Raw genomic sequence first — 140,388 nt, forward strand, 5'->3', positions numbered from 1 at the left:
GGCTGGCCCAGGAGTTGGGAGGCTCAGGCCTTAGTTACTGGTCCTTCCGCTCACTAGTTATGTGGTTTGGGGCCTCAGATTTCTCATCAGTAACATGAAGGTGGTTATATCTACCTCGTGGGGCTGTTACGAGAATCAAATGAGATGGCGTAGGCCAGGCACGTAGTAGGCACTCAGCAAACACCCAGCAAACTGTTTTTCCCTCCCTCTGGCTCCTCGGAGATTCACATAAGGATATGATGGAAAAGTTATAAAGCCTAATACACATGCGTAGATTTCTTTTTTCTTTCCAAATCTTACGGAAAAACAGATGGGGCTTTTCCTTAAAAGATGGGCCTGGATCCTAAATGACTGGAAGCAGTGCTTGAAACTCAGTGTTTCTCTCTATCCTACAAGTCAGTTTATCCTATAACTCAAAGAACTTTTAATCTCAGAAGTACAACTAATATAAATGAAAACGAACCACCACATCATTAAGCCCCTTTTAACTATCCTTACTGGACAAATGGGTGTCCCTGATGGCTCAGTAGTAGAGAATCTCCCGGCAATGCAGAAGCCGCAGGTTTGATCCCTGACTTGAGATGATCCCCTGGAGGAGGAAATGGCAACCCACTCCAGTGTTCTTACCTGGAGAGTCCCACAGACAAGAGGAGCCTGGCGGGCTATAGTCCATGGGGTTGAAAAGAGTTGGATAGGACTGAGTTGGTATGCAAATACAGCCAAATAATGTTATCATATTCCAGCATCGCTCACATTTCCAAATAAATTTAATTTTCATTGCACAGCCCCTGAACCCTGAAGATGCCCAGCGTAGTAACGGGTAGGTAATGACGGGTGACATCGGTTGGGTTTCCTGCGGGCCAGACACTGTTGCAAGTACTCCACGTGCACTTACTTGGTCCTGAGCCACCAATCACCCCGTGAGTTAGGTCCTGCACGTAAGGGAGGCATCACCACTCTGGAGGTCACTCAGCTACTGAGCGGCAGAGCTGCAGCTGACCTGGGATGGTCTCCGACACAGGTGATCCTAACACCGTCCTCACATTACAGGGCCTGCACACAGCAAGCACACGAGGTGGGCGCCCACACACCTCGCCCCGAGGCATGACCACTAGCATGGCTCCCACAATCCCAGCAGTGAGAGGAATGTTAAAGCGTCCCTTTCGGTGTCTCCCTGTCCAGCACTAACTTGATCCTTGTTTGGTCAAGCCTTGAGCTTTCTGGGCACATTTTTTCTGGGCGGTGCTTTCAAGTTTATCCCTCTCTCTGGTGCTGCAGAAATCCTCAGTGCTACTCCATGTGGTTGGCTCCCTCGAGCGAAGCTGGAAGCCTGGCATCACCCTCTGCCCGGCAGGGGGGGGGTCCTCCCCCCCATTGCCCGGGTATGCTCTGGTTTCCCAGCAGACAGACGGCTTCTTATCTCACCATCCTGGGCATTTGTACCACCCAGATATTAGCTGTGTCTGTTTGTCTCTACATATAAGCTGGCAAATGACCAAGTACGATCTCATTGTCCTTTCTGCTCAAGTTTCTTTATTTCACAAAAGGCAGTGAATCAACTTGTCCTTTCTCGTTCCGATTAAGGCCCCATCCCCCGTCCTCCTTGCGGTATTTGGTAAAGGCCACTTCGTTGCCTCCTCCCCCACATCATCAAGGGGTGACAGAAGGTGGGGGCTACACTGATGTAAAAGGATTACATCCTTTGTAAGCTTTGCTGTCTCCTGAGACTTTCAAGTGGGAACAACTTATGATGCTGAAGCAGCTGCTTTAGGCCCCTTCCACCCGAATATTTCAATCTGATTCAATTCGGCCTCTGGGCTAACAAGAGCCAGCGTGGAGGGGAGCTCAGAGGCAACCGTGCACACGTCTGCCCTCGGGGACCTCAGGGTCCGTGACCACTGCTCGGACTCTGCTTCAGCATGTGGAATCCTGGATGAAACCACACTTCAGAGGTGTTATCAAAGCCCATTCTTCAGGAACAAAGTGGGAAAGCCACTGGGACAGTTGTTTTTTTGGGGGGGTGGGGTGGGTGGGATATCACCTGATAGAGAAGATACAAGACTATGAGGTGGGGCATTGAGGCTAGAGTACCAGCTCTAAAACCGAAAGCAGTTCTGCCCTCTTCCCTGCTTTGCAGCCTGAGGCAAGTAATTTAACCTCCTGAGCCTTGGTGTCCTCCTCTGCGAAATGGGACGATCCCACCTTGTCCTTCTCAGGGAGCTGTCGTGAGCACCAAGTACATATGCACACGAGCGTTTGGAAACCGGAGGGCCCTCTGCACCCAGCACTGCGCTGCTCTAACCACCGCCACGTTATCAGCTGAGACTTCGTCCACATCTTTCGGCCACATTTATTAAAGATCATGACTGCAAGTGGCTTTTCCTAACCTCTACACACACTTCTGGGGATCCAAAAGGGATGAGACTCAGAATGAAAAGGAACAGTTACAGACAAGGTGTCTCCAAATGTACAAAGGTAGACTTTTTTATGACACTGTACCATTATAGTACAGCTATAGTCATTCAGCTCCGATTTTAAAACCCTGCTGAATGTTACCCAAAATAGCACAACTCAAGTTTTAATAACCTTATCAATCTTCCATGCAAACGAGTGTGTGCCTGACAGGTCCAGGCCAGAAAGCAGTTGCGTCAGGTCTAAAAGAGAGCCCTTTAATAATTTAAGTGTGCTCCCGGCCAGGGCACGCGAATCTGCTGGGTAGCAGAGCTCGACTCTCCCCGGGGCCCGTCTGGGCACACAGAGCCAGCGTCAGCCTTGCTCCCGCTCTGCCCTTTATTCTCCTTCTCACCCAAAGGCCCTTATGGAGCCTTACACAGCCTCGCCCATGTCTGACATGAGGCTTCTCCTCGGCAATGAGCTGGGCTCCTCATCTCATCATCTTGTCAAAGCCTGTGTCCTTTGTTCTTTTGTGGACACTGACCTCAGTCACTGTTTATTCTTTTGCTTCTGAAATGTTTGGGAAGAATCCTTAAGTGGGTTAGGGGATGTAGGAAGGAGGAAGGAAAAATGAATGAATTCTGGGAAACAAAGCCCCCTCACCACCCCCTCCAGCCACTCAGCACCTGGAATAAGCTTGGTTCGCAGACCACAGCTTGCCGCCTTGACCTCTTTCCAGCATCGGAGAGATGGGAGGACATGTGTGGAGCATAGCTTTATGGTTGTGAGTACAGGCTCCACAAGAAGGTCTGGCTTCACACCTCGGACTGTCTCAGATAAGTGTTTAACCTCTCCAGGCCTCATTTTTCTCATCTGGAAACTGGGTCTAAAAACAGACTCTACTTCACAGTCAATGTCAGCTTTTGTTACTGGCGCGGGAGGAAGTGTCCTTTGAATCCCAGCCAACTAAACAGCGAAATGCTCAGGCAAACAAACCAACACTCATCGAGCTCCCGCTCTGTGCCGTTAGTACTGAGGCAGGAAGGAGTCACAAGTGAATTCTGCAAACACAGGTGGGCTGGAGGAGCTCTGGTGCAGTGAGTGATACATTGCTTTCACACCTGCTGTCTCATTTCATCCCAGAACAACCTGTGGGGGCAGCACCCACTCGCAGTTCTCAGACAAGGCACCTCAGAGAGGTCTGGGGGCTGGCCTGGAGGGACACAGCCAGGATCTGAATCCTTATCTACTCTTCTCTACCTTCTGTGCTTTCTCTCCTGTCCCGAGCAAGTAGGAGGCAAGACAGTAACACAAACAGTGTCCATCCTTGGCAGCCAGCAGTCCAGACTCCTGCCCACACGGGCCTGCTGGTTCCGGCTGTAGTGAGGCCACACACACCCTCGGCACCTCGGACATCCTCCCGCCCTCCCCTGACAAGTCCGCCCTCCGCCTTCTGGCAAACAAAAGGTGAGGCTCGTAAGGTGAGGAGAAAGGAACGGAGGACTTGAAGGCTTTCACCTAAGATATCAGGGAGGTCCGGAAACAACACGGACCATCTAGGTTTCACCATCAGTTTGAAATGCATCATCTACTGTAAAAGAAAGTTTCAAGAGTAAGAAAGTGATGATTGCAGGATAAAGAACAGTCCTCGAGAAGACAATTACCTTTCATGTACACAAAGGGTTTTGGTTTGTTTTTTCACATCCCCCTTATATTTTTTCATTTCACTGATGTCTGGTGAAAACTTCTGATGTGCCTTAAACCAGGGGGAGGGAGGGAAAGAAAGATGGAGAGATGGAGAGATAGAGATCAAGACATTTTCTTTATGTATAAGATGATGTAATAAACCATACTGACTCATATGGTTCTCCCTCATGGACATGGCCAAGTTTGGATGCCATCCGCACACTTTAGTCAAGATACAAAGCATTACCTATCACAGCCATCACAAGGGGACAGCTGCTTACTACAGACAGTGGGTTACTAAGTCTCTTACCCGCCTCCTCCCCACCCCCGCCTTTCACACCTACTCCCCCGTCTCCCACTCAAGGGAACAGATTTGAACGTAAGTGACTAAGAATGATGTTATCACAAAAATAAACTGAAGTTAGCACTGAGTTACTTTTTAAAAAAATCATTCATAATCACTAATCACTGGTGACGTCTCATAGCCAGTCACGACTCAGCAGTGTGTCGTGAGTCCAGACAATCTCCCGGGGATGAAGGACTTGCTCTGCTCTTCTGTAGATGCCCCCAGAGCAGCGTCCAGTGTCTGGCACGTGGCAGAAGCCCAACAAATATCTAAACTCTAATTAAACTGTATTTCATTTGCCCCCTGGGAAGGGGGGCCCTATCAAATCCTTTCAATAATATCTATTGAGCACCGACCTTGAGCAAGGCAACAGGATGGGTGTTTTATGTAGAGGATCTCATTTACTCCCCCTAAGAACTCCATCAGACAAGCACTATTATCCCTACTTCCCTGATGATCATTCAGGCTGAGCAAAGCAAAGCGACTTCCCACCCAGCTGATAAATGGATGAGCCAGGATGCACTCGGCATATATGACTTTAGGACTAAGCTTTCTCAGCTGCTCTGCTATAAGCAAGAGAGAGTCTCCGCTTTCAAGGAGCATACAATCTAATATGAGGGAACAACACACATACCCAAGGAACTAACTATGGTTCATGGCAGAGAACAGGAAGTGCCACCAGACAGACATGGAACTAGAAGGAAGAGGAGAATTCTGGAGGACAGGGGAGAGGACAGTGAGTGTGTGGTGGCAGGGGCAACATTTGAGTCAGACCTTAAACAGTGAGTGGGAATCCTGACTGGTGTGCAAGGCGAGGAAGACATTCCAGGCAGAGTGATGAGCAAACACAGTGATGTCGAAGCAGAAAGCTCAAAGGGTTTTATGGGAAAGTCCAACAGTCCAATTTGGCCAGAGGACAGAACCTGGCAAATGAGAATAGAGGAGGCATGCTGGGAAAGAGGCTGGGATAGGGTTGTGGATGTGGAAAAGAGCCCTGAGACCCAGGCTTAAGAAATATGCATATTTTTAGTGGAGAAGGAGAAGTCCTTTGGAGGTCTCCTGGGGGCTGGTGACATGGCTGTGTTTTGACAATTACTCTGGTGGACTGGGTTAACAGGAGGAGAGACTGGGGGTAGGAACACCAGTTAGGAAGCTATAGAGATGGCCTGGGTGACAGGCATTAAAAACTTGAACCAGGATGATGGCTTCAGACATGGAGAGACTATGAGATCCTTGCAAAGGCAGAAACAAAGATGTGACACTGCCTAGGTGGGATAAGCACGGCAGAGGGGCAGAGGATGCCCCAGGAGGATGGTGATCTCACTGAGAGAGACAGGAGAATTCAGGTAGAACAGATGGACAGACAGAGAATGCGGGACACTTTGATGTTTGAATTACTGAGTTTAATTTGTTGGTGAGATATGCAAATGGAGGTATCTCCTCAGGAGAAGGGGATCACAGAATCATGGATATTACCAGGGGGAGGAGGGGAGCCATCAAGTCCAATCACTACATCAATAAAGCAATCTCTATTTCAACCCCCACCCCCAAAGTCTCACTAACGATGGAAGCCCAGGAGAAGTATCTGAGCTGGAGATGTGAATTGGAGGGTGAAACGGAGAAACAGGGTGATTCTCAGAGGGAGGGAAATGCGTGGAAATATGAGACAAAGGAAGGAAGTTCATATTATTCTCAGAATCCCCCGAGGAGATATGCTATAGTATCCTAATTCTGTATATACTCAGGCTGGACTCCAGGGAGATTAGAGAACTTGCTAGGGTCCTGTAGCTGGGAATCCAAATTAGGTTTGCCAAGTCCTTTTCTCCAGGAGACGGTGAAGGACAGGGAAGCCTGGTGTGCTGCAGTCCATGGGGTCGCAAAGAGTCGGAGGACACGACTGAGCGACTGAACAACAACAAAGTCCTTTTCACTATACTCCAAACTTCCCATGAAGATCACGTCCTCGGGGAAGTCTACAGTTGGGTCAAAGAATCACATCCTGGAACGTCAGAGTCAAAGAGACTTTAGGGATCATTCAACCTAACTTCTCATTTACAAATATGGAAACTGAGGCCCAAAGAGGGAAATGACCAGCCTCGACTCCCAGACAGTCGTCAACTGTCCAACTCAAGCGGTCTGGGAGGAGGCGATGGCGACCACCCGCCCAGCCGCGGGAGGAGGGGGTTACTCTGCGAATGATGGGGGATCAAGGTGCAGGGGGAGTCGGGTTAGAGAGGACGGGGGAACGTGAAGCTGGAGGGGATCTCAGAAGGGCCTGCAGAGTAGCGACAGCGAAACTGTCTCGACAGAGCTCGCAGGTCCCCGAAGTGTGGTGGCGGCGCGGGGGGGTGGGGGCGTGGGGAGGATGGGGGTTGGGAGGATCTGGAACTGGGGACCAACAGGCAGGAGGTTGAGGTGGGGCCTCTGCGGTGGGCGAGGCCCCGCCCGCCCCGCAATGCCTCCCGGTCCCGCTTCGGGCCGGCCCTCCCCGCCCGGTTGCCCGCCGCACCCCGTGGCCTCACCTGCTCCCGAGGGGGCCGGAGCTAAGGCCTCAGCGAGCGCACCCCCGCCAGGGTTGTCAAGGAGCGAAACAAGAGTGTCTTAGCAACAGCGAGGAAGTCCTGCCCCCTCACCGGACGTTACGGGACTTTTACTTATTATTGGTGAACCAAGATGTCAATCAACACTGAAGGGCCCTACAACGTAAAATGTAGGAAAAGAGGCGTGGCTTACAGATTGAGGAGGCGGGGCTTCACTTATAGTTGTCTTAAACGGGCCTGAGGAGTCGGGCATAAACAGAAGTTCTCATTTTAGAGAAATTTGGAAGAGCGGTATTATCTGGAGAGTGTATTTTAGTCATTTGAAACAGCAAATGCAACTTGTTGGTGTCCTGACACTAATAGGCCATACTTACGGCAGAAAGCGAAGAACTAAAGAGCCTCTTGATGAAAGTGAAAGAGGAGAGTGAAAAAGTTGGCTTAAAACTCAACATTCAGAAAACTAAGATCATGGCATCTGGTCCCATCACTTCATGGCAAATAGATGGGGAAACAATAGAAACAGTGACAGACTTTATTTTCTTGGGCTCCAAAATCACTGTAGATGGTGACTGCAACCATGAAATTAAAAGACACTTGCTCCTTATAAGAAAAGCTATGACCAACCTAGACAGCATATCAAAAAGCAGAGACATTACTTTGCCAGCAAAGGTCCATCTAGTCAACACTATGTTTTTTCCAGTAGTCATGTGTGAATGTGAGAGTTGGACTATAAAGAAAGCTGAGCGTGGAAGAATTGATGCTTTTGAACTGTGGTGTTGGAGAAGACTCTCGGGAGTCCCTTGGACTGCAAGGAGATCCACCCAGTTCATCCTAAAGGAAATCAGTCCTGGATATTCATTGGAAGGACTGATGCTGAAGTTGAAACTCCAATACTTTGGCCAGCTGATACAAAGGACTCATTTGAAAAGACCCCGATGCTGGGAAAGATTGAAGGCAGGAGGAGAAGGGTATGACAGAGGATGAGATGGTTGGATGGCATCACTGACTTGGTGGACATGAGTTTGAGTAAGCTCCAGGAGTTGGTGATGGACAAGGAAGCCTGGTGTGTTGCAGTCCATGGGGTTTCAAAGAGTTGGACACGACTGAGCGACTGAACTGAACTGAACAAAAGCCTAATATAAAGTAACATCATGTAGGGCTTTTGCATGAGTATTGCACCTGATTCTCTCCACAGTTCTTTTAGGTAATAGTATTCGTAACCACATCCCTCTGAACTAAGGTTCAGAGAGGTTACATAGTTTGTAAAAGGAAAAAAAAATCAAGGTTAGGTTCCTAGAGAAGGAACCCAGGGCTCTTGCACTGCGGCACACCCTCATAGAGCTGCCTCAACCTGGTCCGTAGGAGACACTGTAGCATATGACTTAAAGATATAGTTTTCCAGAGCCTGCCTTTTCTTTCCCTTAGGAGAAATTAATCTGAATGTATTAGTACAATTAGGGGGAAAGGAAGGGGGGGAAGGGAGATAACCCTGCAGATTCAAGGTTTTGACTGGTAGATCAAAGGGTCAGTGAAGTACTTCATATTTTAAACATTTACCCTCTCATGATGGGTACTCTGGGTGGATCTCCACTTCACATTCTTTGGCACTTGCTGGGAACTCAGCCCTTGCCAGGTGCTGATGATTCAGAGAGGAATGAGGGGATAAGGAATAAGGAATAATGGGGACCTTGGTCCCATAGCAAGCATGGTCCAGTGTGGGGAAAGCCATGTCAACAAATAGACACAGAGTAATTCATTCTACCTGAGTTCTGATCGAGGTGTGGGCAAGGTCCTGCTTCTCTCCAAGGAGGGAGTAGCTAACTCAAAGGAGGTGGTGTTTGAGTAGACTGAGTCTAAGATGACTAGTAGGCTAATGAAGGTGGGAGAGCAGAGTTCACTGGGAACTTCTGTGGCTCCAGGAGGCCTGGGTAGAGGATGAGGGGGTAGTGAAGACTGTGGAGGTGAAGATGCAGAGGGAAGTAGAGTTTTTTGTTTGTTTGTTTTTGGCTGTTCTGCACGGCTTGTGAGATCTTTGTTCCTCGACCAGGGATTGAACTCAGACCACAGCAGCAAAAGTACTGAGTCCTAACCACTGCACTGCCAGGGAACTCTGGAAAGTAGGGTTTTGAATGCCAGTTCAGGGAGGTGAGGTGAGAGTGGGGAAAGTAGCTGCTGGGGGGTTGTAGGTGGGGCGGAAGCATGGGCAGATTTGAGTTATGGACGATTACTTGGATGGAGAAGATGGCAGACTGGATTTGGAATAGGTAGATAAAGGCAGGTACAGCAGGTTTAGTTTTGAGACTTGTAAGTTTAAGTTTCCCTAGGCCTTTGGCGACTCCCAGCTTGCCTCCCTGGTGTGATCTGGGGTCCATGGAACATCTGATTCAGCCTCCAGATTTTCCCAATCCTCTTTGCCAAGTTCCTCCAGGAGATGGAAGGTGGCCTTTGAGGGGGATGAAGCTCTTGCTTCCGCCTCTCATCCAAACTTCTCCCCAAAGGGGTCCACGTTTTCTGTCTTCTCTTTCTCACCTCCCATTCATTCTGCAGCCCACTGCAATCTGGCTTACACTCCCACAATGCCACCAAAATTCTTTCTTCCATGGTTACCAGTGACCTCCTGAAGAGCAGAATACAATAGACCCTTGTAGTTTGTTTCTTACAGGACCCATCCACTCTGCTGGGATAAAACTGTTGACTAAACTCATCTTCAAAGTAGGCTGCAGAGCCACCGAACTGACAATGATTCTATTGTCAATGTCCCTGTAGATTTTGATGGCTCCTGTGTTTCTCCAGATTAGGCTTCTCCTTGGAGTTATAGGCCTAAATATCCAGCTGCCCCTTGACTGTCTCCACCAGAATGTCCCACAAACCCTCTATACTCAGTGTAATCTGAATCCATCATCTTCCTCCAAACTCCTCTCCTGCATCCCCATCTTGATCAATGGCATTAACCCCACTCCCAGTTGCCTCCATCAGAAATCAGGGAATTTGAGACTTCCCTGGTGGTCCAGTTGTCAAGAATTGTCTGCCTACCAGTGCAGGGGACATGGGTTCAATCTCTGATGGGGGAACTAAGATCCCACTTGCCTCATGAGGCAACCAAGCCTGCCCGCCACAATTACTGAACTCACATGTTCTGGAGCCCCTGAGCTGCAACTAAGACCTGACATGGCCAAAAATAAATAAATATTAAAAAATAATAGAATAAAAAATAAATCAGGGAATCTGGTCCTTCTCCTTTCCCACGACCGTCACCCACCTGAAATCAATCACGAGCCTTCTGATTCTGACTCCTGTGTTCTGCTTACATCCCCTTCTGATGGCACTCCTCATAGACGCAGAACCACCATCCCACCTGTATTATTGCAATAACCTCCTGATAGGAATGCCTGGCTGCAGTCTAGCCCTTCTCTGATCCACCCTCCATACCACAGTCAGCGTGATACTTCTAACACCCAAATCTCACCATTTTGCATTTCTCTCTCTCTTTTTTAAAGTATTTATTTATTTTGGCTGCACCAGGTCTTAGGTGCAGCATGTGGAATCTAGTTCCCCGACCAGGGCTTAAACCCAGGTCCCCTGCATTGGGAACTCAGTCTTAGCCACTGGACCACCAGGGAAGTCCCTCCCTTCCTCTCTTTAACAACTGCTTCCCTCCCTCCACAGTTGCCCATTGCCTACCAAATGACATCCAGATGCATGGCCTGGCATTTGAGGCTGGCCCCCACCATAGTGTGGCCTGTGGGCACCTCCATCTCCTCTGTGCTTTATGCCCAAGCCACCCCAGCTCTCATGGCTCTCCACACACTCCATGCCGTTGCTCACCTCCCTGCATCCTCTCTGCCCACATTCTGCCTCTAGCCATCCCTCCTTTTGACTCTAGTAGCCCATACATTTTTGGTCTTCTCTTGCACACGTTGGGATTCTATCACTTGCAACCAGAAAAGTCCTCTGTACTCCCTTCGCATCCAGGGCACGTGCCTGTCACTGCTCTTCTCCACTGTTTTCTACCTGACTTTAGTTCCCCGTCCTTCCCCGTGAGCTTCCTGAGAGCAAGGACTTTGTCTTGTTCATCTCCACATTGCTGTGTTTCACTCAGGACCTAGCAGAGAGTAGGTGCTTAGTAAATGTTTCATAAATAAATGAGGTAGATAGGATCCTACCCTGCTTCTTCAGACTCAGCTCACATTGATCCCCGAGATCCAGCCTGTGTTCTGGCTGTACCCTTTCATGCACTGCCCCTGCTGTTTAGGATGGTTAATGATGGACACCCTGGAATCAGCAATTGCATTGGCTGCAAGTCATAGATAATGGAAAAATCGTGATTTAAGATGACATACATTTGTTATTCTTACAGTTCTGGAGTCAGAAGTCTGAAATGGGTCTCAGTAGGCTAAAATCAGGTGTCCCCAGAGTTGTGTTCCTTCCTGAGTCTCTGCAGAAGGCTATTTCTTTCCCTTTTCCGGTTTCTAGAGACTTCCTGTCTTCTTCTGACACGGACTCTTCAGCCTCTTTATTTCTGAGGACCCCAATGATTACCTTGCGCCCAACCAGATAATCCTCATTAATCTCTTTATCTCACGGTCATCTGATTAGCAACATTAATTCTATCCACAAACTTGTTTCCCTCTGCCACATGAGAACATAGCCACAGGTCCTGGGGATCACGATGTGGACATCTTTTGGGGAGAGGCATTATTTTACTCCCTATAGTCAGTATGGGTAAAATTTTCACACATAATTGGAAAGAATGTCTATTCTGTAGTTGCTCTGTTAGGCCAAGTCTGTTTACCATTTTGTTCAGATGTTCTATCAGTTCAGTTCAGTCTCTCAATTGTGTCCGACTCTTTGCGACCCCATGGACTGCAGCATGCCAGGCTTCCCTGTCCATCACCAACTCTTGGAGCTTGCTCAGACTCATGTCCATCAAGTCAGTGATGCCATCCAGCCATCTCATCCTCCGTCGTCCCCTTCTCCTCCTTTCCCAGCATCAGGGTCTTTTCAAATGAGTCAGTTCTTCGCATCAGGTGGCCAAAGTATTAGAACTACAGCTTCAACATCAGGACTGATCTCCTTTAGGATGGACTGGTTTGCTCTCTTTGCTGTCCAAGGGACTCTCAGGAGTTTCTCCAACACCACAGTTCAAAAACACCAATTCTTCAGCACTCAGCTTTCTTTGTGGTCCATTGGAAGGACTGATCAACAATACTTTGGCCACTTGATGTGAAGAGCTGACTCATTTGAAAAGACCCTGATGCTGGGAAAGACTGAGGGCAGGAGGAGAAGGGGACGACAGAGGATGAGACGGTTGGATAGCATCACCGACTCGATGGACGTGGGTTTAGGTGGACTCTGGGAGTTGGTAATGGACAGGGAGGCCTGGCGTGCTGCGGTTCATGGGGTGGCAAAAGTCGGACACGATTGAGCGACTGAACTGAACTGAACTCACATCCATACATGACTATTGGAAAAACCATAGCTTTAACTAGACAGACCTTTGTTGGCAAAGTAATGTCTCTGCTTTTTAATATGCTGTCTAGGTTAGTCATAGTTTTTCTTCCAAGGAGCAAGCGTCTTTTAATTTCATGACTGCAGTCACTATCTGCAGTGATTTTGGAGCCCAAGATAATAAAGTCTGTCACTGTTTCCATTGTTTCCCCATCTATTTGCCATGAAGTGATGGGACCGGATGCCATGATCTTAGTTTTTTTAATGTTGAGTTTTAAGCCAACTTTTTCACTCTCCTCTTTCACTTTCATCAAGAAGCTCTTTAGTTCTTCTTTGCTTTCTGCTGTAATGGTGGTGTCATCTGCCTATCTGAGGTTATTGATATTTTTCCTGGCAATCTTGATTCCAGCTTGGGCTTCATACTTATACTGAAATTTTTTTTCTGCTAGCCCTATAAATCATTTAGATAGGTATGTTAAAATATCTCACTACAACTATGGATTTGTCAACTTTTCCTTTTGTTTCTATCAATTTTTACTTTATATAACTATAAAGCTGTGTTGACACACACATGCAAATTTATAATTATCTCTTCCTAAGAGACTGACTCTTTACCATCATGAAATGGGCCTTCTATCTCTAGCAGTGCTTCTTGGCTTTAAGTCTACTTTGAGTATAGCTACATCAACGTACTTTGTTCATTTATTTGTTTTCGGCTGAGCTCTGTGGCATGTGGGACTGAAGTCCCCTGACAAGGGCTGGAACCCAAACAACCTGCATTGAAGCCCAGAGTCTTAACCACTGGACCGCCAGGAAAGTCCATAGACAAAATTTCTTTGAATTAGTGTTTGCATGGTACATATTTTTCTATCCTTTTAATTTCAACCTTTCTATAGACTTAAAGTCCAATTTGACAATATTAATATTTTCATTGGAATATTTATCTTTTCACATTTAATTAACCACTGATGTTCAATTTAGGTTTAAATCAATGACTTCACTATTTTCTACTAATCCCTCCCTTTCTGTGTTCCTTTTTCTTTTTTTCCTTTTCTGGCCTTCTTTGGATTTTTATTATTCTATTTTATTCTCCTATAGTTAACTTGTTAGTTACATTTTTTTTTTTTTACAATCCTTTTACTGATTACCCTAGGAGAATTCAATATTGATACTATGCTTGTTAAAATCAAACATAAAATTAATACTTTAACTATTTCCAGGACCATGCAGACATTAGGATATTTTAGTTGCATTTACCCACTTTTTAATTCTGTTGCTGCCATGAATTTTAAAGCTCACGAGACATAATTTTTTCCCAATCAATATTAACTTAGATTTATCCACATATCCCCCCTCTCCTTTGTTCTTCATTGGAATTTCCATATTTCCTTTTCCTTTCCATTTTCCCCTTCTCCCTAAAGCAGTCTGTCCTTTAAGAGAAACTTTGTTGATAACAAAAAGCCTTGGTGATAAATATTCTGTTTGTTTTTTTTTTTTGTATGAAAACATCTTTTTGTCATCTTCCTTGTGGGATCTTAGTTCCTCGACCACTGATTGAACCCAAGCCCCAGCAGTGACAGCGTGGAGTCCTAACCAGTGACTGCCAGGGAATTCCCAATATCATCTTCATTTTTGAAGGGTCTTCAGTGAATGTGGAATTCTAGGGTGGCAATTACTTCCTTTCAGCATTTTATTGTCTTCCTTTTTCCATCCCTTCTCTTGAGAAGTTAGCTGTTGCTCTGGTCCTTGCTCCTTGGAAGATCATGTATCTTTTTTCTCTGGGATCTGTTAAGAATTTGTCTTTGATTTACAGCTGTTTCACTATCAAAGTCCCAGTTACGGTTTTCTTTGTGTTTCCCATCCTTGACGTTCCCCGAGATTCTCTTTATTTATTTTGGCTTGCTGGGTCTTCGTTGCTGCGTGCGGGCTTTCTCTAGTTTCGGTGAGTGGGAGGCCCTCTCCAGCTGCTGCGCAGGTTTATCGTTGCTGCGGCTTCTCTTGTTGGGATCACGGGCTCTAGGGCGCATGGCCTTGAGTAATTGTGGTGCAAAGGCTTAGCTGCCCCATCGTGTGGAATGTTCCTGCACTAGGCATGGAAAGTGTGTACCTTGGAAACATTGTCTATTCAGATTTGATTTCTGCCCTATTTGCTCCCTCCCTTTCTGTAGCTCCTCATATTAGAGCTTTTCATTACTTTCCATATGAATCTTGTGCTTTCCCCACCCCCTGTACTTTCTCTTCTTTCCCCTCCGTCTTCATTAAGGATTATTTCTTTTGAGATCACTGATGGAGTGCACAATTCCTTCTTCAGCTGTGTTTGATCTGCTGTTACACCTATTTATTAAGCTCGTAAGTTCAGTTAATGTATCTTTCAGTTCTGGAATTTTCATTTGATTATTTTTTAGTTTACAATTCTCTTTCGAAATTCTATTTGCCATCTGAATTCTTAGATATATTAACCATGATTATTTTCGAAGCGTGGGTCTCATAACTCCACTATAAGAATCTCCTATAGAGATTTATTTAAAATTAGACTTTTAATTTTGAGACAATTATAGATTCACATTAAATTGTAAGAAATGATAGAGAGAGCCTATGTTCCCTTTTTAGTTACCATCAGTGGTAACATCTTGCAAAGCTATAGTACAGTATTACCAAGATACATCGATACACTATTATTCCAGTTTCCACAGCTTTCCTTGTTCTCATGTGGATGTGTTCATATGTGCCTGTCTTGAATATAGTGTATTTGTTTACTTCCGTGCAACTCTATCACATGTGTAGGGCTATTAGCCCTTAAAAATGTTTTTTCACTCTTGATTTTCAGTCATTCAGTTTGTCTCCAGATATGTCTGATCATTTGTTATGTACTGCCAAACCTCATGTGGCAAAAATATGTGAGTTTGGTTTTTTTTTTTTTCCCTAATTTTATTTTATTTTTAAACTTTACATAATTGTATTAGTTTTGCCAAATATCAAAATGAATCCGCCACAGGTATACATGTGTTCCCCATCCCGAACCCTCCTCCCTCCTCCCTCCCCATACCATCCCTCTGGGCCGTCCCAGTGCACCAGCCCCAAGCATCCAGCATCATGCATCGAACCTGGACTGGCAACTCGTTTCCTACATGATATTTTACATGTTTCATTGCCATTCTCCCAAATCTTCCCACCCTCTCCCTCTCCCACAGAGTCCATAAGACTGTTCTATACATCAGTGTCTCTTTTGCTGTCTCGTACACCGGGTTATTGTTACCATCTTTCTAAATTCCATATATATGCGTTAGTATACTGTATTTATGTTTTTCCTTCTGGCTTACTTCACTCTGTATAATAGGCTCCAGTTTCATCCACCTCATTAGAACTGATTCAAATGTATTCTTTTTAATGGCTGAGTAATACTCCATTGTGTATATGTACCACAGCTTTCTTATCCATTCATCTGCTGATGGACATCTAGGTTGCTTCCATGTCTTGGCTATTATAAACAGTGCTGCGATGAACATTGGGGTACACGTGTCTCTTTCCCTTCTGGTTTCCTCAGTGTGTATGCCCAGCAGTGGGGTTGCTGGATCATAAGGCAGTTCTATTTCCAGTTTTTTAAGGAATCTCCACACTGTTCTCAAAAATATGGAACGCTTCACGAATTTGCGTGTCATCCTTGCACAGGGGCCATGCTAATCTTCTCTGTATCGTTCCAATTTTAGTATATGTGCTGCCGAAGCGAGCACAAATATGTGAGTTTGGATGATGCTATCTTCCTCCAGAGAGAATTTACTAGCTGGAAAGGAAGAAACGCCCCTTGGAGACCTCTGATCATGAATGTAAAATGAGAGTCAGCACACATCAGAGCCCTGTGCTTTTCCCCATCAGTGTTCAGATGTGCAGGTGCTGGCAGGAAGCAGGTGGACAGCGGGATTTAACCATGGTTGGATGGTGCCAGTTGAGTGGGACAGAGGGAAAGAGGGTGTTGTAGGTAAACTGGTGGAAGAGAGGATAAACAAAGCATATCTGCCTGCAGCTTCATTTTGCTCAGTGCTAAGTAATGAAAAGCAATGTTTTAAAACAAATCTGGATTTGTTCTGGAGTAGAATGCAGAAAGCACAGGAGATTTTCAGATTACTCAGTGCACTTCAAACATGGTTTTCCTGTTTGAAGTGCTGCTTCCAGCTATACCCTTTGCTTCATGGGGGTGAATTCCTCTTGTTGGAAGTTTGGGAAACTTTGGAAAAGCCTGAGAAGGCTGTTCTGCTGGTGTGACTTCCTGTAACCCCAGACTGGCCCCCTGGCATTTCCCAGGGATCATCTGAGGACAAGGTCTAACTAGGAGCAGTGACAATATTGATGGGGCAGGAGGGTGGAGGCTGTGCCCCTGAGGTGGTCTGCACGGGGAGAGCTGGGGACCAAGTCAAGACCTCTCAGGGATGGGTTGAGCCCTGGAGGGGTGGGCGGGGGTCTCACCCTGACGCTGAGAGTCAGTCTAGTCTCTGACGCGAGTCACAGGGGTCCAGGTAGACCGCTGAAATACAACAGGACTCCTCCCACTCCACCACCCCATCTCCCCAGGACCCCAAGGGATGCTCTGGGGACCCAGGCAAGTAATTCAGGCAGATTGGGTCTCAAGGAACAAGTCAGGAACTGGGATCCCGTAACTGGGGCACGAGGTGGGGATGAGGTGTTAGGAATGAGGCCAAAGCCCAGTTATCAGAACTGGGACACTCTCCATGTGGGATGCGTGTTCTTTACATCCTTCCTGCAGAAATCCTGGAAACAGGGGTGTGTCTGTCCCTGGTACCTGGCAGAGCCTGTCAGGTTAGGGGGGCACAGGTGGAGTTGGGTGAGGCTTTGGCATAGTGGGGTGGCACCCCCTCTGTCTTTACCTACTGCCCTGCTCCAAGTAGTAGCCACTTCATTCCTGCCCAATACCCCCAGGGTAGCCCCACCTTTGCAAGAAGAGCCTCAGAGTAAACATCACGTTTATTTTGGACATTCAAATTTACAAAAACAAAAAGTAACAAAAACCATGACATAGCATACACACACGCGCGCGCGCACACACATACACACACATGTTGCATCTCATGTCACTTTATGTACAAAATCAGGCGGGATCAGGGAGGCGGGTTGCCAGTAGGATGCACTAATTTCACAGAGTCTGACAGCTTGACATGCTCATTCACTGCTCAGCCTGGGCCCACGTGAGCCTCTTCCCCACCCAGCAGGGTCAGGGGCCAGGGGGACGGGTTTGGAGTGGCAGGCAATTGGGACAAAGACGGTTAAGAGAATGATTCCATCTTTTGGGGGTGGGCTGTGTCCCTTCCCCGGTTTGCTCAGAGCAAGGATGCTGGGAAACACAGTGAAGAGGGGACCCATTTGAGGGGGGGGCTAGGACCGCTGCATCATGGAGCGAGCACTGAATGCAGAGTCAGAATGCTGGGTTCAGGTCTCCCAGTATTCCGGCTGGGTAACCCCAAAGACTGCTCATCCTCCCTGGGCCCTGGCATCTTCATCTGTAAAAAGAGGGCTTCGGAGCCCTTCCTGTCCACGCCTGTGGTCCCAGGTCTTGCACAGATGTGGCAAGATGATCGGCCTCTTGGGATGTTGGTTAGGGGCGCCATGTGCCACAAGGTGGGAAAGTCTGGCAGATAAGAGCTGTGAAGCACCTGGCGCAGGGCTGGGCCCAAAGCAGGGGTTTGAGAAGGGTCAGCTCTCTCCCCTTTGCAGCCTGGGACTCTTGGGAGACACCCAGCTTCCTCTCCCTTCAGCTGTCCTGGAAACTCCAGCCAGTGAGAGAAGGGCTGGGCTGTGAGCACCCCTCACAGGGACGTGCTCCCTGAAGGGGCTAAGAACCCTCCCTTGGACTCACTCAAGGGGACTCTGGCCCAGGGGCCAGTCCATCCCTCACCTCTGTGTTCCTCTGGGTCAGGGTGAACAGGCTCAGGAGCAGTAGATAGCCAAACCCCACTCCACAGGCAATGGTAGCGCCTGTCCCCTCAGGCTGAAGGGTGGGCCCTGGATGTCACTGGCTTTGAATGTGGGGTTCCATCACTTGTGGGTTGATTGACATGGGCAGGTTACTTAACCTCTCTGGGCCTCCATTTCTCTACTTGTACAATGGGACTAAGAACAGTCCTACTTAGAACTGTTGTGAGGGTGAATGAGTTGATCCCTGTGAGGTGCCCAGCATGGCAAGGTTACAAGGGTGTAACAGACATGGGTCCAGACTCATTTTCAGCTGGGAGTAGCTCGAGGATGCAGCTGAGCACCTCTCTCCTCCCCATCTTTTTGGCTGTGCCTGGAAGTAGCTGAAGGTCAAAGCTGGAGTCCAAACAACAGGCATTCAGCAAAGAAGGATAATCAGTAGACGGAGGAGTGGGGACTTAGGACATTCATCATTCTGGAATGTAAATAGGTACCCAGGCCACTCACCGATGGCCCAGACTCAGAGCCTACATGGCAACATCTCTGGTTTTGTTCCTGTTCCCTCTGGAGGGCTGACCAGGGTGATTCAGCACAGGTCAGAAGTCTCATGATCACCATGACAAAGCATAAAGGACTTGGGATAATGTTTCTGGGTGGGCTCGAGTGACCAAACAAGTTCTATCACCTCGTTCCTAAGATTCTTTCTTTCCCCTCAAGGCCTCCACAAAAGCTGCTCCCTCAAAGACAATACCATAAACCCAATAAAGCCCAGTGTTTCTGAAATCTAAATTCCAAATTTCACCGTCACCCCAGCAACAGCGTATGTCATCATGAGATGCTTGACCCAGCAGCGGGGCTGATGTCATTGGCTGTTACCAGGGCAACTAGATCTCGGCAGGTTCTGGCTAAAGCGCGCCATCCCTCCTTCTAGGGGGAGTTGGGCTGGAAGTGGTGAATGGTCTATTTGCGCTCTTGAAATGGAAACGAGGATCTGGGGGCTGGAAGCAACAAGTCTTGGAAAAGCCTCCATGGCCCTGCGCCCCACAGTCTGTAGCTCGGGCATCGTGCCTCAGGCTAAGTGGATGTGGGGAGCAGAGACAGGGAACTAAAGGAACAAAACGCCACCAGTGCCCATCTGACTTAAGTAGCCAACATCTGTCCAGACACCCGGTAGGTAACTGGGGAGGGACCCCAGTGTTCTCAGCTCCATTCCTGCCAGAGTGCCGGGAGATCACACTTCTCCCACCCTACCTTCCAGGGATCGGGGGTGGATGTCTGTATGTTTCATACAGGAAAGTGGTCCAGTGTTGGAAAGCATTGTTGGAATGTTGGAAAGCATTCTGACCCCTCAAATGTCCATCCTGTTAGGTTTAGGCTGGACTCAAAAGACTCTCACAGGCAAGAAGTATGGTGTGGGGGAAAGAGCACTGGCTTCTAGTCCTGGCTCAGCTCCATTGAGCTGTGTGATCCTGTGCAAGTCACTTGCCCTCTCTGAGCTCCTCCTCATATGAGCAACAAGAGGTCAGACTGGGGTGGCTTTTCTCAGCTCTGATATTCTTCCATTGTCTTGGGGGAGCCGGTGGGGACTCAAGGGTAGGGCCCAGGTTAGCCACCAGTCCTTTGAAACACTCAGATGGGCAAGGGTGCCAGGCTGGGGGTGATCTAGAAGAGCTGACCTTAATCTGTGTATGAGTTTGGTCTGCCTTGACCCTTCCCCTTGCCCTTGACTCTCTGGAGCCAGCTGCTGACCCTGACCCATGCCTGGCCAGATCCCATCTGCTGCCCAGTCCCAGGGCCTGCCCCTGCTATGCACCTTGACATCTAGGTAGGTTCTCAGGCTTGTCCCACCCTATCCACCTGGAATCACAGACCATCCTACTTTTGATCTGGAGACCTCTCAGAAATGACCAAAGCTCACAAATGAGGATCGCCAGCCAGGGGAGAGTAGGGACTGACAGCAGACTACACAGCAGGCTGGCAGCAGAGACCAGGAACCAGGGGCTCCTTCTTCTCATCCAGAGCTCTGCACGCCACTCCGTGCTTCTCCTTGCCCTCTCTGCTTCTTTCCTTCCCCAAAGGCTGCAGGGCCATGCAGAGCAGGTCAGTACTGTGGCTCTGCCAGAGCCTGGGTCTCCTGGGGCACATGCCTCTGTCCCACGCTGTCCCCAGCCCAGGCTGAAGTGTTCCATGCCCTGTTCTGGTCACAGAAGGGGCAAGGTGACCATGCCAGTGGACGCAGCCATGATGGGCCTCCTGAGATCTTGGTCCCCAACCCTCCAGGCTGGAGCTGGGAAGGGAATGTCCTGGAAATTGAGGTGGGGCTGGGCCAGGCATGGAACCAACATTCAAAGCAACCATTCAGCACACAAAGAAACAAGGAAAGAGGAGGAAGAAAGGGTGCAGGTGGGGGCAGGGGTTGGGGGGGAGAAGCTTCACCAAGATTCCCCTGCCTGTGACTGGCAGCTGGTGGAAAGAGGGAAGGGGGTGAGTCTGAGTCTCCAGTGTGGTTCTGTCATTCCCTCTCAGCTGGGGGACAGCTTCACAGCCCAAGATGGCCCTGAAGAGGAAGGGGGCACGCCTGCCTCACGGAGGAAAGGGGACAGATAACCATCCCTGCCACTGAGACAGTGGGCCCTTCGCCTGTACACAGCCCCATGGATGGTGCTGTGAGATCAGTGGAATCAGCTGTGGTTGATGGGTAAGGGGACATGGGGTGAGATACGGCTCCACTCTAATGCCAGCGGTGGGGCAAGAGTCATGGGTACTGCGATGCACCCCCTGCCAGGCCCTGGACTCACCCCAGGCTTGACCTTTTGACTCAAGCTGCTTGTCCCCATTCAAGTGGGATCAGGGGACAGCCATCAAGGGCAGGGCGTTCTGGAGGTGTGGGTACAGGTGGGGGAAACGGGAGGCATGGCCAGGAGTGGGGCAAAGAAGGAGACCAGTGCATGTGTGGATAGGCTAAGGAGGGAATGTGCTCCCGCCCCGGAAGGTCCCCGAATTTGCAGGCAAGGGAGGGGCCCCTGGACGAGGTGGCCCCTCATGCCTTGGCCCTGCCTTTACAGACATCAAAGGCGGCCTTTGTTGCACCCCCAAAGGCCTCCACTAGCTTGTCCTCCCATGGGAGGATGTTGCCCAGCAGTGGCCCCGTACAGTTGGCAATGCCCAGGACCTGGGCTGGTGTCAGGGCGTGGTCCCAGAGGTTAAACTGGGCAATGTCACCCACGAAGGCCTGGGTGGCATCAAACCGGCCGCCTAGGGTATCCTGGACCAAAAGAGCAGAAAGAAACAAGAAAGACATGGAGTGAGGGAGAGAAAAGATACGCAGGTGCTCAGTGAGTCAAAACTCCGTCCTTGCTGAAGCCCCGCCCCCTCTAGGTTCTAGCCCCGCCCCAAGGTCCTGGTCCCGCCCCAAGGTTCTAGCCCCGCCCCAAGGTCCTAGTCCCGCCCCAAGGTTCTGGTCCTGCCCCTTGGGCCGGTCTCGCTCAGTCTGCCCATCTGCAGAATGGCTGGGTCAGACTGAGTGCTCACTTCTGTGCTCTCAGGGACCCTCCGCCTACCCCTCCTCCTGAGGCGCCTGGAGTGGGTGGGATATCTAGTTGCATCCCACCCTGACCCTTACCTGCTCCTGGCCCAGGATAAGGATCCCATGAGGCTTGATGGGGTGCCAGGCAGCCAGGTTCTCACCAGAGCCCCGCAGCTCTCCATCCTGGTAGGCAGACCACAGGCCATCCCTTGTAGTCCAGGCGATGCAGATGTGGTGCCAGCCATTGTCCTTCAGGCTCAGGGGCAACTGGGCCACCTGGAAACAGGTCCCCCAGCCCCGGGTCAGAGGTGCCACAAGCCCCAAGGCTGAAGCAGTGGGATGGGGGATGGGGAGACCAGTGACCCTCCTTCCAGGGTCTGACCCAAGATCTGACCCTGCCTGTCCTCCCTGCCCAGTGTCTTTCCAGCCACTCTTTCCTCTTTCCCCACAATGTAGCAATATCATCAGTCACTTCACTCAGATCACAAGGGACTACTCAGTGTTGGGTTTTGGTTGTTTCTAGGTAGTTTATTCACTCTCTGACAGGCCTGTAAGGTCACGCTGGGTGGGAGTTGTATCTCACAAGCCTCCCTTCCCTGAATATCTCACATAGTGCCCAGCACACAGCTGGGCTCAAGAAGTGCTGGGAATGATGGAACAAGCCTTGTACTTGGAGGCCGAGCACTGTCAACCACAACGCCCTGTGGGACCCTGGGGAGGTTGGTCTTTCCTCCCTGGGCCTCAGTCTCCTCATCCATAAAGTCAGGGGCTTGGGCAAAGGATGGCAAATATGCAGCCACCTCTGCCTCCTACTCCACCCAAGGCAGACATGGCTAATCAATCATGAGCCTAGACTCACCCTCGGAATCTTTCTCATCGCAGTGCTTTTGGAAGGCACTGCTGATTGATTGGAGTTGGCCTGTGAGATGAAAGGTACTTGCTGCTTGTGGATTTGGGGCTCCCAAAGGGCTCTTTCATCTCCTAGGTTCTCTGAGATCACAATTTATTACAATGTTCTCTGAGGCCTACTTGATGCCAGGCCTTGTTCTGGACACCGGGGGATATGGATCCGGTCCTAAAATGAGCTGTGTCTGCACAGGAGGGGAGGACTTCAGGGACAATATCACAAGCCAGAGTAACATAGGGGCCATGTGGGAGACACAGAAGCCGTGAAGGCCCAGAGGCAGAGAGGAGTGTGGGAACAGAAGATGTGAAATCTAAACACATCTGGAAGTATAATGAACTCTGGAAATTCCACTGTAAGGCAAACCAAGGTTGGGGGAGGGGTCGGTTTGCACAGCAGGGGCAAGGGATTAGAGGCTGGAATAAAATGAGAACTGTGAGTAGTTTGTGAGGCTGGTAATCAAAAGGCACCAGAATGTCAGGAAATTGGGCTGCCTTGTGCCCTGTCCAGGGTGCTGAATTCCTTCTATTATACTAGAAGTGACTACTACCATGGGCAGAGCCAAGGATGGCATCAGGGGGGTTATGAAGGGGAACTGGGTAGCACGATCTAGATGTCATCCAGCTACTCTCTGATGGACTTAGAGGGTAGTGTGTACTGGGCCACAAGGGAAATTCATTGTCCCCTGGGCCTATCTCTTTCCTCCTCCTCCAGGATACCATGAAAGGCACCTCCTGCTGAGCAGGGTTCTGCTGTCAGCCACTCCCAGCAGCTCTGTGTGCCTGTGGGCTGGTCACAAGTGGGTGCAATATATGTTCTCTGCATTTCCAAGGGCATCTCAAAAGACCAGCATGCCATCAAGACCCAAAGCAACATGTCAGGCTGGGGAAGATATCCGTGGGGAATGGCATGATAAGATGCTCACCTTGCTTCCCCCTTAATCACCATGCCCCTGCTACATCACTCCCCCTGTCTCCCCAGCTTGTCCTGCCCTGTCCACTCCTGGGAGAGTGGTGACGGGGTGGGAGTCCTGGGCATAGGGAAGATTGGTGACCCAAGGGCAGAACAGTGGAGCCCAAGACCCCCACATCACATCATCACCCCTTCACCAGCTTTGTGGCCAGGGTGCGTTATTTGTCTCCACTGAACCTCAGCTTTTCCATCTGCAAAGTGGAGATAATAGGGTGTCTACTTCCTGGGGCTGTTGGGTCAAGGATGATGATATGGGTAAAGTACTAGCACGGGACTCTGAATGATAAAAATGGGGCACATTTATCCAAGTTTGTTAAACTCCAGGTTCTGCTTAAAGCCGTTTACATGTATTTAAGCCATTTAATTCTCACCATAACCATGTACAGTTGAGGTTATTGTTATTCCTGCTTTACAGATGAGGAAACTGAGGCACAGGGAGGGTAAGTGACTAGTCGAAGGTCACACAGTGGGATAGCAGCAGAACTAGGATTCAAATCCAGCATTCAGGCCAGAGCTTGACCATGGCACCAGCCTCCTCGCCACGTGAGGGGAGGGGCATGGGGCTGACTGCCAGGGGGAGGGGGACAAGGAATCCAGCAGCTCCTCTGCCCTTCCTTCCACCTCCCTCCCCAGAGAGGTCCTGGGTCCTCATTTGCTTCTCTCTTTGTTCAGGAGAATGAGCAGGGCCCTGGGGGCCCTTGAGATGCCCTGCTGTAGGAAGCACTTCCAGTCCTGCTCCCACTGCCGGGTTGCTGGGGAAGTCTCTTAATCTCCACGATCCTCACATGCTCCTCTGTAAATGGCACACCACCATTGAGAGCCTCTCTTAGACAGGAGCTCTCATCCTATCAGCCCCAGGTCTGGCTTATCTTGAATTCCCAGAACCCAGCCTGGCATGGGTTCATCCATCTTGGAGGCATTTCATGTGTGCTGATTCTGCTGAGCAGGAGAATGGAAAGGCCCTGCCCGTCTGGGACCAGCGCAGTGCAAATGCTCCTGGAAGGGTCCCCCCGCCTCACCCCCATCCCTCCGGCTCTGCCCAGCCCCCACTCACCTTGTCATTGATCAGCAGCTCCATGGGGTCGTGGCCCGCCTCCAGCAGCACAATCTCGTTGGCCTGTCCGGGCACCGAGTAGGAGAAGGGGGTGCCCTGGCCAGTGCCGCCAGACCTGGAGCGCAGCCACATGCAGACGGTGAAGGCGTAGAGCTCCGGCAGCGCCTTCCGCACGCGGGCGTACATGTAGTTGTTGCGGATGGGAATGCTGATCTTGAAGGCATCTGGGGGACTGTAGGCTGAGGACCCTGAGTGGGGTGAGCAAGGCGAACACGGTGGGGGTCAGTGGACACGGACTGGGGAGGTGGGCAGGGCACACTCCAGAATAAGGGCTACTAGCCCCCTGGTAACCTCAACTTGTCTATAAGCCTCAAGGGTGGTCCTCACCAAGTTTAAAAGATGAAAGCTCCCTGAGAGTTCACAAGTCCTAAATTCCTATTTTGCAGAACAGGAAAACGAGGCCTGGTGAGAGGAAGTGAACTTTGAAGGTCACGGAGCAAGCCGGTGACAGCTGAGGACCGCGGAGCCAGGGTTCCTCACGCTCACACCTGTACAATGTCCACATGCCATGATTTTATGACCCTTGTGTTGCCAGGCCCAGGTGTTATAAAATGACATTTTGATGGCAAAGGTACTCCTGTGGGGGGTAGTTAAGTGCAGGGGCTTTAGAGTCAGACCTGATTTAAGGTCTAGCTTCACCACTTACTCGCTGTGTGACCTTGGGCAAGTCACTTGACCTCTCTGAGCCTTATTTTCCTTATTTATTTATAAATATTTGCTTATACTCATTTATAAATATAATAATTTAATAATTATAATAAAATAAATATTATAAAATTTATTTATTTATTTATAGCCTTATTTATTATTAGGGGATAATAAACAAAGCCACCCCTGTATGGTCTGTGAAGATTAAACCAGCTGGCGTATCAAGTACTTAGCCCACCCCCAGAATACAGTGGGTGAAAATAAGCCAGAAAATGCTAACTGGTAATGCTGACAAAACATCCCAATCATTCTCTCTCAGACTCTTCCCACCAACCTATCTAGCTTTAACCTCTGGGAAACGTTTTCTGAGTGAATCTGCCACCCTGAGGACCATCCGAGGACCAAGGATACCCTCGCCCACCATGCCCTCTGTGGGGCCCAGGACCCACCATGCTCCAGTTCGGCTACACGGTCCTGCAGGGCGTCCAGCTCCTTCTCTACCTCCTGCCGCTGCTGCTGGCTGCTGTGACCAAGGGCCATGCGTTCCTTCTCCAGCGCCAGCACCTTGGCCAGCAACTGCCCCTCCAGCTCGTCCATCTTGGAGTGCAGGGCAGTGGGCACCACGGGCGCAGGGGCTGGGGCGGCTGAGAAGTTCACTCGGGCTGGAAGCTCCTGCTGCTCACGGACAGAGAAAGGGACATTCGAAGTCAGTCAGAGGGAGGATGGAAAGAGACAAAGTCCCAGAGATGTCCACTAGCCCTGCTTGAGTGACCCCTGTTGAGCCTCAGCTTCCCCATACGTAGAATGGGACGGCAATGCCTGCTTTGAGGCAGTGAATGTGCACTGGGTGTGCAGCAGCAGGCTGTCTCCAGTGCTGGTGTGTGACGGGAGTGGACAGCAGGCTGGCTCCTGTCCTCGGGACATCTCAGCCTATGGGGCTCAGCAGTGGAGAGCTGCAAAAGTCCCCCAGAGGGTCCGACATGCAATTGGGGTTGAAAGCCACTGCCGAGCACTTCATCACTGGAAGGCAGCACCTTGATGGGTCCTTGAAGAGGTGGGCTATCCTGATCCTCACTTACTCACATGCCAAACTTCTCCAAGATGGTTCAAGACTCTGTGTGGGTGCTGGGCAGACCCAGGGGCACAAACCAGGGGGCTTCTGGAATAGGGCTCCAGTGCTGCTGTGATGGGTGGTTAAGGTCACAGACTCCAGAGGCAGGCAGCCCAGGGCTCAAATCCAGCTCAAGAACCAACCTGCTGTGCAGCCTGAGGCAAATGCCTCCATCTCTCTGAACCCTTGCTTCCTCTCAGGCAATGTGGCACAACTGTGACTATTTAGAAGGGTTGTGGGGATGATTAGGTGGTAAATGCCTGTGAGCAGAGGCTGTTTACTCTGCTGTCTAGAGCAGGGTGTTCGAGGGTGGTCTAAGACACCCCCATCCCACCCAGGATGAGGACAAAGTGTCTTAGGGTCCTCCTTTGGCCCACCTTAAGACCCCCGTGGGAAGGAGAATTGGGACAGAAGCCAGGGGGTCTTTCCTTTCCCCTCCCCTGCTGGAGGAAACCCCTTCTGGGGTGGAGGAAGGCAGCTGAGGCCACAAGTCCTGATGCTGGGAAGGGACAGTCTCTGGTAGACACGTCATGGGAAGACGAGTAGGAAATGAATAATTCATTGAGCTTCTAGGAGCCAAATTAGACAAGCTTTGTCTGCTCTCCCCTCCTCCATGCTCCCTACTGACAGCCCGATGCTTCCTCACTGTCCAGGGGCCCTGCTGGCTCCCAGTTCACCTGCCCTGGGCCCCGACCACAGGCTTAGCCCCAGACCTGAGCTCACTGAATTCTCATGATTCCTTCACCGGGCAGATATTCCCTGAGCCCCTACTGTGGGCCAAACAGAAAACCAGGAGCACAACCAAGCATTCCCTGAGCACCCTGTGCCTACAGGGACGGCCCCACAGCTCAGGGGCAAGCACAAGAGACCCCGGTCAGATTCACTGGCCCAGCTCTGACCTTGTCAGTCATTTGCTGTGTGACACTGGGTAAGTCCCTTAACCTCTCTGAGCTCTTTTTTTTCCTAGCCCTGTGATGAGAGGATAAATGTGTCCCCTGCTTCAAAGTGCTGGGGGTGGGGAGGGCAGTGCAGGCAAAGCGTCACTGCCACACTCAGCACCAGAGAGAAGGGAGCTGCCGCCACAGACAGTGACGGGACCACGCACTTGGTTCCGCCACTCCACCCTGAGACAGAGGGCAGGTGGGTTAATGTCTCTGGGGTCATTTTTCCTCCTCTGTAAAGTGGGGACTTGGAATGTTGGACTTGCAGGCCTGTGGTCAGGATTAAAAGATGGCGCATAGTGGGAGCTCCAGCTTGACTTGGCGTGGCCACCTGTATGCCCTGCAGTGTCCCACGTCGGAGGGCACAGCCATCCACCTATGCAGACGCCTGCTTGGCCCACCAGGTGGGGAGCCCAGGTGAGGGGGGCGGGGCACGGATGGATGAACTGCTCAGTACACATGGCCCACTCTATTACACGAATCTTCACTGTCCACCCTCTGGAGGGCTCCTTGGAACTCCCCAGGTGCCCACGAATCCTGACTCTGGTGCTGACTAAACACAAAGCCTCAGTTTCCCCTTCTATAAAATAGGGACAACCGGCCCCACTCTGCCCATCCGCAAGACAGATGTAAGGATGAAACAGTGGAAGTAACAGATCCTTGTGGACTGTAAAAGCAGGATGCATGGGACTTCCCTGGCAGTCCAGTGGTTTAAGACCCCATGCTTCCACTTCAGGGGCCCTGGGTTCGACCCCTGGTCAGGGAATGAAGAGCCTGCACACTGTGCGGTGTGGCCAAAGAAGAAAAAACAATGCAAACTGTGAGGCTTGAATACATCAGCTGACGGGGAGCTTGCTACCTCCAGAATCTTTCCTTGACCACAGACAGCTCATGGAGTGACAGGGCCAGCCACCCACTGTATCTGAGGCAGTGGGACTTCCGGGAAACCTTAGGCTGAGGCAATTAGCTCATGAAGTGCCATCTACATCAGCACTGGAAGGGCCGGGGCTGGGTCTCCTGGAATGGGCCCCCTTCTAGCCTCACTGTCCCTACATCCACTGGGCCTCCTTGGGCATGAGGGGCACACCTCTGAAGGAGGTCTCCCCTCGGTACTTTGCAGGTAATTTTTCATGAATCCTCACAGCCAACTCGTTTTGATTGGCACTCTTAGTGTCCCCATTTCACAGATGGGGAAACTGAGACGTCCTTCTGAGGGGATAAGCAAAGCTGACCCCTCTGGAGCCAAAGCCTTCTCTCTCTCCCACAAAGCGTCCTCCTCCTTCAGAGAGAGAAAGACCTGCCAGGAAGGAACAGGACGTCAAGTGCTATTTACACAGATGCCGTTGCGAGGAGACACGGCACAGGCCGAGGGAGGTGGGCACACAAGCTGTTCTTTTGTCAGAGCCGCCAGCTCTGCCACCGGCAGGAAGGCCAGGGAGGAGGTGGGCTCACCGGATCCCATGTGGCCCCCTCCCCACCCTGATGTCTGCATCAGAAGAACATGACTCCCCCCACTTACCCATCTGTTGCGGGCACAGGCTGTGACGCGTGGGCTCTGGGCCTGATGCCAAGTGGGCCCCCAGCCCAAGATGGTGGGGAGACAACGCCATCACCCCACGCGGGTCCTGATGGGGGCTCGGAACCCACACTTGTCGTGCTGGGAGTCCGGGGTGGGGTTTGGTGGAAGTACGTGGGGCCTGGAGCCAGAGCCCAGGGTTCCGGTCCAACTCAGCTAACGTGCTGGGCTCATTAGCACTCGGTAACAAGATGCTAACGGAGGCAGCTGTCCTCACTGCCGCGCGCCGTGTGCCAAGTCCTGCACTCCGGAAGTACTGTGCAAACATTCCACAAGCCCTCTCAACTATCTGGGGAATTAAGGAGGGCTGCTTTTCAGAGGAGAGAGCAGAGGCTCAGAGAGGTGAAGTCATCTGCCTGAGGGCACACACTGCCAAGTCACAGAGCCAGGACCTCAGTTCAGTCCCTTCTGACTCCAGAGCCCCTTCTCCTTCTTTGGTCCTGCCTGAAAGTCTGGGTCTCAGTTTGTCGGTCTGCCAAATGGGCACATTGCCAGCTGTCCTGCCTGCCTCGAGGACCAGCAGAAGAGGTTTCAGTGGCCGTGAGAAGGCTGGGACGATCTGGCAGGTGGTGCCAGATCCTGGTGTGGGGCAGCTTTGTAGAGGGGCTTGGATAGAGGGACCTGCCTAAGTGGGGGAGCTCTGGTGCTGGGAGGGCGTGGGGAAGACCTTGCCACCTTGTTCCCAGGTGGGGTCTACTCCTTTCCTATGAGGGGCAGCGGGAAGGTGCCGGTTTTCATGGTCAAGGCTCCACCCTCTGCACAGTTCCCCTCCGCGCAGAGAGCACAGGGCCCAGCTCCAGGTACAGGAGGGCAGAGAGCAGGCTTGGTGGCTGTGGTGTGGGTCAGGCCACCTATCTCCCATACGGGCTCATCCCCTAAGTCCTGTGTGAGTCTGCCCCAGCTCACACCCAGGCTCCATCAGCCCAGTGACCTTGTTGTGGAAAGCCTCCCTGCCTCAGTTTCCTCATCAGCAAAAAGGGCACAAAAATAATAGCTCATAGCACTGCAGTGAGAAATGTTAACAGATATAATGCCCTTAGAGTTGGCAAATGACAGGTATGTGTCAGCTATTATTATGATTATTACTAACACTCCTTAAACATCTCTTAAAGGAGCCCATCCTCCTCCACCTTCAACCATTGATGTTTTTGTTTAATCATTATATTGAGGGAAAAAAGCAAGTTACAGAAGAACAGTTGGATATCATTCATACAAAGGTACAAAGATTCAAAGCCAGCTCATGTATTTATAAAAGCATAAAGAAATGCATGGAGTGATAAATACAAATTCAGGACAGCGGTGACCCTCTCTTGGGGCTGGGACAGGAGAGGCCCTCAGGGGCATCAGCCAGTTGCAACTGTCCTGGGTCTTGAGCGTCAGTGGGGACTTGGATGGTCGTCTTTACACTTTAGTGCATGTCTTGTTTTAAAAAGTTGTTTTGGCTGTGCTGTGTATGGTGTGGTTGTACCTTAATTCCCCGACCAGGGATTGAACCCACACCCCCTGCCTTGGAAGGCAGAGTCTCAACCACTGGACTGCCAGAGAAGTCCCCAGTAATTTTCTTTTAAAAAATGGGGGGGTGGGGGAGATCCAAAAGCAGAGTTTTGAGGGTAGAATCTTAACCACAGCCTCACTCGGCTCCTTCATCCTCCCCCACAACCCCAGTCCAGGCCACCGTCCCCAGGCTCCTACTCTGGCCTTTCTCCACACAGCAGCCAAAAAGGCAGGCAGCTCAATGCAAATCCAACCACGCTGCTTACACCCTTCGGTAGTCCTCCTCTCCCACCCTCGATACCCTGCCCCTCTACTCTCAGCCCTTACTACACACCCCTAGAGGCTACCCTTCACTCCAACTGAAAAGCCCAGCTGTCCCTAACTCCCTCTCACCCCTGGGCCTCCGCACATGCTGTTCCTTCTGCCAAGAACACTCTTCCCGCCCCCATTCCACCTCCTCTGGCCAGTGCCTCCTCACCCTCACCAGATGGCAGCTTCCTGACGCCTCAGCCAAGATGCTCCAGAGGGAGAGGGAACGAGGGTATCTCTGGAGGGACTGCAAGTCCTCACTCTGTTCATTCATTCATTCATCTGTACCCATGTGCTGTGGCAACACGATGCACAGCACCAGCATGACTCTCAGGTCAGACAAGCCTCCCCACTGACTGGATCTGTGGCCCTGGGCAAGCTGTTCAACTCCTCTGATCCTCAGTTTCCTCAACTGTAAAATGGGAATACTAATATCTACATCTTAGGATATATGTAATGACAAAAATGACAAAATATGTAAAGCCTGGTATATAAAAATGGCTGATAGAGAGTCATAACCATTATTATTACTTCCTATTATTGAGAGGCAGGAGAGCATGAAAGTGAAAAAAGTGTCAGTCGTTCATTCATGTCCGACTCTCTGCGATGACATGGACCTAGGCTGGCCGGGCTCCTCCGTCCATGGAATTTTCCAGGCAAGAATACTGGAATGGGTTGCCACTTCCTTCTCCAAGGGATCTTCCCAGCCTAGGGATCGAACCCGAGTCTCCCACATTGCAGGCAGATTCTTTACCATCTAAGCCACCAAGAAGAGCATAGTGAGTAGTAACTGAGTGGGATGTGGGCCAGGGAGCCAGACTGCTTAGGACTGAAATCCCAGCTGAGTGACCTGGCCAAGGTTCTTAACCTCTATGAGCCTTGGTTTCCTCATCTGTGAAATGGGGAGAGTAACAATCCCCTGGTTCTTGTGGGACTAAATTGTAAGGCTCTCAGAACAGGCTGGCAGAGAGGGTGAGGTGAGTCGAGGGAAGGTCTTTCAGAGGGGGCGTCCTGCTCCCCACTTCCTCCCCAGGAGCCCGCCTGGCAGGCTTCTCTGTCTCCATCTCACCCTGGCAGGGGAGGGGCAGGAGAGCAGGTGGCAGAGGCCAGACCGATCTTTGTCCTGGTCCCCACTGCCACTTTGCAGTTGGAATGGAAAACAGATAAATGGACCTCTGTACACTGAGGGTACAAGTCATGGCAGTCGGCATGCAGGAGGGGAGGTCGGGAGAAGGGGGAGCAGTTCTGTGAGGGTCTGTCCACACACCCTCCTCTGAGGCCTCAGAGCAAGCGACTAGACACGCCAACCCCAAGCCCCTTTCCCCTCCCTTCACATACTCCCCATCAAGCTGCCACAAAATCCCTTCCTGGCCCTGCCTGCCCACATACCTTCTGGGCCCTGGGCCAAAATCTGCAGCAGAGACTGAGGACCCCACCCTCAGCCCATTTTCATGGAAAATCCTAGCTGTCATCTTGGCTCAGCATTCAACATGCTGTGTGGCCTTGGGCAAGTCACTCAGCCTCTCTGAGCCTCAGCTTCCCCTGGAGTCAAATGTGGGGTGGGCGGGGGCACCTAAGAGCTTCCACTTCGGGTTGGCTGCCTCAATCCCTGTCTCAAGTTCTGTGGGGATCAAGTGTCTGACTGTCCTGGGGAAACCCAATGGCCTTGTCACTCGGGGGGTGGGGTGTACCAGCCCCTGACCTCGGTCCACCTCCCACAGGCAAGGACTTCACAAAATGGCCAATAAACATAAGAAAAGGTGCTCAACATCATGAGTCACCAGAGAAATACAAATTGAAACCACGATGAGTCCACTACACACCCACCAGAATGGGGAGTGTCTTTAAAATGACCACAGCAAGGTTGACAAGTTTCACACCAGGTGGGCGTGCGAACGCTTAGATGCCACTTTGGAAAAGCGTTTGGCAGAGCCTCCTAGAGCTAAATATATGCCTCTCCTGGAACCCAAGCATCCCACTCCTGGGGATACATCCAGGAGAAATGAGGACTTTTAGCCAACCAGGGATATCACAAGGACATTCACAGGAGCTTGATTTGTAATAATCCCAAGCCAGAAACAACCCAAACGTCCTTCCATCAGAGAATGGGTAAGTAAGGTGTTTCCACACGCTGACACACTACACAGCAGTGAAAAGTAAACCACTGACACACATACACCATGACTGAAGGTCAACGTGCAGCGAGGACACCGGACATGAAGGGCTGCAGCTTGTCTGAGTCGACCTGAGGGAAGTTCAAACACAGAGAAGACTGATCTACAGCGATGAAAACTGGAATCGTGCTACCTCTGGGGAAGCCTGGACTTTGGGGTCACAAAGGAGCCTTCTGGGGTGCTGGCAATGTCCTGATTCTTATTTGGATGGTGCTTCATCGGTGTGCCCATACATATATTTTCATGCAGCTGTACATTTAAGATCTGCGTCTTTTTCACAGACAGAGAGAACTGACTTGTGGACACGGTGGGGGAAGGAGAGGGTGGGATGAACTGAGAGAGTAGCATGGAAATATATATACTACCATGTGTAAAATGGATAGCCAGTGGGGATTTACTGTGTGACTCAGGGAGCTCAAACTGGTGCTCTGTGACAACCTAGAGGGGTGGGGTGGGGGGGAAGGTGGGAGGGAAGTTCAAGATGGAGGCGACATATGTATACTTATGGCTGATTCATGTTGATGTATGGCAGAGACCAAGAGAATATGGTAAAGTAATTATCCTCCAGTTAAAAATAAATACATTAAAAAATTTTGTGTCTTTTTAAAGTATGATATGTGAGTTCTTAAATATCTTGAATGTAAGATACACCTTAAAAAAAAGGGTCACACGTAAGCCCCTCCCTGTCTTCTGCCCAAGTGGCTCCTGCCAGGCTTGGAAAAGGCAGGAGGGGTCTCCTTTCTCAGGGGGAGTCCTGCCAGGGAGGAAAGGCCTCCAGGGCACAGATGACAATTCCTAATCAGGAAACATCTGCCCAAGAATTCAGAATTTGGAGCCCAAAGGGCTTGAACCACACCCAGCCCCTCCTTCTACCCATTTTACAGATGAGAAGACTGAGGCCCAGAGAGAGAAAGTGATTAAAGTCACAAGCAAGAAGAACTCAACTTTATGCCATACGGTCTTCCCATTTCAGAGAATATTTAGAGCTGCAAGGTGGTTACGGAGCATCTACTCACTGTATCATTTTACGGAGGGGAAACAGAAGCTGGGGGTAGGGAGGGCAGGTGGTGATTTAGCTCACTCTGGTTTCTCCAGAGTCTATGAGCCTCCATTTCTTTATCTGTAAGATGGGAATATGTACAGGCTGCTTCATAGGGCTGAAGACTGAATAAGCTAATATGCACTAAGTGCCTAATACATGTTACTTGTTGTTATTTATCGCTTCTGGCCTCCAGATTATCTTGCCAGCCATCAGGACAAACCTTTGAGGACTGGTCCTCATCACTCTTGCTCCAGATGCTCTGATTCAGAAATGGTCCAGGTTACTACACAAGAGGCACTTCCCTCACCCGTCTTCCTCACTCTCTTGGAGGAAGTTGAGGCCTGATCCCTCACATGGACCTAGAGTTAATGATGAAGAACAAGGACTCTGGAGCCAGACACTGACAGAGGCAAATCCAGGCTCCAATGCTGTGTCCCCTTGTGCCAGTTTCTTAACCTCTCTGAACCTTGGTTTCTTCATTTGTTAAAGGCGGATAGAATCGTACCTCCCTCATGGAAATTTTCTCAGGATTAAATGAGATAATGCTCAGCACCTGACACACGGTAAGCTCTCAGTAAATGTGAGCTCTAACTGTTATAATAGTCCAGGAACCTCTGTGACTATCATCAGGGTGCTCCTTTTCATCACTTCCACCCCAAGATGAGGAGAGGCCACTAGCTTGCCACATAGGGTTAAGAATGTGGTTTATGTCAAAGAATTGCTACTTAAATCAATTTAGAAATTCCGTTTTACACATAAATTAGTGCAAAAACATAACACTGCAACATACATACATGGCTGGTTGCCACATAAATGGCCCTTTTGGAAAGTGGTTTTTGGCCACAGCCATAAAAGTCAATATCATCTGACCCAGTAACACCACTCCTGGGAATTCAGCCTAAAGAAATAACTCAATTGACTTAAAAAGAAAAAAACAAAAAACAACTATCTGCATGAAATCGATCCTGCAATGAGCATCCAGAAGAAAAAATAATTAGAAACAACCTACATCTCCAGCAACAGGAGACAGCCGAAGGATTGATGCATGCAGGAAGCTGAGCTGGATCCAGGATCTTACAGTCATCATTAAAATGGTAATTACCAGCAACCCCAGCAACTCGGAAACAATGTCCACATTCTGATAAAGGACCAAAAGGGGGAGGGCTTCAAAAATGAATAAAATGGTGGAACTAAATGTAATTTCCCCCTCAAATCTTTTGACATTTTTTCAATTAACGACAACAACAAAGAAAAACACAAGACAAACGATTTCTCCTAAGCCCTCAAATGTGACTCCAACTTGAGGTCTGCAGGCAGAGGGTGGGCCAGAGAGACCTTTCCTCCCTTTTAGCAGTCAGTCCAGTGGGGTGGGGAAGGGGGTGATGCAGAGAGGTGGGAGGAGCAGAGGTGGGGACAGGAAAGGGACAGAGTGTAATCAGGGAGGACCCCTGGGAGGAGGTGTCCTCAGAGCAGACTTAAATGATGAGTATAGATGAGCTGGGGGTAATCTAGGCAGAAGAAGGAGGAACTGGGAGACACGTTGGAAATGAAATGGCAGGCTGGGAGCAGGCAGGAGTCTGCTATCACAGGAGAGCCCAATGGTGGGCTTAAGGAAGATCCCTGGGGTGGCCTGGAGGAGGATGGATGGAGGGGTGTGCCTGATCAGGTGGGAGACCAGCAAGGGGGCTGCTGCAAACATCCATAGAAAAATGAGGCTGACAGGGAGGAGGAGGGAGAGAAAGGAGCCAAGCATGGCTTCTCAGGGTACACCTGAGAAGCAAGTTGGCAGAGGACCTGAGTTCAGGTTGGGACATGATGAAGGGAGGGGGCTGGTGGGATGCCCACGGGGAGGTGCTCAAGAAGCAATTGGATCTCTTGATCTGAAGCTTGGAGAGAAACCTGGGCTGGGGACAAAGTTGGTTTGGGGGCACTTTAGTGGAATGGTGTTGGAAGCTTCAGGGTGTGGTTGAGTTCTGCTAGGGAGAGCAAGAGGAGGGTCTGGAGGGGTGCACATGTTAAAGGAGGAGGACCCAAGAGGGGACAGAGAAGCAGGGAGACAGGAGGGGCAGCTGAGAGGTACCTAGAAGCCCAGGGCATGGAGATTTGTAGGAGGGAATGATCTATGAGGTCAGATGTCAGAGAGGGGACCAGCAAGAGAAGGACTGAAATGTTCCTGCTCAATTTACCAACTCAATACCATGAGTATTTCCGGCAAATCAAGGTGGGAGAGACACTAGTGGTGATAAAGTAGACCCCTGAAGGGCATCCTTTTGAGGTTTCTGGATGAGAAGGGAAGAGGGAAGCTAGTCAGTGGCTGAAAGGTGCATGAATTGAGACCAGTAGTCTGATCCCGAGTCCGTTGGGCTCCAAGTCCCAGCCACTGTCAAACACCCCAAAGAGACCGGCTCTGGCTGCTGTCAGGCTCAGAAGACAGTCCTGGTGGGCAGGCACCCCCTCCATGTCCCCTGCACTCAGAAAGCAGGCATGCGTACAGGGAAGCAGGACTTCTTCCACCCAGGAGGCTGACCTGGTGCTGAACCCCAGCCACTAGGATCCCCTCAACCTCAGCGGGCTAACTGGAGGGGAGCCCACCCTGCCAAATGCACAGATGCTGGGGGAACAGGTCCAGGGCAAGCCCAGCCCTGCCAGCCCCAGACGTGGGAGGAACCACGGGAGCCATCTGGGTGTGGGGGCAGGGGCTAGGGCAGGCAAGAGGAAATTGATCGACGACCAAATTTTTTTATTTTTACATTAATAAACTCTATTTCCTAAATGGAGGATTTGTTCTCATTTTAAATTTTGGCTATTAAAAAAAATTAGTAATATTAGAACTTAATGATAAAAACAGCAGTCACTCAAATTGAGACCTCTGTGAGAAGTCTGTTAGAGGAGGTCTTCTCTGTGAGGAGGTCTCTGAACTCCAGGTTTGGAGATGGCTGTGATAGCTGCCTGGCTGTGCTCTGACACCCTGCGGGGTGGGTGCAGACACCACACAGACTTTCTGGAGGGCCACTGGGCCATGAGTAAGGCCAGGCTTCCACACCAGCATCTCCTGTGCTGCTCCGCCGGGGATTTAACTGCGAGAGCCATGGAGAGGGAAGAGTCCCTGCCTTTCCTTTCTTCCAGCCACTCTCCCCCCTTCACCAGCTGCACTCGGTTTAGGGGGAGGTAATAAAGGGGGCAGCCAGTGCTTGGGCCTCATTCTGCCCGCTCCTTCCAAGGATCCTATTCTGCTGTGAAACCCCTTCCCTGCAGTCTGGAAGTCATGGATGCTGGGAGTGGTCAGGGTCTCCTGGATGTCTGTCCTGACTAATTTGTCCAGCTCCCCCTCCAGGTGGCTCCAAATAGGTTCTCAGAGGGAGGCAGGGGTCTGGCAGCTTCAAAGGAGAAATGGCTGGTCCAGGATCACAGGACAGCCAAGGGTGGACTGCCCCTATTGGGTCCCTCATGTCTGACTCCAAGCCTGAGACAGGAACATCTGAAAAAGGTGACTGGAGGGGGAGAAACCCAGATGGGACCTACTCTCCACTCAGCCCCCAGCCCAGAGTGGCCGGCTTTCAGGCATCTTGGCAGGGCTAGAGCCATCTGAGCTTCTGCTGTCCATGTCCACGGTCCGAGCCCAGCTGGGGGCCTTAGGGGTGCAGAAGGTGAGGCGCATCCGGGTTTGGTTTATGAGACACTGTTCCCTGCGAATCTGCAGGAGAGGACGACCCCGAGTCCCTCAGACAGCCCTCCTATCTCCTGACCACAGGGGGCTGAGTGTGTGGCTGGTGCTGCTTTGGGGATGTCCGAAAGAAGGAAATGAAACGGACATTTAAAGAGGTCCTGGTACGTGCCGAGCATTTTCACGTATCTACATTTTAATCAATCCACACTACAAGTGGGCACCGTTATACCCATTTTACAGACTCAGAAACTGAGGCTTACAGAGGCGCCTGGAGGAAAAAGGATCGGGAGCGAGCTTTTCCCGCGTGCTCCCTGAGCCGCAGTGTGAGTTTCCGGTCCTACCTGACTCCTCCCTTCTCCCCTGGGAGGAAGGTCCAACCATCCCCTTTGCACAGACGGAAACCCAAGATTCAGAGACTCGACAGCGGCCCCGCGCCCCCAGGGTCCCTGAGCCGGCGGTGGCCGCGGGACCGGGGATGTCCTCGACTCCCGCGGGCGGTCCCTCCCACCTCCGGCCGGGTCCCCGACGGCGCGCGGCGCGGCGCTCACCTCTATGCGGTCGATGCGGTCCCGGAGGGCGCGCACCGCATCCTCTAGCTCGAGGATGAGCGCGGGCGAGTCCCAGGGCCCGTCGGCCATGGTGTCGCGGCGGGGCCCGGCTTCCTGGAGACCGCGCGGCAGGCCGCTCTCGCAGCGGCCCAGCTTGCCGGTGAGCTCGCGGATGGTGTCCTGGTCGGCGCGGATGCGCGCCTCCTGCTGCAGCGCCGTCTGGCGCAGCTGCTCCGCCGTGCTCTGCAGCAGCAGCAGCTCCTCGCGCTCGCCCGGCGCCGCGTCCCCTGGCTCGGCCCCCGACGGGCAGGCGGCCGCCAGCGGCGTGCACAGGAAGCGGCTGAAGAGGGGTACTGGCGGCAGCGGGTGCGCGCTGGCCGCCGGCGCCCCAGGCAGAGCCGGGGGCCCGGCCGAGCCGCCCGCGCCGTGCAGCGCGCTCAGGCTGCGCTGCGGGCCCGGGGACGCGGCGGCGGCCGAGGCGTTGTCGGCGCCGCCGGGCAGCGCCCGCGCGGGGCTGGCCGCCAGGGGCACGCTGGCGATGATGCAGATGACGGCACCGAGGAACGCCAGCATGCCCGCGGCCAGCAGCACGGCCAGGAACTTCAGCGTGAGGCGGGCGGCGGGGGCGCCCGAGGCCCCCCGGCAGGCGCGGCGGCGGGGTCGGGGCGCGGGGCCCGGGCGCGCAGGGCCGAGCGGGGCCCGGGCGCAGGAGGAGCCGGAGCCGGAGCCGGAGCTGTGGCCGCGGCCGCTGCTGCCGCCGTTCTGAGCCCCGGCGGCGCGAGGAGGAGAAAGCGGCGGGCGGCGGGGAGGGGGAGCGGGGCGCGGCGGCCCCGCCCCGCCGGCTCCCCCGGGCCGGCCCTGGCCCAGCCCCGCACCCGTTCCGTGCCGGGCGCCGAGTGGGGGCGCCGCCCGGGATGCGGCGAGGGCCGGGGGCGGCGCCGGGAGCCTCAGCCCGCAGCCGTCACCTCGCAGAGGGCGGCGACCTGGTGGCCGGGCGGCGGGACTCCTGGGCGACCCCCGCCCCACCCCACCACGACTCTCTGGCCCCCTCTCCGAGCCCACCAGGCCGTCTGCTAGCTTGTGGGGAGCTTTTCTCCACGCCGGGCTCTGTGCTGAGAGAGCCAGGGGCTTGATCACAATTAAGCCTCACCGTGGACACGTTCCCAGTACAAATGAGACCCACAGGGGTCAGGTCGCTGTCCAAGGTCACGAGGCTAGTATGCGCTGGAGCAGCATTTGAGCTCAGATGCATCTGAGTGGACCCAGACTATGCAATGGAGCTGGGGTGGGCCTAGGGAGAGCTAGGAAAGAGGCTAGTGTTAGAGGGGAGGGGACTGGAGATTTTGACCCAACCTCTAGTTATACTATGGCCACCCAACCGTCCTTTCCCACCCCAACCCCTTGAAAAAGCAGAGGTGACTCCCCTTCTCCCCATACAAAAAAAAAATTTTTTTTTTTCCCTGTGATCTCAGAAGGTAGCATCTCTGAATCTTCAGGAGCACAGAACATCAAGGGTCACTGAGAAGACCCCTCTCCCACTGCAGTCTACACTGGCATGGCAAAAACCCAGTGGGCAGGTGGACTGGGCACTGGAACAAACAAGCAGGCATGGGAGCGGGCTGTAGTGCCAGGGTGATGCAGGAAACTTTTACTGTCTCCTGTTGAAAATGTATATATACATTTTGTTGCAAATTAACTCTCAATGAAAAATGTTTTAAAAAATTCTACCATCCTTCAGAATCCAGCTCCATCTCCAATTTTCCATGAAGCATTTCCTGGCCGTGGGTTTCCAGGACTTGGAGAGTGTTCAGAAGGCTGGGATAGAGGAGAGGGGCTGTGGTTCACTGGAGGACTGGCCAAGGCCACACCCAGTTCAGTCCTGAGCCAAGGCCACACCCAGGCCTGTCTCCCTGCCAAGCCTGCATTCTTGACTTGAAGGGAAGGCCCATGGTGGGGCTCTGGACCACCAGGGATGCAGTGTGGTCTCAGCAAAGTGGTGGGGAGAGACCAGAACATTTCTCAGGATCAACAGCCCAGGGAGGCCCTGTGTGGCTGCTGAGATCCTGCCCAGGGGTCCCTGGGCACATGTTCCACACACTTCATCCCAACCCCAGCCTCAGGATCATGTCTGCCCTGCTTACCTGATCTCTGGGAGTCGAGGGTTACCTAACTTGTAAAGTAGGAGCAAATCAAATGCCAGCTCTGTACACGATGAACCCCCAGAGCTGTATGTGCATGGATGTGAGTTAATACTCATTGGAGCAGTGACCTGGAAACCTGCCAAGCAGCACAGCTTGGAGGAAGCATCTCCCCAACAGAGAGGTGGGCCAGGCTCTCTGAAGGTGAAGGCAGACAGGCAGTAGGGGGCCTGAAGTCCTGCAGACACGAGAGGCGTTGGGACTCCTGGTACATCTACGTGTGTTCTATGAAGACAGAAGCACTGACATTCTATCTTGGAAGGGCAGAGAAGGCCAAGAGAGGGGCCTACTGCCCAGAGCAGCAGGCCTCTGTGGCTTGGGCACCAAATGGTGCCCCCTTTATGTGAGCTGCTCCATGAGCGATGGAATAGTTGGATACATGGGTCCAGAGGCTGGAGTTGAATTTTGCTCAAAGTGATCTGTTTATCCCCTAGAATGACTTTTTAAACCTATGATATGAACATGTCACTCTCCTGCTTACAAACCTATTAGTGACTCCCCGTTGCCATCGCTTTGGGGCTTCCCTGGTGGCTCAGCAGTAAAAGAATCTGCCTGCAATGCAGGAAATGCAGGGTAGAACCCTGGGTGGAGAAGGTCCCCTGGAGAAGGAAGGAAATGGCAACCCTCTCCAGTATTTTTACCTGGAGAACCCCAAGGACAGGGGAGCCTGGAGGGCTGTAGTCTATGGGGTCGTAAAGAGTTGGACACAACTGAAGGGGCTGAGCATGCACGCATCCCCATCCCTTTATGGAAGAAAGTCCAAATTCCTTAAGGTGCTAGTACCTAGTGGTTAAGGCAGGGATTCTGAAGCCAGAAGGCCTAGTTCAAACCTGCCTCTACCTATTACCAGTGGTGTGACCTAGTTTGCAAAGAGGGTAAAGTAGCAGGTCTTTGACAGCGCCTGACACCACCCTTTCTGTGCCTTAGTTCCACAATCTGTAAAATGGGAGAAGAGTACTAGCACATGGAAAGCTTTAATAAATGTTGGGCCTTATGATGTTAGCTTTTCTTGGTTTACAAGACTTGGCAGGGCTCACCCTCCCAGCCTCATTTCCCATCTTCACTCTTGGAGCAGCATTAAACTGTGCCTAACTTTCCCCACACACCAGACTGTCTCCCGTCTCTCCCTTTGCTCATGCTGTCCCCTGCCTGGAATGCCACCCCGCCTTCTTCCTTGATTCATCTCTATCCTCAGCATCCAGCAGGAGGCCACACCCCGGGCAGCCTCTGGGTGAATGTTTGCAGTACTAGATCCCCCCACAGATAGCACTGGCTGCTGCTGGAGGCAGAGGGGAGAAGTTAGGACAGAGAGGACTTGAAACCCATCTCTCTGGAGCTCTGGCGAGAGGCCCTCCTGATCCCAGCACAGAATTCCTCAAGAGATGGCCAGAATAGGATTCACAGGGGAACTTTCATAAGACTACAACAGTCTTCACATTTTCCTTCTGAAGCTCACATCTCTGAGGTTCTTTATTCCTTCACTTTCCTTTTTTTTTAAATTCCTTCACTTTCATTCCATCCTTAGGGAAAGGGAATTCTGCCCTAAATGAACAAATATAGTCATTCATTCAAAATATATGTTTTGAGCCTGACTTTGGATGCCGTTAAAGTACTGCACTCAATATGCCAGCAAATTTGGAAAACTCAGCAGTGGCCACAGGACTGGAAAAGGTCAGTTTTCATTCCAATCCCAAGGAAAGGCAATGCCAAAGAATGTTCAAACTATCACACAATTACACTCATCCCACACACTAGCAAAGTAATGCTCAAAATTCTCCAAGTGAGGCTCCAACAGTTCATGAACTGAGAACTTCCAGATGTTCAAGCTGGATTTAGAAAGGGCAGAAGAACCAGAGATCAAATTGCCAACATCTGCTGGATCATCTAAAAAAGAAGAGGGAGTTCCAGGAAAACATCTACTTCTGCTTTATTGACTACTCCAAAGCCTTTGACTGTGTGGATCACAACAAACTGGAAAATTCTTCAAAAGATGAAAATACCAGGCCACCTTACCTGCCTCCTGAGAAATCTGTATTCAGGTCAAGAAGCAACAGTTAGAACTGGACATATTGGGGAATATAGGGAAGGAGTTCCATACTGGGGAAGGAGTACGTCAAGGCTGTATACTGTCACCTTGCTTTTTTAACTTATATGCAGAGTACATCATGCAAAATGCAGGCTTGATGAAGCTCAAGCTGGAATTGAGATTGCTGGGAGAAATATCAATAACCTCAGATATGACACCACCCTTATGATGCTTTTGAACTGTGGTGTTGGAGAAGACTCTTGAGAGTACCTTGGTCTGCAAGGAGATCCAACCAGTCAATGTTAAAGGAAATCAGTCCTGAATCTTTATTGGAAGGACTGATGCTGAAGTCGAAATTCCAGTACTTTGGCCACCTGATACAAAGAACTGACTCATTTGAAAAGACCTTGGTACTGGGAAAGATTGAAGACAGGAGGAGAAGGGGACAACAGAGGATAAGATAGTTGGATGGCATCACCGACTCAATGGACATGAATTTAAGCAAGCTCTGGGAGTTGGTGATGAACAGGGAAGCCTGGTGTGCTGCAGTCCATGGGGTCGCAAAGAGTTGAACACTCCTGAAAGACTGAACTGAACTGAACTTGGTCCAGGCATAGTGCCAGGCACCAGGGAGAGCTGGAAACAGGACAAAATTACAGTTTTATATTCTAGTGGGGAGGCAAGCAGTAAATAACTGAATAATTAAATAAGCAATAGTACTGAGAACTATAAGGAAATTTTTAAAGTAACATGATAGAAAGTTACAGGAGGTGTGTGGGGAGTGTGGGAGGGGTGTTGGGAGATGGGGATTGCTTATAAGGTTATCAGAAAAGGCCTGCATTTAGCTGAGAGTTGAATGACCTGAGAAACCAGCCATGGAGAAACTTGGGGAAGGACTGAGTGTTCCAGACAGAGGGAACAGCTAGTGCAAAGGCCCTGAGGCAGAAATGAGTTTGATAGATTCCAGGAACAGAAAGAAGGCCAGTGGGGCTGGAGCAGAGTGAACACTTGGAGAGAGAGGAAACTGGAGGGGAAGGCAGGGCAAGGTCATTTGGGCCTTTACAGGCCAAGGGGAGGGAATGGGTTTGATGTTAAGCTCCATTGGTCAGCTTTAAGCAAGGAAGTAACATCATGTGGTTTGTGTTTGTAAAAGATCAATGGCAGTTGTATGGGGGCTGGGTCATTAAGGGATAGGAGAGGAAACATGGAGACCAGGTAGGGGCCATGCAACCATCTAGGTGAGAGGACCGAGTGGTTTGGAGGTCATGATAATGGAGAAAATTGGATGGATCATGGATTGATTTTAGAGGTAGAGTCTCTTAGTTGGGTCCTTCGGGAAGCAGACACTAAGATAGCATTAGATATGCAAGTGGTTGATAGGAGATTAAGTCCTGTGAAAGATAAAGAGGAGAAAGAAGAATTGGGCAGGTTGAACCTCAGACCTCCATGCAGATCTGACAAACCCTTGGCCATCTTAACAGGGTATTCTGGATCCAATGGGCTTCCCCAGTGGCTCAACGGTAAAAGAATCCACCTGCCAGTGAAGGAGACAATGGTTCCATCCCTGGGTTGGGAAGATCCCCTGGAGGATGAAATGGCAACTCACTCCCGCATTCTTGCCTGGAGAATCCCATGGACAGAGGACCCTGGCAGGCTACAGTCCATGGGGTCGCAGAGTCGGACATGACTGAGCACGCATGCACTCTGTGGCCAACAGTGCCCATCAGGGAAGTTTGGCATTTGGCAGAAATGCCCATTCCCCAATAACTTTTTCATGCCCAGTCATTAATTGAGTACTTCCCCAGAAGAGGGTGGCTTTGGCTCAAAAGCTAGGGTGATGTCCACACAGAAACCTGCATGGGGACGTTTACAGCAGCTCTGTTTATGATTGCCAAGACTTGGAAGCACCCAAGATGCCCTTCGGTAAGTGAATGAATAACTAAACAGATATATCCAGACGATGGAATATTATTCAGCAATAAAAAGACAGGAGCTGTCAAATCATGAGAAAACAAGGAGGTACCCTAAATGCATATTACTAAGTGAAAGAAGTCAGTCTGACAAGGCGGCATACTGTATGACTCCAGCATATGAAGAGGCAAAACTATGGAGATGGTGAAAAGATCAGGGCTTGCCAGGGGTTACGGGGGAGGGGAGGATGAATAGGAGGAGCACAGAGGATTTTTAGGGCAGTGAAACTACTCTCTATGATACTGTGATGGTATCATTTATCAAAACCCACAGAATGTACACCACCAAGAGGGAACCCTAATGTAGACTATGGACACTGGGTGTAATGATGTAGAATCAGTCATAAAAATCAGCTCATCAGTCATACAAAATGTCCCACTCTGGTGTAGGATGTGGATAATGGGGGAGGCTCTGCATATGTAGGGGTGGGAGGGGATATGGGAAACCTCTATACCTTCTGCTCAGTATACTGCGAACTGAAAACTGCTCTAACCACCCAACCAGCAAAAGCTGCACCTACAGGCGCCCCCCAAGGCTGCCACATCCCACCCCTTGCTCCATGAACATTCACTTCTCCATACACAACCCAGGAGCAGCCCCTCTGAGGTCCCCTGGGCCCCTCTTCCTGAGGGTACGTTGAGAAGTAGGGGTTGGTATGATGAACCACAGTCCCCATCACAGCTGGTCTCAGGGCCCCAAGAGGAATTCACGGCCTCCTATCTCTGCCACCCAGTCTAAATTCCCTCTGCCTTCTGTTAGTACCTCTTGCTGAGCAAACGGCGGCGAGGAAGGGCTGGAGAATATTCTTTCCTCCCCCAGCCTAGTAAAGTCCATGCACAACATATCTGCAGGCGGGGAGGGAGGAGGCAGGATTGTGCAGGGAGAACTTCAGACTATAAGAAAGTCATTTCTAAAAGAACAGGGGAGTGGGCGCTAGTCAGGCAACTAGTTTCTGTTACAGGCCTGTGGCAGAACCAGACTTTGAAATCAGGGCTGAAGGTGACCTGATTCACCCAGTTTCAGCATGGCAGGTCCTGTGTCCCAGGAAACCTCTCAGTCCTGGGCAGATCCGGCTGGCTGGTCAACCGAACTGTCCCTAAACTACACTCCCTCAGTGCTGGTACCTAATGGACACTGAATAACACACGACTCTCTTTCTTCCTGCCTTCCTCAGCCCCCGGGTTTCCCTCCTCTACAGCCTCTCCCCCTTTACCTGTTTATCAGAAGACTGTGAACTCCTCGAAGGCAGGAACCAGCTGTGTCGTCCTCATCTCTGGGTCTCCAGGGCCAGCCCCTGTGGATACTCAAACTCCCAGTGACTGGAGACAACGTCACCGGGGCTGTGCTCGTGAACCAAAGAACTTCCTTTCCCCAGAGGGTGGAGAGGTGGGGACTGGGGTCAAAGAGAGCTGCCTGCATCCATTCCAGACATCCCCATCCCAAGGGGCTGGTCTCCACCCATGGATGGGCTGTCCCTGGACCAGAGCTGCCTCGGTCTCCTCATCTATAAAATGGGGCTGTGGTACCTACCTCATAGGATTATAATGAGAATGAGAAGACCAGATGAAATGTTGCATGTGAAACCTCCCACAAACTCGGAGGTAGGGATCAGTTCTTACCATGCTGCTTTGTATTTCCAGGGCACTCAGTATGCCTGGCACTCAGTAGATGCCTGATACCTGCTGCATGCATGCTCAGTCGTGTCTGACTCTTTGCAACTCCATGGATTGTAGCCTACCAGGCTCCTCTGTCCACGGGATTTCCCAGGCAAGAATACTGGAGTAGGTTGCCATTTCCTTCTCCAGGGGATCTCCCCAAATCAAAGATCGAACCCACATCTCCTGCCTTGGCAGGTGGATTCTTTACCACTGAGCCACCTGGGAAGCCCCTCCAATACATGCTACCCTCTTCCTTATTTATTCCTAGTGTATATTAGATGCTCAGTAAATGTTAATTTCCCTTTCTACTTCTTTTCCTTGACTCCCCAGGAGCCTACACTGCCTTCCTCCATAGTTGCTCTGTCCTTTCTTCGTTCCCCTCTCACCCTCTTTCTGAGCAGCGTTGGGGAATCCTTCAGACTGAGGTTCGTGTATGTGTTCCATCAACACACCCCAATCTGGGGCCTTGTAGGGGGAAGCAGGGCTCAGGTAGGGCCCGAAAAGCTTAGGTCTGAGCATCAGATGTTGGGATGAGGAGCCAGACCAGAGAGGAGGGGCAGCAGCCAGGGAAGAGGGAGCTTTCCTCTCTGGGGAAGCCCAGAGATTTCCATCCAGGGTGTTTACTTCCTTGGAAGCGGGAAAAGGAGCCAACTCACCTCTCAGGCTCAAGCAGGAAGCGAGGACATCTGTTCTCAGCTTGGGAGGAGCTGAGAATCAAGGAGGAAACGGGTGTCCTCCTTGTGGGGGGCCTGGGAGTTGGCTGGAGCGTGTAAGCTTGAGTCCAGGTCCAGCCAAGAAGGACCAGAAGGAGTGGCTGCCTAATAAGGCTGTGTCCTCTCTCTGAAGACGTAAGGGCCGGGGCTCTCACTGTTTCATCAGCATCCCAAAAGCCCCCGGTTCCTCCTCCCCTGAACTTTTTACTCTGCCTAACCCTGACCGGTGGCAACCTAGGAGCTCCATACTGTAACCGTCCCCATTTAACAATAAGAAAGTTGAAATCAGAGGGATTCGTTCATTTCCCCAGGGTCCCCTAGTCAGTGGGTGTCCATCTGGGAGTTGAACCATGTCGCCTGTTCCACTGGGCCAATCAGCCCCACCCAGTGAGGAAGCAGTATGTCCTGGGAGCTTCCTTCCGCCCTTGGCTTAGTCCCATCCCCTTCTACCCTCTTCTCCAGGCAGTTCCCAGGCAGAGCCCAGGAGCCCACCTAGATCCGCAGCGCCCCTCCTGCCCTCACCAGCGGCCCCAGCACCAGTTTTCACTGCATTCGCCTGTAACTTGCATTCCCCAGCTCAAGAACTTCTTGAGGTCTGGTACCACGTCTGCTTCGTATCTGGGTCACTGGCTCCCTGCCTGTGTTCAGGGTGTATTTCCATCCAAGCACAATGGAACCTCAGGGCTGGTGGCTGTGACTCCAGCTCCTCTAGAAAAGGCTATTTTCCTTTTTTTTTGGCGGCACCGCATGGCATGTGGGTGGGATCTTAGTTTCCCCGACCAGGGATCAAACCCTCGCCCCCTGCATTGGAAGTGTGGAATCTTAACCACTGGACTGCCAGCGCAGTCCCCAAAGGGCACTTTTCTGATGGTCCCTGACTCTGTAGCTATAGCACATGGAGGCAGGAAAGCTGAGTTTTAGGGAACATTCTTTCCTTAGTCTGTAAAATGGGTAGGAGCAGTCCTGTGCTGCCTACAGAGATGGTGAAAGACAAAAGGCCGGCTGCTGAAGGAGGGGCAGGTGGACACTGCAGGGCCAGACAGAGGTGTGTGATGGGGCTCAAGACCAAGGGGGTGTGTACCTGGGACCTCACCTGGATGGCTCTTCACTTGTATCCAGCGAGGAGCCAAGGGTACCTGGCAGCTACCCCTCAAATGCCATCTGTTTCCTGATCTAGCCCAGGGTACCCAAGGTGATCCCTATGGGAAGAGGGGGCAGGTTGGGGAGACTCTCTCAGAGGCTAGAAGAAGGCAGAAGGCATGAGACCAGGGTAGAGTGGGCAGTCCTGCCTGCTCGACCCTCCCCTGCTCCTGCCTGCAGAGCCTGCTAGCTCTCTTCTCGGCCCATCGTGGGGTGGGTCCAGGCTTGGATCTCTCTCCTCACTGAAGTTTGTCAGCCACCAGCACTAGCTGCAGCCACAAAAAAATTGTACCCACACACGGTTTATTTTTCAGAAACTGAGAAACAGGGAGAAAAGGGACTTTGCCAAGATTGCACAGCAAGGAGGAAGCATTTGAGAACAGTGTTGATCTCTAACACTGGGATCCTTCTTACAATGTTCCTAAGGCCTTTGTAAGTAATCATTAAGAGCCTCACAAGGCCTCGGTGGAACAGGCGTGTGGCTATCACGATCCCCCTGTTGCAGCAGTGATACTGAGCACAGAGAGATTAGGCAACTTATTTCAGATCACACAGCTGCAAGTCAAGGAGCTAGGGTCCTAACTCAGACATCCAACCTCATGATCACTAGGATGGACTGTCTCCCTGGCTGAGCAGGGAAGCCCTGGTAGACTGGGATGGGGTCAGGGTATGGTACGATTGTATTGTATCGTATTGTTTAGACGGGAAGTTATGTCTGACTCTTTTGCCACCCCATGGACTGTAGTCCGCCAGGCACCTCTGTCCATGGAATTTCCCAGGCAAGAATACTGGAGTGGGTGGCCATTTCCTTCTCCAGGGGATCTTTCCAATCCAGGGATTGAACCCACATCTCCTGCATTGGCAGGCATATTCTCTACCGCTGAGCCATCTGGGAAGCCCAGGGTAGGAACAGGAGAAGAAAGTAAAAGGGCCTGTTAGGAGGCTGAGGGGAGAAGGCAATGGCAACCCACTCCAGTACTCTTGCCTGGAAAAATCCCATGGACGGAGGAGCCTGGTAGGCTGTAGTCCATGGGGTCACGAAGAGTCAGACACTTACTGAGCGACTTCACTTTCACTTTCATGCATTGGAGAGGGAAATGGCAACCCACTCCAGTGTTCTTGCCTGGAGAATCCCAGGGACGGCGGAGCCTGGTGGGCTGCCATCTGTGGGGTCCCACAGAGTCGGACACGACTGAAGCGACTTAGCAGCAGCAGCAGCAGCAGCAGGAGGCTGAGGCAGTGACGGGACACACAGAATGAGCTGTGCTTCGAGGGAAGCAGCAGAAAGAATTTTACTCTCAGTGGCTGCCCTGTTAACCTGTTCTGTTGACCCAAACTTCCCTACCTCTGGATGAGGTCTTGGGCATATTTCATAGCTTGTTCAGTCGCTTCGGGGCTTTATCCTACTTTTAGATGTTGAAACAGTTGGGTCTAATGGCAAAGCTCTAGGCTCTAGCCAAAGCTTCTCCTCTCCCCCAGCTCAAGTCTGCCTTAAACTCAAAGACCTATATAATGCGGAAGGAGGCACGGTGGGATTCTGCTCTAAGACCCCAATTTGGTCTGCTCTCCCCTTGCCCTTTCCCCTACTAGTTGCCTCTGGTTTCTCCAGGGTGGGAGATTGGGGCAGGGAGGAGAGAGAGGTAACAAGGTAAGTCTGGCTTGTCTGGTTCAGATGTTCTCAGGAGATCAGTGTTTTCAGGTGGGTCAGATGATCACCTGAAAGCTGGTGCTTTTTCCATTAGGGGCACTTTTGTGGGTTCTTCATGGGTCCCTCCATCACTAGGAATGTCCCACCTGCAGTTCCCACCTGGGCACAGCATTCCTTGGCTTGCACAACCCCTCTTCAGCGCCTATCATCGAGGTCCACCCACCCAACATGAAGTCTTCTGCTAAGATCATGTATCCCTTCCTTGTTTCTCCCCACCCCCAATCCTCTTGGGGTTAGATCCTAATCCAGTGACCTCAAACCAGCCACCTTCTGCAAAGTTCCAGGCATGGACCCCAGGAGATATGCTTGCATCCTGGCCCCCAAGTGCTGGGGGTAAAGACCATCCCCAAAGCAGTTCAGTCTCTTCCTGCCTCGCAGAAACAGGGGACTCAGCCAGCCTCTCACCTTTCCCCAGTCACCCACCTCCCAAAACCCGGTGGACACCTGCCACTGTGCTCTCCCACTCTCTGAAGCCCCCTCACCTGGCTTAAGTTGGTGAGTGATGTCAACTGTCTCTAAAGACAACTCCCTTTCCCAGCTGTCTCTAAACCCCACCTCCACGTGGCTTGGTAGCCCCATAGCCTGGGCGAGCTGAGGGACCAAGAGCATTTTTGTCCAGCTCCGTTGCAAGTCTACACTCTAGAATGGGCGTTCTTGGTATCCATCATCCTCACCTTTGGAGTCTGGACTGAGCAGGGCAGCAGAGTTGAGGAGGAAGGGAGGGATCAGAATGGTTTTTTCCATTCAGGGGTCAATTAGTCACGATGCTGAGGACTAGCTGGGAAGGGATGAGTCAAAGAAGAGATGCAGGGTTCAGGCCCCCATCAAGGAGGGTGGTGAGTCAGGCAGACCGTGGGGGGGCTGCCAATTTGCAGTCTGGAATTTGGTTTTGAACCTGGAGTCTGAGGGCCTCATAGGAGGTAGAGCAGGGTAGTTAATAGCACAGACTTTGAAGCTGGGGCTTTGGGATTGAAGTCCAGCTTCGCAAGTTTGTACCATTTGGAGCAAGTGACTCAACCTCTCTCTCCAGCTGCCTTGGCTGCACTGTGGGAGGGTTCAGACTGGACTGAAACCCGAGTGTGCAGCTCAGAGCCTGGCCCCTGGAGTCCTCAGCAGAGTTCCCTGCAGTCCCAGGAGGAAGGGAGGATTACTCTCACCCCCCATTTTATAGATGGGGAGATAGAGGCACAGAAGAGATAGCAATGTGCCCAGGGTCCCACTCAGACAGGCAGTCCAGCCCCAGTGACTGAGCCCTCACCAGGCTACACAGGGAGGATGCTGGCCTGGTGGGTAAGTATGACTGCATGGGTTCACACCCCAGCTCTACCACGTAGGAATTTTTGAGCAAGTTACTTTGCCTTTCTGAGTCCTCAGTTCCTCCCTCATCTGTGTGTTGTTCTCACTGTGCTCTCTGGAAGCTGAGGATTTAATGAGTCAGTCCTCAAAAGGTCCACTCTGTACTCGTTAGTTACCCTTAGAGTCATTCTGAGTTGGAAAAGATAATGAGAGGAAGCGCTCCCCTCCACTTTACAGAAGAGGTTACAGGGGCTCAGAGAGCATGAGTGACCAGCCTGAGATCACACAGCTGGCAGAGCTCAGACTCCTCCACTGTTCTTCCACCACTGACAAGCTGTTCCATGGGAGGAAGGCATCAAGAATTGGCAAGCGGGAGGCTGGAACGCCAGGATGGGAAGTCAGAGGAGTGGTCAATCCTGGCCAGACAGGTCAGGAAGATCTGTGTCCCTTCTTACCCATGTGGTGCTTGAGCAAATGCTTTTCACACTCACTCCATTCAGTCCTCCCAAGGAACCGTGCCAAGCAAGGAGTCCTGGCCTCTTTTACTGCTGAGGAGCATGGAGACCTTGAGAAGGGAGTGACCTGGCCACCTGAACCTGGACAAGGGTCTCTTTACAGTGCCTGAGTTGTCAAAGGCAGGCAGGCAGATGAGCACGGGAGGGAGCCAGGGATGGTGAGAACAGCAAGCCTCCATTAGGACACCACTGCGTGGAAACTGAGCTGTGAGCACTCGCACGGATGGCCCGGGGAGCCAGTGAGATGATGATCACTGTAATGAGTCCCCGTCGGGGACAGAGGCCACGTGTGCCTCTTCCAAAGTGTGTCCTATTTTGTTGCTCACAGATGGGAGTATCCAAGCCTTCACAGAGAACCCCTGGGACCTCCAAATCCATCCCAAAAGAGCATGGGGCTTGTTGGCAGCGGGGCTCGTCTTTATGAGACAGCACCAAGAACCCCCACCACCTGCTCTATCCCATTCCTAGCAGCCCACCCTGGCTCTGCAAGAATGTTTCCCAGACCCTCTGGCTCATAAAGGCTGATGGCTGTCTTTTAAATGCAGGCTCGTGTCTTTGTCACCCGCTGAGCCCATTTTTTGGAAAAGACAGAGAGGACTTTGGTCTTTGGCTCTAATGATCACATCCTGTCTAGAGATCAGAGGGGGACCTGTTCCCATATCCAGCTTCAACTCAGACTGGCTGTGACCCTCCCGTGTGCCTGCCATCTGACCAACACTTTCACATCCATCCTGGAATCTCACTGTTCCAAAGAGACTTCAGAAGTTTGGGAAGGGACAAAAATGCACAGGAATGAGAGATCTGGGCTTCTGTCTAAATACATGAGGTTTTGTCTTTAATTAACAGTTAAGTTTTTGCTATTGATTTTTAAATTAAACGTGATCTGTGACACCAATTTCTTGAAATTTATTGGGACTGGCTTCATGTCCTACTACATCCTGTATTCACGATCTTTTTTGGAAACCTTCGGTGTGTGCTTGAAAATAACACATCAGATGCAGGATTCTATATGTGCTGTTTGTTGTTCTGCGGTTTGTGGCTTGCCTCTTTGTATGATTTGTAATTTGGAATTGAGAGCTCGTGTTAGCAAGGCTTTATCTGTGAGTAGCCCACGTGGCCTTTGCTGTGGGAATGTCTCTCCAGAGAGGCTTGCCTTTGCTGTTGCCACCTGCTCTGTGGGTGTAAACCACCCCGTGTTTGCTTTTTATATTAATTTCCAGACTTAGGAGTTCTGGGACCGTGTGGGCAATGCAAATTCAAACCTCAAATTTTGTGTGAGGGAACGCCTAGAGTTAGAATTTCTCGAGAGAGACTCGATTTTTATTTTTCCAACAGAGCCCAAAATGAGCCAACTTCTTTGACAACTTCTTCTGCTTTTTTGCAAAAGGATTATTTCTTTTCCGTTTGCTCTTTCACTGAGGATATGGATCCAGCTTTACTCAGGTGTCTTAGTTCCAAAACTCTCTCGGCAGGGACCCAAGGCCTTGTCTCCCATCCCAACATAGATGTAAAATCCAAGCTCCTCAGTTACCAAGATCAGCAAAGGTCAACAACCTCTCCACCCTTGTCCCCAAGTCACCACAGACCCCCCCGAAGGATTGGCAACCGCTCGTCACCCCGATTTTGGCTTCCTCTTTGTTTGTTTTTAGTCCCTGGGGATTTCTTTACTCTCTTGGAAGCTCAGTTGGGTATTTAAAAGAATGTTCTAGTTTCTTTGGTGTCTCCAGTACTGTGCAGCAGTTGGCTCTTAAAGGTTCCATCCATCATACCCAAGATCCAGCTTCCATTCTTCTGCTTCTGAGTGACCCTGGGAAGTCCTTTGCTCCACCTCCTCGCCTATCTGATGGGGTTCATCATCCCCCAGCCACCTACTTTATAACCTCACTCAGATGAAAGGCATAAAGTTGGGAGGGTAGGGGTGGCAGGCAGGGGCTGTATATCCCAATGGCTTCAGCAGCTAAGCACCTAAGTCCCCAGTGGTCCTTCCAGAATGTCTGGTGATCAGTCATCTCAGAGCTGAGGGCCACCTGGGGGCAAAGGCTCTTCAGCAAAGGGACCGATTTCTCCAGCAGCACCTGGGAGGTAGGTGTGCGTGCTCAGTCCCTAAGTTGTGTCCAGCTCTTTTTGACATTATGGACTATAGTCCACTGCTCTTCTGTCCAAGAGAATTCCCAGGCAAGAATACTGGAGTGAATTGTCATTTCCTCCTCCAGGAGAGCTTTCCCAACCTGCATCACAAATTGAACCCACATCTGCATTGCAGGCAGATTTTTAACCTGCTGGAGCTACGGGGAAAGCCTGAGAAGGAACTCACTCCATGTCTCAAACCTCTGCATGAAAATTCCTCCTGGCTCCTCTGCCTGATATCCATCCAAGGTGTCCCAAACTACACTCACCTCCCTCCCAGGCTGACTCCTTCGCCGGCCCCCCAGCCCGTGATGACAACACCCACTCCTTTACCTGCACCAGATACCCAGGAGGTATTTCAGAGGGTCCCTCTCACAGCACTTGAAAGTGAAGTCGTGTCCAACTCTTTGTGACCGCATGGACTGTTGCCTACCAGGCTCCTCCGTCCATGGAATTTTCCAGACAAGAGCACTGGAGTGGGTTGCCATTTCCTTCTCCAGGGGATCTTCCCAATCCAGGGGTCGAACCCGGGTCTCCCACATAGTAGGCAGACCTTTACTGTCTGAGCCACCAGGGCAGTCCACACTCAAACCCAATCACCAAATCCTCAATATTCCAAATCTCTGTGCCCACTTCCTGTCACCCCCCTCCCACTGCCTGGGCCACGTCCAGGCCTCATTAGAGCTCACGCAGTGATTTCAAGTCCTGGCCTCTGTCCCTCCTCTGACTCTCAAAGGCTCAGAGCGCATGAATGCCCAGAGGCCAGGACCCCCGCTCACTTCTGCTCCCTTCTGGGTTCCGCCCTATGGGCGAGCTGTCCCTGCTTGGCCTCTCCCAGCAGAGACCTTTTGAAGCGTGAGCCCTCAGAGGATAGCAGCCTGAACAAAGAGGGTGCAGACAGGCTTGGGCTCCAGCCTCGGGGGTGCTCGGCATTTAGATGCTGCCACTCTGACCCCCTTCACCTCAGGTACAGCGTAACAAGGACAGAAATAGCAGCACACTTTCAGCTTCTATGGGATGACAATAAATCTGCAAAGTTGTCATTCTCACTGCATCTCAACCCCTCCGCCTTACCTGGCTCCTAAGCTGCACCCCACGGCTGACCTTCACTCCCGGTGACGCCCAGGAATAGGGTGGGGTGAGGGGAGGGGGCCGCTCGCCTGGTGGACGAGGCACCAGCTCGGCAGGATGCCAGGGTGCTGATTCACCTCAAGCGGGGCACGCTGGGCTCCCTGAGCCCAGCTGTGTGGTCTTGCCCAAGCTTTGGCACAAACCCTCCCATCCTCCTTAAGAAGCTGCCGAGGTCACACTCATTTATCCGCAGCTAATAGGTGGACTGGGCTGCTGAGACAAGGCCCCCAGGACTTGTGACAAGGGGCAATCGAGATGCTAAGCCCTGAACATGATGCTTGCAACGAGATGCTTGCCCCTCACAAGGGCAGCCCACATGGTCTCAACCCCAGAGAGAAAAGGGTGGGGGTGGGGAAGCCCCCCTCTGCTGTGCCACTGAGGGGGCCAAGGAATTTCTTTTTTTTTTTTTCAAGGAATTTCTTCTATCCTTGGCCCTCCTCTGTGACACTGGCTCATCACCCTGGGCACTGGGGAGGGTGGGCAGGGCGTGAGAGGGGAAGGCAGAGAGCTCACAGAGGCCTGACAGGCAGCCGGTGTGCTGACTACTCAGGTTATTGCTGTTTAAGTACCAAATGGGGGTTTTTGGAGGATGGAACCCTGAACTGGGCGAGATGACAAAGTGGGAGCGGGTCTCGGAGCCCGGACTCGACCCGGGGTCCCATCTCCCCCCGCCCCCACCTCCCCACCCCCCTGCCCAACTTCTGTTTCTAGACCATTCTCAGACAGAAACACACTCCTGTTGGACCTCGGCCAGCTGGACGAGTGGCACTGGGGCCCCACGTCGACCGCTCCGCCACTCTCAAGCCTCGCTGACGGTGCTAACAAGGGAGGAGGCCCGAGCTTGGTGACACTTAGTAGAAAAGGTGTCAGGCATGGATCCTAGGGGGTGAGGCTGGGGATGAAGACCTCGCCCGCCTTGAGGGACGGGAGGGCCAAGACCTCAGGCCAGAACAGGGATGGGGGCTCAGGCAGGGCACTCTCCCTGGGTACAGTGTGTGTGTGTGTGTGTGTGTGGCCGGGGGGGTGGGGGACACTTGGGACATGATCCCGAGGGCAGTGGGCTTCCTGAAGACTCTCAGCAGGGCTGCCAGCCCCCTGAGGTGAGGTGCCGGGAGGGCACAGCAGATCATGGAGGTTTTGTCAGAGGAGCTGGGGTCAGGACAGGTGGGGTGGGGACGCAGGGTGGGGACACCTTGGAGAGGCCAGCCTTGGGGCTTACACAACAAGGGGGTGGGGGCGGTGGGGAAGGGGAGGGCTGGAAGGCAACACCTGTTTCAGGCCTGACAAATGAGTGGCTACAGATGGACAGAGGTGCTGCTCACAGCAGACCCGTGAGGGCTCCGGCGTCTGCAGGGGGTTGATGCTTTCGCGGCGTCCGACACGCTCCTCAGTCCACTATTCTCATTAGAGAAGGCGCACAAACACCCAGCAAACAGGTTTCTCTGAACTGAAGCAGCTTCTTGTTAACACTGGTTGTTACTGGCAAAGGAATTACACGAGTCTGGGCAAGCTCTGGGAGATGGTGAAGGACAGGGAAGCCTGGCGTGCTGCAGTCCATGGGGTCACAGACTCGGGTACAACTTGACTGAACCACCACCACCGCTGGCAAGGGTCTAGCTCGTGCCCCCTACCCTAGCCTGCTCCCTCCCAGGCTCTGTGGTGACCCGCTGGCTAGGGATCCAGCCCCCGGGGGATGCCCTCTCTGAAGGTGCTGTGAGGACCTGGGGACTGGGCAATGGTGGGACCCTCACCACCCCGCCACGTGCCCGCCGACCAGGTAGTCTCCAGGTTCCAAGATGTGGCACACACGTCGCTTTACCTGTGTAGGGGGCACTCCCTTCAAGTTTAGCTTACTTACAAGGTGGAGGCGGGGTAGGAGAGGGAGAGCTTGGAAATGGGCTGGAGCACTGGCCCACCACTGCTGAGGGCCAGGACCCCCTCTCCTCGCTGCAATGGGGGAGGCACGGCCTGAGCTTTCTAGATCACAGTCCCAGCCAGAAGAAACGAGACAGACCAGGGGCTAGAGCTTAGCTTCGGAATGTGACAATTTATTTGGGGGGGGGCCAAAGAGGCTTTCCGCGCCCCCTTCCTGGCATTGATACGATATTGAAGAGCAGCAGAACAAAACATCCAAGACGAGAGTAGCACAGACCCCCCTCCCCCGGCCCAGAAACAACCAATGCCCGAACAACAGAACCGAAACCCACAGCCCACACGAGGCGTTTCTCCACCCGTGACCTCTGGCAGAGGAGCAGGTGGCCCGGAGGCCCAGCCCGTGCTGGGGTGGCAGCCCCGCCCCGCGTCTCCGGCCTCCCGCTCCCCCCACTAGTTTCCTGTCTTGAACCACTGGAGGCAAAGTTTAGCCAGCTGGGAGCTGGATGGTTGAACCACAGACAAAGGCAACAACACTTCATTTTTAAAATGAGAGAAAAAAGAGATAGCACCCCTCCCCAAATATAGAGCTATATATGTATATTTTATATATATAGAATTCATTCGTGCACAATTCATTAAATGAGCTTTTCAAAAATTAAAAAAAAATTATAAGATACATTTCTTTAGGCTTTTGCGTTTTTAAATTAAAACCAACAAGAAGTCTCCATCTCTACTCCACCCAATAGCAAGGGGAGGCCCCAGAACCCTTGGTTCCTTGTACTGTGGCCTCTTGCAAGGGGTCCCTCAATTAGACCACCAGCCCCTCTTTGCCTAACTGAAGCTCTGCATACAACAGGCACTCACCCACTGCTGGAGTGGGGTGCTGACTCCTTCAAGGCGGGATGGGGTGACCCCACAGGCCTGGGAGATGGGTACCTCGGTCTCCACCCAGCCTGTCCCCATCTTGGTGTCTTGGCAACTATCAGTAAGACAGGGCCAGGATGGGGACACCCTCCCTCTCTCCTGGAGTGGTAGCCCCTAATTCTGGGCTTTCTCAATCTGAGAGGAGATGCAGACAGAAAAAAAAAAAGAAAAAACCCTTTAAACACTTTCCTTTTTTTTTTTTTTCAAAAGTGATTCCTTAAACCATACAAGCCCCCAAGAGGCTGCCTTGGGCTAGTGCATGGGAGCCTGAAAGTGGAACTGACCAGGCGGGTCCCACTGTCCGGCATGGGCCAAGTGCAAAAAAAAAAAAAAAAAAAACAGAAACGAAAAAAACCCCCCAAAACACAAAACTAACAACCACCAACAAAACCCCTAAAGACACAAAAGGCAGTGTGTCCACTTGGGTCCACCCGGAGGCTAGAAAGGCTGGTGGTGGCCCAGTTCCCCGAGCCAACAGCTTCCTCCTTTGGGCTGACCTCTCACCCAAGACTGCCTGGCTCAGGGAAAGCCCCTGGCTTTGTGGTAGCTCCAGGGCCCTGGACTCCACCTTTCAAAGGTTGTCCCCGAAAGGCCAGAGCAGCTGGGCTCTTCATTCCAATGAAGCAGCTTTGCCTCTCAGAGGCCCAGTTTCCTGGCCTTGGAAGTGGGGTGACCCTTCCCACTCTGCCTGCCTCACTGGGCTCTGCTGGAGCCCATTTTGATCCTGACCCCCTTGCAGGGTGAGAATGAAAAGCAGCTGTGGGAGTAGAGGCCCCAGTGCCAGCAACCTCCACCACCACCTAATCCTCAGCAGCTGCCTGGACACCAACAGGTGAAAAGGCCATGCTTTAGGAAAAGGCCATGCTGCCCAATACACCCATTTCACAGATGGGCAAACTGAGTATCTGGGAGGGGAATGAGACAGGGATGGGTTCCAAGTTCCCCCCTCAAACCAGACACCAGACCTCATCTGTTTCCTATGTCATGGGGGCGAGGAGAGGGTGGCATTAAGGGGAGATGACCCCAACCAATATTGAACAAGGAAGAAGACCGGGTCTTGAGGGGTCTTTCACATACAAAAAATAAAGCCAACCAAACTGCAACTTCTGCTTGGTAATTAGGCAAACGGAAAAGCAGCAGCAGGGGAGGGAGGGCCCATGGGAGGCTGGTCTGTGCAAGTGTGGTGGGAGCTACTGGGCCCGGCTCAGAGCCACCCTGGGAGAGAGGTAAGGAGGGCTCCGCTTGCTCTTGACCTGGTGCCCACTTGGGCCCCCAGGGGAGCTGCCCGCCTGGGAGACAGCCATGCGCATGCGTGCCTCTGCTGGGGCATGGCTGCACAGCTGGGGGTCCAGGGCAGCGACTTGCCTGTGGAAAGAGACGGGGCGGACACACCCTCTCCCTAGGGTTACCCCCAACCCACCATGATCACCACCGAAGGCTCTCCCAGGGGGGCAAGGAACCCAACTGTACCCACTCACCAGCCTTCCTGGAGAGTCACCAACGCTGGGTCCCGGCAACAGTGGAACCCCTGCTGACCCCTACCTCCCCCAATCTCAGCTCTACCTGCCTGGCCCCTGAAGCTTCTGGCAAGTTCCTTTGGGAACAGGGGTCATCCTTCCGTCTGAGCTGGGACAAGAGTGGAACCTGGGCAGAGCACAGGAGGGAGGGCTTAACTTGTCTAGGGCCAAGGAGAGGGGCTGTCGCTGGGGTGGGGGTGCCCTCCCAACTGGGCCTAGGCCTCTGTCCACGTTCCTAACATTGCCGCCTCAGCTGTGCAATCGCTGCGTTACTAGTTTTTCTTTAAATATCTTTCTCCCCACCCTCCCCAACCCCATAGGAATCCCACAATATTTTTTTCTATTTCTTCCCCCCCTTTTTTTTTCTTTTTTTTGTTTTTTGCAAAACTAATTCTTTCACTTTCCTGTCATAAAATCACCTCTGAAAACACAACTTCTTTACAAAAAAGGTCACGAATGACAAGGACTCTCAGGAAAACACATTTCTATGGTCTCTGGAAACACCTGTAACTGGCACCCAGGTGGACACGCACCTGGGGTGGGGGTCGGTGTGTGTGTGTGTGTGGGGGGGGGGGGAATCCCCTCTAAGGACAGAGGAGAAATACCAGCCCTTATTTGGGGCGAAGCCAATTGGCACTTGGACGGCCACGGAGCCAACAGAAGGGCAGGATGGGGAGGGGTCAGGAGCTCCAGACACCCAAACCCTGTGACCACCCTCGTTCTATCAATGTTTCGGGGAGGGTCAGAGGACCCTGCCACAATCTGGCAGGGAGAGTCGGAAGACAGAGTCCTCCCCATGCTTAGGGCCAAGGCGTTTGTTAACCAGCCGGAATTCCCTTTCTGCGTCCTCCTTCTAACATCACTGGTTCTAAGCTGACACACCAGGAAGCCACCTCGAGCCACCAGTAAGGACTCCGACTCGTTGCAAACCGCCCAGGCAGTGCCCCAGGGCTGGCCAGCGGGGTTGCATTCCCTGTGCCCCAGACCCCGGGTCCTGCACATGCCCGCTATCCTGAAGGACACCGGGCCCCCTCGTCTATCCCCCGCTTTGGCCAGTCTGTCCTCCCAACACCCGGCCTAAAACCGGGGTTTTGGTCTCTGCCACTGGCGTGGACAACTCGTTTCCAGGCTGCAGCAGCAAACGAAGCTGCCTAGAGCAGTGGAGGCCTCCTGCTGCTTGGAGAAGGCTGGGCTGTGACAGAGCCTGGGCGATCACAAGCAAGAGAGAGGGGGCAGGGAGGGGAGAAGCCGGAGACCCTAAGAACGGTGTCCAGGCTTCCAACTCCCCGCAAACAGCCAAGAGGAAGCAGCAGCTTGGGACGGGGGCCTGTCTCCCCTCGGCCTCAGTCCCCATCATGCTAGGTCCGACCACCCCAAAGGAGAAAGGCAGGGGTCGGGCGCCCCGCCCCTGCACACGCGCGCCGGGAAGCTAGGCCTCCGCAGCAAACTCCTCGGACCTGGATCAGGTCCCAGGCCCGGCTGATGGCCAGGGAAGGTCCGGGGCCCCACGCAGACACGGATACACGCGGACGCGCCTGGGGCGGCAGGCGCATGCGCAGCCGGAAGTCCGCGCTGCAGGTTCTTGTAGCACCTTTGGTTGAAACTGAGGGACCTTTAGACGCCCGGAGGCCATGGCAGGCGAGGTTCGTGCCAGCCCCTCCCACCTTCAAGACAGAAATTAGGAAAGAGACGGGTGGGCGGGGCCCACGGGGGCCCGCCTGGGTGGTCCAAACGTGGGCCCAGCTCCTGCCGCCCTCGCACGGGAGGGGAGAAGGGGAAGAGAGGGGCCACGGCCGCCTTCATCTCCACCTCTGTCCTGGCTTCCCCATCCCTGCCCCTCCTTCCCGGGTTATCTGGAGGAAGGAAAGGGACGGTGCCCATGCTGGGATGGGGGTCCCCTAAGGATCCCCGCAGCTGCCGGGGGTTAGCACCGAGAAATCAGATGCTGTGCGCGAGAGCTGGAAGCAAGCTGGGGAGACACAGGGCGGGATGTGGGGAGGGCAGCTGAACCCCAGGTTCTGAAACTCCCCAGGAGCCACCCGGCAGGCCCCACCGTGCGTGGGTGGGCAAGGAAGGTGCCAAGAGGTAAGAGGGAGGACTTCCCGGTGCCCTCGCCCCCACCCCAGCCCCACCCCGTTTCAGGCCTGCCCCTCCCACTGGGCTTCAGGGGGTCTCCAACTACCCAGCCCCATCCCGGGGTCAACACCGAGCCTTTTGAAACAAGCAAAGCACAGGCGGGGTTGTCTGAGGGCGGGGAGTGTGGGGGGCGGGAGCAAGAGTATGACTTTGGGCAGGAGGGCGCCCCCCAGCCCCCCCTCCTTGGTGGAGCCCCCCTTACTTGCTCGCCCCGCTGCTGCCACCCCCCGCTGCGGCGCCTGCTACTCCAGCAGCCACCTTCTCGAAATCCTCTGGGTTGCAGAATTCCTTGATAGTGACCGTGAGTAGGTTGCTGGTGACGTCGGTGACGACCACGTTGGAGCAGGGTGACATCTCAGGGCGCCAGTCCCCCGCCTCGGGCTCGGAGGCGGCGCCGGCCGGCTCAGGGACGGTGGGAAGGGCCTGGCTGGCAGCTGCAGGGACCTCGGGAGGCGCCCGCTTGTTGGTGGCCGCCGCCTCAGGCGGGAGGGACAGGTCAAGCACCTCGGGCTCCCGCCAGTCGGGGGCCGACGGGCTCGTGGTCTCCGGGAGTAGCTTGGGGGGCGCGTCCTCCGGCTCGGAGGAGTGCGGGACGGGCGAGGGGCAGTCGGAGGAGCTGGAGCTGCGCGCGTCGTAGGGGGCACTGGGGGGCGCCAGGAGCAGCCCCTGGCCGGGGGAGGCGGTGATGTCGGTCTTGCCGGCAGGCGGGGGCTGCAGAGGGCCGGGCGGGGGCTTGTTGTACAGCGCGAACGTGCCGAACTTCATGTGGCGGACCTGCGTGCGCAGGATGCTCTCGCTGAACTTCTTGCTCTTGCCGATGACGCGGTTCCGGGACGGGACTTTGGGGCGGGCAAGAGCCCCAGCCCCCTGCCCGGCGCCGCCTGCGCCTGGGCCCTTGTCGATCACCTTCAGGTTCAGGATAATGCGGTTCCGCTTGGGCTCCCGCGGCTTGACCTTGCGATTGATGATGCGCACCGTCTCGGAGAAAGGGGAGATGGGCGGGCGAAGGCCGGGGCTGCCCCCCTGGGGGTCTGGGCGGGGCAGGGGGCGGCGGGACATGCGATGGCAGCGGCGGATGTCCTTCTTGAGCCGGTGCACCGCAGCGCTGGAATGCAGCTTGGGCGAGGAGGCGCTGGCGCTCGGCTTGACGGAGAAATGCACGTCGCTGATGCGGAGGGCCTCCGCCTGGGCCCGCGCCTGTGAGACAGAGGGCGGCAGGTGGCTGAGGGCTTGGGCTGCCCGCTGACCTCTGGACATCCCCTGCCTCGGCCACCCACGAGTACTGGGGTCAAGAAACCATCCTGAGGGCACTTAAGAAAATCAGCCTGTGCTCCTACCCCTGCCTGAGTGATAAAAAGAAACAGGTTCAGACAGGTGATGCAAAGTGCAGAAGGCTGGGGAGCAAGGCAGACCCTCATCCAGGCCCAACTTGCAAGGCTTGACTTTCCCAGCTCGGCTGTGGGCCACAGGGACAAACTAGTCACTGGCTGTCCTTGCTGACACACAGAAGTGGAACTGCCAGGATGTTGCATGCAAAGAAGCCCCGGACCACTTCTGCCCTGGGAAGATCCTGGCCCAGCCTGGCACTCCTCCATGGACTAATTCTTGGTGACCAAACGCAGAGGGTGATCTCTCCCTGCTCCACCCCACACCCCAGCCCAATGGACCTATCTGTAGATGCCCTGAGCCCTTTCTCTGCCTCTGAACAAGCTGCACCTCCAGCTCAGTCTCACCTCCTCAACTCTGGGGGCAGACCTTTGAGCCCTCCTCTTCACTCCCAGCCCCTGGCACTTCCCCTCCTGGGTCTGATTCATCTGTCTGCCCAGGGTCTGGCTCAAGGCCTGGGTCTGAGCAAACTGGTGCCAACGGATTTCAAAGCCAGCACCTAAAACCTCCTTGGCATCGGTTTGGTGGGGATGGGCTAAGAGGTGGGATGGACCTCGCCACAGTCTGTGCCAAGATGGCCTGGGGGCAGGACGGCTGGGCAGAAGTCTGTGGGGAACAAGCGATATTTACTGCACCAGGCTCCTAAGCCCAGCTGCACACAGTCCCAGGTGTGAAGTGTGTAAAGCCCCAGGACTCTGCAGCAGCTCACCTGCTACCTCAGGGAAGGTGCAGGATGTGTGTGGCAGGGCCCTCAGAGACCCCAGGTCCAGGGCAAGAGACTCACAAGGTTAGGTAAGCCATCCTCCAGGGGCCAGTCCTTCCCTCACTAAGAAAGTGCTAATGAGTCACCTGCCAGCTGCTTGGGGCTACCGCTGCGACCACACACAGCTTCTACATCCTGGGGGCAGCAATCCAAGGAAAAGACAGGTAACAGGCAATTAGGGTACAGGGTGATTCAACGCAAGAAGTACAGGTTCCAGAGGAGCACAGATTAGGTCCCTGTCTTGGAGGATGAAGCATCAGTAGGAAAACAAACAAAAAACACCCTTGACTTTCCTGAGCTATGCCCCAAGCGTCTGTGGAGGCCCAGGTGGCCTGCTGAAGGGGTACTGCTAAGACCAATGGTGGAGGCAGAGAGGGCCCAGGGAACGGAAAGCCATGGCTGGACAGAGGGTAGAGATGGGTGACCAGTCTGGGTTCTGTACAGATACCCTTGCTCCTGGTGGGGGAGATTGTTAGGCAGTGACTGTCTCCAGCCAAGAGAGCTGGGGTGGCTGAGAGGAAGGGCACATTCCCACGGGTCAGTCTCTGGGGTCCCCAAGAGTGTGATCTGTGGTTAGGGGTCTCTCCACCACCCATCCCCACGGTGCTGGACGCTTAATCAGAACCCCGGAGGTAGCCTGGTAGACAAGACTAGAGTGTATCTGACCACAAGCCCCAGAAGGAAGTTATTTGTGGACTTAAATGCTGAATAAGTGAGGATGTCATTTAGAACGTGGAAGAGGCACATGTCCTCCAAGTTCTGTCTCGTCTCCTGGGGTGGCTTAGTTAACAATCCCTCCAGCCACTAGGTGGCAGCATATGTGGGCCCAACCCCCCTGTGCCAGGGCTGCCAGTTCCTCCAGCTCAGAGCAAGTGGAGCCAGGGGCTGGTTCCCTCATACCCCTTCCCAGACAAAGGCAGGGGAAAGCCAGCCTTCCTTGGCAAGGCAGTAAGGGCTTTTTGCAGCTTCATCCCCAAGGGAGCTTAGGGGATTCCCCACTCTTTCCAATACCCTGGGGGTTAGACTTTATTCCCTCTGAACGTGGCTGGGGCTCCAGGACCTCTGTAATTACGATTCTGCCGGAGTCCAGCAGCGATGCATGGTCCCTGGGGACTGGTGAAGCATGTAGGCAAGGCAAACGTCAGATCCAGGATGAAACCCTGGCTGCTTGTGGGACTCCTGGGACCATGAGATAGTATATGTTACCTGCTTAGCAAAACGCCTGGCACACAGCAATCACTCGAGAAATGCTAGACTTGTCTATCCAAGGGGTAGTGCTTTTGAGAGTAACCTTTTTCTAATGTATGGCTTCCAACCTTTCTACAAAAAAATTTCTTACTTTGTAATTTCTAAATGTTTTTTCAAAGGGGGTTAGTTTATGCTCCTCCTCCTCTCCCCTCCCCAGGATGAGAATTCTTTGAAAGTGAGACCTGGGTCTGCCTGTGAATTAAAAATGGTAACCACAGCCAGTGCATTTATTGCACTCTGACGGGGTGATGGGCATAGCTCCCAGGGCTTGGCATGTACTACATCTAGATAACGTGGAAGATAAAGCCCTGGACTCTACCACTCCCTCTCCATGATCACAAGCAAGTTATTTAACCTCTCTGGTCTCAAGTTTTTCTATGTATAAAATGCAGATAATGCAACCTACCTCATGGGCTCTTGTTCTCTTCAGAATAGTTCCCTGCAGCAAGTGAGTGCTACCTGAGTGTGATTTGTTTATTAGACACTGCCTCTTGGGTTCAGACCAAGCTGATCTCCATCACCCCTTGCAAATCTCTCTCTCATGCTGAGTATCTATTTCATCTCGTCTCCAAATCAAGGTCCTCTCATCTGCCTCTCTGTCCCCTGCCCCACCAGCTCTGCAGCCTTCATAGTTTCCTGTGTGTGTCCATCTTTTCTCCTTAACCTGATGTATACTCCCTGAGGAACAGGGTTAAGAAAAGGAGACATGATAAAGCTAGGAAGCTGGGTGATGGGAGCTCAGGTAAAATCACGTCCCTTCCTTGGGCCTTGATTTTCTCATCTGCAAAAGAGGGATACCATTCCCTACTTCGTAGGGGGGTTTTGAGCAATCGAAAGGAGATAATCCATGTCGGGGCTCAACACTATGAGGCCCACAGCCAGAACTACAGCTATTTAAAAAAGAAAAGCATTCTGAATCAATGCTTATGGCCGTTACCCGCTTCCCCGCTAGAGGGCACTCCAGCTGCACTGTGAGAGGCTGTCACACAGCCCACTGGCATCCTGCTGCTCTGCCCCATCCCTCCCGAAAAGAAACATCAAGGGTTAAGATTGCTCCACGAATCTCCTAAGATGTGTGTAATTTGGAGACAAGGGTCACAGAAGGATGTAATTCTGGAAACCATTATTTCTTTCACTTCTGCTTTAAGTCCGAGGCAAACTTTATACACATGTACAGTCCTTTTGAGGAAAGTGGGGGGCTGGAGAGTTCACCAACTGGGCTTTGAGCCTTTCGGACAGATCGGAGATTCTGAGGACCTGCCATTCTGAACAGCCTTTTTTTCTGCAGAGTCCCGTCTGCCCTGCTCATGCCAACTGCCACAAAGTCATAGGTTGTCAGGGTGGGACGGGGCCTTGAGAAAACCTTAGCACCAGGGGGGAGACAGTGCTTGCCCACGGAGACTGCCTGCAGCCTTGCCTGCCACCTTGGGTCATCTCGACTTTCCTTTCCCAGACTCTGTTCTCATTTAAAAAAAATAAATAAATAAACACCAAAAACCTCTAAGATGGCTTCCTCTGGAGCTAGGTCTCCCTCCCTTGCCAAGGCCAATGTGCCATGCTTTTACTCTCTCCCCCTCCATCCTCATTAGAACCTCCAGACACAGCCAGAAGTGGGGATAACTGGAAACCAGTGGCCCAGTCTGGGTGATAAAACTCAAAGTGAAGTGACTTAAGGTCAAATTTAAGTTCGATCCTCCTGTCGGAAGGGAAGGCATGCAGAATAAATCCTGAGAGGCAAGCTAGAGACAGGGAGGCAGCCCCCCACCCCAAAAGCCTCTCCCTGTTCCGCACCATGAGGGAGATCACATTCACTCCTGCTCTGGACGTGAATTCCAGGTAGAGCCCCACCAGCTCAAGGCTGGGGGACAGCAGAGCTCTCACGTGCAGAGGCCCCCACCTGCCTCATCCACCCTCTTCCTGCTGGCCTCCCCAGACCCTGGTTTTGTGAGCAAGGATCATCCTCCCTCCTCGTCCCCATTCCCAGGCCCCTATTGCAGAGAAGCTGGAACTGGCCAGGGCCGCCTGCCAGGGGCTCGTCGGGGGCTCAAAACCACCCCCTGCCCAGCTGGGGCCCCCCTCTCGAAAGGCCCGCCCGCAAGGGCGGCCGCGGATCTGTCCCTCCCCTGCAGGCCCCGTGTTGCGCCCGGGCTAGGGGCCCGAGAGGGGGCTGTTGGGGCTGGGCCAGGTTACCTTCAGGAGGAAAGTTTTGGGTTTGGGTCCCCTCTTCTTGGGCCCATACAGCTCACGCTCCCGCTCCCTGCGGCCGAGAAACACCCGAGGTTAAAACCCAGCCCCTTCCCGGGCCCCACTCCGCGCTGCCCTCCCCGGCCCTCCCGCTTCCCCGCGCGGCGCCCCAGCCGAGCCTCGGCCCCACCGCCCCTGCCAGCTTCCCAAACTCACTTCTGTTCGAAGGCTGCAATGAGCCGCGAGTCCAGGATGTTCTCTTCGGGCTCCCAAGTGCTGTACCTGCCGAGTTACACATGCACAAAATAAAAAACAAAACCAGAGAGGCAGAGGCACATGCGAGGGACCAAATGTGCGCACCCCCCAAGGTAAAAAAAAAAAGAAAAAAAAGGCCCCGATGTCCGCTGCCTCCCTTCCCCCCTCGCTCCTGGATCCCGTGACACTCACTTGATGGCCCACCCCTTCCATTTCACCAGGTACTCGATGCGTCCCTGAAAAAGAGAAGGAAAAAAAGAGGAGAGTGGGGGTGGGGAAGATGCGGGGACGCGAGGAGGCGACGGCGCGGGGGTGGGCGAGAGAGCCCAGGTTAGCGGGACCGCTTCACCTAGCTGGCCCACGGACTCGGGCCTCGGCTGCGGGGCGAGGCGTCCCGCCCTGGGAGGCGGCTCACCTTTCGGATCCGCCGTTTGATGATAGATTCGGCCGCGAAGACCCGCTCGCCCACTGCAGACAGCTCCATCTTGCTCAGCGGCACCCACAGCCCATAATACTCCCTGCTCCCGCGGCCGGTGCTGCACCGCTCGCGCACGCGCCGCAGCGCTCAGGCTCGGCGGGCGGGCGCGCGGCAGGGCGCGCGCTCGCGTTCCAGCTGCGGGCCGTCACGTGACCCTCCGGGCTGGTGCGCCGTTGCCAGGACCTCCTCCTCCCCCGGGGCGGTTGCTAGGGAAAGTGAGCGCACGCGGGACCAGGGCGCGCGCTGGCTCTTAAAGGGGCCTAGCCTGGCTCGGGGAGCCGCGGCCCCGAAGCCGGGGAAGGAGATGCTTGGCCTGCGGGAAGCCGGGTTGTGGACACCCCGGCTTCAATCCTACAAACACTTTCTCATTCTCCCCTCCATCTTCCTGGCCCCCGACCGCTGACTACCTCTCCCTCTTAACCCTCCCTTACAGTCACTCCTGGGCCCTGGGCGGTGAAGGGGGGGTGGAATTTCTACAGCCGCTGCTCAGCCTCCCAGAAGAAGTTTGCAAACAGTTAAATATGATACAGCAGAAATGCATTTGCTGTTGCCTTGCCAGGCCCTGCGGGAATTTCTTTAAAACACTGCTCCCCCCCCCCCCCCCTTATCCATTATTTATGTATTCGTGGGAGTGTGGTTTTGTAACCAGTTCAGATGAATTAAAACAAAAACGCCACCGCAGGAAAGGGTGGGGTGAGGCGGTGAATGGGGCCGAGGAAGGTCGGGGTGATCCCTTGGATTTGTTTTCGGCCGGGGTCTTGGGCGGGCACCTGCCTTCACCGGGAGGGAGGTCGGGTGAAGACGCAGCGAGCAAGATGTGGCGGTGGTTGGGGTGGGGGGGCGGTCCAGGGAGAAGAGGCCGCGGGGTGACTACAGGCTTCCTACATACCAGATTGGGCCCGAAGCGGGTCATCCTTGGGTCACTCGGCAAAAGCCGCCTTCGCGGTCAGGTCTGTCTGTTTTCTGATTCCCAGGCCCCCTGGCCGCGTCATCCTTCTGCCGCCTACAGTTCCTCTAATGGTTCCGCCATTGCTAACGGGGAGACCACAGCCCAGCTTCCTATTTGGGGAGGGAAAGGGAGACTTCGGCTGTCCTGGAAGGGGCACAAAGCAGCCCTGCCACACAAACAGCGCCATATCTTTTATTTTGAATTATTTAAACTTTATTTTTTTTAAAAGAACACCAACAGCCCTGTTCTTTGCAATTTTTTAAGTAAGAAAAAAAAAAGCAACTGTCTATAATCTCCATCCAACCGTTAACCTCTTCACGGATCTTCTTCTAGCCTCTGTCCCATGCCTAATAAACACACGTACCTATGCTCCTTTGTACGTTATATATATGTAGTATAGATGTGTATTTAAATACTTTCTTTTCACAGAATGGGATCGCATTGTTCACACTAGCTGGAATCCACTTTTCTCCCTTAATGATATAAAATGGACCTTTTTTGATGTCATTGAGTACAATTTCCCAATCGTTTGTCTGTGGTGGGACCCAGACGGAGGTGGAGAGGGCTGGGGATGTGGTTCCGATCAGGGCTGTCTCTTGCTTTCATTATTTATTTGTTGGAAAAGATTTTTACGTGTCCTGTGGTGCAACCCCAATTCTTGTGGTTTCAAGTCAACCACGTCAAAATTTCTGTTCCTCATCCCTACCAGCCTGCTAATTTGTCCAATTATTACCTTGGGCGAGATCCCCCTCCCCTCTTAAAGTCCACATGCTCTTGAGAAATAGCTATTTGCTGTCCAGCTCAAAGTGGGCTTCTGTGTGAGTAAAGAATTGCCCTCCTGGGGGTGGTGGAGGTGGTTGGACAGGTGAGCTACGTGGATATGAATGTGTGTGTGTTCTCAGGCTGCAGAACACAGACAGCTGGATGAAGCCGGGAAGCATTAACCCATTTGTTGGTTCTTTCAGCAGCTCCGGTGAGTCCTTTTTCAGGCTTTGTGTTCAACTGTCAAAAACCAAGTTGCCCAGGCCTGAGGAGCTCTGAGGTGAGAAAGGCATCGCTACCCATGCTTGAATAAAGATGCATTCATTTCTTATGGCTGCTATAACATTACAGCAGTGATGTAACATTACAGGCCAGTGGTTTGAAATAACACACATGTTTCATCTTACAGTTCTGGAGGTCAGAAGGCCCAGATCTGTGTCTTTGGGCTCTAGGGAGACAATCCATTCCTTGCTTCTTCCAGCTTCTAGAAGCTGCTGGCATTCCTTGGCTCACTCTAATATTTACTTTTGCCTTCCCTTGACTGACTGACCACTTCCTTCTGATAAGGACCTTTGTGATGACATTGGGCCCCCCAAATAATTGAAGACAATCTTCCCATCTTGACATATCTTACCTTAATTGTATCTGCTGAGTACTTTTCACCATAGAGTTACATATTATGTAAAGTATATAAAGTATCATGTTCATAGGTTCTGGGGACCTATTTGGTGGGTGGGGCCTTATTCAACTTACTACAAAAGGTATGTTTAAGATGCCCTGGGGGTCTAGATATATTAGCCAAGGCTCACCAGAGAAACAGAACCAATAGCATGTATATAGAGATACATAAGAAGACTTCCCTGGTGGCTCAGAAAGTAAAGCGCCTGCCTACATGGGGTCGCAAAGAGTCAGACACGACTAAGAGACTTCACACTCACTCAGAGATATGTAAGAGGAGATTTCTTATAGGAATTGGCTTTATGATTATGGAAACTCAACAAGTCTGCTGTCTGCAAACTGGAGAAACAGGAAAGCCAGTAGTGAAAGGCCCGAGAACCAGGGGGCTTCTGGGATAAGTCCCCAAGTATGAGGGTCTGAGAATTAGGAACTCTAATGTCTGAGGGCAGGAGAAGATCGATGTCCCAGCTCAAAAAGAAAGGGAATTTGCCATTCCTCCACCTTTTGGTTTTATTTGGGTCCTCCATGGGTACTGTTATCACTTTGTCAACAGAGGTTCATAGAATCAAAGCTGTGGTTCTTCCAGTGGTCACGTACGGATGTGAGAGTTGGACCATAAAGAAGGCTGAGCGCTGAAGAATTGATGCTTTTGAACTGTGGTGTTGGATAAGACTCTTGAGAGTCCCTTGGACTGCAAGGAGATCAAACCAGTCAATCCTAAAGGTAATCAACCCTGAATATTTATTGAAAGGCTGGAACTGAAGCTCCAATACTTTTGGCCACCTGATGCAAAGAGCTGACTCATTAGAAAAGACCCCGATGCTGGGAAAGATTGAGGGCAGGAGGAGAAGGGAATGACAGAGGATGAGATGATTGGATGGCATCATGGACTCAATGGGCATGAGTTTGAGCAAACTCTGGGAGATAGTGAAGGACAGGGGAGCCTGGCGTGCTGCAGTTCATGCATGGGGTTGCACAGAGCCAGACATGACTGAGTTACTGAACAACAACAGTGAATACCATGGTGCCCTTCTACATCGGTAAGAGTAGACTTCTTTACGTGGCATACTGAATCTAATGCAGACAAGTGAATGATAATGTGTACCAGCTATTTGGGTGTCCCATAGCCCAGGCAGGCTGACCTATAAAATGAAACATCCTGCTAGATAAGGGAGCATCCCATTGCCTAGAGGAAGGGAGGCTGGGAAGTCTCAGAGGTGGGGACATTTAACGTGGGACCTAAAAGATGCAGAGGCGTTGCCTGCTAGTGAAGAATGAGAAAGGCATCTCAGGTCAGTGGAGAGGAGCTTCTGTGAGAGAAAGTCCCTCCCACATCTTCCACAGTCTGACACCTCAGTTCAGTTCAGTTGAGTTGCTCAGTCGTGTCCCACTCTTTGTGACCCCATGAACCGCATCACGCCAGGCCTCCCTGTCCATCACCAACTCCTGGAGTCCACTCAAACCCATGTCCATTGAGTCAGTGATGCCATCCAACCATCTCATCCTCTGTCGTCCCCTTCTCCTCCTGCCTTCAATCTTTCCCAGCATCAGGGTCTTTTCAAATGAGTCAGCTCTTCACATCAGGTGGCCAAAGTATAGGAGTTTCAGCTTCAACATCAGTCCTTCCAATGAACACCCAGGACTGATCTCCTTTAGGATGGACTGGTTGGATCTCCTTGCAGTCCAAGGGACTCTCAAGAGTCTTCTCCAACAACACAGTTCAAAAGCATCAATTCTTCGGCGCTCAGCTTTCTTCACAGTCCAACTCTCACACCCATACATGACCACTGGAAAAACCATAGCCTTGACTAGACGAACCTTTGTTGACAAAGTGATGTCTCTGCTTTTTAATATGCCGTCTAGGTTGGTCGTAACTTTCCTTCCAAGGAGTAAGCGTCTTTTAATTTCATGGCTGCAATCACCATCTGCAGTGATTTTGGAGCCCAGAAAAATAAAGTTTGACACTGTTTCCACTGTTTCCCCATCTATTTGCCATCAAGTGATGGGACTGGATGCCATGATCTTAGTTTTCTGAATGTTGAGCTTTACGCCAACTTTTTCACTCTCTTCTTTCACTTTCATCAAGAGGCTCTTTAGTTCTTCTTCACTTTCTGCCATAAGGGTGGTGTCATCTGCATATCTGAGGTTATTGATATTTCTCCTGGCAATCTTGATTCCAGCTTGTGCTTCCTCTAGCCCAGTGTGTCTCATGATGTACTCTTCATATAAGGTGTTCAATAAATATTTTTTGGACACATGAGTGGGCCATTGAAGGGATTTTTGAGAGTAAGTTTGACCCTATAACATATGTGTGAATTCAGACCCAGCAAACACTCTCTGGGTGTCCCCTTCCCTCGCCATGTTGGACTCAGGGAACTCAAAGATGGAAGAGGTGGGATTTCTACCCTCCAGGAACTGAGGTGCATGGAGGGATGAAGGTGTAAACAGATGTGATTTGTGCCAACTTTTAGTTTTCAACTTCTCTGAGCTTCAGTTTTCTTCATGCCTATCTTGTAGGGCTTCCCAGGTGGCTCAGTGGCAAAGAAGCCACCTACAATGCAGGAGACACAGGAGACATGGGTTTGATCCCTGGGTCAGAAAGATCCTCTGGAGGAAGAAACAGCAACCCACTCCAGTATTCTTGCCTAGAAAATCCCATGGACAGAGGAGCCTGGAGGGCTACAGTCCATGGGGTCACAAAGAGTTGGACACCACTGAGCGACTGAGAACACACGCTGATAAGTAAGCACATCCTGTAGTTTTATTATAAGGATAATGAGATAACACAAATATGGCACCTGGAACTCTGTGGGGCACACAATATGTGTGTGACACTGGAGATTTATATATGTATATGCTCCAGTCTGATTTCGGTGTTGACCATCCAGTGATGTCCAAGACTCTGGTGTAGAGTCTTCTCTTGTGTTGTTGGAAGAGGGTGTTTGCTATGACCAGTGTGTTCTCTTGGCAAAACTCTATTAGCCTTTGCCCTGCTTCATTCCACATTCCAAGGCCAAATTTGCCTGTTACCCCAGGTGTTTCTTGACTTCCTACTTTTGCATTCCAGTCCCCTATAATGAAAAGGACTTCTTTTTTTGGGTGTTATTTCTAAAAGGTCTTGTAGGTCTTCATAGAACCGTTCAACTTCAGCTTCTTCTGCGTTACTAGTTGGGGCATAGACTTGGATTACTATGATATTGAATGGTTTGCCTTGGAAATGAACAGAGATCATTCTGTCATTTTTGAGATTGCATCCAGGTACTGCATTTCAGACTCTTTTGTTGACCATGATGGCCACTCCATTTCTTCTAAGGGATTCCTGCCCATAGTAGTAGTTATAATGGTCATCTGAGTTAAATTCACCCATCCCAGTCCATTTTAGTTCGCTGATTCCCAGAATGTCGACGTTTACTCTTGCCATCTCCTGTTTGACTACTTCCAATTTGCCTTGATTCATGGACCTAACATTCCAGGTTCCTATGCAATATTGCTCTTTACAGCATCAGACCTTGCTTCTATCACCAGTCACATCCACAACTGGGTATTGCTTTTGTTGTGGCTCCATCCCTTCATTGTTTCTGGAGTTATTTCTCCACTGATCTCCAGTAGCAATTTGGGCACCTACCGACCTGGGGAATTCCTCTTTCAGTATCCTATCATTTTGCCTTTTCATACTGTTCATGGGGTATTTTTTTGGGCTCCAAAATCACTGCAGATGGTGACTGCAGCCATGAAATTAAAAGTCGCTTACTCCTTGGAAGGAAAGTTATGACCAACCTAGATAGCATATTCAAAAGCAGAGACATTACTTTGCCAACAAAGGTCCGTCTAGTCAAGGCTATGGTTTTTCCAGTGGTCATGTATGGGTGTGAGAGTTGGACTGTGAAGAAAGCTGAGTACCAAAGAATGGATGCTTTTGAACTGTGTTGTTGGAGAAGACTCTTGAGAGTCCCTTGGACTGCAAGGAGATCCAACCAGTCCATTCTAAAGGAGATCAGCCCTGGGATTTCTTTGGAAGGAATAATGCTAAAGCCTAAACTCCAGTACTTTGGCCATCTCATGCGAAGAGTTGACTCATTGGAAAAGACTCTGATGCTGGGAGGGATTGGGGGCAGGAGGAAAAGGGGACGACAGAGGATGAGATGGCTGGATGGCATCACCGACTCGATGGACGTGAGTCTGGGTGAACCCCGAGAGTTGGTGATGGACAGGGAGGCCTGGCGTGCTGCAATTCATGGGGTCGCAAAGAGTCAGACACAACTGAGCAACTGAACTGAACTGACTGACTGATGCTCCAGTCTGGCTCATAACTAGAGAAAGATACACACACACACACACAATGTGTATACTTACAACCCTTTCTTCCACTGAAACTCAGTTCTAGAAACTAAAATTGTATTGGTCAGTGGACACCAAACACTTTGTATAGCATTTGTCATGTTTCAAGGACTCTTCCAAGTGCTGTACATATGATATTAACTAATTTACTCCTCAAAATAATCCTATGAGGTGGATACCATTATTCTATTTCACTGTTGAGAATACTGGGTCTCTATCCAAACAAGGGAGATGCTGAAGCTGAGATGAACAACACGTTAAGTTCTACATTCATCAGATGCCCCGCATCTCTTCCCGGTACCAAGTGAGATCCATCATGTGATGTAAGTTGACTTAACAAAAGTACGGACAAAGAAGCTGAAGATCTGCAGTCAGGTGTCAATATGAGTCTCAAAGAATGGAAACACGTACATTGCCTTCTGAAATATTGTGCTGTGAAATTATGTGCCCCCAGAGAAAGGCTAACTATTTTTAGAAGGAGAGCAGTAGAGACTTTTGGAAATATGCCTGAATAGAGTCATAATTGGGCAAGGGATACGGGGAACGCCAATTTTGGCAGAAGGATCTTTTGGAAAAGCAGCTCTGACCCAGTCGTTCCTCCTTTTAAGACTTTTCAACACTGGAAGAAGCTAAAATATCAACAGGGAGAACCCCCTCTCAGTGGCTCATCGCTGTCTCTAGAAGTCAGCAAGAACTCTTTCTCATGGCAAAGGGGCCCCTCCCGAGGGTTTTCACTTCCCTGCCCCCACCCTGCACAACCCCCTCCTTTGATCTCATCAAACCACCTGCTGTCTTCTGAATGGTCCCTGCTTTTTCACACTTTCGTGTCTTCAGTTCATCTGGGAAGCACCTACATATCTTTCAAAACACAATCCTGATTTATCCTCCTGTATGAAACTGTCTCTGTTCCCCCAGGTAGAACTGGCTAGACGTCCTTGGCCCCATGTGAGTGCCTGCAGAGTTCTCAGAGCACAGAAGAGTTCTGTTTGGTTACTTGCTATCACTTCCTATAAAGCATGACCTCCCCGAGGGCCAAACTGCACACCCGCCTCCCTTCCCTGACACTGGGCAGCCAACCAACTCACATTACTGAGTGCCACCCATGTACCCAGCACTATTCTAGGTGCTGGAGGTGCGACAGAGAAAAGACAGATAGATCCCTGCCCTCCGGAAGACTGTTATGAAGGCAGCTGCAGAGGTGGAACACACAAGACAAGGGCATGATTTTCAGGCCTGTGAAGCGCCAGGCTGACTGAAGCCCAAGCTGGAATCCAGACTGCCGGGAGAAACATTAATAACCTCAGATATGCAGATGACACCATCTTAATGGCCAAAAGCAGAAGAGGAATTAAAGAGCCTCTTGATGAAGGTGAAAGAGGAGAGTGAAAAAGTTGTTTTAAAATTCAACATTCAAAAAACTAAGATCATGGCATCCAGTCCCACCACTTCATGGCAAATAGATGGGGAAACAATGGAAACAGTGACACACTTTATTTTCTTGGGCTCCAAAATCACTGCAGATGGTGACTGCAGCCATGAAATTAAAAGATGCTTGCTCCTTGGGAGAAAAGCTATGACAAATCTAGACAGCATATTAAAAAGCAGAGATCACTTTGCTGACAAAGGTCTGTATAGTCAAAGCTGTAGTTTTTCCAGTACTCATGTACAGATGTAAGAGCTGGACCATAAAGAAGGTTGAGCATCAAAGAATTGATGCTTTCAAACTGGTGCTGGAGAAGATTTTTGAGAGTCCATTGGACAGCAAGGATATCAAGTCAGTCAATCCTACAGGAAATCAACCCTAAATATTCATCGGAAGGACTGATGCTGAAGCTGCAGCTCCAATACTTTGGCCACCTAATGCAAAGAGCCAACTCATTTGAAAAGACCCTGATGCTGGGAAATATTGAAGGCAGGAGGAGAAGAAGATGACAGAGGATGAGATGGTTGGATGGCATCACTGACTTGATGGACATGAGTTTGAGCAAGCTCCAGGAGATAGTGAAGGACAGGGAAGCCTGGTGTACTGCAGTCCATGGGGTTGCAAAGTCAGACATGATTGAGTGACTGAACAACAAGAACAACAATGTAAGACTAAGATTGTGTGGTAGGGAGAACAGGGGAGCTGGGTGGGGTGCTCAGCTAGGGCGGTTAGGGCAGGCCTTTTGAGGGGCTGGATCTGAGATGAGCCCTGCACAAGGAAAAGGAGGCAGCTGCATAGACCTGGGAGAAGAGTTTTTCAAGCAGAAGGAACAGCAGGTGCAAAGGCCCCGAGGCAGGGACATGCTTGGTGTATCTGAGGGACCGAAGGAAATCTGTGAGCCTGAAGTGGAGACTGAGGTCTTCCAGGAAGGCACAGGCCCCATGTGCAGAGTCTTACAGGCCACAAAGGAGAGCTTGGGCATTGTTTTCATATCTGTAACGAAACTCCAGGAGAGAGCTCATGGCGAGAGGAGATGGGTCATGGCACAGTGAGATCGAGGCTGATGTAGCGGCAAAGCCTCAGGTGGTTGGAGAGGTTCTGAGCACTGAGCAGTGACTGCTTCTCCAATCAACCCCAGTCCAGCCTCCTGGATGTAAGTCCAGGAAGGCAGAGAGCTTGTGTGAGTCGCTCAGTCATGTCCAACTCTGCAATCCCATGGACTGTAGCCTGTTAGGCTCCTCTGTCCATGGGATTCTCCAGGCACGAATATTGGAGTGGGGTGCTATTGCCTTCTCCAGGTCATCTTCCCGACCTAGGGATCAAACCCAGGTCTCCTGTATTGCAGGCAGATTCTTTACCATCTGAGCCACCAGGGAAGCCCAGGGAGGCAGTAGGCTGTGGTTAAAAAGGGAGAGCTGTGTTAAGACTCTCCAAGCTTGGGCACCCTCTAATAGAGAGATGAGCAAGGGTGAGAAGGCTAGTCCCTTGGTCTGCTGGTTAGTTAAGCTTCTCTGCAAAGACATCCCAAAGTAAAAGGATTTGTTTCTCTCTTCAACAACTGTCTGGCTTGTTGATTGCTGGTGGTCCCCAGCAGGATCAGCAGGACTGAACAGGGGAGAGGTGGTCCAGGCTACGATAGGGTGAAGCTGACTCCTGAGCCATGACAGAATCCTTGGACGATTCCCACTCCTGTGGGCCCCCTGGCCCTGGTGAACCTTCCTTCTTCTAGTGAATGCAAAACAGATGGGAAGAAATGCAAAGTTCCCAGCAGTTCCCTTTCCTCTCTGTGCAAACTTGCCCTCTTCCTGCTCTTCCTGTTTTGCTGGGAAACTTTTTTTTCTCTTTTCAAATACTTTTCAGTTTTTTGGGAGGGGATGTTAATTTCTCCAAGTTCTTTTTCACTGCAAGGAGGGGTGAGGGCAACCTGACAGGTGGTGCTGGGAGGATGCACCTGGGAGAAAGAGAGGCAAGAGGCGAGTGCTTCTTTGTGTTGGTTTCACCCTGAGAGTTCTGCCAAGTTGCTTGCCCTTCCCACACCCAGCCACCCCACCCCACCGCAGTGGGCCAGTGAGAGACCCAGAAGAGGCTGGCTGCTGCTGGCCGCCTGCACTCCCCACCATCCTGGCTTCATCTCCATTCCTGCTCACAGTGGGGACCAGTGTCACCCTAGAGCCGACTAACCTGGTCGGAGAAGGAGAACTTCTCACTGTGTTCCATCACCTTTACCTCTCCTCCTCCTTCCTTCCCCGGGGGTCTCGAAAGTAAAAGGAAGTGTTAGTTGCTCAGTCATGTCCCACTCTTTGTGACCCCATGGACTGTAGCTCACTGGGCCCCTCTGTCCATGGGATTCTTCAGGCAAGAATACTGGAATGTGTTGCCATATCCTTCTCCAGGGGATCTCCCCAACCCAGGGATCGAGCCCTGCATTGCAGGCAGATTCTTTGGTCTGAGCCACCAGGGCAGCCCTGGGGTCTCCAGGGTGGGTGCTAATGAAAACTAAAATCAGGGACTTCTCTGGCAGTCCAGTGGTTAAGACTTTGCCTTCCCACGCAGGGGACGTGGGTTCGATCCCTGGTTGGGGGACTAAGATCCCACATGTCTCATGGCCAAAAAACCCAAAACTTAAAAGAGATGCAATATTGTAACAGATTCAATTAAGACTTTAAAAATTGTCCCCACACACACACCAATCTTTAAAAGAAAAGACCAAACCTTACTGTGACACAGCAGTTCTGGGGCCTGTTTTAAAAGAAACTTCTTGGGGTTAAATTAGAAAGAATTCCTCTGATGGATTCATTGAGCTCTGCCTCTAACTTGCACGCCTGGCGGAGAAAGCTACTGTACCCAGCTCTGCAGCTCAGATAAGGTGGGAGGGAAAGGGGATTTCCAGCACTTGAGGACACACCTGGGCCTCCCACCCATCGCTGGGAGGGATTTCCCAGGGGCATGATTTCTCAGGTGAGCGGGTAAACCACAGCCAGAGGACAAAAGAATGTGTTAGCCTGATTATGTCGTTTAGAAGCAGTACTGGTGGAGATCCCCGGCTAGGGGAGGCTGGCCCTGACCTTGGTCACCAGCCAAGTTCTTCAGCGTCCTCCAGGGCTGAGAGCATTCTAGCGTTGTGTGCGTACCCCAATCTGTGAGGTCAGCTCTTCTACCCGGGCAATCCTGCTGCCAGGCACGGGCCTTCACCTGGAGGGGGTGGCCCATGAGGACTTTGCCAGAGAGAATTTGTACCTGCTCTTCCTGTTCTGAGCCCTGGAGGGAGCCGGAGGCCTGGGGCACCTGGGTTAGGTCTGCATGCCACCATCTCTCAGAGGTGGGACATCGCTCTGGGGGACACTATGAACCACAACCTTAGTCTCATGGGGGCTGGGAACACTTTTGTGCTCTGGGTCCTAGGGGACCCATAACAGGTGATGGGTGTTTGCAGCAGGCAAAGTCGGGACCTGTGCGCAGTTTCTGTGTGAATTGAAGGGGGCCGGTTGGTCAGCTGAGGGGCCTGCTGGGATGGGTCCTATTGTTGGCCCCACAAAGATAGAGAAGTAAGAGGTGATGCATGCGTGCATGCGTGCTCAGTCATGTCCAACTCTTTGCGATCTCATGGTCTGTAACCCACCAGGCTCCTCTCTGCATAGGATTTTCCAGGCAAGAATACTGGAATGGGTTGCCCTTTCCTCCTCCAGGGGATCTTCCTGACCCAAGGACTGAACATGTGTCTCCTGCATTGGCAGGTGGCTTCTTTATCACTGAGCCACCAGGGACACTCCAAGAGGTGATGAGACTGTCTCAAACAACTCAAACCCATACACACATATACACATTAATATTAGTTTTTGGGTGCCCTTAAAAGGAGTTTTTGTGTGCCAAAAAGATTATTTAGGGGTTTGTTTAGCTTTTTAAAAATAAATATTCAATTAATTAAAGTTATACACAAAAGGACAAACCCTAATTCATCCTTAATCTCTTAATTTTGGCTTCCATATTAATAATTTATTATTTTAATTAGAGGTCTAGCAAAGTTTAGCTCTCACTTTTAAGAAGGCTTTGTTAATTTTGGTCTCGTTTACAAACTCAACTCCTTTAAACATTTCATATTGCATTATCCAGCATACATGTTTGCTTAACTTCCTAAGTAGAATAGGCTGATAAATCTTCTCAAGTAATTAAGCAATTATTATAAACTTAACACATTTAGCTTAAAACTATGGCAACTTTGAAGTTTGATGAACCATCTAGTCCTGTGTATGAAAGAGTAAAATCTCAAGTGCAGATCAATTACCAGACATATTTTAAATTGGAATCACAAGGCAATCCATTCTAATAAGCCAAGTTCTCTTTAACAGTGTAAGGATATAAAATAGCAAAACTGCCTTCAAATGAAAATATTAACATTTCAGTTTTTGTTCTTTTTACATTTCTGTACTTAAGTCATGTACTTTCTTCCTGAGGGTAAAAAGTACTTAAGCAATTTCTGAGGATACCTACTCAACCATTCAAAGTCACATAAAGATCTGAGACGTTTAGCCAAGATTCTCGCCTGTGATCCTCCCAGGCCATTTAAGCATCTATAAACGTATTTATGTCTCGAGATCTCCCTTGTGGGGTGATCTCAGAGCTCTTGGTCCATTTCCTTGAGCTTGAATCATCCCGTTACCTAATTCTTCCCTCTGTTCATAGAAATTTGTAATTCTGACCTGAGTTTCTATATCACTGATTGGATTTTGTATGATTCTGCCTCTTAAAATGTATAAAAATGCCTAAAGTCCTTCGAGTTTGGTGAGATTAGTAGCTAACGTTTATGGAAGGCCAACTCTGCTCCAGGAATAGTTCCACGTGCTTTACACTATTAATTCATTCCATTCAAACAACTCTTGAAGTAGGTGCTGTTAACTTCCCCATTTTACAGGTAAAGAAAATGAGACACAGAGAGATTAGGTCATTTGTCCAGGGTTATACAGGCAGTTGGGCTTCCCAGGTGGCTCAGTGGCAAAGAATTTGCCTGTCAAGGCAGAAGATGTAAAAGACGTGGGGTTTGATCCCTGGCTTGGGAAGATCCCCTGGAGTAGGAAATGGCAACCCACTCCAGTATTCTTGCCTGGAAAATTCCACGGACAGAGGAGCCTGGTGGGCTACAGTCCATGGGGTCACAAAGAGTCGGACACAACTGAGCACGCACACGGGCAGTTAAAAGGTAATTCGGGATTCAGAGCCTAAAATCCCATCACGACACCACACTTAGGCATACTCGCGCCCCATGGGTTTGATGTCTGCTATTCAGACGTATCTATTCTGTTAGCCTTGATAAACTGAACTTTACATTTTGGGAAATGGCCCTTGCTTCTCATTCTGATGAGATGGGAAATGTTTTAGCAAAACATAAAACAATGGAGATGTATCAGTAAGCCTTTGCAATCAAATAAAGCATCCCCAAACTCAGTGTTTTAAAACAATACTCATTTATTCTTTTTAAAAACAGCTTTATTGGGGCTTCCTTGTTGATCCAGAGGGTAAGACTTGGCACTCCCAATGCAGGGGACCTGGGTTTGATCCCTGGTCAGGAAACTAGATCTTATATGCCACAACTAGGACCCAGTGCAGCCAAAATAGATATTTTAAAAAATGAAAGCAGCTTTATTGAGATATTATTAATCTATAATAAACTTACATATTTAAAGTATACAGTCAGTGAGTTTTGCATAAACCTGTGAAACCATCGCCCCAATCAAGAGACCTAAGAGAGAACCTACCCAGCAAGAACAGTCCGTTTCTAAAGGCCACTGGTAAATCATTCAAAACAGTATTTTCAAGCTCCTATCATATTCCAGACACTCTCCCAGTGCTAGGGACCATATTTTGTTATCATGGCAACTGGAGCTTGTATCATCATTGGAATAGGCTGATGATGATGTCAACCTTCCTCTGGCATGATCAATACACTGGCCATCTGGAAAGGCAGGACACTTGGATGCCCTTGGTCCTGGGCAAGGGGGGGCCTCAAGCTTTAGAGAGGCCCAGATCAATTATCCCCCAAATATCCTTTATAGCTGGTTTTCTAAATTAGGACCCAGGGCCCAATCTGCTTACATCCATATATCTTTATAAATTAAGAACAGTTCTTATTTTCCTAACATGAATCGAGGGGACTAAGCTATTGTCCTGTAGAATGTTCTTCCTTCTGGGTTTGTCGGATTGGCTCCTTGTCGTGATGTGGATTCAGCTGGGCTTTTTGTCTTCCCTTCTCACTGGCCCCCCTCCCTCTGTGTCTGACACACCTCACTTGCATGGAAGAAGCAGCCTTCCATCCCCCAAAATTGATGAGGATAGAGAAGATGAGAATTATGGAATTACAAATGTCACTTCATGGCAATTTCTAGAACATTTCACCAAGTAACTGCTGACGTAACATTCTTCTCAAGCACACCTGGAACATTTATGCGAATTGACCATTTAGCTCATCAAAAAGGAATGTTTGGTTAATGACAAAAAGTTGGATTGAACAAATAACACTTTCTGACCACCACATAATTCAGGATGAAGTTAGTAACAAAAAATATAGAAATAAAAAAACCACTCTTTAAATAATTCATGGATAAAAAAAGGGAATAATAAAATTTTGAATATGCTTAGAAGTGAATGATAAGGAAAATTCCACACATTAGAACATGTGGGAGGCCTCTGTGAGATAAAAAGGCTGAAAATCAATAAGCCAAACATTCAACACAAAAGTTAGCAAGAGAACAGCTGAATCAACTAAAAGGAATTACGAAGAAGGAAATGTAAAAGATAAGAATAGACATAATGAAACAGAAAACATCCATAAGGTACATGTGACTAATGACACCAAATTCTGGTTCTTTGAAAAGAGTAAGAAAACAGGCAAGCCTCTGGCCAGTCTAAATAGGAAACGGAGAGGTGGCACCCAAAAACCATCAAGAGGAATTGAAAGGAAACATGGCCCCAGACAGAGAAAGCATTTAAATATATCGAGAGACTATCAAGAGCATTTTTTTGGCCAATAATTTGGAAAATTTAAATCAAATGAAATGTTGAAAATTTTGAGTGTGCAAAACTTTTTACCAGTAATACACTTTGGCTCCAGAGAAATTTCAAATGTGAACAATGTTGTAACCATTTTAAAAATTGAATTGGTGACCAAACATCTTTATATCAAAGAGTATCAGACAGCTTCCTTTATGGTCCAGTGGTTAAGACTCCTCCTTGCAATGCAAGGGACACCTGTTTGATCTTTGGTCTGAGAAGATCCTACATGCTGTGGAGCAACAAAGCCCATGTGCCCCAGCTTCTGAAGTCCTGACGCCCAGAGCCTGTGATCTGCAACAGGAGAAGCCAATGCCGTGAGAAGCCTGCACACCGCAACGAAGTGTAGGCCCCGCTCTGCACAACCAGAGAAAGTCTGTGCAGCAACAGAGACCCACTACAACCAAAGAATCAAATCACATGAATGAATAAATACGTCTTTAAAAAAGAGTGTCAGAACTGAACTTAAAAATTCAGGAACTTCACCAAATATTTAAAGACTTAAAAATTTCAATCTAACACAAACTCTTCCAGAGAACAGAAAAAGATCCCCAATACTCCCTAACTCATTTCTTAAGAAGTAGGCTGAATCTTGGTATCCAAACCAAAGATGGCTGGAGAAAAGGAAATACAGGCCAATCTTTTTCTTAAAATATTAGCAAATCAAATCCAACAATACATACAAAAGGTAATGCATCATGACCAAGCTGGGTTTGTGCCAGGAATGCTTTGGAAAATCAAGCAGTATAATTCATCCCATTAATAGATAAAAGGAGAAAAACCACATGAGCATCTCCACAAACGCAGGAAAGATGTCTGATAAAATTCAACTTCCATTTATGATTTTTTAAAAATTCCAAGCAAACTAGGACTAGAAAGAAATTCTCTTATTTCAAAGATTTTTTAAAAAAATGTAATTAAACATGTTCAGTTCAGTTCAGTCGCTCAGTCGTGTCCGACTCTTTGCGACCCCATGAATCACAGCACACCAGGCCTCTCTGTCCATCACCGACTCCCGGAGTTCACTCAAACTCATGTCCATCGAGTCGGTGATGCCATCCAGCCATCTCATCCTCTGTCGTCCCCTTCTCCTCCTGACCCCAATCCCTCCTAGCATGAGTCTTTTCCAATGAGTCAACTCCTCGCATCAGGTGGCCAAAGTATTGGAATTTCAGCTTTAGCATCAGTCCTTCCAATGAACACCCAGGACTGATCTCCTTTATGATGGACTGGTTGGATCTCCTTGCAGTCCAAGGGACTCCCGAGAGTCTTCTCCAACACCACAGTTCAAAAGCATCAATTCTTCAGCGCTCAGCTTTCTTTACAGTCCAACTCTCACATCCGTATGTGATCACTGGAAAAACCATAGGCTTGACTAGAAAGACTTTTGTTGGCAAAGTAATATCTCTGCTTTTGAATATGCTATCTAGGTTGGTCATAACTTTCCTTCCAAGGAGTAAGCGTCTTTTAATTTCATGGCTGCAGTCACCATCTGCAGTGATTTTGGAGCCCAGAAAAATGAAGTCTGACACTATTTCCACTGTTTCCCCATCTATTTCCCATGAAGTGATGGAACCAGACGCCATGATCTTCGTTTTCTGAATGTTGAGCTTAAAGCCAATCTTTTCACTCTCCTCTTTCACTTTCATCAAGAGGATTTTTAGTTCCTCTTCACTTTCTGCCATAAGGGTGGTATCATCTGCATATCTGAGGCTATTGATATTTCTCCCGGAAATCTTGATTCCAGCTTGTGTTTCTTCCAGTCCAGCATTTCTCACGATGTACTCTGCATAGAAGTTAAATAAGCAGGGTGACAATATACAACCTTGACGTACTCCTTCTCCTATTTGGAACCGTCTGTTGTTCCATGTCCAGTTCTAACTGTTGCTTCCTGACCTGCATACAGGTTCCTCAAGAGGCAGGTCAGGTGGTCTGGTATACCCATCTCTTTCAGAATTTTGCACAGTTTATTGTGATCCACACAGTCAAAGACTTTGGCATAGTCAATAAAGCAGAAATAGATGTTTTTCTGGAACTCTCTTGCTTTTTCCATGATCCAGCGGATGTTGGCAATTTGATCTCTGGTTCTTCTGTCTTTTCTAAAACCAGCTTGAACATCAGGAAGTTCACAGTTCATGTATTGCTGAAGCCTGGCTTGGAGAATTTTGAGCATTACTTTACTAGAGTGTGAGATGAGTGCAATTGTGTGATAGTTTGAGCATTCATTGGCATGGCCTTTCTTTGGGACTGGAATGAAAACTGACCTTTTCCAGTCCTGTGGCCACTGCTGAGTTTTCCAAATTTGCTGGCATATTGAGTGCAGCACTTTCACAGCATCATCTTTCAGGATTTGGAATAGCTCAACTGGAATTCCATCACCTCCACTAGCTTTGTTCATAGTGATGCTTCCTAAGGCCCACTTGACTTCACATTCCAGGATGTCTGGCTCTAGGTCAGTGGTCACACCATCGTGATTATCTGGGTCATGAAGATCTTTTTTGTACAGTTCTTCTGTGTATTCTTGCCACCTCTTCTTAATACCTTCTGCTTCTGTTAGGTCCATACCATTTCTGTCCTTTATCGAGCCCATCTTTGCATGAAATGTTCCCTTGGTATCTCTAATTTTCTTGAAGAGATCTCTAGTCTTTCCCATTCTGTTGTTTTCCTCTATTTCTTTGCATTGATCTCTGAGGAAGGCTTTCTTATCTCTCCTTGCTATTCTTTGGAACTCTGCATTCAGATGCTTATATCTTTCCTTTTCTCCTTTGCTTTTCTCTTCTCTTCTTTTCACAGCTATTTGTAAGGCCTCCCCAGACAGCCATTTTGCTTTTTTGCATTTCTTGTCCATGAGGATGGTCTTGATCCCTGTCTCCTGTACAATGTCACGAACCTCCATCCATAGTTCATCAGGCACTCTGTCTATCAGATCTAGACCCTTAAATCTATTTCTCACTTCCACTGTATATCATAAGGGATTTGATTTAGGTCATACCTGAATGGTCTAGTGGTTTTCCCCACTTTCTTCAATTTAAGTCTGAATTTGTCAATAAGGTGTTCATGATCTGAGCCACAGTCAGCTCCTGGTCTTGTTTTTGCTGACTGCATAGAGCTTCTCCATCTTTGGCTGCAAAGAATATAATCAATCTGATTTTGGTGTTGACCATCTGGTGATGTCCATGTGTAGAGTCTTCTCTTGTGTTGTTGGAAGAGGGTGTTTGCTATGACCAGTGCGTTCTCTTGGCAAACTCTATTCTCCTTTGCCCTGTTTCATTCTGTACTCCAAGGCCAAATTTGCCTGTTACCCCAGGTGTTTCTTGACTTCCTACTTTTGCATTCCAGTCCTCTATAGTGAAAAGAACATCTTTTTTGGGTGTTAGTTCTAAAAGGTCTTGTAGGTCTTCGTAGAACCATTCAACTTCAGCTTCTTCAGTGTTACTGGTTGGGGCATAGGCTTGGATTACTGTGATATTGAATGGTTTGCCTTGGAAACGAACAGAGATCATTCTGTTGTTTTTGAGATTGCATCCAAGTACTGCATTTAGGACTCTTTTGTTGACCATGATGGCTATTCTATTTCTTCTAAGGGATTCTTGCCCACATAGTAGATATAATGGTCATCTGAGTTAAATTCACCCATTCCAGTCCATTTTAGTTCGCTGATTCCTAGAATGTTGACGTTCACTCTTGCCATCTCCTGTTTGACTACTTCCAATTTGCCTTGATTCATGGACCTGACATTCCAGGTTCCTATGCAATATTGCTCTTTATAGCATCAGATCTTGCTTCTTTCACCAGTCACATCAACAACTGGGTATTGTTTTTGCTTTGGCTCCATCCCTTTATTCTTTCTGGAGTTATTTCTCCACTGATCTCCAGTAGCATATTGGGCACCTACCAACCCGGGGAGTTCCCCTTTCAGTATCCTATCATTTTGCCTTTTCATACTGTTCATGGGGTTCTCAAGGCAAGAATACTGAAGTGGTTTGCCATTTCCTTCTCCAGTGGACCACATTCTGTCAGACCTCTCTCCACCATGACCCGTCCGTCTTGGGTGGCCCCACATGGCATAGCTTAGTTTCACTGAGTTACACAAGGCTGTGGTCCATGTGATCAGATTGGCATTTAACATGTTAGTAAATGATAAAATGTTAAGATCAGGAACAAGGCAAAGATACCTGCTTCCACCATTTTTATTTGGCATTAAAATACAGTAGAGCCAGAAAAAATGAATAAAAATCATAAAATTGGAATACAAGGACCAAAACTGCTGTTATTTACAGAGGACTTGATCACTCTCTTCTGTATTAGGAGTTGCTAAGAATTGTGCCTGGCACATAGGAGTAACTCAAAAAAGTATTTGTTGAGTGAATTAATTCATGATTGATGGAGAAAACTGTGTAAAAATGATTCACTCTGACAGTGATTTGTCAATTTCTATTTGTGATTTTTTTTGTTTATGTACTTTGAAGCTATGTTGGAAATGAAGGTTAGAATTTTTCTGTCTTCCTGATGAAAATGGTGTCACTTGCATCAAAGATAAAGTGACTCACTTTGTCATTAGCTATTTTGCCCTGAAGTCTCTTTTCCTCTCTGAATGTTAAAATACATACACCTGCTTTCTTTGGGTATTTTCCCAGTATATATTTTTCATTTGTTTACTTTCCAACTTGGATTTTGTTTTGATATCAAACCTGACTAATCCTTGCCTTTTTTATTGCTGTGAAATTTGCATACATAAAAGTCATCATCTATTTATTTTTTCTCACTTGCATCTTTTTTTCTTCCAGTTTATTGAGATATAATTGACAATGCAGCAGTGTATGAGTAAAAAGGTATCTTGAAAAAGTGTCTATTCAGGTCTTCTGTCCTTTTTTTAATTGAGTTATTTTAAGTTAATCATTGAAAATGAACAATTCAGTTGCATTGAGTACATTCACTAAGTGTTGTTCAATCCCCACCTCTGTCTGCATGCTAAGTTGCTTCAGCCGTGTCAGACTCTATGACCTTATGGACTATAGCCCACCAGTCTCCTCTGTCCATGGGATTCTCTAGGTGAGAATACTGGAGTGAGTTGCTATGCCCTCCTCCAGGGGATCATCTCAACCCCCAAGATCATACCCAAGTCTCTTATGTCTCCTGCATGGGCAGGAGGATTCTTTACCTTGAGTGGGACCTGGGAAGCCCAGCCTCTACCCCTATCTAGTTCCAAAAAATTTTCATCACCTCAAAAGGAGACCCCGTATCCATTCTCCATTTACCTCCATTCTCTCTCCCCAACCCCTGGCAACCATCAATCTGCTTTCTGCTTTCATGGATTTACCCATTCTGAATATTTTACATAAATGTAATCACACAACATGTGACTTTTTATGTTTGGCTTGTTTCTCTTAGGATAATGTTTTTAGATTCATCCATGTTGTAGCATGTATCGATATTTTATTCCATTTTATGACAGAATATTAATAATATTCCATTGTATGCATTTACTACAATTTGTTTATCTATGGATATTTGAGTTATTTCCATCTTTTGGCTATTGTGAATAGTGCTACTATAAACATGAGTTCATATTTGTTTGACTACATTTGTCAAACGTGTATTTGTTTGAATACCTATTTTCAATTCTTTGGGGTATATGCCTTGGAGTAGAATTGCTGGGTCATGTGGTAATTCTATATTTAACTTTTTGAGGAACTAACTGCAAAGCCATCTTCCACAATCCCTGAAACATTTTACATACCCACCAAAAATATACAAGAATTTCAATTTCTCTGTATGCTCCCTGACACTTGCTATTGTCTGTCTTGGATTATAGACATCTCAGTGGGTGTGAAATAATATCTTATTGTGATTTGATTTTGTGGATCCAGGGAAAGAATCCGCCTACGAATGCAGGAGACGTGGATTCAATCCCTGGGTCGGGATGACCCCTTGGAGAAGGAAATGGCAACCCACACCAATATTCTTGCTTGGGAAATCCCATGAACAGAGGAACCTGGCAGCCTACAGTCCAGGGGGGTCACAAAATAGTCAGACATGACTTAGCGACTAAACAACAGCAATGGTGACTAATGATGTCGTGCATCTTTTCAAGTGCTTATTGACCATTTGGGAAAATGTCTTTTCAACTCCTTTGGTTATTTAAAAAATCATCTTGTTTGTCTTTCTGTTGTTGAGTTGTAAGAACTCTACATATTTTTGATACTGGACAAAGCAGAGTACAGAACGGCGGTTTCAGAGCTGAGAGATAATAGCTTCAGATATATGATTTGCAAATATTTTCTCCTGTTCTGTGGGTTGTCTTTTCACTTTCTTGATAGTGTCCTTTGAAATACAAAAGTTTTAAATTTAGATAAAGCCCAATGTGTCTATTTTTCATTGGTTTGGAACATTAGTGAAAATTAACCATATGTTATGCTATAAGGCAGGGCTCAACAAACATCAAAGATTAAAATTATACAGATCACTTCCTATGATTATAGTGGACCAGTTATAAATCAATAAAAAGATAATAGATTATTAATGTAGCTGGAAGTTAAGATGCTCACATCTTATAAATCCTCATATAAAGGATTTATATAATCCTTTAGTCAAAGATGAAGTATAATGTTAAACTGAAAGATAATATGAAAATTTTACATATTAAAAATTGTGGCATTCAATTAAAATAGTATTTAGAAGGTAATTTAAAGCCTTGATTTCATACAATAGAAAATAGGTGTGTGTGTGTGCTCAGTTGTGTCCAACTGTTTACAACCTTATGGCCATAGCCCGCCAGGTTCCTCTGTCTGTGGGATTCTCCAGGCAAGAACACTGGAGTGGGTTGCCATTTCCTACTCTAGGGTATCTTCCCTGTGTCTCCTGCTTTATTTAGCAAGAGGATTCTTTTACCACTGAGCCCCCCACAAGCCCCTTCACTACAACAAGGCTGTGATCCATGAAGGGGACCCGGGAAGCCCACAATAGAAAATAAGAAAGACTAAAAATTTATCATTTACACATCCATATCAAGAAGTATTTTTTTTAATGTAGCAAAACAAATCCCCAAAACAGGGAAAGAAGAAAAATAATAAAGGATAGAAACTGATGAAAGAGAAAATATATAGTAGAGCAGATCAGCAAAGAGAGTATATTTTAAAAATACTAATGAACTTGGTAACCTTCTGCTAAGATTGATCAAGAGAAAGCAGTAAGGTATGAATAATATAATAACATCCAGAATGAAATAAGGACATAACTTCATACATTGCAGATATACATAAAATAATAGTGGGATATTATAAACTTATACTAATATATTTGAAATTTTATAATGGACAAGTACCTAGAAAAATATAACTTACAATATTGACTCAAGAGGATGTAGAAAACATGAATAGTCCTATAGCCATTGAATATATTGAGTGAATCATATGACATTCAGGATCTACTTAGGAAATAAAAAAAACCAAACTGGTTATTTGAGCAGAGAGAATTTAATGGAAAGAATTGTTGACTAGGTACAAAGGCATTAATTGGGTAACTGAAAGGGTAAAAAGATAACTCTAAGATTTGCTGCTAGCAACTTTAGAATGCATTTATCACTCCTAGGATTGGGGAAGCAAAGGGACAGTGTTGGATTTATTAAAATTTAGTGACTTTGAGGAGGGGGGTCCATAAAGATGAAACTCAGACCTCTAATGGAAGGGGTAAGGTCAGACTGATCCAGGTGTCGGTCAGCTTGGAGGAGGCACCCCACGAGTTTGGAAACCCAACTTGTGAGGAGGGGCATAAGCTGGCTAGTGTCTCTGGGGTGTGCGTGTGGGGTGTGATCAGGCTGGTTCTGCAAGTGTTGGAAAGACTTCAAACTGGAATCAGTTGCTGTTGCAGGGTGAATTGCTAGGTGATTCTCAAGGGAGTCAAATAGGAAGTAGATGGAAAACAGGCAGACACAGCTTCCGCCCTTGGATTCCTATTTTTCCTCTAGCGTCTCCTACTGGCAATCTAACATGGCACCAGCTGGCCAAGCCGAAAAGAGGTTTCGACTGGCAGCTACAGCATCACAACTCAGAATATAGAAGGGCATCTGGGCTTCCTGGTAGCTCAGTTGGTAAAGAATCCACCTGCAATGCAGGGGACCCCGGTTCAATTCCTGGATCCAGAAGATCCCCTGGAGAAGAGAAAGGCTACCCACTCCAGTATTCTAGCCTGGAAAATTCCACAGACTGTATAGTCCATGGGGTCACAAAGAGTTGGACTGAGTGACTTTCACTTTCGAGCTGAGAGGCAATAGATTCAGAAGGGGCAAGTCCACCTCACAGGCTTTTCAGCATTCATAGTCACCATTATATATGTGTTTTGACTTTCACACAACAAGGAAACAACTCTCGGTTTCCATTTAACTTGATGCCACAATCCTTCACGCAAATAAAGACATTCCCAGTTTCTCCCCCAAATGAGAAGATGCAAAGTACTAACAGGCATGTGTCCCTCTCTGGGCAATGTTAATAACTCCTAAATCTGGTCACAGTCACACCTGAATATTCTGCTACCTAAATACAAAATTGGAAAGTTAACTCCCAACGAAACTTATATAAAATAATAATAGGAAAGGGGGAAAGAGAAGAAACACAAACACACATCCCATAAAGCAGTCAAGGAAGAAAATAATCACAGTTGACACAGTCTTTGTTTCTATAACAGGCCATGAGGCTGTAGTTGACATTTATCATTTCTTCTTCTACTCCTCATTCTGCATATCCTTTGCTTTCAACTGGCTAGGGTGAAACTGATGAGGTGACATAAGTCTTCATTCCCAAAGTCTCTGAATTCTTAGTGGTCCTTGATTGTTATAGTTTTCCATTAAGTTTTATGATTTGACATGAAGAATTGAGATGGCCAAAAATTTCGTTCAGGTTTTCTTGCATGGTAGTGTCAAAAATGCAAATGAACTTTTTGGCCAACCCAATACTCAGGGGAATCCCAGAACATCCTCTCAGTTCAGTTCAGTAGCTCAGTCATGTCTGACTCTTTGCGATCCCATGGACTGCAGCATGCCAGGCTTCCTATCCATCACCAACTCCCGGAGCCTACTCAAACTCATGTCCATTGAGTTGGTGATGCCATCCAACCATCTCATCTTCTGTTGACCCCTTCTTCTCCTGCCTTCAATCTTTCCCAGCATCAGGGTCTTTTCCAATGAGTCAGTTCTTCACATCAGGTGGCCAAAGGACTGGAGTTTCAGCTTCAACATCCTCTAGGTTTCAGATATTGCTCTCCCTGCCTCCACTGTGTAGCAGCAAATCAGTTTCTCTTCATAATCAATATCAGTCATCCCAGGCAGTAATCCCTTTCTTGGCTTAGTGGCAGGGAGACCCAAAATGGCTGGTAGCAACCCCAAATCCACAGTACTCAGAGTCGTGGGAATGGGAAGAAAAAGTTCTGTAAGCAGGTTATTAAGTGTAATAGTGAGAGGTGTGGGTGCATGCCAAGTTGCTATAGTCAGTCCATAGTCGATCCCATGGACCATAGCCTGCCTGGATCCTCTGTCCATGGGATTCTCCAGGCAAGAATACTGGAGTGGGTTGCCCCGCTCTCCTCCAGGGGATCTCCCCAACCCAAGGATGGAGCCCATGTCTCTTACGTCTCCTTCATTGGCAGGTGGATTCTTTACCACTAGCATCACCTGAGAAGCGCCAATAGTGAGAGGACCTTCTCTTATTTCTATCTCTTAATTCCTGGGCTCATATATTCTGGTGATGAGAGAGAATATCGATTTCTAACCCAAAGAATAAACCGTGTCCCATAAGCTAGAACTCCATCCTTTCAAGTTGTTCTTTCTGCCTGATAGCCTAGAAGATTTTCTTTTTATCTTCTAAGATCATGCATTTTACTAAGATGTGCCCTCCTGTGTGACTTTCTCATCAACCCAGATAGAATTCAGTGAGCCTTTAAATCAGTTGGTGGGCGTATTTTCCCCAGTTCAGGAAAAATTTTCTTCTAGTATTTGATTATGACGTCTCCCCCATCTGTTAGCATTTATCTCCATCTGGAACAGCTATTATTTGTCCATTACGTCCATTGGTTTTGTTCACCAAGTCTTCCTTCCCTCATAAATTACATTTTGTGGGGGATTATCTTTCTCCATATTCTTGAGATATTTCCTGCATGTCATCTTCAGGGTTGCTAACTGGATATGAATAATCTTCAATTTACCTGCTGATTTTTTTTTAGTTGAAAACTATGTTTTATGCCCCGAGAAATTTTGTGTGTGTGTAATTGAAAAAAATGAAATCCACTTGGATTCTATTTCATCAGGTATATTAGTTCCCTATTGTTATGGTAATAAATGGCTACAAGTTCAGTGGATTACAATAACATGAATTTATTATCTTACTGTTGTTAATTCTGGAGGTCAGAAGTCAAAATCAGTCTAACTGGGCCAAAATCAAGGTGTCAGCAAGGCTGGCTCCTTCTGGAGACTCTAAGGGTAGGATCTACTTCTTTGCTTTTTTCCAGTTTCTCAGCAGCCACCCTTGGCTCACAGCCACTTATTCCATCTTCAAAGCACACCATTCTAACCTCTGGTGATGTTGCCACATCTTTTTCTGACTCTGACCTCTTACCTCCCACTTATAAGGAGGCTTGTTATTTTATTGGGCCCACTAGATAATCCAGGGTACTCTCCCATCTTAAAATCCTCAGCTTTATAATGTTTGCAAAGTCCCTTTTTCTATATTAGGTAGAATGTTCATAGGTTCTGAGATTACAACATGGACATGTTTCAGAGGCACATCATTCAGCCTACCCCACTAGACCAGAGTTCTAATTGTTCAACTTGATCTTCCTTCCTCTGGTTGCAGGGGTGCCTCAGTTACCTTCCTTGAGAACCTTTTGGAATATTCTCAAAGGCAAGAACTGGCAAGTGATGAATGGCAGAGAAGTCGTACCCTGTGCATGCCAGTTCAAGGGTGGCTTCTGTCAGTAACATCACCTCCCAGAAACCCCAGAGGAAGCTTCTCAGCAGTGTCTCCCAACCTCGAGTCAGAGCAGGCATCTAGGTCTTTGAATCTTCTCCATGTACTTCTTTAAAGCCACTGTCATATTGCTCTGTGAGATTACTTAATCGGTCAAGGAGTTTATAAGGACCAACATCACCAAAGCTTAGCAACATCGGTCAAGGAGTTTTGCTCTGAGAGGCATCGCTCTAAAAGTGGAGTCTCGAGGAAGGAAAGATCACCTTCCACATGGTGACCTCATGTGTTGATTTTGTTGACTTTCTTTTTTAGCTTTAGTTTTCTTTCTAGGCCTTGGGGATTTTGGTTTGCAGACTTCTTTCGAAACGTTTATTTTTGTTTCTCTTTTCTTCCCCTCCTTTTCTCTTAATCATCCTCCCTGTCAGCATCTTTCAGTTGCTAGATCCTTGAGGCCCCAACCTTGATCTCATTTCACAGCAGTAGCTCAAGTGGTTACCTTTCTGCTATGATATTGGGTGATGACTGGTCCCATTACAGAACAGTGGGAGGTTAGCACAGCCCCTGGCCAGAAAGTTTCTATCTCCCTCCGTCCTTTCCTCTAGATCTTCTTTTCACAAGCAGGGAACAATCCACCCAAGATCCAAGATTTCAAACAGTGAACCTGGGCCCTGCCCTCCATTTTGTGAGCAGTCCTTGGGGGCAAATTTCATTCACAGGTTGAGTTTCTCTCCATGCATACCCAAACATCATCAGTTTTTTCTTCTCCATCTATTTTCAGTCTTTCAGATTATTTTCTTTTCTAGGACTACCCTTTTATTCTCTTCTTAATTTGGGGTTTATTCCCTTTTTATTCTTTACCATCATCTTGGAAGGATCTCCAAGGGTGAATAGGCTGAATGTGTGTGGTCACCTCCTCAGTTTCAACTGGCAATCTGGAAAATAATTAAAAACCTTCATACAAAGCTTTTGATGAATGGTTGATTTAGAGACTTCTAAAGAAAGGATAAAAGTTTTCACTAGCAGATATAACAGAGGAGGAGGGAGAGGAAGAATCAAAGGTGATTCCACATTGCTAGCCTCAGGGATGAGAGTCTAGCATCCAGGGTGGTGAAGCAGATTTTGTAGGCAAAGACAGGCAGGTGAGACCTGAGGCTTGAGATACAAGGAAAGGAGGACAGTGAGAGAGTAAACAGACAGTAGACGAAGTAAACAGACTTCATGTTCTCCAAGGCCTTCAGTGAGGGGTAGGAGGAGGAAGCAACACTGGTCAAGGAGTTTTGCTATGAGAGGCATTGCTCTAAAAGTGGAGTCTCGAGGAGGGAAAGATCACCTTCCATGTGCAACAGACAAGACCAGCAGAAAAGGTTCAGACCTCCTTTGGGCTTGGTCCTTGCTGGGACACTCCTCCATGAACTCTTGTACCTGAAAGTCATTGACTAACTTGAACAGGAGGCTTAAAGCAGAAAAGCACTGTGACTTGGCTTATGAACAGCTCTTAGGCAAATCCACAGATGCCCCACCCCTTTACATCTGCTTACCCTCAAAGCTGACAATTGGAGCTCCCCTTTCTCCATGCATAGGTCCAAATGGAAAGTGTTCCCAGTATTTTTGGTTTTCAGAGCCATCTTCCAGCCTCAAGAGGAGGGCTGTCATCCTAATTCACAGCATGAGCACTACTGTAGATCCAGTGACTCCAGTTGCTGCTGCTAAGTCACTTCAGTTGTGTCTGACTCTGTGTGACCCCACGGACGGCAGCCTACCAGGCTCCCCCGTCCCTGGGATTCTCCAGGTAAGAACACTGGAGCATCAGGAGCCAAACCTATGCGAGGCAGCCATTCTGTCAGCAGAATGGCTCTTGTATGCAGGGAGGCCCTGGGCTAGGAGGACTCACCTGTCTGGACCAGGAGGAGTCCATCTGGCGCTGTTCATGGTCCTGAACCACAGCTACTGGTCTTTCTTGCACTGTTATTCCACTTTCCACTGGGGCGGTGATCACTCATGTTCAGCTCCTCCAAGGAGCTGGGAATCGAGTGAGCAAGGATGTAAGAGGTAGAGAGAAGGGAGAAAAACAGACTGAGTCCTTTGGAGAATCCTGCTGCTGAGACATTCCTGGAGAGAAGAAACTGGGACTATTTCTTTTGAGTGTCATTTACAAAGTTTTATGGTCACCAAGACCTCTGGGAGGTTGGGAAGTAGACACCACGATTTCCCACTGATGGTAAATTTATAGGTGAGGATGGAGATATGGAGATGTGATTTCCTGGAGTTCAGAGTTCATGCTGGATTCTCTTATTACCTTGTCAATGTATATGGCAGATGTTCAATAAGTGTTGGTGGGATTGATCAGCTTTTGGGTGGAAGAGAAAGAGTGTGGAGTAGATACTTAGAATAGGTTTTGCTTTCATCCCTTCCCCAAAGGAGGGCAAAAGGTCTAACATTTGAGACTCAACTGTTTCAGCCATTTGATATTAGGTTCTTTAGTTTAATCCTCATGAAAGTCTCATCACAAATTTCCTGGTCAAGAATTAGGCTCATAGAGGCAAGCCTCCTGAATGGAATCCCATTGCTCCCGTGTGGGTCAAGGGCTCAAATCCAGGTCTTACTTACCCCCAAAGCCATGTTTTCCTCATCATCACTGCTACTTCCTTCTTATGCAAGGAGAGAGAGATAAAATTCCACGAGGGAAAAAAATGGGCTTGTAGTCTGTAAAAGGATCGTGTTTTATTTTTTGTCAAGGAATCCAAGGTTCCTGGCTTTTATTTTTATTGGTTTATTTATTTATTTTTGGCTGTGCTGGGTCTTCATCGCTGTGTGGGCATGTCTCTAGTTTCTGTGAGTGGGGGCTACTTTTTAGTTGTGATGCGCAGGCTTCTCATTGCAGTGTCTTCTCTCGCTACAGAGCACAGGCTCTAGATGAATGGACTTCAGTAGTTGCAGCTCCTGGGCTGTGGAACACAGGCTCAGTAGTCGTGGCACACAGGCTTAGTTGCTCTGCAGCATGTGGGATCTTCCCGGATCAGGGGTCGAACTCGTGTCTCCTGCATTGACAGGCAGATTCTTTACCACTGAGCCGCAAGGGAAGTCCAAGGATCTTGTTTAATGTCTGGAGATCATGTTAAAAGGTTAGAGAGCTGGTTTGGGATGGCAACTATTGCCAATAAGAGTTTGGGGTCAGGAGCTTACATCCAAAGTAGGGGGTGGAGGGGGAGTTGGGGTTCAACTCTCAGCAGGGCCCAGGGTTTTTTTCCTGCCTCAGTGCCTCATGCGTGTTCCAGTTTTGCACAGCCAAAGTATGAGTAACTTCCAATGACAGAAGAAGTCATCAGGAGAGCCAATAAAGATGCAACAGATCTGGCAGGGGAATAAGACAGGAATCAGGTGATGTGGTGTGAGGCTTGGTCTAAGCTACAGCCTGGTGGTTTTCTCCAGTTCCTAGATGAATCAGCTTGGCAATCACCCAGACTTCAATCAGATCCAGGGGTGCAGCCAACTCTGGATCCATGTCAGGCCAGCTCTCTCCTCATGTCAGCAGGAAATGGAGATTTTTCTAGCCTACAGGGAGCTTATCCTGATTCCACTTGGTTCACTGGTGTGCTGTTCTCCACTCATGGGACAGCGAAGTCCATGCCGTCCTGTGAACTGTCTGCAAAAGGTACACTTAGAGGAGGATGTCAGGATGTCGCCCAAAGGATCTGCAGACACACTCTGAAGTACTTATGGAGCCAGTGTCCCCTTTGCTGTGATCTTCCTTCTTCCTCCACATTGGTGGGATCCACAGGCTTCTATAGCTAATGGGACCAGATGTGGACACCTGATGCAAGCAGAACAATCTCTCTCTTCTGGAGACTTAGACTTAAGAGGCAGTGGTTCTCCTAGGTGGGTTTTGGCTGCTGGACCTGGAAGGTCAGGGAGCCCTGGGGCTGAGCAGGTCATTTTGGGACAGGCATGAGTCCTTGTGTAGGAAGAGAGACCAGACTGGTGAGGGATGGAATGTAGGAACTGCAGAAGGAGAAGCAGAAACAGAGAGGACGAGCCGGAGAGAGGCGCTGCTTTGGCAAGGACAACTTGCAGGGGACACTGACATTGTAGAGCTGGTGCCAGGTGGGCAGAGCTGGGAATGATGGCACAGCAGAAAGTCAGCCCTGATGCTTCCAGCTCTCTCCATGCCACTTAGTGACTCCATTCCCTGTGACAGAAATGGATGAAAGAGACTTATTAGGAGGTGTGAATTTGTAATAGTTGTTTAAGTATTTGCTACTAAGGGAAACGTGGATTTGCAAGGGATGGTCATTAGGTACTAGATTCTTGAAGCATCCTCTTAGAGCACGCTCACACATGTTCAGTCGCTAAGTGCTGTCCGACTCTTTGCGACCCCATGGACTCTAACCCGTCAGGTTCCTCTATGGGATTTCCCAGGCAAGCATACTGGAGTGGGTTGCCATTTCTGTCTCCAGGGGATCTTCCCCAGGATCTGACCCACATTTCTTGCATCTCCTGCATTGGCAGGCGGGTTCTTTACCACTAAGCATAGTTCTTCAAAGGTTTCACACCACGCATTACCAATCTGTAGCAAAAAACAAACAAACAAACAAAAAAACACATAGTTTCAACAATGATTTTAAATTACAAGATAAAACAGTATTTTAAGACTAAGGAATAATTTGTATCTGTAAAATCACCCTCCTACTCCATCCTCTGTTGTTTTCTGGCTTTGCCTCTTTATTCGGCCCAAGGGGTGGAGCAATCAGAGGGTTCCACCCCCAGCCACACTGTGATTGGTTCAGAAGCGGACATATGACCTAAACCCATCCAATCAGTGTAAATCTCGGGATTTTTATGGGGATTCGGCATACAGCCACTTTTTTTGTCTGGAGTGTGTGGCTTGAACGTGTGGGGTTTGGTGCTGCTGTAACCATTTTCTACCACAGGGGAAGCTGAAAAGAAGCCAATACAAAGGAGGACATAGCCAAGGCACCTGCAGTGAAATGGAGCCAGAGCCCTGACATCACAAACGATCTAATTAGTTCCATTTATTGTTTAATCCACTTGGAATTGGGTTTCTGTTGTCCCTAACTAAAAGCATACTGACCTGTATACTACCTGTTCCCCCCGCCCCCCCGCCCCCGCCATATGCTGAAAAGATGTGCATTTTAGTCTACCAGAATTAGATGAGAGTTTTTGTTTTTGTTTTTAACTTCCCCTAACCCGGAATCAAGGTCCAGCTGCATTTTGCTGACCATTAATGCTTTTCTGTGAATAAACAGCATGTAAAGGGACAACCTCTTTTATCCACAGTGCAGGGCTTTGCTTATGGCAGCCGTGGCCGCTTCAACTCTGGCACCCATCCTAAAGTACCATTTCCAGCACATGACTCACAAAGTAAATAATCTGTAATTGAGGAGTCTCTTATCATACTTTGGCGCGACACACAAAATGACAAGCCAGGCAACATTTTCCTTCATGCTGGAACCCCGTATATGCCAAGGGCTTGCTTCATACCCCCCACGTGAGCAGTTTTGGCTTGCTGAAAAGCAAAACTATCCGATAGCATGTGTACGCACTAATTGCTTTTCTACTTTTGTGTATTCTTAATGTTATGCAATGTCTAACCGTGTTATCTGATAAAGGAATTTTGTCAATAATCTCTTTGGCTGTCTCTCCAAGAATAGTCGTTATCATTGTTTTTGCAGCTGGTTTACAGCCTTTTTGGTAGTTGTGTGACTTCTATGTGCATTTGTTAAAGAGGGCAGCAGCTTAAAACGATGCCTAGAGTGATGCTTTGGTCTCCTTTGCACTTTTAGTAACAAGGATATTAATTATGTTTAGAAAGTATTATTTCATGTTTGTTCCACGAAAACTGGATTGGTTGCTTTTAGAAAGACAATGGAGCCTTTTTTTTTTTTTTAATAGCTTCAGACTACTATTTATCAAAGTTTTAATTTTAATGGTAACATGTTGAGGACTAGGGGCAATGGATTGCTGGCTCAATAAATAAAATTTTCAAATATTTTTCACTGAACTTATACTCCAAATTTTCATTTATGGCTACATGTGTAAAAATCATTACCCAAGAATTTATCTATGTTAGAATATGCAGTTTCGTATTTCATAGCTATACTGGAGAACTATTTATTCATTATGCCTACTGTGTTCTTCTGATGATTCATGATGCCATTTTCATCATTCCTCTACATTTTGAAGAACCTCTTTTGAGCCAGTGATTCATTTTTGTGAACTGGGGGGGAAAATGCAACACAACAGTAGCCACAGTAATTCAAAAATAGCAAACATAAACAGCAGCTTGCAAGCGAAAAGCCCTCTGCCAGGGCTGTCTGATTCTTACTCCTTTCTAGGCAGTGTATCTCTTCTAACCGGTAGCTTTGAAGATTTTATTCCTGATGTTCTGAAGCTTCATGGTGGCATTTTTTGGTGTGTGTGTGTGTGTGAGAGAGTGACAGAAATGGAGTTGGGGGTGGAAGGAGATGGGTGAAAGCCGGCAAGTCTTTGAACAAATGTATCAAGATCGTGAGACCATTAATACTTTGTCTTTAGTCTCTTTCCCTCTGTCCTGATCTTTCTATAGAAGCTTTTTGCTTTTTCAGTGGCCAGGAGGTGGTTGGTAGCTAAGTGTGTAGGGAGCACACCAGGCAGGTGCATTCTCTGTACCTAAGCCAACTCATACTTGTGCTGAGCTGGGGCAGTGATGCCAACTTCTGCCAGGCTGTGGCCTCTGTCCTTTTAAGGGGAGCTACAATAGAAAAACAGTGACAAATGTAACCTCTTTCCAATTATCTTACGTCTTTCCCTTTCTTGGGTTTATTTATTCACTCAGACCTTCCCAAAGAAGTTAGATAAACTACTGTGTGTATCTGTTCTCAGTCACTCAGTTGTGTCCAGCTCTTTGAGACCCCATGGGACTATAGACTGCCAGCTCTTCTGTTCATGGAATTTTCCAGGCAAGAATACTGAAGTGGGTTGCCATTTGCTATTCCAGGGGATTTCTTCCCGACCCAGGGATCAAACCAGTGTCTGTTGCATCCTCTGCATTGGTAGGCAGAATACCTGGGAAGCCCCAGATACACTGTTAGAGAAATGCAAATCGAAACTACAAAGAGGTGCCACCTCCCATGGGTCAGGATGGCCATCATCAGAAAGTCTACAAGTAATAAATGCTGGAGGGGGGTGTGGAGAAAAGAGAATCCTCCTACACTGTTGGTGGGACTATAAATTGGTGCAGCCACTATGGGAAACGTGGTGAAGTTTCCTTAAAAAAACTAAAAACAGAGTTGCCATATGATCCAGCAATCCCACTCCAGGGCATATATCCAGACAAAACTATAATTCAAAAAGATACATGCACCCCTATGTTCATAGCAGCACTAATTACAACAGTCAAGACATGGAAACAGCCTAAATGTCCATCGACAGACGAACATTTGCAGCAACATGGATGGATCTAGAGATTATTCTACTAAGTGAAGTAAGAAAGAGAAAGACAAGTACCATATGATATCAATTATATGTGGAATCTAAAACACGATGCAAATGAACTTATCTATGAAATTGAAGCAGACTTACAGAGAGAACAGACTTGTGGTTGCCAAGGGGGCAGGGAGATGACAGAGGCATGGATCGCGAGTTTGGGATTAGTAGATACAAACTATAAAATATAGAATGGATAAAGAACAACCTGCTGTATATATAGAGCACAGGGAACTTATTCAATATTCTGTGATAAACCATAATGGAAAAGAATATGAAAAAGAATGCATATGTACATGAATAACTGAATCACTTTGCTGTACAGCAAAAATGAACACATGGTAAACCATGAAGTACTGAAATGCTTCAATAAAATAAATTGAAAAAAAAAAGAAGAAGTTGGCTCGGCACAGTGATTGGGTGGTGTGATGGCCATCAGGACTACTTTAGAACACTCCCATTATCCTTGTTCCTGCCCCTGCTGAAGTTTTCTTTTCCCATATCTTTGGGGGTAGGCGTGAGCATGTGGTTCGCTTTGGCCACTGAAAATGGGAGCAAAAGTGACACACCACTCTCTGGCAATAGTTTTAAGAGCTGGAGAGTGATGTACAGGGTCCCTGCCAGGTTGCTGAGTGATCAGGTGGAGCCTCGGTGGCTTCAGCCTGCCTCCAGGAGGCTGGCGAGCCCTACCGGATAGAGGGTCCCCCTAGCCCCTACGGTGGACCGGGAACACAAGCAAGAAAAAGACTCCACTGATTTAAGCCATTGAGATTTCACGGACTGATTGTTCCTGCGGCATAATTAGCCTTCTTCTGACCCAGAGGGGTGGGGGCCCATAAAAATAAAGAACACGGATCCCTTTGCCAGATTTGCTTTCTGAGAGCTTAACATTATCTGCGACCCGGAGAATCCCATGAGCGGGCCTGCCCTCCACCCCCGCCTCCCGACTCCCCAAGGTTTTCTCTTTTTTTTTAGAGAAGTACATTCGTATATTCTCAACCTCTTATTATTCTATTCTTTCATTTTCTGTTTGCCAATCACACACCCCAAATCAGGACTACTCTCAGTACATCATTTTATCGGTATGGATTTTCAACAAGCAAAAATAATCCCAAAGGCCTTTTTTTCCCCTTTTTTAAACAAAACCAAAGCTTGATGTTGAGTCGATCGTCTCGCGTACCAAGGGAGGATCTATGCAATATTCAGAGATTTCCGGTGCGCGGCGCTGCTGCGCAGTAGGCCGAGTCCCTGGCATCGCCGCCCCTGACGCCGAGCCTTGTTTTACCCTAGCACAGATGTCGCTGGGCATAGGGAGGTCACGGTGCGGGGCCAGCTGCGACCCTGGCTAGCTGGATGGCGCCGGGCGCCCAGTCCGGCCCCAGCACACCCTAGGGACACGCCTAGCCGCCCTCCGCGCGCGCCACCTGCGCCCCCGACTCGCTATCGCCCCGCCTCGGGCTGCGGCCGGAACAGCAGCGAGCGGGGGACCTGCCCCCGCAGCCACGCCGGAGACCAAGCGGCTGGGAAGGACGGATGGGGCAGCAGCGAGAACCTGGCCGTGCGGTCGGAAGGCAGGTTTACGAAGAGGTTGGCGTCAAAGGAAAATGAGGGAGACGCCTGGCCAGAGGTGCCCTGCACCAAGACGCCAAGTTGTTAACCTTTTTGAAGTATACGATGGCCGCTACAAATCGAGTGCTGTTATTACAGGGAACATGGGGGCCACGGTTTTGAATACGAGATCTTTTGCCATAAATGCAGCGCAGGACACGTGTTTGTGTCCTGACTGTCACTGAAATATTAGACGATTGGAGAAATTCTGTGAATATGGCGAGGAGAACGATTCCACGTAGAAGAGGCAATCACGGTTCTCGAAAATCTGCCAAGCGAGAGCCGAGCTGTTTTCGAGCGATGTAGATGCCACGCCCCTTTCCTGCAGCCCGCTTGTTTGTGACTCTGCACAGTCCTCGGGGTTCCAGCGAGCGTCAGGGAGGAAGAAGGACCGGACACCGCCAACAGTCGGCTTTATTATCCTTGGCAAACATCTGAAGGACACTTGCAAACTGAATTTGCCACGCAGGGTTTTTGAAACAATTTGCCTGTTTCCCACATGCTTGAAATCCTCTTTTAAAAAATAGTGTAAAATATTGTAAAAGGCCAAAGTCACTTGGATTAAAAAAAAAAAATTTAGGTGCCTTAACTCTGCCTCCGCCCCCTTTGTGTTTTTTGGAGAGTCCATTGGGCATCAGTCTGTGGTTTGTTTTCTCATGGTGGCTTCTCCAAGTCGGAGCCACTTCCTGTGGGTACATTTTCCCATTTTCTTTCTCACACTATTTACATGTTCAGCCACTCCTTTGGGGGAAGGGGAGACTGGTGAAAATGCTCCTTCTGGCACCTCGAGAAATTTGCCATCCATTCCAAAACTTGCTTGGTAGGAGCACCATCTTAATTTACAGATTTCAGGTTTGGACCGGTGTTGTATTGTCCAGCATTTATTCTGACAAATGATGTCACTTGGCTTTTCTCGGGAATTTGTCAACTCATTTGCCTCAGTTTTCACAACGAGTGTCTTGCCACTAGTTACTTCCTATGAGTATTTCCTCGAATAACTTAAGGGTTAATTATTTATTTTAATGATTTTATTTATTTACTTTAATTTTATTTTTGGTTGTGCTGGGTCTTCATTGCTGAGCATGGGCTTCTGTTTGCAGTGGCTTCTCTTGAAGCTCAGGCTTCAGTTGTTATGGTACCCAGCTCAGTTGCCCCATGGCATGTGCAATTGTCCCAGGATCAAACCTGTGTCCCTTGTAGTGGTAGGTGGATTCTTAACCACTGGACCACCAGGGAAGTCCTGAACAGTGATTTAACGCAAAGCGTAACTGTAGAGCTGGGGACCTCTCGGAAGGGATTATTAACAAAAGGTTTCATCAGTTTTCATCAGAAGGTGTATTTAGTACTTGCTGTCAGTGCTGTTTGCATAACTAGTTGACTAAGGTGACTTTCTTGCTAATCTACTGTTGCAGACATATCAGATTGCACAGAGAGGGACCTTCGGTGGCCCGATCTTCTCAAGATTCTTGACAGACAACTATTTCTCATATCTAATTTTGGGCACACTGTAAAACTAAGGATTTTTTGTCTTCTTTCTACCTTTGGGGCTTCCCTGGTGGCTCAAATGGTAAAGAATCTGCCTGCAATGCAGGAGACCTGGGTTTAATCCCTCGGTCAGGAAGATCCCCTGGAGAAGGGAATGGCTATTCACTCTATCCAAAATACACAGGTATCTTGTGTATTATCTGAAATTCCTGCACTTGCACCAACCAAGTTAGAAATGAGCAAGGAGGAAGGAAAATCCTTTGAATGAGATGTGGGATGGGAGCATAAGAAAGACCATCTTGTAGGTAGATTACTCTTTCTGCAAATAGTGTAAGTGATAGTAACTAAAAAGGTAGAAAATAAACATGGCTAGAATATTTTTGTCCTACAAGTTGTTAACCTTTTAAAAATATAATTGCTACTAAAAATTGAGTGCTGTTACACTTAAGGAAAATTAGTGTCACTGATTTGGAAACAAGATCTTCTGCCATAAATGTAGCTGAACTGAAGATGAACTTTAGCTCACAAATTGATGCTATTTAAGGAATGAGTACAGCAGAAAATAGCTTTTAACCATAGACATGGTTTCATTATAAATCATTGGTTCCCAACCTCTTTTTGGCACCAGGGACTGGTTTTGTGGAAGACAGTTTTTCCACGGACCAGGGTGGGGTGGGGTGGTGGTGGTGGTTTCGGAGTGATTCAAGTGTGTTACATTTATTATCCTGCACTGATCTGACAGGAGGCAGAGCTCAGGTGGTACTGTGAGTAATGGGGAGTGGCTGCAAATATGCAGATGAAACCACTCGTTTGCCCAGCCGCTCACCTCCAGCTAGCTGTACTGCCCAGCTCCTAAAAGACCATGCACCCGAACCAGTCTGTGACCCCTGTTCTAAATCATGTAGTGTGATCAGATATGGTCATCCAGAAGTCTGCTATTTTTCTTTGTATGGAAAGTGATGTGTTCTGAATTTTTTTCTTAAGCAAGCATTTAAAATCCCACAAACTGACTTTTTCTATCCATCTTTAATGGACTGAGATTTTTTTTTCTCTCAGTCATCCCTGAAATTTCTTTAAGATACAGACCCACGCAGCAGAGACACTAGACTGTTTTTGCATAAGACTGTTTCCACCCGAAACACTGTCATAACCTCTTGGGTTTATCTTGTGCATAATGTCCTTAGGGGTAGTAATCATTGTTTAGTCACTAACTTGTGTCCGTGTCTGACTCTTTGCTACCCCATGGACTGTAGCCTGCCAGGCTCCTCTGTCCGTGGGATTTCCCAGGCAAGAATACTGGAGAGGGTTGTCATTTCCTTCTTCAGGGGATCTTCCTGACCCAAGAATCCTGTGTCTCCTGCTTAGCAGATGGGTTCTTTACCCCCGAGTCACCTGGGAAGCCAGAGGTAGTAACGCATGGCTCTACTTTATATACTCTTGAACCCTTTTTTTTTTAAATAATTTTTATTCATTTATTTTTGGCTGTGCTGAGTCTTTGTTGCCGTGCGGGCTTTTCTCTAGCTGCGGCCAGCGGGGGCCACTCTCTAGCTGCGGTGCGCCGGCTTCTCCCTGTGGTGGCTCCTCTTGTGGAGCCTGGGCTCTAGGCTCGTGGGCTCAGCAGTTGCAGCTCCTGGGCGTAGTTGCCCTGAGGCATCTGAAATCTTCCCAGATCAGGGATTGAATCTGTGTCTCTTGCATTGGCAGGTCGGTTCTTTACCACTGAGCCACCAGGAAAGCCCATGACCTCTTAATCTGACGTATAAAACACACATAGTGTTAATGTTAACCATTTCTCAAAAATTCAAATTTGGTATAAAATAGTCTTTGGTCATTTGGGCTAAATAAGTGCCACTTGGGCCAGAATTTTTTCAGTTCTGTTGAACAAACAGCAGTCTGTAACTTAATAGACATTTCTCTAAAGAAGACATACAGATGACCAATAGGCATGTGAAGAGATGCTCAACGTCACTAATTATCAGAGAAATGTGAATCAAAACTATCTTCATTTGCCACCTCACACCAGTCAGAATGGGCCTCATTTAAAAGTCTGCAAATAGAGAGAACAGCATTGAAACATATACATTACCATATGTAAAACAGGTGAGCAGGGCAAGTGCATGAAGCAGGGCACTCAAAGCTGGTGCTCCGGGACAACCGAGAGGGATGGGGTGGGGAGGGAGGTGGGAGAGGGGTTCAGGACTGGGGGACACATGGGGGGATTACCTGAGGCTGCTTCATGTTGATGTATGGCAGAAACCATCACAATATTGTAAAGTAACTATCCTCCAATTAAAATAAATTAAATTTAAAAAGTCTACAAGTAATAAATGCCAGAGAGGATGTGGAGAAACAGGAACCCTCCTACACTGTTGGTGGGAATGTAAATTGGTACAGTCACTATGGAGAACAGTATGGAGGCTCTTCAAATAACTAAAAATAGGATTACCATTTGACCTAACAATTCTGCTCCTGGACATATACCCAGCGTAAACCATAATCCAAAAAGATACATACACCCCAGTGTTTATTGCAGCACTACTCACAATAGCCAGGCTGTGGAAACAACCTAAATGCCCATCACCGGGGGAATTGATAAAGAAGGTGTGGTATCTATATACAATGGAACATTACTCAGCCATAAAAAGAAGGAAATTGTGCCATTTGCAGAGATGTGAATGGACCTAGAGACTGTCATACAAAGTAAAGTAAGCCAGAAAGAGAAAAACAGATATAATATCACTCGTATGGGGAATCTAGAAAAATGATACAGACGAACTTATTTGCAAAGCTGAAACAGAGATACAGGCGGAGAGAACAAACATATGGATATCAAGAGGGGAAGGGTGGTGGGATGAATTGAGAGATTGGGGTTGATGTGTGTACACTACTCTGTGTAAAATAGGTAAGTAATGAGTAGATACAGAATCTAGAAAAATGGTGCTGAAGAATTTATTTGCATGGCAGCAGTGGAGAAACAGACATAGAGAATAGACTTATGGACATGGGGAGAGGGGAGGAGAGGGTGAGATGTATGGTGAGAGTAATATGGAAACTTACATTAATATATGTAAAATAGATAGCCAACGGGAATTTGCTATACGTCTCTGGAAACTCAAACAGGGACTCTGTATCAACCTAGAGGGGTGGGATGGGGAGGGAGATGGGAGGGAGGTTCAAAAGGGAGGGGATGCATGTATACCTATGGCTGATTCATTTTGAGATTTGGCAGAAAACAACAGAATTCTGTAAAGCAATTATCCTTCAATTAAAATATATATAAAGCAAACAAAAAGGTAAGTAATGAAAACCTACTGCATAGCTTAGGGAACTCTACTCAGTGCTCTGTGGTGAGCTAAATGGGAAGGAAATCCAGAGAAGAGGGGATATATGTATACGTACAGCTGATTCACTTTGTTATGCAGCAGAAACTAACACAACATCGTAAAGCAACTATACTCCAAACAAAAAAAATTAATTAAAAAAGGATATATACATCCCTATGTTCATAGCAACACTGTTTACAATAACCAAGGTATGGAAATAACTTGACTGTTCATTGACAGATGAATGGATAAAGATGTGGCATACACACACACACATATATACAATGGACTATTACTCAGCCATAAAAGAATGAAATAATGCCATTTGTAGCAACATGAATGGATCTAGATATTATCATACTAAGTGAAGTAAGTCGTAAAGAGAAAGGCAAATACCATATGATGTCACTTACATGTGGAATCTAAAATATGACACAAATGAACTTATGAAACAGAAACGGATTCAAAGAGAAGAAAGAGAACAAACTCGTGGTTACCAAGTCGTGCGGAGTTTGGGGTTAGCAGACGCAAACTATTGTATACAAGATAGATAAACAACAAAGTCCTCTGTAGCACAGAGGACTACATTCAATATCTTGTAATAAACCATTGTAAAAAAGAATATCTGAATATATATATGCATTACTGAGTCACTTTGCTGTATATAAGAAACTAACACAACATTGTTAAAAAAAAAAAAAACCCACAAAAAACAACTGTCTTTATGCAGTTTGCAAAATTCCAAAGTGTTCTGTCTGTATAAGTAACAGATTGACTTTTAAGTTGTCATACTTTGAATTTGTGTTTCTTGTTCACTATGCTTCTGGAGCCCAGTCTTGCAAAGTTAGACCTGAAACAGATTGGTTCTTATTAAGAGAATAAGCCAAAAGTTTCGGGTAAAACAAGTCATAACTACTCTAGTCAAATAACCGCAATCCTTTCAAAATTCGCACTATTGCGACTGTTGGGTCTGTTTTCTGTGTGGTGGCTGAATGAAATTGGGCAGCTAATTTCGCAATCCTAAGAGACTTCTAAATTTAAAAAAAAAATCAGAAATTGTTGTTGTGGATTAGCACTTTATTAAAGTAAAACGTTCGCATTTTATTAAAGTGAAATAACACTTCATTTATTTAAGGGGGATTTTTGCAGAAACTAACGCCCGTGACATTAATGTGTCTCCGGTCAACGATGAGTGAAGACTTGCCGACGTGAAGTAGAAACTGTCCCACACGTTTTGAAAACAGCTGACATTTTTGCCACTGGAAGGGAAAGGAGAATGGAGAGGAATGAGTACAGAGATTCAGTTTGGGAAGACGGTAACATTCTAAAACATGGTTGGCAGTGATGGCTGCACAAAAGTGTTTACTTAAGGCAGCTGAACTGTCTACTTAAAAGTGGTTACGTTTACAGGAATTCCCTGGTGGCCCAGTGGTTAGGATTTGTCACTTTCACTGCCATGGTCAGGTTCAATCCCTGGTCAGGGACCTGAGATCCCTGCAAGCCACGTGGAGCAGCCAAAAAGCAAACAAACAAAAAAGGTAAAAAAACATTTTTTTGTATATATTTCACCACAACTTCAAAAAAGGCCTTCTGTGTCCTGGCTTAGCTACCCCCTCAGCCCCTCTTGGCCCTCAGATCATGTCCCAGTGACAGCGTGCTGTACTTCTGACCTCCCCCTCAACAGCCCTGCCTCTCCTGGCTTCTACATCTTTGCTCTGCTCTTGTCTGCAGGGCCTCCTCTTCACGTGGTCCATTCCCCGCGCTTACCCCCTTCCCCCATCATTTTGAATAAGGAAGAAGACAATTGGGAATCACAGCCTCACGAAAATCAGCTTTGGGGATCCACTCACGATCTAAGTCCTCCCCACTCTGTCCTTTCTATCTGCAGTGAAGTAGCCAGTGAGTCAGAACATACCTGGGCAGGCTCTGGGGCCCCTGGAATTCTTGACATTTACCTTAGCCTATGTGGCCACAGCAGCTGTGATGCAAACTTTCCCCTGGTTCTAAAGCCTCATACCTACCTGGTCACTCCTCTCCCCAGCACTGCCGGTGGAGAAAGGGTGGGGTTCAAGTCTGTCCAGGTGTCAGGGTCCTGGGAAGTCCTGGAGGATGCTATGAACTGAATGTGTTTTCCTAAAATTGAACACCACCCCACTCGCCCCCATCCTACCCTGCTGGCCATGAGATGGTATTAGGTGGAGCCTTTGGGAGGTAATTAATATTAGCTGAGGCCATGAGAGTTAATGCCCTTATAAGAGTCCCTGCAGAGCTTGCTTCCTCTCTGCCCTCTGCCACGGGAGGATACGAGGAGTCAGCCGTCTGCCGTCTAGTAGAGGGTCTCACCAGAACCCAGCCATGCTGGCACCCTGATCTCAGCCTCCAGAATTGTGAGAAATAAATGTATATTTAAACCATCCAGTCTATGGGACTTTGTTATAGCAGCCCAAACAGATTAAAGCAACAGAAAACAAGATATGGAGTTTCAAGAATTTGAAATCATGAAACATGACATTTGGGGCTAAGCAGGCCCAGCTCTTGTCCTGGATTCTGGAAAAATTGGACTCTGTTGATCTCTGGTTTTGAAGGGACCAGTGTCCAGCAAGGTTGGGCTGTCATTACCCGTCAGTTGCTGTAGCCAGAGGCACAGGCTGGAAAGACACTGTCCTTAGGCTTTAAGGTATTAAAGGCATTAGCAAAACTCATCATGATCAGAAAGATCTGAGGAGGCAGAAAAAAGCAGCGCACTCTTTCTAGGTGAGCGTGGCTTCCGTTCTTCAACTTCTGGCTCCTACAGCCCACACGTGTTCTGTCTCTTCCTGGCCCTTGGGAGGCGCCACCTGACCCAAGGACGGCAGCCCCTGCTCGCCCTGCTGGGTTCTTTGTAGACTGAAACGGTGGCTCCCATGGTAGGGGCCTTATTAGACTGTGCCTGGGCTGAGATCTACCCTTGGAGAAATGATGGCTTCGAGACTTCTTTCTTAATAACATCTGTAGCTATTATGAACAACACTCACTGTAGAAATTTGAAAAGCAGAGATAAGTTGGGACAGAAAACAATTCATATTACCACCTTAGAGATACTGAGCATTTTAATTTTACTTTTTATTTGTTTAAACTTCTTATTTTAGCATATAAATTGCATATAAAGAACATCCATATACCCTTTACCCAAATTCACCTGTTGTCAATCTTTTCCCCATTTGCTTCAACATTCGAGTGCTCTCTTCCTACCAAACAATCATCTATCATCTATTTACCATCTACCTGTCTTTGTCTTTATCGTCTATCTATCGTCTATCTTCCAACTGTCTGTCTACTTATCTACCTGTTTATCTATCTTTGCGGAGGAGGGGCATACCACACTACATGTGGAATCTTAGTTCCTTGACCAGGTATCGAACCCCTGACCCCTGCAGTGAATGCTCAGAGTCCTAACCACTGAACTGCCAGGGAATTCCCTCTGTCTATCATCTCCATCATTTATCTATCTATCTATTTTTCGTCTATCTACCTCTTGGGCACTTGCTTCTCATTTAATCATGAAATTGACATTTTTCTGTCTTCAGGTGGGCCTGCCACCCCTTTGTACAGAATTCACCACTGTGGTTGTATGAAAGAAGGGGCCTGGCCATCAGGCTACCTCAGACTGGTAGTCGACGTGGGTTGGCTCAGTTCATCCTGTGGGCTGTGATAGTTGGCAGCTCCGGGCACCATTTCCACAGCCAAGGTAGGTTCTGACGGGCCAGCTGGCACAGGCCCAAGTGTCTGCAGAAACGCCAGCTCTGTCTCTATGGCAGGGTGCACACCACAGCCTCACTGCGTTATTGCCTTTGCCCTGTAACCTTGTAAAGTAAGTGCACTGGGCCATGAAAGCACTGATGCGGGTGAGAGGAAGCTCAGGAGCCGTGCGTGAAAAGCAGTGTAGACAGATCTGGGGATCACGAAGCAGGAGGGAAGGTGCCACTCTGGTCTCCCCAGAGGCTGGGAGGGGGTGTTTTCATGGTTGAAGGAAATGAGGTTTTAAAACCTGTATCACATGCAGAAACCAAATGGCCACCAGTTGTGTCTAAAAGGCCAGCTATGCTGGGAGATTTTGAGAAATATTGGAATGGAATCCTGCAGCTGTGGACATACACAATTCTTCCGTTTCTGAAAGGGCTATTTTTTAAAGACTGTAAACTGCTTGGTAACAACCTAGAGGGGTGGGATGGGGAGGGAGGTGGGAAGGATGTTCAGGTGGGAGGGGACAGGAGTAAATCTATGGCTGATTCACGCTGATATTTGGTAGAAACCAATACAATACTGTAAAGCAATTATCCTTCAATTAAAAATAAATTTTAAAAAAGAAAAAAGGAATGTAAGCTGCTAACTGGTATTTTGTACTCATTTATTTTTGGCTGCGCTAGGTCTTCGTTGCTGTGAGGGCTTTCTCTGGTTGTGGCGAGTGGGGACTAGTCTCTAGTCGCGGTGCAGGGGCCTCTCATAGCAGTGGCTTCTTTTGTTGCAGATCAAGGGCTCTAGAGCCCTTTGGCTTCAGTAGTTGGGACATGTGGGCTTAACTGCTCCACAGTATGAGGAATCTTCCCAGACCAGGGGCTCAACCCATGTCCCCTGCCTTGGCAGGCAGATTCTTAACCATTGGACCACCAGGGAAGTCCCTCTGCAATGATTTCCTGACTACAATTTTCTCTTCTTGTTCTTTTTATTTGGCTCGTTTTCTATATTATCAGATATTGAATGCATCGTTTTAAAGTTATAATATTTTAAGCATTGCTCACATAGGCTGCAGTTATAATACAAATAATTAGTAAGCAGGACTTAAGAGTGAAGAAGATGCTCTTACAACTGACTGTGTCCACACAGGTACCAGTGTAACCTTGCCTGGCTACCTGGCTTTTAGGTCATAAGGCTGGAAACAAGGATATTCTCTCTGCACATGTTGGGAACTTCTAAACCCATCTCGACATAGTTTCAGCTCCACCTCAGTCGATGCTCTGAGAGGTCCAGGAGTTTCTGCAAGCCCTGAAATCTGGTTATGGAGTTTGAAGGTGAGCACACGTCTGTCCAGTAGTCACGGAGATACCGGAGGCCCCAGAGCCTTTGCAAAGGCAGGAATGCCAGGGCTTGGCATCACAGGCAGAAAAGGGTCCAGGCCAGGAGCCTGGAGGGGGTTGGGCTAGAGAAGCCGGTTTGGGGGCCTCAGCTGAGCTGGCCTCTAGGGAACAGAGCCCATTCCTGGCCAGGAGGAAGGAGGCCAGGGGAGGACAGGTGGCTGTGGCTGTGTTAGAGAGGATCCAGGTAGAGCCCAGGAGGAGAAGAGGAGTCCTCCGGGGAGGGAGACAGATTCATCACCTGGGAAACCCCCAGGAAGCATAGAAAAGACACTGCCACGAGAGGGTACAGGTTGGGGTGGGGGAGTCCTGGCCTTTGCTGTGGACTCCTCATCCTTGGTCACATCCTTCCACATAACGCCTATTTTCCTTTCTTTGCAACTTCCTGCTCCCTGCCTCTCCTTCCACAGGGGATCAGCCATGAGGGGAGTGGGGTGGGGAGTGTAGACTTGCTAATGTGGAAACACTCTCCAGAGCCCAGACTGAAATCTGGGTTTTACTGAAAACCCTTTGGTGGGACGGCTAGCAAATCCTGACTCGTCATCATTTGGGGTCTAGTTTTCAGGGGCTCGTCTTCAACTGCCTTGTCTCCTTTCATTGTGGTGTGGTACGTTTTTCATTTTAATTAATTTTTTTAAACTGGAGGACAATTACTTTACAGTAGTGTGATGGTTTTTACCATACATGAATATGAAGTGGCCATAGGCATTCATGTGTCCCCTCCATCCTGAACACCCTCCTCCTGCCTCCCACCCCACCCCATCCGTCCAGGTTGTCGCAGAGCACCGGCTTTGGGTGCCCTGTGTCAGGCATCAAACTCCCACTGGCGATTTATTTGACGTGTGGTAATGTACGTGTGATACTGTAACCTGGGTACAGGGCGAGGTTTATTCTATCACCACCGTGAAGCTCCACTGTCCTCTTCCCCCTGTGGGCACTGCCAGTTGGCTCCGAACCAGAATTCCTCCTCCCAGCCATGTAATTACAGGTAGTATTTGATGCTTGGGTGGACTTTGGCCCTGGCAGCCTGAACCTGGCTCTCCCTATCTTTGTCAGCCTGGAAACCTCTTCTTCCGCAGTGACTTTATTAGTGTTTAATGATTCACAAGGTGCTAGATTAATGAAACAAGTCAAGTGATACCAAAATAGCTCACAGGAAAGTTTAGAGTCTCTCATTACTAACCCCTCTCCTCTCTAATCTCCCTCTTCCACAGGGGAAGAAAAGCTTGTATTTCATTTCTGCATCACTTTATTTATTTATTTGTTTTCTTTTTTGTTTGTTCTTTTGACTAATACTGATTGAGCACTTCCTGGGGGGAGGGTAGGCTTGGTCCTAGGTGTCGGCTACAAACTTGAGTAAGGTGGAGGGGGCTCCAGACCTCAGGGGATGATGTCATGGTGGAAGGAGACCCAAAGGAAATTTTTTTAAAAAATGGGAATGGGTAAGATAACTCCAGATCGAGGCGATTGTTAGAAGGGATAAACAGGATGCTGTAATAGAGACTAATGGCTGGTGGGAAGCTGTTTAAATAGCTGGTGCCTGCTGTACCGAGACAGAAAGGAGCGGAAAAAGTTAGCCCTGGGAGGACTTTGGGGGAAGGGCTTTCCAGGCAGAGAGAAGTCAAGTGCAAAGGCCCTGAGGCAGGAAGAGAAAAGAGAAGTGTGTCTGAGGAGCAAAGTGTTGGGGCAGGGAGGTCGTGGGAGCTGGTCATAAGCAGACGTTTAGATCGTATAGTAAGTACAAGACTGTGGGACTTGGTGGTCCAGCAGTTAAGACTCCACGCTTCCACTGCAGGGGGCATGAGTTCGATCCCTGGTCTAAGATCCTGTACGCCATGCAGTGTTGCCAAAAAAAAAAAGACTGTGTGTGTGTGTGTGTGTGTGTGTGTGTGTTGAGGGGGTAAGGAGCTGCATCAAGGTGCCTTGCCTCCTGTTTAAAGCCTCCCTCCAAAGGCTCTGAGGACGCCGAATAGAGGGAGGAAGAGTGGAAGCCAGAAGGTTATCCAGTCAGCCCAGTGAGAGGTGATATTGGAGGCTGTGGGGGTGGAGATTAACAAGGTGAGTTTAGAGGTAACATGGATTAGCAGGACTTGGTTATGGGTTGGGGTTCCCAGGTGACTCAGTGGGAAAGAATCCGCCTACCAATGCAGGAGATGAGGGTTCCATCCCTGGACTAGAAAGATCCCCTGAAGAGGGAAATGGTGACCCACTCCAGTATTTTTGCCTGGGAAATCCCGTGGACAGAGGAGCTTGGCAGACTACAGTCCATGGGGTCACAGAGTCATACACGACTGAGAACTGAGCGCGCACGGCTACGGGTTAGATGTCAGGGCAAAGAGGACTGAAGATAGGCCTTTGGGTTTAGGCGCAATCTCACTGCTCACTGGGTTAAATGGTGACATCCTGTACAGAGCTGGGGAAATCTGAGAAAAGTGAGCTTTAGGGAAAAATACCCCACTCAGAGTTCTACTGGGCAGGTTAGGTGTGCAGTGCCCGTCAGACATCTGAGGGCAGATATCCGGTAAGAGGCTGGCACCTGAGTGTCCAACTCGGGGGAGCAGCAGGACCGGAGATGTGGGCTGTGTGCCCGAGCGCAGGCTGTGTCTCCCAGAGAGACAGTGGGGTGCACGGAGGATGGAGGCAGGGGAACCCAGATCATCCAGGAGAAGAGAGGAGCTGGGAAGTAAGTAGAAAGAGGAACACCATGGGACTTTGTGGGATTATCACCACAGCAGGCGAGGAGAGTCTCAGGAAGGTGGCGTGTTCAGCTGTGTCACTTGCTGCTGCGTGGAGGGGCGAGAAGGGCAGTGAGAAATACCCCCTTTCTTCCTCTTTTTCTCTTTTGGCTACGCCGTGAGGTGTGTGGGATCTTAGTTCCCTGAATAGGGATCAAACCTGCGTCCCCTGCAGTGGAAGTGCAGAGTCTTAGCCACTGGGCCATCAAGGAAGTCCTGAAATATCCCTTTCTTCTGGCCACACGGGGCTCATGGGTGACCTTGTCGAGAGCAGTTTCCCTGGAATGATGGGGGACAGGGACTGTCATTGGAGGAAAGCAGACAAGTGGTGGGAAGCAAAGCATACGGAACAGAACATGCAGAACACTCTTTGATAGACGTGTGTTTATTTACAGCTATTTTTCTCCACGAAGCAGTGAAGAGAATGCAGGGAGATGTGACTCAAAGGAGATGTTTTGTTTTTCAAAGTGGGAGATATCTGAGCGTGCGGTTTGCTGATGGGAATAACCCAGCAGGGCGGGGCACGATGCCGAAAACCACAGAAGAGAAATCCGCTGGAAAAGGAAGGTGTGAGCCCCGGAGCTCGGATGGACGGGTGGACTTTGAACAGGGAGACAGACGGTGGGCGACCACGGAGCCAGGCATCCTGTCTCTTTTTCTCAACGAACACCCAGCACATGGTGCTGGAAGGTGTTCAATAAAATTGGTGTTGGCTGAATGAATGAGGGTACTGGGGGCGGGGGGTGGGCAGGTGGGGAGGTGGGAGGGGGCTTTCTGCTTCTGCTGGCTCAGGGAAGGTTGGAATGGGGAGGGTGGGGGGCTGCAGAGTCGAAGCAGAGCAATGGCGTAGCAGAAGGGTCAGTCTTGCGTCACAGTGAAGACTCCATAAGAATTCATTTCTCGTCCAGTTGACAGTGTCAAATGAATGATGCCCACCTTGCCCTCGGTGAATTGCCACTCCACTTTGTCATCAACTAGGTTCCCAAACATACTCCTCTGTGGTATTTTCCTGCTCTGCATTTCTGGTCCTGGCTCACATCACACGCTTTTGATTACGGAGGCTTTACAGCTTTTCTGGGTTTTTTTGGATAGTATAAGGATTACCTCACACCATTTCCCCATTTCTCCCTCACTTCTTCATTTTCAACCACATTTAGTCACTCTTTTGGAGACAAACAGCGCCCGCCTACCTGCCCCAGCTTCTTTTCTCATTAAAAAAAAAAACAAAAAACAAACCCCAAGAGCTATCACGGTGATTCTGTTTGAATTTGTTTTGCATTCCTGTCTATCAGTTTATCTGGGATATTACATTTGAGTTTTTTAGTAAAACTTTTTCCTTGTTAAAAATGTAGGCTTTGTGAATTTTTTTCGTTTTTTAAAAAGTGGCCTATAACTTCCAGTTAAGTGCAAAATCTTACATTTATAGGCAGTGTAACCACCAACAAGACTGAAGTGGGGCTGTTCCCAAAATCCCAAATGGGGGATCCCTCGAATCCCCTCCCAGCTGAGCTCTGTCCAGAGGGAACCCATATTAGGGCTATCTATGATCATAGATTGACTTTCCCTGGTTTTGAGCTTCATATAGATGGCATCAGTATGAACGCCTTTATATGTGACATCTTTCATTTCATATTAAATTTGGGGGCTCATCTGATGCTCCCTAAAGGCTGGTGCTGCTGTGAGAAGTGAGGAGACCACCTTCCACAACCTGTGCCCCCTCAGGCAACTGTCCATCCACCCATGAGGACAACAGCCACCAGCTCCACCTGCCTCTCTCCCACATCAGCCACGGATCCCCGCTGCCCTTCAGTTTGGCCGATTCTCATATGAAGAGGTTTCCACCTCCCTGTTCTGGCAAAGGCCCTACCTGGATGCGACCAGGCTGACCACGGACCAATGAGGTCTGGGACAGTGTGGTCATAGGGGCAGCAGGGACCAGCCAGGCAGGCAGTGAGGGGACAAGCCAAAGGACAGGGCCTGTATCCTGGAGGACAAGCTTCATGAAAACCCATCGCTGAGCCTCCTGCAGCAGCCAGCACGGGCCATGGCCCGGCCCAAGCTCCCCGGGGCCCACTGGATTGTGGGGCCTGGGGGATGCACGGTGGGGAGGAGAGAAGCTGGTCCTATAGGCAGGCAGCCGCCTTCATCCTTGGGGAGGAGAGGAGAAAGGAGAACCATGGGCTGAGCTCTCCTTAGGAGTGCCCCCATGCAAGGCCAGCAGGTGGGACATGGAGGTTTCCACCCCTCCGCCAATCCACAGAGGAAAGGAGAAAGGCCCCCAGAGGGACTGGGCTTGGCCAGGATGGCACAGGGACAGCTGGATGTGAGACATATATCTGCCTTAGAGGCCCAGCCAACTATGCTCTTCCTGCCCCTTCCAGGCCTGAGGAATGTGGGGACTGTGTATTCCAGCCCCTAGCTGGCCCTGTTCGTCCCCGAGGGGCTGTCCCTTTGTCCCATTGACTCCCCATCCGGCTCCTCTCAGACACCCCCGTCCTGGCCCAGCGCTCCCTCCCAGGGAGCTGGTTGCCCCCCAAATTCCAGCCTGGCCACCTGCACTGAGAACCATGCTGCTCACCCACATCCTCGGGGTGGACACTCAGTACAGTGTCGCCCTCCTTCTTGGGGGGGTGCTGCTCCTCCAGGAGGGTGCCCTCCACCCCCGCCCCCACCCCCGGGCTGAGGCCTCTCCCACCCTCTACCCTCTAGACCTGGTCCCCTGGAGAACAGATGTGGTCCTCCGGGTGGTGGCTCAGCCCCCATTTTTGTGGTGGGTGGTTTCTGAGTGAGAACAGACCTGGTGAGTGGGGTGTCCTGAGCAGCACCCACACTTCCCGGGTCACAGTCTGCACCCTGAGCAGACCCTGTGCACCCAGCGCCTCCAGTCCTTCTGAGTAGGAGATGGCATCTCTGTGAGGACCTGGGTTGCGGAGACCAGGCTGGGTCCCTGAGAACTGCTTATTAAGAACAGCTTCTGGGACCAGGACCTGGGAGGATGGGACCCTAGGAACGGGGACCCTAGGGAGATGCAGACAGGTCTGCCTGGGACCTGCGTTCTCACAGCCCAGGGCGGGGACCCTTCTCCTAGCGTAAGCCCACCTATTCTCCATCTGTGTGGCCCTCTTTGCCCAGAAGGACTACACCTTGTAGATTGTTTTGGTCACTTGCTTCGAGGAATGGAGGAGGGCTGCTGGCAAGAGCCTAGCAATTGAAACCGAAGGAGATACAGTGACAAAGTTCTCCCACCAAACACGCATGAGATGTGTCACAATCCTCTGATTTGGCTCAGAGCTGAGATAGTCTGGGTGTGTCTGGGGAACCCCAGGATGTTTTTTTGGTCAATTCCTTGAGTAAGGGATTACGGGTGCTATGTGTCTGAGCCAGGCGTGGCTGTGTCTCTTTGCCCTGGCAAACTCTATGCAAGACCTGTTTTTCTTTTTTCTTTCCTTTTTTGTCATTGTGTGGTTTCTGGTGTTCCAGGACATTGTGGGGAGGGGGGGTGGGCCACAAGATGTTACCCCCAGGGATCACGGCCTTGAGATGGGGGAAGGTGTCCAGGTTTGAGGCAGCTCAGAGGAAAGGCTGTCAGCTGAGACAGGGTGCATGCCAGGGTCCCGATCTCCTTTCTGCGCTGGCACATTCTCCCTCCTCAGGACCCTCCCTCTTGGCCCCCCACCAGTGTGTCTTCCGGGCCCCCCTGTGACTCTGCCACGTACCAGCAGCTCACCCTCGGCACCGAGCAAACACTTGACAAATGGTCTGTATTATTGACCTTATTCACTTTGCCAGTATTCACCTGCTCCAGAGAGACACAGGAGATCAGGGAGAGAGAAGCCTGTGGATCCATCCAGCATACCCGGCTTCCTTTGCTTCTCAGAGGAGTCCGACCACACACACTCCATGTAGGCACCCCCCACGCCCACCTGAGTCCTCTGAGGAAAGCACCCAGAGGCTGTTTCTTTTCCTCAGGCTCAGACAACCTGATGCTGTTCTAGAGAACTGTGGCTGGCCCCCGTCACTGGGCTCTGGATCTGGGAGGGTGAGCACCCACTCCAATATTCTTGCCACAAGAACCCCATAAAGAGTATGATAAGGCAAAAAGATATGACACTGAAAGATGAACCCCCAGATCGGAAGGTGTCCAGTATGCTACTGGGGAAGAGTGAAAGGCAATTACTAATAGCTCCAGAAAGAATGAAGTGACTGGGCCCAAGTGGAAACAGCAGTCAGTTGTGGATGTGTCTGGTGATGAAAGTAAAATCTGACACCATAAAGAACAATATTGCATAGGAACCTGGAATGTTAGGTCCATGAATCAAGGTAAATTTGACGTGGTCAAGCAGGAGATGGCAAGAATGAACATTGACATTTTAGGAATCAGTGAACTAAAGTGGACGGGAATGGGCAAATTTAATTCAGATGATCATTATATCGACTACTGTGGGCAAGAATTCCTTAGAAGCAATGGAGTAGTCCTCATAGTCAACAGAAGAGTCCAAAAGGCAGTACTTGGGTGCAGTCTCAGAAATGACAGAACAATCTCGGTTCATTTCCTACATAAACCATTCAACATCACAGTAATCCAAACCTTTGCCCCAAGCTCTGATGCCAAAGAAACTGGAGTTGACTTGAAGCTTCTGACCTTGAAGACCTGCAAGACCTTCTAGATCTAACAACAAAACAAGACGACCTTTCAATCATAGGGAATTGGAATGCAAAAGTAGGAAGTCAGGAGATACCTGGAGGAATAGGCAATTTGGCCTTGGAGTACAAAATGAAGCAGGGCAGAGGCTAACAAGAGTTCTGTCAAGAGATTAGTCACAGCAAACACCCCTTTCCAGCAACACAAGAGATGACTCTACACATGGACATCACCAGATGGTCAATACTGAAATCAAATTGACTATATTTTTACAGTTGAAGATGGAGAAGTTCTATATGGTCAGCAGAAACAAGACCTGGAGCTGACTATGACTCAGATCATGAACTCCTTATTGCAAAATTCAGACTTAAAGAAAATAGGGAAAACCACTAGACTGTTCTGGTGTAACCTAAATCAAATCTCTTACGATTATATAGTGGAGGTAACAAATAGATTCAAGGGATTAGATCCAGTAGAGTGCCTGAAGAACTATGGATGGAGGTTTGTAACACTTAACAAGAGGCAATGACCAAAACTGTCTCAAAGAAATAGAAATGCAAGAAGGCAAAGTGGTTGTCTGAGGAGGCTTTACAAATAGCTAAGGAAAGAAGAGAAGCAAAAACCAAGGGAGAAAGAGAAAGATATACCCAACTGACTGCATAGTTCCAGAGAATAGTAAGGAAAGATTAGAAGGCCTTCTTCAATGAACAATGCTAAGAAGTAGAGGAAAACAATAGAATGGGAAAGACTAGAGATCTATTTAAGAAAATTAGAGATATCAAGGGAACATTTCATGCAAAGATGGGCACAATAAAGGACAGAAATGGCAAGGACCTAACGGAGGCAGAAGAGATTAAGAAGGGGTGGCAAAGGCGGGGTTCAGGGTGGAGGACACGTGTACACCCATGGCTGATTAGTGTCGATGTATGGCGAAAGCCACTACAAAATCATAATCAGCCTCCGATTAAAATAAATTAATTAATTAAAAAAAAAAGAAAAGGTGGTAAGAATTCACAGAAGAACTACACAAAAAAGGTCTTAATGGCCAGAATAACCATCATGGTGTGGTCATAACTAGAGCCAGATATCCTGGAGTGTGAAGTTAAGTGGTCCTTAGGAAGTATTACTACAAACAAAGCTAAAGGAAGTGAATGAATTCCGGCTGAATTATTTAGAATCCTAAAAAGATGATGCTGTTAAAGTTCTGCACTCAATATGACAGCAAATTTGGAAAACAAAGCAGTGGCCACAGGACTGGAAAAGGTGTTTTCATTACAATCCCAGAGAAGGGTAGTGCCAAAGAATGTTCAAACTCTGGACAATAGCGCTCATTTCACATGCTAATAAAGTTATGTTCAAAATCCTTCAAACTAGGCTTCAACAGTATGTGAACCAAGAACTTCCAGATGTTCAAGCTGGTTTTAGAAAAGGCAGAGGAACCAGAGATCAAATTGCCAACATTTTGTTGGATCATGGAGAAAGCAAGGGAATTCCAGAAAAATATCTGCTTCCAACTTCACTGACTGTGCTAAAGACTCTATGTGGATCACAACAAACTGTGGAAAATTCTTAAAGAGATGGAAATACCAGACCACCTTACTCGTATCCTGAGAAACCTGTATGTGGGTCAAGAAACAACAGTTAGAACCGGACATGGAACAACATACTGGTTCAAAACTGGGAAAAGAGTACTTCAAGGCTGTATATTGCCATCCTCCTTATTTAACTCATATGCAGAGTATATCATGTGAAATGCCAGGCTATGCAAATGACACCACCCTAATGGCAGAAGGTAAAGAGGAACTGAAGAGCTTCCTGTTGAAAGTGAAAGAAGAGAGTAAAAAAAGTGGCTTAACACTCAACATACAGAAAACTAAAATCATGGCAACTGGTCCCATAACTTCATGGAAAATAAAAGGGGAAACAGTGACAGATTTTATTCTTGGGGGGTGGGGGGCTCCAAAATCACTGTGGATGGTGACTGCCACCATGAAATAAAAAGATGCTTGCTTCTTGGAAGAAAAGCTATGACAAACCTAGACAGTGTATTAAAAAGTGGAGACCACACTTTACCAACAAAGGTACATATAGTTAAAGCTATGGTTTTTCCAGGAGTCATGTATGGTTGTGAGAGTTGGACCATAAAGAAGGTTGAGCGCTGAAGAATTGATGCTTTCAAATTGTGGCGCTGGAGAAGGCTCTTGAGAGTCCCTTGGACAACAAGGAGATCAAACCAGTCAATCCTAAAGGAAATCAACTACTCTGACTATTCATTGGAAGGACTGATGCTGAAGCTGAAGCTCCAGTACTTTGGCCATCTAATGCCAAGAGCCTCCTCATTGGAAAAGACCCTGATGCTGGGAAAGAGTGAAGGTGGGAGGAGAAGGGGATGGCAGAGGATTAGATGGTTGGATAGCATCACTGACTCAATGGACATGAGTCTGAGCAAACTCCAGGAGATGGTGAAGGACAGGAGAACTGGTTGCTGCAGTCCACGGGGGTCACAAAGAGTCAGATGCAACTGAGCGACTGAACAGCAACAACATTCATTTTGAGACCCCACTTGTCCTTCTCCCTCATCATCACACCAGTGGTGTCGGGCGCTAGTTTGGGCCCGGATGTTCATCACTAGGTTCTACTAAGACCTTTACCAAACCAGCATCTCCCTGACCTCAGGGAGATGGTGAGGTGGTGCACTGGTCCCAGGGCTCCTGCTGCCCCGAGGGCCTTGGACTCCAGGGAGAGCATGTGGGAGGGTGCTGGGGGGTGCAGGGGGAGAAGAGAGGGGTGAGGCCCACCCAGATCTGAGTTGATAGCTTCTCATCCTCTTATCCCTTCTCTCTGTGACTCGGGTGACTCAAGACTTAAAACATTGGCGAGAAGGTCAAACACTGCCACCTCTGATATCCCTCCAACCTTCCCCAAACACGGATTCTCTCAGCTGCCTGTGCTGTGTGCTGGTCAGTCACTGGCACATGGACCCCTCTCCCCCTGCCCCCCAGATGTGGAAACAAGCTAGGTTGGCTTGTCTGCATTGGAGAGGGGCAGCCGGGCCTCAGCAGGGAACAGAAGGTCCAGGGGTGCCTGGCCAGGCTGGGGTATGGAGGGTGAGGAAGGAGACGGTGTTGGAGAACATTCTAGAAGAAGAGACCTCAGAGCTACTGGATGAGGAGCTACACTGGCCAGGACACCTCCCCTGGGGATGCAGGAGCCAGGTGCCTTCCCTGCGATGGACCCCTGCCTTGGTCTCCCCATAAGATGTTCCCGCCCAGCCTTGAGGGGCAACTGATGCTGGGCTGAGCTCAGAGACATCCTAGCATTCTGGGTGCTGGAGCCACCTGGGAAGGGTTGGGGCAGATTTGGGGGCTCAGTCTTCTGAGGGTCCTCCAGGGCACAGGGGCTTAGCAACAGGAGCCCCAGACTCCTCAGGTCGCCATCTGCCCCCAGCACCAGGTTTCAGGCACCGGAGACTCTCCCTCAGAAACTCTGGGGGAGAAGGTGGGGGAACAAGGAGCACTTAGTGGGTTGAGCGATGGGAGGAGACACTGGGGATGCGAGAGCGGGGCTTGGTTTGAGTCACAGCATCTTCCGTCCCTGGAAGGCAAGAGATTCTTGGGGACCGAGCCTGGTCTCTGCAACCCAGGTCCTCGTACAGATGCCATCTCCTACTCAGAAGTGTCCCCTCGCTGCCTGCCTGATTGGCCGCTGCTTCCCAGATGACCTCCCAGACACCCTCCCAGACCGCACTGGTCCGTGGTCAGTCCTGGTGGCATCCAGGTAAGGCCTTTATCAGAACAGGGAAATGGAAACTGAAGCTGTCCACGAGGGTGTGACATTTGGGTGGGGAAGTTCATGGGTGGCATGAGTGGCCCAATTTCAGGAAGAGGTGAGGCCCAACTCTGCTGACACAACGGCTTCCAGGCGCTCTGATGATATATAAGGCCTGCCGCTTGAGCAGCTTCAAGGAGGAGGACACAGGCTGTGACTGAGCATACCATCAGAGGACTCAGAGCCAGGCCTGCCGCTTGAACAACTTCAAGGAGGAGGCCACAGGCTGTGACTGAGCATACCATCAGAGGACTCGGAGCCAGGCCTGCCGCTTGAACAACTTCAAGGAGGAGGCCACAGGCTGACTGAGCATACCATCAGAGGACTCGGAGCCAGGGACGGTAAAGAAGTTGATTCATGGGGCCTGGCAGAGCGGGGCTGGATACCACACGACAGGGGACCCAGGACGGGGGCAGAGTGGCATGGAGAGGCCGTGTCCAGTCAGACTCCAGGTAGAGGACTGGGTCATCATCGAGGCTCTGAGAACCCTGCATTGCTCCTGCGGGGAGACCCTGACTTCCCTGGGAGCCCCCAGTAGGGGTCAGAGAAGGAGGTCTAGTGGCTCAGCAGAGATGTGCGGTGCAGGAGGAAGGGGTGTGGCAGAGAGGGGAGCCCTGGGCGGTCCCAGAAGGAGCCCCATGTCTCCTGGCCTCTCCCACCTCTGTCCTCAGACACCTGATGGACGAATATACCTTCACTGAGAACTTCAACAATCAAGGACGGCCTTCCAAGACCTACCTGTGCTACGAGGTGGAGAGGCTGGACGGAAACGCTACGATCCCTCTGGACGAGTACAAGGGCTTTGTGCGCAACAAGGTGACCGACCAGCCTGCCTGCAGCAGGCGGGCCCTCCCCATGGGGGGACGCTCAGGGTAGAAGGTTGTCAGTTGCACACCGGGTGGCCCACAAGCTCTCTCACAAGGTCCCTGTAGCTGCTGCTGCTGCTCTGCCTGGAATCAGGTGGGGACCCTCTCTATGTGATTTACAGCTTTGAGCCACATGTCAGAAGCCAGTCACAGCCACCCAGGGCCTGGTACCTCCAGTCCAGTGTCATCCCGGAGTTTCATGACTTGGTTACTCCTCCGCCTCTGGGGAGGGGTTGGGACGGAGGGTGACGCATGGGGACAAGGGCCCGGGTTCTTCCCTTGACTCTGCCCAGGGCAGGCTCTTGCCAGAGAGCCCGATCCTCTCGCAATCACCACGGGCTTGGGAGGCCGGGCAAGACATCAGCCCACTGCTTGAGAGATTCTGGCAAGGGTACTGATCCCCACAACGCCGCCGCTGCCAGCTGTATTTAGTCCAGGGATGCTCTGGGCTCAGCACAGGGTGATGCCCAGAGTAGAAGCTTGTATAAGTTTTGGCACACCCCTGGGTTAGTGGGGTAGGGTCGTGGAGGAGCTGGAGAGCAGAGTGAATCGCTCCAGGGAGGAAATGCCCACTTCCATGGCAGGAGGCCAGTGTTGGAGCTCCCCTGGCCTCCTTTCTCCCCGCACAGCTGGAATAGGAGAAGCGCCTGAAGTCCCTATCACGGGCACAAGGTAAGAGGGACTCCAGCAAACTCAGAAATCGAGATGAGTCATACTTCAACTCAATAGTTTAAAAGTCAAAATTAACGCAATTCTGTGATGCAAGAAACAGCAACATCTGCCTGAAGACTGACCAGTTTCAGAGCTGTGCAGAGCCATAGGGATACTGTGTCTCTCAAGGGGCTTGGCATTCCTTTGGATCGTGTAAATCCTGCATTGAAATAGCGTTTCACTGGGTGCTGAGGCTTGCCCCCACTGTAACTTCGTGCTGGGGGCCAGCGCCTCACCTGCCTTCCTTCCGTGGTCTTTCCCTCCGCGCTAGCCCCTACACAGCAAAGGACAGGACGCTTGTCTTCCTCTTCTCTGTAGGGTTTGGATCAACCGGAGGAACCCTGCCATGCAGAGCTCTACTTCCTGGGAAAGATCCGTTCTTGGAATCTGGACCGGAATCAGCACTACAGGCTCACCTGTTTCATCTCCTGGAGCCCCTGTTATGATTGTGCCCAGAAACTGACTACATTCTTGAAGGAGAACCGCCACATAAGCCTGCACATCCTTGCCTCCCGCATCTATACCCGCAACCATTTTGGGTGCCATCAGAGTGGCCTGTGCGAACTGCAAGCGGCTGGGGCCCGAATCACCATCATGACCTTTGAGGGTCGGCAGGGGTCTCCTGGGGGTGGGGCAGTGGCAGGGAGAGGCCTGTGGGAAGTTGCTAGAAAGAGCTGGGCAGGGTGGGAATCCGTGGCGCAGAGGCCTTTGTGTGCTGCCTGAGAAGGGAGGCTAGGCTCTGGAAAGAGCCTATGGAAAGAGAGAGTTCAGAGGGGCAGAGGTGGTTCAGGAGGGGAGGGTGGGGGGGGTGAATATGAATGGACTAGGGAGCTTCCAGAAAGAAGGAGAACGGGCTGGCTCAGATTCCAGGAGCAAGAAAGAATCTGAGGGCTTGCTTCGGCTGCACATATGCTGACACTGGAACAATACAGAGAAGAGGAGCATGGCCCCCGGGCCAGGAGGACGCACAGACCCGTGAAGCGTTCCATATTCTCCTCAGCTGAGAAAAGGAACGTGCTGACGAAGTTCTAGAACCTATTATACAGAGTGAAGCCAGTCAGAAAGAGAAAGACAAATATCATATATTAACGCATATACATGGAATCTAGAAAGATGGAACTGATGAACCTGTTTGCACGGCAGCAAAGGAGACGCAGACAGAAAGGACAGAATTTTGGACACAGAGGAGGAAGGAGAGGGTGGGATGGTTTGAGAGAGTAGCAGTGAAACATGTACATTACCATATGGAAAATAGAAAGCCGCTGGAAGCTTGCTGTGTGACACTAGGGACCAAAGCCAGGACTCCGTGACAACCGAGGAGGGTGGGATTGGAGAGGGAGATGGGAGGAAAGGTCAAGAGGGAGGGGACATGTGTATACCTATGGCTGATTCATGTTGATGTATGGCAGAAACCATCACAGCATTGTAAAGCAATTACCCTTCAATTAAAATAAAAATAAAAACATTTTTTAAGAAGAAAGAATTTGAGGGGTAAGCTAAGTCCCTGAAAGGAAAGAGACAGCAGGCAGACGGGGAAAGCCAGGCTGGAGCTCACCTTTCTCTCCCTGGTCCCCTTTCAGACTTTAAGCACTGCTGGGAAACCTTCGTGGACCACAAGGGAAAACCCTTTCAGCCCTGGGAGGGGCTAAATGTAAAGAGTCAGGCGCTCTGTGCGGAACTGCAGGCCATTCTCAAGGTGAGGGTTCCTCCCGGGTGCTTCCCTGGACCTCCTCCTTCCTCTCCTCTTCTCTCCCTGGGCCTTTATGTTTGGGCCGCAGGAAGCCTTCGTTGCAGCATGCAGGGGCTTCTCTCTAGTTTCCCTGCACAGGCTTCTCTTGCTGCAGAGCAAGGGCTCCAGGGCGGGCTGCGTACTTCTCTGGGCTTAACTGCCCTGAGGCTTGTGGGATCTTCATTCCCAGACCAGGGGTGGGACCCATGACCCCTGCCTTGGAAGGCAGTTTCTTAAGCCACCAGGGGAGTCCCTGCCTGGGCTTTCCCCTCTTTTTAGAGCCTCCTCTGGCGTGATCTGTTCCCTCCTGCGACACTGGCTCCATTCCTTCTTTCCTTTTTCTTTCCTTTCCCGAGGGGTCCCTCTACTTCCTCTACTTCCTCACATGCTTGTGTCCCTCCTTCCTTTCCCATCTTTGTGACACTCCCCAGACCTCCTCTCTGTTTTTGTTTCATCTTCCAACTGTCTCATTCCCTGCTTTGTCCTAGACTCAGCAAAACTGAAGGATGGACGCCAGCCTCTCTAAAGAAGGCAGGAGACCTCTATTCAACAGCAGAACAAAACACTTTCTTTCAAGAAGTGTAAACATGACATTTGCTACTGTCTCCAGACTGATTCAAACAGACCAGCAAAAAACAAATGGCTCAAAAGAAATAGATTTTTTTAAAATAAAAATCTGAGTAGATTTACTTTTCATTCAAACCTATGTTGTGTTTCAAATCTACGTCAGTAGGATTCTAATCAATACTATCAGAATAGTTTCCGATTTTTAGATAAATGAATATTTTAATAGATTTTAAATGCAAAGCAATAAAATGAAATATTAAGAATCTCTCACTCAGTTTTATTAAAAATTATTAAAATTCAGATTTATTAAATGGGCGATCTCTCCCCCCTTTTTAAATAGTAACATCATCATCTGTTGAAGAATAACTATGTCAGTATCGTCCTAAGTACTTGACGTTTAACTGCCCAACAGCCCTCAGTCAGTCCTGTTATTCTCCAGTGAGCTCCTCACCTGTAATAACTTTTAATTTTTTAATAAATTAAAAACTTTATTAATAATTGCAAAGATGCGAATGCCTTTTTCTTTTGTAGTGGATCTGATTCGTGGTGGAGTGGAGGTATAATGGTCATACTAATTCCTGCTGGTATGAGTTAAAATCAGCTAACGCTTGTAGGAGGGAAGCCTAGGATTCAAAAATCTGCAGCCCTCGACAAACTATCACACTGGTAGCATTACTGTTTTTGAAATGACAGACCATGGGATAAGAGAAGAGAAAGAACAAGTCTCAATACTGAAAGAGAGCTTTCAAATCTGCAGCTAGATAACTCCAGGGATTACTGCAGTCCCCACACCACTGTTACTTCTACTGCCCTGGAGAGGAAGCCAGAGGGAGGGGCTGTCGTGCACAGATGATGAACTGGCCCTTGCACAGTACATGGACCCAAGCAGAACCGGTCTCAGGCACTAGATTTCTCTCCTGCCGCTGACTCTGTGGGGACTGAATTGAGCTGAGTCAGCCTTGCACAAGGCGTCCAGACAGCAAAGTCTCCCCAGGTCTCTCCTCTCAGACTTCTGCTCAGTGTCACGGGCCCCAAATGTGTCACAACCTCACACAAAGTGGTCCAAACTGCATCACAACCTCACACACACATGTGACTCTAAGAAGCTGGGAGCAGAGCCATTCAGTGTGAGACCTGAAGTGATAGAAAATGAGGGACAGATGATGATGGTGGTTGAGAAGGGAGGAAGGGACTAAATCAGGGAGGGCTGGTGCGTCTGAGGGAAGGAAGGACAGGTAGAGGAAGGTAACCTGGGAGGGAGAGGGGAGGGGAGAGGTGAGCAGAGGAGCAGGGCTGAGACCCAACAATGGGAAGACGAGGGGCCTGAGGAAAGGATGCTGGGGTGAAGGAGGGTGGACAGGCTCAGAGCCGTCTGGAAAAGCTGAAAGTAGGGCTCATTTCATAAAACAAACCATGTGGGGTGGGTAGGTTTGTCCAGGCCTGGCTTGGCTGCTCAGTGATGCTGGCCCACTATTGCTGTCCCCTCAGCTCAGCTCTCAGTGTCTCCTCAGGGTCTCGAATGGCTGCCTAACTCCAGACCTCACACCTCATTCCAGAGGGGGAGAAAGAAGATAGGACAAAGCCCGGAACTTCAGAGCCCACACGTTCTTCTAATGGACACTAGCAGCGTCTTACAGCGAGAGGGGCCGGTGGGGAAACCCTGTTGGTGTTGCACTTGACCCAGTTTGGGCTGCAGAGGGAGCAAGATTGGCTCTTGAGTTCCTCACCTGTGATACATGGAGGATAACAGTGACTGACTGAGGGCCGTTGGGCAGTTAAATGTCAAGTACTTAGGACAATGTTGACATAGTTAATCCTCAACAGATGATGACGTTACTATTTAAAAAAGGGGGAAAGATCACCCATTTAATAAATCACTCAATCTACAACAAACCATCAGCCCTCCAGTTCACTCTGGATCACCCTGCGTGCAGCCAGGTGCCAGGGGAGACGTGGGCCACAAGCAGCATCTGGGGCCTTGGCAGCAGGGTCATTACGGCCCAGACCCAGGCCAGGCCTGTTCCCCTCCTCTCAGTGTTGCTGATGGGGCCTCACCTCCTACCTCCTGGGGACTCCTTCTCTGACCCCTGGGGGCTCCTCCTGCACTGCTGACCCTGGGCCTGGCCTCTTCCCATGGGTCCCAACCGTGTTCTGTGCTGATGGCCTTATTTCTGTGTCCCCTCCCTCTCCTGCTGCAGGCATGTCAGGGAGTTTGCAAGTCCCCAGAGATGATGGACTCATGCCCACGGGAGGGAAGATGGACCAAGAGGGGGCCCCTTTCACTTGTCTTCAACACCCACCTTTGGTTTTAAACTCACCATGTCTCCCAGTTTTGACCAAGCCCTTTTCACACCCAAGCTCATCCTGGCTTTACCAAATCTCAGGGAATTACTGCTTAGCACCACTTGGCTATGAAGCAAAGTCCTCTTTCCCTCTTCCCAAGGTCTCACAGGTAGGTAAAGGCCACATTCACACCTGGGTCCCTGCCAATCCCCAGCCAACCCTGAGAGACCTTCCTAAGGATACTCACAGGGAGGCTGAAGAAGGCTGCAAGCAAAGCCGGGGTTTCCAGGGCCAGAGTCTGGAGTTGACCTGGTCAGACCTGAGAGCGCACGTGGGAGGCTTCAGAGCACAGGGGAGGGACTGAGACAGGACCCGATCCCTGGGGAGACCTGGGGAGAAAGCGAAGGAGGGGCAGGGCTGAGGCCTGGAGGAGGCCCGGAGTGAGGGGACAGGACCATTTGTCACCTAGGGAGCTGGAAGGGTGGTCTCTTCATCACCCTGGAGCCCCGTGAAGGTGCAAGGCTCTGTGTTGTGTCCGAGGGTCCAGACAGAGCACTGTATCAGGGGACTGCTGGTGGCTGACCGCACACCGGTTTACTTTGAATTTCAGATGAACGATAAATAATTTGGAATTTACTTAACCAAAAATGTATTCACATTTCACTGGGGTCCTATATTTTTGTTTGCTAAATCTGGCTGCTCTTTTTATTTTTGGCTGTGCTGGGTCTTCATTGCCATGAGGGCTTTTTCTCTAGTTGCAGCAAGTGGGGGCTACTCTCTGGTTGCGGCGTGCGGACTTCTCATCACAGTGGCTTTTCTTATTGAGGAGCACAGGCTCTGGGGTGCTTGGGTTTTAGTAGTTGCAGCTCACGGGCTCAGTAGTCGTGGCTTCCAGGCTCCAGAGCACAGGTTCAGTAGTTGCGGTGCCTGGGCTTAGTGGCTCTGCATCTGAGGGATCTTCCGGGTCTAGAGATCGGTCTTGAATCTCCTTCATTGGCGGTCGGATTCTTTACCACTGAGCCCCCAGGGAAGCCCTGGCTGCTCTTTTCATGCAGGAGACATTTACAGAAACTCCCATTCTGTTTCTCAGCCCCGCTTGGGCTGAGTGGGTCCTGTACCCTCGCTGGGTGTCCTTTGGCTCCAAACTTCCTTCCCATGAGCTCCCTGGAGCACCCCACCCTTCCCCCACGATGGTTGCTGACAGGCTCCAAACAAGATGCCAGTTAACAAGGGCATCCTCCTGCCTGGTTGTGGAATGTCAAAAGGGGGCAGTCCTTTGAACGTGACACTAAGAGACTTTCCTTTGAGATGCACAAGCGTCATTGCACAAGCAACACTGCAACACTGCGGGAGGAAGGATAACTGCTCATTCAGCAACAAATATTCGCATACCTTTTTTTTTAATGTTACTACTGGAGTATAATCGCTTTATAAAGTTGTGCTAATTTCTGCTGTGTGACAAAGTGAATCAGATGTATGTATGCATATATCCCTTTCCTCTTGAGCCTCCCTCTCACCCACCCACCCCATCCCACCCATCTAGGTTATCACAGCTCACAGCACTGAGCTCCCTGTGCCACACAGCACTTTTCCACCAGCTATCTGTCGCACACACAGACGTCATACATGTCAATGTTACTCTCCCAGTTCACCCACTCCTTCTTCCCCACCGTGTCCACATGTCATTCTCTGCGTCTGTGTCTCTATTCCTATCCTGCAAAGAGGTCCATTTGTATCCTTTTTCTAGATTCTGTATATATTTGTTAATATATTTGTTTTTCTCTTTCTGACTTACTTCACTCTGTATAACAGATTCTAGGTCCACTCACATCACTGTAGATGGTACAATTTCATTCCTTTTTCTGGCTGAGTAATATTCCGCTGTACACTGCAGGAAGTGGTGGGTGTTTAAACAGCAGAATATTTGCTCTGAAGTGTAAAATGAAAATCTGGAGCCTCAGGGCGGGTGGCCTAGCAGGGAGAAACGTGGGAGCCGAGGGGGATATTCATGGTTGGCAGAATGAAAAAGGGAGTTAAAGCTGAAGGTGGGGATGAGTTGAGGGTCTGAGAACAGTGATATCACTTCCAAGGCAGAGAAGAATGATGGGAAGATGGAGCCGTGTATATTCTCCCCAATCAGAACTGATGTCAAAAGATGATGGATCAAGACCCAGAAGCACAAGCACATCATGTAACCATAAGGAAATGATGGAAGTTAGAGAGGTGGCTGAAAGCCGTGGTGTCTGGCAGGCCTGGAGTCGACAAGAATGATGACACAGCTTTGCTCTGGGTTTGCTGTTTCCTCGTCATTTTGATTTTGTCATGGTGTGTGTCCTTACATGAATATCTTCTAATTTCATTCACAGCGGGGACAAAACCTGTAGAAAATGCTTTGTAATAAATTTAATAAGAAATGAATCAGAGAGGGCAGTTGCGGTGGGCACGGTGGGCAGCGGCTGGTCGGTGGTGGCAGAATGTTGGTGACCAAAGTATTTAGCCTGATTGGCAGGCGTGCGGTTTCCACCTCGGTGTGTGTTCGGGCCCATGGAAGTGTTGTAAAGAGTGAAGATTATGCTCTCCCGAGTTATGTGGACCGGCGTGACTACCCCTTGCCCGACGTGGCCCACGTCAAGAACCTGTCTGCCAGCCAGAAGGCCTTGAAGCAGAAGGAGAAGGCTTCCTGGAGCAGCCTCTCCATCGATGAGAAAGTTGAACTGCACGACCTTAAGTTCAAGGAGAGCTTCGCTGAGATGAGCAGGTGCCAGACAGTGGTGGGCGCGGCCACGTTCTTCATCGGCTTCACCGCGCTCCTCACCTGGGAGAAGCGCTGTGTGTACGGCCCCATCCCGCACACCTTTGAAGAGGAGTGGGTGGCCAAGCAGACCAGGAGGATGCTCGACGTGAAGGTGGCCCCCATCCAGGGCTTCTCAGCCAAGCGGGACTACGACAAGAACAAGTGGAAGACGTAAGGACCCGCGGTTCCCGAGTCTGCACCTCATCTGTCCAGTCACGTCCATGCAGCTCTGCATGTTCACTGGAAGCGCTGTGTTGCAGCACCAGTACTAATAAGTGTGCAGTTTACATGAAAAAAAAAAAAGAAAGAAATGAATAAGACTAAAGTAATATGCACATTTAATAGAAGTCCACAGAAAAACACAATATTGCTTTTGCCGCTTTTTGGACTAGAAAATCTACTACTTAGGTAAAAATAGTAAAAGAAAGAAGTTAGATTTAGAAAGCATGTGATGGAGGGTGAAACAGCCAAAAATCTCATGGGCCTCATGGGCCCGAAAGCCCATCAGGGGTCCAACCACGAGACCACTGGGAAGGGAGCTTGAACTTGGGCATCACCCTGTGACAGGGAGATGTCCCTCCCCATGCTCTGGGTGAAACAGGCGATCAGAAAGCCCCAAGGAACCATGGCTGAAATAATCTAGCTCCTGGTCTTTCTCCTGGTCTGCAAGAGGCTCAGGTTAAGAATTTGCATGTCTTGGGGCTTTCCTGGTGGCTCAGTGGTAAAGAAGCCACCTGGCAATGCAGGGGACATACGTTCCACCCCTGATCTGGGAAGATTCCTTGTGCTGCAGGACAACGAAGCGTGTCTGCCACAACTACTGAAGCCCAAACGCCCTAGAGCCCTTGCTCCACAGCAAGAGAAGCCACCATAATGAGAAGCCTGTGCACCACAGCTAGAGAGTAGCCCCTGCTCACTGCAACTGGAGAAGTGAACTGCAACTTCATGCACAATAATGAAGAGCCAGCGCAGCCATAAAGAAAGAAATAAACAAATAAATCTTTGAAAAAATAGACACTGTTATTTAAAAAAATTAGTGTGTCTGTAAAGTTCATCTTGGGTTGTTGGTGCAAAGGAAGGTGAATTCCAAGCTGGATGTGAATCCCATCCCAACCTCATTAACGCCAAGCCTTTGCATGGATACTGATGGGAAATTTGTACTGAACCTGATGGCCAATTGGGAACTGCCAGTTCTTGGAGGGTACTTAGCTCTCATTCATTTGTAGCTAAAATGTTTTTCTTCTGTATTATTAGACGTCCAGCATGCTCTCCCTACACTATCTGGACAGTCAGCTGTTTGACTGGCACTAGGCACACTTCATATCATTTGAAGAATATATTTTTGTGATCCCTTTCAAATTACTGATGACATTCTTCACAGAACTAGAACAAATGTATATGGAATCACAAAAGACCCAGAATTGCCAAAGGAATCCAGAAGAAAAAGAACAAAGCTAGAGGCATAACTCTCCCAGACTTCAGATAAGACTACAAAGCTACAGGAATCAGAATAGCATGGTGCTGGCACAAAAACAGACATATAGAGCTATGGAACAGAATAGAGAGCCAGAAATGAACCCACACACCTATGGTCAATTAATCTTTGACAAAGGAGGCAAGAATAAACAATGGAGAAAAAGTCTCTTCAGCAAGTGGTGTTGGGAAAGCTGGACAGTGGCATGTAAATCATTGAAGTTAGAACACTCACACTCCACACACACAAAAATTTTAAATGGCTTAAAAACTTAAACATAAGACATGAAACAGAAATTCCGGAAAAGAGCATAAGCAAGACATTCTCTGACATAAATCATACCAATGTTTTCTGAAGTTAGTCTCCCAAGACAATAGAAGTTTCTGCTTTTGCCAAAATAAGCAAATGGGACCTCATCAAACTTATAAACTTTTGCACAGGAAAGAAAATAATAAACAAAATAAAAAGACAACCTACAGACTGTGAGAAAATATTTGCAAATGAGGGGACCAACGAAGGCTTAATTTCCAAAACATACAAACAGCTGATACAACTCAGTAACAACAACCACAAAGCCCCAAACAACCCAATAAAAAAGGGGCAGAAGACGTAAATAGACATTTCTCCAAAGAAGACACACCGATGGCCAAAAGGAACATGAAAAGATGCTCAGCATCGCTAAGTATCAGAGAAACACAAATCAAACTGCAATAGGGTATCATTTCACACCAGTCAGAATGGCCATTGTCAAAGAAATAGAAACAATGAATACTGGAGAGAGTGTGGAGAAAAGGGCGCCCTCCTACGCTGTTGGTGGGAATGTAAATTGGCACAGCTACTGTGGAGGTTCCTTAAAAAGCGATACGATCCAGCTATATGATCCACCGTACGATCCAGCAATTCCACTCCTGGGCATATATCTGGATAAAACTCTAACTCAGGTTAGATACATGCACCCCAGTGTTCATAGCAGCACTATTTACAATAGCCAAGGCATGGAAAAGACCTAAATGGACAGAAAGAAGGATAATGCACACACACACAATGGAATACGACTCAGCCATAGAAAGAAATGAAATGATAGCACTTGCAGCAACAGGGATGCACCTGCTGCTAAGTCGCTTCAGTCGTGTCCAACTCTGTGCAACCCCATAGACGGCAGCCCATCAGGCTCCCCCGTCCCTGGGATTCTCCAGGCAAGAACTGGAGCGGGTTGCCATTTCCTTCTCCAATTCGTGAAAGTGAAAAGTGAAAGGGAAGTCGCTCAGTTGTGTCCGACTCTTTGCGACCCCATGGACTGCAGCCTACCAGGCTCCTCCGTCCATGGGATTTTCCAGGCAAGAGTACTGGAGTAGGGTGCCATTGCCTTCTCCGGGAAGCACCTATAGATGATCATACCAAGTGAAGTAAGTCAGACGAGAAAGACAAACAGCATGCCAGATCATCTATATGTGGAATATAAAATAAGATACAAATGAACTAATTTTCAAAATAGAAACACTCACTGACACAGAAAAGAAACATGGTTACCGAGGGGGCAAGGGGGAGGGAGGAATAAATAAAGAGTTTGGGATTAGCAGATCCAAACTCCGGCATCTAAAATAGATCCACAACAAGATCTTACTGTATAGCACAGAGAACTATATTTAAAAAAAAGAATATACTTTTTAAAATTGTAGTATAATACACATATAAAATTTACTCAAGAATACACTTTCATTTCTCATCTCTGAATAATGCCACTTGAATGTCTCATTTGTTCAAATTAGATGGCTCTCTGCTATTTTTTACTTTGATATGTAACTTTTCAAATGTGCCCTTATATTTGTGAGTCCAGAACTTCTAGATGGGGGTCCCAGACCCCCAGCAGTTGTGCCTCCACCTTGGTCAACAGGGCTCCATGTGCAGGAAACAGGTGTGACTCACACATATATTCAGATGTTACTGGGTCTATGTATGAACACACCAGGCTGTTGTGGGATTTTTAATTGTCATTTTCATCAAAACCATTAGATATAATCTCATTTATATTATTAAAACTAAATTTCAAATTAAAGAAAAAAGAGAAGAACGGTGTCAGAGTAGCGATACCGGAGAGCTGTCACCCAGGTCCTCGGGTTTTCATTCTCCTGCTATATAATGGCCCAGTTCAGCTAGGCACCTGCAGTCCCCTTGGGATGGACCCTGCGGTCACCCTCGACTCTCGTCTCCTCCTCCATGTTCTGCCTTTGGTTTTCGTCTTTGGTGCTGTTGACCCTTGAGTGTGCACAACCACACATCCTGGGAAGTGACCCCGGGTCCCCACGACACCCTTGTGCTGTAAACTAAGGACTTAAACTGAAGCAGAAATATGTGAAAATAAGCAACACTTACTGTGTGTTGAATGTCCACCACATTTTCATCCTCATGTCTGAACCAGAGTGAGTGGCTCACTTAAACCTCTGCCCAGCCCGGCAGTGAGGATCACTGCACAGGTGAGGAAATTGAGGCTCTTGGGGTCAGAGGTCGCAAAGCAGAGCTAGTCTGAACCAGTCAGCACCTCTCATCCACGTGGTCCTTGAACCCTTTGCCTGGGATGATTGAAGAAAGTCTGAAATTAATAGCCAAGATTTGTTTTTTTACTGTAAAGGTTTACACAATTTTATAAGCAAACTCCTAATCTAGATACAATTTAAAAAAAAAAAAAAAGCTTCCTGGTAGAGGAAGAAGTGGTTATGCAGTTTCCTATCAGGAAACTATTACTTTTCAGAAAGGAAGTCAACTTGTCCTTTAATGTCACAGAGAAAATGTTCCCAGATCTACAATCAAAATCACTCCTGTTACAAAGTGTAAGTGCACCACTAAATTTTTTTTTTTTGGTTGTTGATAGAGATTTTTTTTTTTTTGATGTGGATCATTTTTTTAAAGTCTTTATTGAATTTGTTACAATTTTGCTTCCGTTTTATGTTTTGTTTCTTTGGCCCTGAGGCATATGGAATCTTAGCTTCCAGACCAGGGATTGAACCTGCAGCCCCTGCATTGGAAGGCAAAATCTTAACCCCTGGTCCACCAGGAAAGTCTCAATATTTTAAATAAGTTTAATTACATGTTCAATGCAGATATTCTTTTCTTTGTAAGACTTAAATATGATACTATGTGATCACCAAGTATTCGCTTCACTCCCCAGCTTAAGAAACAGACAGGAAACAGCACATCAGGGCTCTCCCCGACCCCCATCTCCCTTCAACTCTTTAGATTCAGGAAAAATAATCACACTTGACTTCTAGCTCAGAAGTAAGTCCAGGAACAGTCTCATATTTCTTCTGCCTGATTTTTTTTTTTTTTCTGCCCAATATGTTCACAAGAAAGAAGACAGACTGTAGCCATGATCTGTGGGTACAGACTTCTGGGTTTCACCTCCTGGCAACTCTTCCTTCTACCTGCGTAACCTCCGCTGAGTGACTAACCCTTTTTGTGCCTCCTCAGTAAGTACAGGATAGAAAAAGGATTAAATGGGTGAGGACAGACATAGCCCTGGGAACAGGGCAGGCCTCCAGGTCATGAACTGCACTGCACTTTACGCCCTCAAGTTGGAGTCCTGCTTTTCCTTCACAGCACATCATAAACACTTCCTCAAGTCATAAAGATTCTTTATACATGCATAACAATCAAATAGAGAAATGAATGCATCATTACTCAAAAGGCCGTATGTTGTTCTATATCTGGGTATTTCCTGATTTGTTTGATCCGAGCAATCCCCCAGCGGAGTGCATTTAGGTAGTTCACAAATTTTCAGTATTGTCAATAAGGCAGTGACACTGAGTTTCATAAATCTCTGGCATTTTGGACAACTGGGGCTAGGAAATTTCCTAAGAGCTGGACATCGAGCTTTTGGTGCATGTAGACACACTTTCCTCTGAAAATCTTGGAGTGCCTCTCCCAGCAGGAAAGCATAAGAGGGCCCTGTGGGACCACCGTCTCCTGGCTCCTCTGCGTCTGGGGTTGTCCCTGGTCAGGTGAAGAATAGGAGTCAACCCACAGGCTGAGAGGAGCTCAGCCCCAAACCAAGTCCCAGCCACGATCCTGGAACAAAGTCCCCGTGTTACTGCGATTCCATCACTCTGAATAAAGGCGCGACCTTACACACATGGGCTCAGCATTCACCCAGTTAGAGCCCCAGGTCGGCTGACCACTGTCCCCTAAAAGAGGAGAGGTCCAGGGGGACCTGTAGGGACAGAGGTGCCTGTAGGGTGGGCAGCGGGGGAAACCCAGTGAACAGGAGGCCAGAGAGTCAGTGGGAGAGGCCATTGCACAGAGAGGGCAGCCCTGGGTCTCTGGGGCGACCATGACCCCAGTGACAGATAGCAAAGGATGAGATGTGGTCACATGTTTTGGTCATTTAGTTGCTCAGTCATGTCCGACTCTTTGCGACACTGTGGACTGTAGCCTGCCAGGCTCCTCTGCCATGGGATTCTCCAGGCAGGAATACTGGAATAGGTTGCCATGCCCTCCTCCAAGGGATCATCCCAACCCATAGGGTTGCAAAGAGTTGGAAACAACTTAATGACTGAACAACAACAACAATTCTTGTGTATTAAAAAAATACTTTATACAGATAAACCAAATTATAGGTTTCTAGTAAAACACTCAAGCACTTATTTTTTATATTTTTTTTTATCTACTTATTCATTTGGCTGTGCCTGGTCTCAGTTGTAGCGCATGGGATCTTTAGTTGCAGCATGTGGGATCTAGTTCCCTGAGCAAGGATTGAACCTCTGACCTCTTGCATTGGGAGCATGGAGTCTCAGCCACTGGACCACAAGGGAACTCCCTCAAACAACTTATAATCAAGAGAATTAGAAAGAAAATCTCCTTCTTCCATTCCTAGTGCTTACCCTACCCAATCTCTCCAGACACATGCTGTGGTATGTCTGAGTGTGCCTGTTCAGACCTTTCTCCATTAACGAAGGACAGATGTGCATGCAAACTCATCTATAGTGGTCTGCATGCATCTACCATGTTATAATGTTGTTGCTGTTGGTGTTCAGTTGCCCAACTGAACAGTCCATGTTGTTGAGTCATGTCCAACTCTTTGCGACCCTATGGACTGAAACATGCCAAGGTTTATGTTCCTTGCATCAGTGATGCCATCCAGCCATCTCATCCTCTGATGCCCTCTTCTCCTTCTGCCCTTAATCTTTCCCAGCATCGGGGACTTCACCAATGTGTCATCTGTTCACATCAGATGACTTTACCAATGTGTCATCTGTTCACGTCAGATGACTGGAGCTTCAGCGTCAGCATCTGTCCTTCCAGTGAATATTCAGGGTTGATATCCCTTAAGATTGACTAGTTTGATCTCCTTGCAGTCCAAGGGACTTTCAGGAGTCTTCTCCAGCACCACAGTCCGAAAGCATCAATTCTTTGGCGTTCTGCCTTCTTTATGGTCCAACTCTCAAAACTGTACACGACCACTGGGAAGACCATAGCCTTGACTACACAGACCTTTGTCAACAGAGTAATGTCTCTGCTTTTCAGCACACTGTCTAGGTTTGTCATAGCTTTCCTTCCAAGAGGCAAACTGTCTTCTGATTTCATGGCTGCAGTCACCATCTGCAGTGATTTTTGGAGCCCAAGAAAAAAAATTTCTATTTCCACCTTTCCCCCTTCTATTTGCCATGAAGTAATGGAGCCAGATGCCATGATCTTAGCTTTTTTAATGTTTAATCTTAAGCTGGCTCTTTGATGCTCCTCCTTCACCCTCAACAAGAGGCTGTTTAGTTCCTCTTCACTTTCTGCCATTAGAGTGGTGTCATTCACATATCTGAGGCTGTTGATGTTTTCTCCTGCCTATCTTGATTCTGGCTTGTAACTCATCCAGCCCGGTATTTCTCATGACGTGCTCTGTAGATGAAACAAACAAGGTGACAGCAGACAGCCCTGTCGTACTCCTTTCTCAGTCTTGAACCAATCAGTATGTGATGGATTGTGCTATAATACCATGCATTATTTCT

At 49.1% G+C, this 140,388-nt stretch overlaps 4 protein-coding genes, 2 non-coding genes and 1 pseudogene across 10 annotated transcripts in view; 3 read left to right on the forward strand and 4 right to left on the reverse strand.

The window, feature by feature from the left end:
• The window catches only part of DNAL4 (dynein axonemal light chain 4), an 11,853-nt gene extending 4,767 nt beyond the window's left edge, over positions 1 to 7,086 (reverse strand). For all 3 annotated transcript variants that reach the window (XM_070790421.1, XM_070790420.1, XM_070790422.1), the window contains exon 1: positions 6,949 to 7,086. The gene's annotated coding sequence lies outside the window, so the exon portion shown is untranslated. The remainder of the gene's footprint in view (positions 1 to 6,948) is intronic.
• Positions 7,087 to 16,038: 8,952 nt separating this feature from the next.
• On the reverse strand, positions 16,039 to 16,145 carry LOC139183389 (U6 spliceosomal RNA). The gene has a single exon (XR_011566976.1). It is a non-coding gene; the product is annotated as a U6 spliceosomal RNA (small nuclear RNA).
• A 1,228-nt stretch (positions 16,146 to 17,373) lies between these two features.
• On the reverse strand, positions 17,374 to 57,683 carry NPTXR (neuronal pentraxin receptor). The gene is made up of 11 exons (XM_070788792.1): positions 57,585 to 57,683; positions 56,704 to 56,792; positions 56,477 to 56,573; positions 56,168 to 56,240; positions 54,789 to 54,874; positions 53,984 to 54,047; positions 38,363 to 39,474; positions 25,950 to 26,175; positions 24,793 to 25,040; positions 21,959 to 22,138; positions 17,374 to 21,601 (listed from the first exon to the last, which is right to left on the reverse strand). The coding sequence occupies exons 1-11, from the start codon at positions 57,681 to 57,683 to the stop codon at positions 21,377 to 21,379; spliced, it is 2,499 nt and encodes an 832-aa protein (XP_070644893.1). The 3' UTR covers positions 17,374 to 21,376.
• Positions 56,873 to 68,686, reverse strand: CBX6 (chromobox 6). 2 transcript variants are annotated; one of them, XM_070790423.1, is made up of 5 exons: positions 68,501 to 68,686; positions 67,326 to 67,369; positions 67,095 to 67,160; positions 66,885 to 66,951; positions 56,873 to 62,494 (listed from the first exon to the last, which is right to left on the reverse strand). In XM_070790423.1, the coding sequence occupies exons 1-5, from the start codon at positions 68,522 to 68,524 to the stop codon at positions 61,496 to 61,498; spliced, it is 1,200 nt and encodes a 399-aa protein (XP_070646524.1). In that variant the 5' UTR covers positions 68,525 to 68,686; the 3' UTR covers positions 56,873 to 61,495. The 2 variants fall into 2 exon arrangements, with proteins under 2 accessions (XP_070646524.1, XP_019817380.2); XM_019961821.2 differs by lacking the exon at positions 68,501 to 68,686 and adding an exon at positions 67,549 to 67,719.
• Positions 68,687 to 124,125: 55,439 nt separating this feature from the next.
• Positions 124,126 to 128,349, forward strand: LOC139183248 (DNA dC->dU-editing enzyme APOBEC-3A-like). Of its 2 annotated transcripts, none has more exons than XM_070790434.1 (5): positions 124,126 to 124,312; positions 124,643 to 124,787; positions 125,867 to 126,155; positions 127,129 to 127,244; positions 127,766 to 128,349. In XM_070790434.1, the coding sequence occupies exons 2-5, from the start codon at positions 124,650 to 124,652 to the stop codon at positions 127,778 to 127,780; spliced, it is 558 nt and encodes a 185-aa protein (XP_070646535.1). In that variant the 5' UTR covers positions 124,126 to 124,312; positions 124,643 to 124,649; the 3' UTR covers positions 127,781 to 128,349. The 2 variants fall into 2 exon arrangements, with proteins under 2 accessions (XP_070646535.1, XP_070646534.1); XM_070790433.1 differs by having other exon boundaries at positions 124,297 to 124,423.
• On the forward strand, positions 126,437 to 126,543 carry LOC139183327 (U6 spliceosomal RNA). Its single transcript, XR_011566927.1, has one exon. It is a non-coding gene; the product is annotated as a U6 spliceosomal RNA (small nuclear RNA).
• Positions 128,350 to 132,580: 4,231 nt separating the features above from the next.
• LOC139183249 (cytochrome c oxidase subunit 4 isoform 1, mitochondrial pseudogene) lies at positions 132,581 to 133,120 on the forward strand (annotated as a pseudogene).
• Positions 133,121 to 140,388: the final 7,268 nt, after the last annotated feature.

Source organism: Bos indicus, chromosome 5 (genome assembly GCF_029378745.1).
Source record: "Bos indicus isolate NIAB-ARS_2022 breed Sahiwal x Tharparkar chromosome 5, NIAB-ARS_B.indTharparkar_mat_pri_1.0, whole genome shotgun sequence".
Classification (NCBI taxonomy): domain Eukaryota; kingdom Metazoa; phylum Chordata; class Mammalia; order Artiodactyla; family Bovidae; genus Bos; species Bos indicus.

What these genes read in the sequence shown, in the direction of transcription:
- LOC139183248 (XM_070790433.1), top strand. Translation starts at nt 124,329, where the DNA reads ATGGGGCCTGGCAGAGCGGGGCTGGATACCACACGACAGGGGACCCAG. An exon ending in AGGGCTTTGTGCGCAACAAG is followed by an intron (nt 124,788 to 125,866) that starts GTGACCGACCAG and finishes TCTTCTCTGTAG; the next exon opens with GGTTTGGATCAACCGGAGGA. An exon ending in CACCATCATGACCTTTGAGG is followed by an intron (nt 126,156 to 127,128) that starts GTCGGCAGGGGT and finishes GTCCCCTTTCAG; the next exon opens with ACTTTAAGCACTGCTGGGAA.
- CBX6 (XM_019961821.2), bottom strand. Translation starts at nt 67,617, where the DNA reads ATGGAGCTGTCTGCAGTGGGCGAGCGGGTCTTCGCGGCCGAATCTATC. An exon ending in TGGAAGGGGTGGGCCATCAA is followed by an intron (nt 67,161 to 67,325) that starts GTGAGTGTCACG and finishes GTAACTCGGCAG; the next exon opens with GTACAGCACTTGGGAGCCCG. An exon ending in ATTGCAGCCTTCGAACAGAA is followed by an intron (nt 66,952 to 67,094) that starts GTGAGTTTGGGA and finishes TCTCGGCCGCAG; the next exon opens with GGAGCGGGAGCGTGAGCTGT.
- NPTXR (XM_070788792.1), bottom strand. Translation starts at nt 57,683, where the DNA reads ATGGGGACAGGCTGGGTGGAGACCGAGGTACCCATCTCCCAGGCCTGT. An exon ending in ACCGCATCGACCGCATAGAG is followed by an intron (nt 26,176 to 38,362) that starts GTGAGCGCCGCG and finishes GTCCGTGAGCAG; the next exon opens with CAGGAGCTTCCAGCCCGAGT. An exon ending in TTATCCTGGGCCAGGAGCAG is followed by an intron (nt 21,602 to 21,958) that starts GTAAGGGTCAGG and finishes CTTTTGGTCCAG; the next exon opens with GATACCCTAGGCGGCCGGTT.